At 32.1% G+C, this 144179-nt stretch overlaps 4 protein-coding genes and 2 pseudogenes across 5 annotated transcripts; 3 read left to right on the plus strand and 3 right to left on the minus strand.

Moving 5' to 3' along the window:
• Positions 1–20812: 20812 nt before the first annotated feature.
• Positions 20813–67769, minus strand: LOC143069539 (uncharacterized). 2 transcript variants are annotated; one of them, XM_076244224.1, is made up of 6 exons: positions 67587–67769; positions 46239–46671; positions 42777–43006; positions 29465–29837; positions 23823–23867; positions 20813–22560 (listed from the first exon to the last, which is right to left on the minus strand). In XM_076244224.1, exons 2-6 carry the CDS (start codon positions 46453–46455, stop codon positions 22508–22510), a joined length of 918 nt encoding a protein of 305 aa, XP_076100339.1. In that variant the 5' UTR covers positions 46456–46671; positions 67587–67769; the 3' UTR covers positions 20813–22507. The 2 variants fall into 2 exon arrangements, with proteins under 2 accessions (XP_076100339.1, XP_076100340.1); XM_076244225.1 differs by lacking the exon at positions 67587–67769 and adding an exon at positions 59361–59487.
• Positions 32145–32992, plus strand: LOC143069837 (uncharacterized; annotated as a pseudogene).
• LOC143069538 (uncharacterized) lies at positions 36476–37220 on the plus strand. The gene has a single exon (XM_076244222.1). It carries the CDS (start codon positions 36486–36488, stop codon positions 37176–37178), a length of 693 nt encoding a protein of 230 aa, XP_076100337.1. The 5' UTR covers positions 36476–36485; the 3' UTR covers positions 37179–37220.
• Positions 67770–68036: 267 nt separating the features above from the next.
• LOC143069540 (uncharacterized) lies at positions 68037–75860 on the plus strand (annotated as a pseudogene).
• A 32340-nt stretch (positions 75861–108200) lies between these two features.
• On the minus strand, positions 108201–111962 carry LOC143069541 (uncharacterized). Its single transcript, XM_076244226.1, has one exon. The coding sequence runs from the start codon at positions 111615–111617 to the stop codon at positions 110232–110234; it is 1386 nt and encodes a 461-aa protein (XP_076100341.1). The 5' UTR covers positions 111618–111962; the 3' UTR covers positions 108201–110231.
• Positions 111689–140062, minus strand: LOC143066860 (uncharacterized). The gene is made up of 5 exons (XM_076239672.1): positions 139717–140062; positions 114604–114833; positions 113782–114097; positions 111835–112633; positions 111689–111695 (listed from the first exon to the last, which is right to left on the minus strand). The coding sequence occupies exons 1-5, from the start codon at positions 139931–139933 to the stop codon at positions 111689–111691; spliced, it is 1569 nt and encodes a 522-aa protein (XP_076095787.1). The 5' UTR covers positions 139934–140062.
• Positions 140063–144179: the final 4117 nt, after the last annotated feature.

Consider the following 144179-nt stretch of genomic DNA (forward strand, 5'->3'; position numbering starts at 1 on the left):
ATATACAAGTCACAGAATGTATCTGCAGGAGAAAACAATGAATATTAATTTTTTGTTTATAAAATGATTAAGAGAGTACGAACCAATCATAGTGAGATTAGATACCCAATTCAATTTTAAAAACACAAAAGAACCAAGACCATTATCAATGACTCATTTTTGCTGTATTATTTAAAAAAAAAAAAAAAAAGTATGTGTCAATAAAATATTTCAGTTGATTATTCCCTGGGTAGTCAACTGCTTAGTTATTGGACTGTAACTTGGACCGACAAGAAAAAGCTTGGAATCTTGGTGATTTTGGCAACAACAAAATTAGACATCCAAGGTTAAAATAACTACATATTGTTTGTAGAAATATTCATCTTTAGCGATGCAGAGGCAGGGATGACAATTGAACGTTCCAAAAGTTTTGATATTCTAAAACGAATGTGTTGATCTTGCGTTTACAACGCAAACAATTTTGTGAAGTATACATAGGATTTTGTTTACTTTCCTTGTTATCTGAATCTTGACATCAATTCTTTCTTTTATTTCAGAATACTGAAATACCGCAATTTCCAAAGACTTCATCTAAACAGATAAAATGTGTGTTGTTTTTTTAATTCTCGCAAGATATTTAGACAGAATTAACTTTATAATATCACAAGTAATGCAAATGGTGCAAATAAATGGAGTTATGAACCGAACCTAAGCCTCCGCTTGATGATATTGTGCCTCTGACAGTGACGGACATTTTTAATCCACTGACATTTTTGCAGTATTTCGGTTTAAAAAGGAGTTATTTGTACATACATTTTCTATTATGTTCACATTTGTGATAATTGGTGTGGTTTTTGCGTCGCATTTTCTGCACAAAAAGGGGTAAAATTTATTGCAGGATATTCAAAATATCCTCCTTAAAGCAGAGAAAGTATGTTATTGAAAACATAATTGGTTTAGATATCCAGATCAACATGCTGCTTGTGTGGCTAAGCTGTCTTTCATATCATTTTGCAAATGAAAGCTACTCACAAAATCATATGACCTGTACCGTAATCCAAATAATAATAATATTTGATATTCATGTACATGTTATTTTTACTTTGGTACTTCCCTAAAGCAAATGTGTCAACACTCCATTATCGGTTTAGTCAACAAATTTTATCGCACCGCGGGTCAATTATCACGTTGTGATTGGTTTAACTCCGTCACGTTGTGACCCCCTATGATACCGTAGGGGGATAGTAAATTTCAGAGCGGGTTCATGACGCGTTAATGGTGACGTCATCTATTAATGTTGTTGTGTTTCATTGTTTATTTTTCAACAAAACGCAGCAGAAAAAGTCTAGTATGCGATAAATTCGTTATACGGTTAACTATACTGACCCCTACGGATCCATAGAGGGTGAATAAAATCCAAAGGGGACTCGGCCTCCGGCCTCAACCCCTATATATTTTACTAACCCTCTATGGATCCGTAGGGGGTCAGTAGCGAACCATATAACTTATAATATGACAAGTACGGTATGAATTATAAAGATATTTGAGATACATGGCACATTCCCCATTTCCATTCTCAATTTTAAGTTTTTGTAAAAATTACAGAAAATGCAGAAATACATTTCACGCATGGCTACGCGAGTTTAACGTATTGTTTATCTAAACAATAAAAACACCGTCTTATGATAATGAAATAATTACTATTAATCCCAAATAAAAGAAGTCAGCAAATTGAAAATATGTCCGATCTGCATTTTTTTTGGACATCAAAATTCAATACGATCGTTTTAACGCGCTTCTGGCGTATGTACAAAATTTAGTCCTGGTATCTATGATGAGTTTATTTAAAGTCAATTTCATCTACCTCGAAAAATCTTGTTTGGCACTAAAGTGACAAGTACAAATGTACATTCTTCAGTTTCATGGCAATTTTGAAACGTATAATCTTTTAATATATTTAATGTTTAATTAAATCAATAAAAACTTAATTCATTATACTATTTGATAGATATGATAGATATATACTTTAACAACATCAAACTATATTTATACTAGCATTTAACATTTTGTGAATTCCCAAAGAATTCTCTATCTTTATGTTGATACAGGTGTTATTTATTTTCTTAAAAGAAATGCTGAATCATTCGAAACTATTATTCTAAGCTCCCTTTTTTAAGCTCAGATCAAACGCTCCTGGTGGTTCTTATAAATACACCACGTACGTCTAATCTGCCAAATTATAAACCTTTATTTCTTTGATAAGTTTTAACTGGTGATCAAAGCTGACAAAATCTGAAGTACGATACATATCAAAATGATAACATGCGCATAGAGTTGTTGTGCATCACTCGCCTATGAATGCACACCTTAGTTCAAAAGATATATTCCACATTACAAAATTATATTGTGTTGAGATACAGAATATCGTATCGACTAACCAATTAATGAACGTGACCTTAAATCTATGTAGTTTTAAATATATAGTTCTATCTCATAACTTTGCTAGGTCTCGCTTTATTTTTGTTATTTTACCTTATTTATATTCTAGCTGATTAAGTCAGTTTAAAACAAAAATGATATTAATTTATACCCAAGTGAAATTCACCAATTTATATATAAGAAATAGTTAGTGCAGGATGAGCAAAATGGCACTATTCTTAAATAAAATTCATTAAAGTGTAGCAAGTTCAGATGTCCTCAGCGTCCCATGTATTACAATAGTAAATATATGTTAAAGCCCATATATAAAGTAAAATAAAAAAAATCTTTCTTATTGTAACGAATAAAAATCTTTGGATTATCAAGTGGCCAATGTTATACAAAACTTAATTTAAATATACATTTAATAAACAAACAAAAGTAAAGTAAACTTAACATAAATGAAATAATGAAATAAATACATGCAAATGCATTAATTAAAGGTTGAACGTTGCATGAACTGTAGAATAAATTGAGGTTGTTCCTTTTGAATTTCGTTAATAAATAACTAATTTCACACATATTTGGTTGATTCTCAATTGTTGAAAAGAACACTATATTTTATACTTTCACTGAAATGATAACTTCAAATAAGCAATAATGACTTAAAACTGCATAATACTGCACACGAACTGCTGGATTCATGAAACATATATATTTAAACGGACTCCTTTGCATATTTCTCATGGATAATTTCACCCGACTTCAGGCGTTGTAATTGATGACAGCAAACATCGAGTTGTAACCATATTACTAATAATACCCTTTATATCTCCGACACCATGTATCTATGTAAAATAAATATATATAAATAAAAAAATGGAGTTTGTTACAAACGTACCTTTCCCGAAGACTAAAGAACATTTAATTCCGACCAGACTAACAAACTCCAAAGCAAATCTGACATAAATTATATCGGGTATATATGACATTATATGTACCTATCAACCTACATAAAAATAAAAACGTAAAACTTTAGTAGCATTGTAGTAAATAAAGGCAACAGTAGTATACCGCTGTTCAAAACTCATAAATCCATGGACAAAAAACAAAATCGGGGTAACAAACTACAACTGAGGGAAACGCATTATATATAAGAGAACAACGACGCAACATGAAAATGTAACACGCACAGAAACGGACTAAGCACTAGACAAAATCCTATCAGAATAACAAATATAACATCAAAACCAAATACATGAATTTGGGATAGATAAGTACCGTGACACGTCTTATAGTAATGTGAATTCACACTAAAAAATAATAGAAAACAAACGACACATCGGAACCACAACGTTAAAATGTAACACACACAGAAACGAACTATAATATAGCAATGGCCATATTCCTGACTTGGTACAGGACATTTTTAAAGGAAAAAAATGGTGGGTTGAACCTGGTTTTGTGGCATGCCAAACCTCCCTCTTTTATGGCCATGTGAAATATAACATTAAAATGACAACACAACATTACAGGACTACAATATAGATAAATAGGAGAACGCAATTGACAAAGAAACACACGAATATTAGCTAACAAAAATGGGTCATCTAAATATCATCACATCTAGATAATACATCTGCAACAATGTCCGTCTTGCCTGCAATGTAACAAATAGGAAAATTAAATCAAACTCCAACGGAATAACCGTTGGTTACTGGTTTTCATCCTCTGTAACCACTGTAAAGGAACATGATCAGTACAAATAGTAAACTCTTTACCCTCAAGATAATTCCTATACATTTTTACCGCCCAAACTATGGCAAAACACTCTTGTTCTACCACTGCATACTAGTAGTTACACTCAGCTCCAGGTAGTTTCTTGCTGAAAAACATGATTGGGCGCCTTTTGCCGTTAAACTTTTGTTCTAGAACAGCTCCTAAACCCCTTCCCTGACGCATCAGTCTGCAAAAAAATACTTTTTAGAAAAATGTGGACAAATACAATCTTTAAGTTTATCAAAAGATTTTTGTGTTGTATCCGACCACTTAACTTTCTTTCGTAAATTTTTCTTTGTTAGGTCAGTTAACGGGACGGATATGTCTAAAAAAAATTGTGGTATGAACTTTCTGTAAAATCCTATCAGTCCGAGAAATGATCTAACCTGTTTCTTAGTTGCAGGTTCTGGAAACTTTGTCCTGGACATGATTGATATTGCCACTTCCTGCAATATGACCTAGACATTCTAGCTCACCATAGCCGAATGAACACTTACACGGTTTGGCAACGAGTCTTGTCTGTCTCAACGAATCAAATACTGCTCTCAAATGTTCAATATAATACTCCCAAGTATCGATAAATATACAAATTTCGTCAATGAACGAATCAGCGAAATCTGTGTATCCCGCAAGGACTTTGTCCATCATACGGATGAATGTAGCACCTGAATTCATCATTCCAAACGGTGCAATGAATGCATTCTTCTGTCGGCTACTTTTGTTGAGAGGTACCTGCAAGTAGCCCTTGGTCAAATCAATTTTACATTATAAACTTTGCTCTGTTGACTTTATTCAATACTTTGTCCATTCTCGGCATCAAAATCGGGTCGAAAATTGTCTGTCTGTTTAAATCTCGAAAATTGACACACAATCGATGTATGTTGTCTTTTTTCTTAATAAGTACTATCGGAAATGCATATGGACTATCAGACGGCTCAACTATACCGGCATCTAACAGATCAGCAATCTCTTGTTTGACTTTATCTCTGAGTGCGTATGGTAACGAATATGAACGCTTGTATATCGGTTCATCTGTCTTTGTAACAACACTATGTTCTATATTATTTGTAACCTTAGGTACGTCACTACAGATATCATCGTATTCATACAATAGTTCTTTGAATTGTTTTTTTTTCTTCGTCTGTGAACTCTTGTGATATTTTGACGTCATTTGCACTTGCTTTTCTTTTCAACACAGGAGTTATAGCTGTAAACATCCCATTAACATCTGCACTGTCATCTGTGCTAAGACCTGAAATTAAGAACGCATCAATATCTGTTGGAACACTATTATCATTATTATTATCTACCCTTTCATGTCATAACTTCATCATATTCACATGAATTACTTTGTCCTTTCCACTGACCCTAATTTCATTGTTAACAGGACTAACTTTGTCAGTTACTATAAACGTTCCTTTCCAATTTGCTAACAGGTTTGATGAATGTGTAGGTAGTAACATTAGTACCTTCTGACCAACTTCTAACTTTCTACCTCTAGATTTTCAGTCATTCTACAATTTTTCAGCCATTGTTTTTATCTTTTCCCTTGTTTCTTACAAATAACTCAATACAGAGTTTTGACATGTACTTGGCTCTTCCCATTCCTCTTTGAGTACGACAAGAATGGTCGACCATATGGTGAAAACCAAGTGCTCTCATTTGACACTTCTCTGGATACAAATAATAAGTAGGAGATATATTCATGTTTGTGGCCTTAATCGTGCATATGCTTTCAGCATTTTTTTCAAAACGTCATTGAACATTTTTATTAAAGTCCATTACTCATTGCATGATAAGGAATAGTACTACAGCCGGGAAGCCACGGATCGAATCGATCAATCACATCATTGGATGTCAAAATTCGCGGGCTAAGTGGAGATAATCGGGAATTTTCTTATAGGTGGCGCTGTATCGAAAACAAAACAAATCTCTCGCTAGCGGCAACAGTCGGTAATACGACGATAACACGTTACTACCTTGTCATCGTGCCTAAATTTAACTGGCACACTTGCATCCCCCTAAACCAATCAAATGGTAGATGCTAAAAATAAATGAATTATATATAAATGCATCAGGGAAACCTCAAAACTACCCAGCATTCATCCCCAGCTTCCGCAATTTCACCTTCAGAAAGCAGTTTCAAAATTACAGATATTTTCCATTATTGCACCCGTTTTGAACAATTTATAACACCGTTTTTATAGATTTCCTTACAGATACAGTTCAGTTAAAGATAAATATATAATATATATTATTATTTTAGATGTTTTAAGACAACAAAAAACATTCCCATACCCATTTATTAGCGAGGTTATCCCACAAACCCGAGGCTGAGGGGACGAAATTGTTAAAAAGTTAATGTGAATTTTCAGTATTTCAGACCAGCTTCTCACTCATATTTTTTCAATTCAGTGATTTGCTCCTTTTAAACACATGAAAGCACGATGTACAGATTATCTAATGTATTTTTGGCTTTCTATATTACTAGAGTGGCACAGGTTCTGCTGAATAATGATCCTATTTACAGTTAGGAATACTTTTTATTTGTTCATCTGTTTTTTTTTTGTTGCATTTATGTTTTGATGACTATCTTCATTTACCCATAACCATGTCTGGGCGTAGCAGTTGTAGTAAACTGCACCCAGAGAGAAGACCAGGACCATGTGCCTATTGTAATAATGATCATATTCATTTAATTCAGAAAGCGAGTGACTTGCCAGATTTTACTCATTTTGTTTCTTCAAGTTATAAACTTTCTGATTTAGACTGCATATGCAGAAAATGTGAGGGTAAGTTGAAAAAAAGCTTTTTCCAGAGTACAGAATGATTCCCACACTGAACCAGAGGTTTCCCCATTAAAAAATATATGTACTGAGACTGATAAGTGTTTTTTATCCAATTTTGCAGATGCTGAAGGTTGTTCTAGTTCAGATATTCACCATTATACTGAAATCAATGTTCCAGTTTTTGAGAAAGCTTTTTCAGTTTCTATCCAAACAGAGTTTCCAGAATACAGTACCAGTGATACCTTTTTTTCTCATCTTTGTCATTCCCATTATAATAAATTGAACAAATGTATTAACCTAACTGTTGTACAATGTATAGTATGTGACACATTTTCTGGAAATAACACTGGTTCATTTAAAACTGTCAGTGAGGATAAACGGGAGCTATTTACTCGTTACTTTAACTTTGATATGCATCTGGAAAATTTAATTTGTTGTCCTTATTGTTACAATAATTTTAATTCCTTTTCTAGATCAGATGCTGCAGAGGACCAGTTGTCCAAAACGACTGAATACTTATTCAGTTGTTTGGAAAATTTTACAATTATAGACACTGAAAAGGTAACAACAGAAAATATAGATTTATTTTCTTTCAGGTCTGTCCTAGAATCTGTAATAAATTCCTTTATAGAAGAAAAAGCCTTGCTTTTACCAAATTTATTTGAACAGTACAAATGTATTTTACATAAAAATGCAAACAAATTAGGCTTATGTGTTGAACAGAAGGTTTTTCATCGTCCACAGTGGTTATTTACCATGTTGAAGTCGTGCCTTGGCAGAGCCCTATCATATTATGTGCCAAAAAAGGAAAATTTAGGGAGAATGATTTACAGGAATGGTACTGATATATTTGGTTGTTTACACGCACTTGTTGTTGAAAATTGTAAATGCATTGAAGATAATAAAAGATTAAAAAAAGAAAGCATTATCCAAGCAGAAAAATTGGCTTCTACTGTATCAGAGGAAAATAGAAAAAACAAACAAGAGCAAAGTCTAGAAGATGCTGTAAAAATCTTAAAAAATTATGTTAAAATATATGTTTCAGATAAAATCAAGATGGACGGACTTCCTGACATAGACAATTTTAATTGTAAAGATGAAATCTTGAAAATCCCCCCTATATTATGGAATTTTATTTTTAGAATTTGTTCTACAGATAATGAAGAGAAAGTACTGAAGAAGTCACAGTTTAATTGGAATTTGCATTATTCTGAACCTCTTTTTAATATTTTCAGAATGATGCCACGTTTGTACATTTTGAGTTGTATTTTTCATTTACAGAATTCTCAGTGTGTGCAACCTTTGCATTTATTATGTACAGACATAGCTGATAAGTTTTCTAATTCATCAAGTACATTTCTTTCTATTAATGCTAGATTAAGGGCTGGTATATTTAAGGACTCTCTTAGAAGGTACATCACTAACAGGTGTAGAGAGTTAGAAAAAAAAACAGAGGTATATTTTTTCAGATAGTTTTATTGTAGCCTCATTTGACAATCTTGATAAAAACCAGGCTTACTCTGTAGTATGTGCTGGAAAAGATAGAAGTGGCTTTCATGGAACCACAATACAGACTGTGGTTCCAAAGCCCAGTCAAAAAATTAATATGTTTGATGACTCCAATCTGATTTCTAATTTTAATCATGTTAATCAGACCAGCATCGAACATGACATATCTGAAGTTCCCAATTCCAGAGACCGTAAACTGGAAAAAGGAATTATTCAGAAACTTGTTAATCCAGAAGACAAATTTGGATTACCACAAGTAAAAAAGCAGAATAAGTTTTCTGACATGTCACCATCAGATTTAAAAGAAACAGCTGCAGAGATTTCAGAATGGGACGAATTTTATAGAAGTGTTACAAAGTATGGGTTTTCAAAAAACTTTTTCAAAAAAGAAAATATTGTTTTACCAGGTATTAAAACCTTTTTCTCTATTCCAGTTGAATCCACTGAAAAATCAGATTTTTCATCAGTGGCCATATTGGACGAAACATGTATGGTATGTTTATAATTAATACAAGTCCACTTGCCTCACACCAGACCTTTGGTGATTATGGTGATTTTCTTTTTAATAGATGGATTATAAAATATTATAATCAATATACAGCAAATGAGGTTCATTTACTGTTTGATGATCCAGATAGGAATGGTGTGAGCCCAAAAGACATTGAAAGAACGCGAAGGAATACAGTTGTACAGGAACCAGTGGTACGTACATGTATTTCCTCTGACACCCCATTGCTATCAAACTGGAGAAATTTTATTGCAGTTCGGCATCAAAAGCGACTTTTAGTTAACTTTTTGTCTGAATATTTTTTTATCTCTTTCATTGACTTATTTCTCTACTAACCAATTTTGTTTTGTTACAGCTGGAGGATTTGACGATGACAGAAAAGACAGAGCAATTTCCATATTAAAGGGTCAGGTGGTAGATTATGACTTGGCATCTGGCAATCATGAAGAGGCAGACACTAGAGTATGGTTACATGCATCAGTAACACCAGCAGATCAAGTCATAATCTACAGCCCTGATACTGATGTATTTTTTATAGGTTTGCCACTTGTATCTGATTTAAATAAAACTGTATATGTGCAGTTGAGAAATTCACCATACAACAATTCATTTCTTTCCATGGACAAACTTGTAAAGTGTATTACTTTAAATGATTCGCTTTTGCAGGGAATTGACAGTGTTTTGATATGTATGCAGTTACTTTTTATCTATAGTGGATGTGATTTTGTGTCATATTTCAGAGGTTGTGGTAAGAAGACATTTTTTGATGTATTTAGAAAGCATGCCTCTTTCATTGTAGGAAATGGAAGCTTTTCAGATGTTCATGGTCATAATGGCCTTTATTCATTTTACAGGTTGATATGTTCTGTTTATTTTAGTAAACATCGTGCTGCATTTCAGCCTTATTCTACCCCTAAATCATTATTTGATTCTATTTCAGAGGGGGACTTACATGAAAAACATATATCTTTTATTTCAGCTATCAGAGAAAAGCTGTGGGAAAGAGTGGTCACTGAAGTGGAAATGATGCCAAACCATGAAGCCCTCAAACTACACTGGATGCAGTGTTGCTGGGTGTTTGATTATTGGAGTCAGAGCACCAGCAATACCCATGCACTATCTGATTTGTCAAAATGTGGATGGCAAATCACTGATAATAGGGTAGAAATTGTTTGGGACACTGTTTTAAATTTTCAGAAAGTCGAGAAAAATGTAGAATGGTATACTAAAGGGTGTGGATGTAAGACTGGATGCAAAACAAATAGGTGTAAATGTAGAAAGTCACAAAATGAAAACTGTGATGGTTTTTGTGGTCCAGGTTGTAAATGTGTAAACTGTTTTAATGTTCCAGATAGTGGAGATCAAGTACTTGATATGTCTATTGACCTTGATGATGTCATTTCAGATGACACAGACGAGTTTGAAGATCCAGTTGAAGTTGAACAACCTGAATTAGATGGATTAGTAGAGCAACTTGATCAAACAGATGATTATTGGCTCTTCAGTACTGAAGAGATTTAATTTTTATTCCTTTGCAGACAAAAATACTTTCATGAATGTTTTTAATGGCAAATCGGTTCAGTTTATCACAGACACAGTGCTTTCAGATGAAAAGTGGAATCAAGCTTGAAATATTGTAATAGGTATTCTTTTAATGTTCGGCATATTTAGTTTTTGATGTTCTGGAAATTTGCATTGTTGGCTTTCTGTCATAATAATCTATACCCAACCTCTGCTTTTACTGAAAATAACACTTCTATTTTGAAAGAATGTTTCAATGGAGAAGCCTTGAACCAAAATTTGATAAACAATTTGCACGTCTTGAAATCTTGATTGTCAGTATTATTTGATTCAGTTATATAAACTGCATTTGTATGAAATAATATGATAACTTTGTGGTGTATAAATGTTTAGGATTGAAGAGTTATGTTTTTTATACATTTTTGTATATAACTTTCATGTAAAATTGATAATATTCACTGATATTTTTTTATTTTATTAATATTCATTAGTCATTTTGGTCTTGTTTAACAATTGTTTTGTTTTCAAATTTCTATCACTTAATTTGCAAGTTCCCCTGTTCAAATTTGTTATTGTTAATTCTACTTTTGAACCTCATCTTTTTGTGCATATCAGGTATTTAGGGGCTTGATTTATTGAAATCTTTATCAAAGAGAGATAACTCTTAAAATTTGAGCTATTGGAAATAACTGCATTAATTATAATCACTATATTTCTTTAGGACTGCTGAATGGCTGTTCTTGGTGTATATTTTAACTAGACATCAAAGAAGATTAGCAAATATTTATGTATAATTCTAGATTTATAATGTACATGTTTTCATGTCTTTTTTTCAGATAGCATCATCTATTACATGATACTTAGAGATATTTTCCTGTATTATGTTTTTAGAATAAATGAGCAAGAACAATTATCTTCACTAATTTGTTTTATGCTTTGATTTGAATGGATTTGAATGGACTAAAGATGTGAGAGTTTTCTTACTTGTTAACAGAATAAGGGCTTGTAAATATATATTATTTTTTTATTGATAAGGATTGAATTGTAATTTCTTGTAATTGAATATCATTGTATGTTTATAAATATGTATATCAGTTACTAGGTTTTACAACTTGTAACTTGTACTTTTATCAAGCTAATCTGAAGAAAAAAACTGATGGTGTTGTTGGATTTAAAATGAAAAAGTTATGAAAGCTAAGCAGTTTATTATATTTGTCTGCATGACATGATAATAAGAGGGGCATATTGATACTTGCCTTGCAAAAAGTTATAAAATGTTCTTTTTTCTTTTTTATTTTAGGTAAGTGAATTGGCATATAGAGATATTGGTTTGCTGTCTTTGAAGGACTTTCCGTGGATAGTGAATGAACATTTTAATCCAAAATATAAAGATATATGATATATCTTGCATAGTATTTTTCTCTATATGTTTATGTAATTTGCCACTTTTAAAAAATAAATTTTAAATTATTGGAAAATCATAATTTTCCTCTGATGAGAGACAAAATTAAATTAATAAAAATCTGAAGAGGTTTAAATGTGCTAAAAAAAAATTAATTTAATACCTTACAAGATATTCTTTGAAAAGTTCAAAGGAGAGAAGTTTTTAAAGATTGAATGTTTAGTATAGTTAACACAAACATGTGTTTACCTAGAAAAATGTGCTTATTACATGTCATTCTTTGGTATCTTATTTCATGTTTTAATGATACAGGTAATATTTTGTGTTGTCTTATTTGTGAATGCTGGTCATTCTGTATCGTCTTGGGAAAGTTGGTATTGCACCTTTAGTACCTACTGTGAATGCTGGTCATTCAGCCTTTTTTTGTAAATGTTACCAGTTCATTATTTATTGATGTAATAATCTTCTTTTCATACATCATGTACATGTATTTGTGACCAGATCTGGCAGATCTTCATGTTTTTTTTCAAAAAGATTTTACTAAAACAGGACAAACATAACTTTTTTTGTGTTTTATTTGAAAAATAATAAACCTCTTATTTGGTCCAACAGATATTTGGCTCTTTTTAGGTGATCTTCTGAAATGTGGCAAGTTGTATAAGATGTGTATAGTACCATGTGTTTCAATTTACAATTTTCTTGTAGTTCAATAAATTGTTCATCATAAAATTGAGAATGGAAATGGGGAATCATATATTCTCATTCTTGTTTTCTTTTTGTGTATGCATCAATACATACATGCATATTTAAGAAATATTCAGCAGTTGTTAGAAAATGAGTACACACCAACTTTATATGACAATTGAAGTTAATCTCAGCAACCTGGTAGATATTAAGACTGAAATTGGTTTAAAAATGTATTGGCTGCTTTTTTCTGCTTCTATTTCTTAAGATTGGAAATATCAATTGTAACCTGCTCATTAATGGATGTGAACTATTGCTGTATTTGATATATTTTAATCATAAACCATAGTTTGTGTATCCTAGAAATACTTTTGTTCCATAAAAGAAACATTTCTGGTAATTAAGTCTTTTTTGGTGAAATTAAAGGAATTGTGAAGAAAAAAATATTTTGTCCATCATAAGAAGAACTTTTTACCATTTCAATCATTATTATAGATATAGGTGAACGTGGTATGATTGCCATTGAAAAAAAAATCCACCAGAGACCAAAGGATGAGAAGGTAAAAAAGGAAGGTCACTGAACTGCCTTCAACAATAAACAAAACCCATACCATATGATGAGCTATAACAGACCAAATTCTTGCAAATCTTATCATAATACAAGACATTATTCAATTGATGCCTATAACTAGACTGTACAAAACTGAATTTCAAGAGACTCACTGGCTTCTGTTTTTATTGGTTGACTAGTATATTATATGACATTCAAGATAATTAATGTCAATGTTGTTTGTAAAATCTGACATGATTTATGAGTAATTGTTTACATGGTAGCTCTAAAGGTACTGCCTACTATTCTTTGCTCTTAAGACTACTTAATGGTTGGTTTTGGCTGAGACACAGAAAAGAATGTGAACTGTTGGAAATTTTTTACATTAAAAAGAACCTCAATAAAAAGGTTGTTCCTGAGAAGATATTTCCTAGATCTTCATAAAATTAATTCTATTTACTAACCAAATATTGCTGTACATTCAAGCATAGAAGAAAAACAATATTCAAATGACAGATTAATTTCACAGCCCCCCTCCCACCACACACACACAAAAGTAATATATACAACATGACAACACAAAAACACAGAACTTGAATATCAGAGAGTGGGAAAATCAATATGCATGTGTACAAATTCTTAGCCTGGGTATAGTTGAAACTGATAGTGAATTTGATAAAAGAACAAATAAACAATAAACAAAACATTTGTGTACCTGTACGAAAAATATGGAATTTATAAAAATCATAATATTCTTATAATTTTTAAAATTGGTTGTGTCCTATTAATGTCTTGCTTAAAAAGGAAAAATAAATACCAACAGTTGTCCCAATTAATTTTTGAGTAACTGTTCAGTGCCAAATATGTAACAAAACACCATAGAAGGTTATTATATTGAAAGAAATTTAAGAAACAGGAATAATATTCTTTCATTTCGGGAATCATCAGGGAAACGTATTTTTCTCGTGAGTATTAGGGAAAATCCAGAGGTGTTACGAAGACCGGGATTCCTACCGCTTCGAGTCAAATTCTGACTTTAGGACTGGCACTGATAACTGACACATTTTCATCCCTGAACAAATATCCTTCTTTTATTAACATAAACACAATCTGTAATAATTTTTCTACTGAAAATAAATGAAATACGACCAGCATATCACGATTTAAGGGAATAAATTACTATTTTCTAGGGTGTCAACACCGGAAAATACTGATTTAACTTTTGTCAGGACATCATTTTTACGTCACATTGTAAATTCTGAGCGGAATCGCTTAAAACGGAGATAAACAATGTTCCAAGTAAACATTATGATGCTTGAATACCAACATAGAATCGACACATAAAGAGAAAAAACGGAAAATTCATTCCCGATTTTGCAGATCAAAAACGTCATTTTGTTTACATCTAAATCACGTGATCAAAAACGTCTAGAGGAACTCTCCTGCGTCACTGGCTTCCCGGCTGCTAGTTGCCTTCACGGAATAACACACGGCCATATTTAATAAAATTGGTAAAAGGAGAACAAGCCTCATCGAAATACCGTTGTCGTTGTTGTCTGCCGAGGTAACATTTTTTATTTAATCAGTGTCAAAGGTCAAAGCAAAAATTCCAGAAAAATGCACAGTCACATTTAGATAGCTTGTTTCTCCTACATATATGCGTTTGGAGCAAAATAAAAACAACTTAATCATAGAAAAATAAATTGTGTATCAACATTTAAAATTTATTTTATATTTGTATCTCCAAAAATAGATTGACTTTTTTGGAGTATAGGGTTCAAATTTCGTTTACAGCAGACGCTGGGATCAAATAAAGATAAGAAGGTCATCGTTCTTGTTTTGTAAAAGCTGAATACATTTAAACCTCTCACCATATACCATAAACACTTTTTTTCAGCCTGCATATTCATGTAATAGTTTCCGCTTTACAATAATCGCCAATCTACCCATTTGTAGGTGTCAGCATTTTAAAATCGTGATTTGAAATAAATCTTTAAATGTTCATATCATCGATAAATGGTAATCTGTTTGGGAATTTGAAAGATAAATAGTGTCACTCAGGTGACACTAAATTTGACTTGGATACTTCCACGAGGGGTTTCAATAATGAAACTTAAAAAGGTCCCAGGGAACAACATTCTAATTTCAAAGAGGGAGGGGTTTTTTTTCGTCCCTAAAAAAAAAGGATTCTGATCCCAAATTTGACTAAAACCCATCCCATACGCCCCCCCCCCCCCCATTTTGAAGTTAAATGGTGGCTCTCTTGGACCATGTTTGGACTGATGCTTGTAAAAAATATATAGTCCAGTCAAGCTCTCTTAACGTTAAAGGCCCCGATTTCTTGCAAGGAATTACTTCTGTCCTTATTCCATATAACCTCATTTTCTAGTGGCATCTTAATTTGCCGATCTCCATACGACTCTCCATTCAAATAACAATTTATAAAAGTGAACCATTATATGCCAAGATAAGTCCTTCAACACGGAGCCTTGGCTCACACCGAACAGCAAGCTATAAAGGCCTCAAAATTACTAGTTGAAAACCATTCAAACGGGAAAACCAACGGTCTAATCTATATAAATACGAGAAACACGTATAACTACATTAACAGACGACAACTACTGTACATCAGATTCCTGACTTAGGACAGGTGCAAACATTTGCAGCGGAATTAAGCATTTTAATTTTACCAAACCTTCTCCCTTTTCTGAAACAATAGTATAACATCAAAACATAGACAAACACACTATTAAATATCAATTGGAAGGCTTAACTCAATCAGAAAACGCGCACTAACACAATGAACGAATAGACTTGATCTGTGATACCTGAATGCAAATACATAAAGGTTCGCTGAGTTTACCCGGATCACATAGTAAGTACAATATTACCGTAAAATTTAGATGTAAGATATCATTTTTAATAAGTTTTCTACATGTACAGCAAAATTTACTAATCAAATCTTTGTACCTATGAAATAATTTCGTAAAAGTTTTAAGTAATTTATGGTAACGAAATCCCTGACTAAATAATATACCATGGTTGCATTGATTACGTTCGTTAAAATCTATAACATCACTGCACACACGGGAATACCGAGCGAGTTGGAATATATAAACCCCGTATGATAGGGCCAAAGGCACATCGCCGTCTAATAAAGTAAAATTAACAATAGGAATGAAAAATCGTCTCTTTTGTCGTCAATTTTAGTAAGGAGTTTCCCTTAGAAATTGAAATGTCTAAATCTAGAAAAAAGTAAAAACACAAAAATACTGAACTCCGCGGAAAATTAAAAAAGGAAAGTCCCAAATCAAATGGCAAAATCAAAAGTTCAAACACATCAAACGAATGGATAACAACTGTCATATTCCTGACTCGGTACAGAAAAGGTCAACTGCTGCTGTTTAAGTTAGATTTAGTAAGAGTAAGTTCTTTTTGATAAAGGAGTAGGTTCAGTAAGACCCCTTTTTGGCCCAAAATATAGCAGTTTTACAAAATTGTGAAAATGTAATATTTTAGCTATTAACTGGAAAGTAGAATGCTTCTGCTACATAAATATGGGCTTTTTTTGACAATACAATGCACATATATCGGGTACTAGCATCGTTAAGTCATGCTAAATTACTAAAATCTTCACAATTTTAGCATTTAGTTAATTTTTAGACGGTTTCCGTCTTAAATGAAAGTGGCCGCATTCGTGTTTATTCATAATATTGAAATGTAAGTTGTATTTGATGATAATACATAACATATATAAAGGTTGAGGATGCACAGATGCAGCCACTTTCATCTTGACAAAAACCATCTGAAAAATGACGTTTTTTGGCATATTTGATAGATTGTTTTATATTTAAGCTTGAATTGGAGCGTTTTTAATGACTAAACCAGTTAGAATCTTTCACATAAACTAATTGAATCAAATGATATAGACACTTAAGTGTGTCCAAAATCTTTCGTTAGATGAACCTGTAATTTGAGGTTTAAAAATCGGCCCTTACCGACTCCTTTCGGTAGTTTAGAGAACTCTGAGATATATAGCAATGAAGGAATAAATCTGCTATTAAAGGGGCGAAGTTAGTGCCCATTGGAATACCTACTACCTGACGATACACTTTATAGCCGAAACGTACATATATGTTATCTAGGAGAATATTAAAAGCTTCAATCATATCCTCACATATCCAGTAGGTATATCTAGCATACTTTCCTTTTTCGTCACAGAAAAAAGGCTTTAAACGAGTTACAACAAATGAGATTTTTCGAAAAACCATTTAATCAAATAAGAAAAAAAATTTCTTTGTTAGATTGTGTGGAAGTGTAGTGTAGTGTACAAAGTATAAAAATCATAACTGTCAACAGAATTAAACGGACCATCGAAAGCATGTTTTTTTATCTAAAACCTCTAACAATTTTTTTCACACTTCAAAAATAATTAATACCATTATTTTCATAAGCTTTATAACAAAAGTTGATAACCAGTTCTTTGATTGTAGTAAGGGGAATAGTTAGAAGCACTGATACATTATTAGTAGAAAACTTCCTCGATGCGGAGATAAAACGGAATTAAAATGTTTTTTTGTGTAATTTTGGTCACCAGTACATGATAGGGACTTTCAACTGCTCCGAAGAGGCTGTGAGTTGGTTAGTGGCAGTGATATTCTTGTTATCGATTTGACTCTCTGTGGTGTGTTCGGACCTGAATGTACAGGAATTGATAAGTTCGTTTTGAAGAACGTCCGTGTAGTATATGCGTCACACCACCACAAAATTATTGGATTCCCTGTCTATTAAAGATGGAGGACGGTATTTCGGTCCTTTCTTTAGAAAAGTTTTGACCTCATGATCTTCAACGATGTTGAGGTCTCCTGTAATAACATGTCCATAGGGAACATATCAAAAACTAGATGTTTCACAGTCTCAAGTTGAAGGAACATTATTTTCTATATTGACGTCTGATGTTACTGACTTATTATGAAACATCAAACTTCTGCTCGGTTTTGTATAAGAATACAAAACAAATGGGTGATTCTATATCATCAAAATATGGAGGTTTTTTACGATAGACGGAAGAGTCATTGAATATGCTAGAGCAGTTAATAAAATCAATACCTCTATTTATATATTTTAATTTAAGAATGTCGTTTATAATTTTCAGGTTTATCAATACTAGTTAACACCATGTGATGACAAAAAGCTGTAATCATACGGGTGTATTCATAAAACGGACTAAAAAAGAAAACCTTATCACACTTCAGAAAAATAGCATATAATTCACTTATTGGTATCTGACATTATTTTTTTTTATAGATAACAGATCAGCAAGTGTATAACTTATACGATGTTTAACATGTTGATTACGGTTTTTGCGTTTACCATGTGACCAATTACTTCTAAATCGTTTATCAACAGTGTTAATGACATCGATAGAAGTTTTAGATATGTTCCCCTGTCCTAATATTTTGTCATTTAGACCGAAAGGATAAGCTGTTTGAAGTCTTTTTATCCAAAATAATTCGCAAACTTCACGTGATTTTTCAAATTTCTTGTATGATTCTCCTGGTTGTTTATGAACGGTTTCAAGGAGTTGGAATTTATAAATTCAAGATTGTGATTATGCTTATCTAAATGTTGATATATCAAACTTTGATTTTTTTGGGGGGTCTAGCCGGTAAAGGTGTACTTGGTTTCTTCTGTGATACTTTCGTCCCGTCTATCACACATATTGAAGACCAACATATAGTCCATATTTTCTGCAACACCTATAAGAGAAACGTAGGACATGAATGTGGAAATACACGGAAAGACAACCATTTGTCCAAACGTCTGGAATTATAGGAAACGTTTGAACTTTGCTCAAGTCAAAAGACACATTCCTATAAGCACTTTAGAAAGTGTCTCTATTGACCCTTTGTTGACTTATGACAAATCTGTTGATATGCATCCTTCCTGTAAGCACTATAGAAAATGTCTCTATTAACCTTTTCCATACTAATTACATCACCTGCTGATATGACCCCTTCCTGTCCTATAGGCACAGTAGACAGTGTCTTCATCGACCCTTTCTTTACTTTCAAAATCACCTGCTGATACCACTCCTTCCTTCAAGCATTATTGAAAGCGTCTTTCTTGACCTTATCTTTATTTATGACATCACCTTGCGATATGGCCTCTTCCTATAGGAACTATCGAAAGTGTCCCAATCGATCCCTTCTTAAATTATTACTTCATCTGCTGGTATGACCCCTTCGTTTAGGTTGCACTTTGTAAAAACAGATGTTTTTCAAATCACGCCTCTTTTGTTGTGATATATAATATTCATAGATAATTTGATTTGTTGACATACTGGTTCCCAGATATTATCTCTATGTTTCATCTCATAAAGACATAACTTGGGACTGTCACCTGTATAAAAGCATACGATTGCGGTGAAAAAAGAATTCTGAAGTAGGCAAAAGGGAAAGGTAGTGATAGTTTACAACTTCAGTATAAGTTTAAACTCTACCAAGTCCAGGGCATATAACTGTTGAAAGTATGCCGCATATCCCTATGTTTTGAATGAAGGCAACAGTAGTATACCGCTGATCGAAAATTTTAAATCGATTGAGAAGAAAACAAATCCGGGTTACAAACTTAAACTGAGGGAACATATCAAATATAAGAGAACTACGACACAACAGAAACACAATATTAAAATGTAACACACACAAAAAAGAACTATAATATAACAATGGCTATTTTTCTGACTTGGTACAAGACATTTTAAGAAAAATGGTGGATTAAACCTGGTTTTGAGGCATGCCAAAACTCTCGCTTTTATGGCAATGTTAAATATAACATTAAAATGACAACATAACATAACAGGACTATAATATAAATAAATGGAAGAACATATAGAACAGAGAAACACACGAATAATAGCTAACAAAAGGTAACAGGTTTAAAATTCGACCTTTGATTAAAATACAATGTAGTAGTTCATATCAATTTTCTACTTAGGATATAATTTTTCACAAAAATTCATAGTAAAGTGTCACAGGTTTAGCCCCCAAGAGAGTTCCTATGGGGAAATTCAACCTACAGGCACTTTAGAAAGTGTCCCTGTCGACCATGTCTTTACTTATAACATCACCTACTGATATGACCCCTTCCTAAAGGTATAGTAGAAAGTTTCTCCATCTATATTTGTTTCACTTATGACATTACCTGCTGATATGGCCCTTATCTATAAGCACATTAGAAAGTGTCTCTATTAACATTTTCTTTTTTATGACATCACCTGCTGATATGACCCTTTAATATAGGCACAGTGTAAAGTGTCTCCATCACACATGACATCACCTGCTGATATGAACCTTTCCTATAAGCACTTTAGCGAGTGTTTCTATTAACCCTTTCTTGACTTCTGACATCACCTGCTGATATGAACCTTTCTTATAAGCACTTTAGCGAGTGTTTCTATTAACCCTTTCTTGACTTCTGACATCACCTGCTGATATGAACCCTTCCTATTAGCACTTAAGAAAGTGTCCCTATTAACCCTTTCTTGACTTCTGACATCACCTGCTGATATGAACCCTTCCTATTAGCACTATAGAAAGTGTCTCTATTGATATTTTCTTTATGAATGACTTATCGCAAATACATAATTAAATCAGTAACTGTTCTTTCACCGATTCTCATACAATAATTTTATTGGCACAAATACAATTACAATAATTGGCAAAGGCCCAAATTTCTGTACATTATAGCAATGAATACAGCATAACTAAATATGTTATAGTTGAGAAGCTAAAATTTCATTTCTATATAACAGAAAGTTATGTATATAAGAACTTTTCACTTTCAGGACTTTTAAAGAATTGCTATTAATATAACTTTTCATATATTTAGCTGATTTTCACTACAACATGTAGGAAGTATATTTAATGGACTTTAAATTTATTCTGTAGTTCTAATTTTTTTCACATTTCAGTATAAAGAGATTTTCATCTTCTACTTCACCCAATTTACATACATTACAAACTCGTTCATCGGTGGGTAACCTAAATGTCGCCATTTTTCAATAGCAAGATTGTGTGCACTCAATCTTAATTTACACAGAGATAACCTTTCTAATTTATTACTAAGAACAACAACATAAAAACTACGCTGAAGTGAATTATGAAATTGTTGATAACAATTAATTTTGATGAGTTGTGAATTTTTGATGATTTATCCTGTGTGCACTGATCAATCGTTCGTTGTTTAATACTTGGTAGAACGTGACCTTTGCCAAAACTTTTGACAATACTGTCAATAGATATATCTCAGATATATACCTACTAAAACTACAGTAAGACAAATGATAACCATTTATTAAAAACGTGATAAAAAACAAGATAAAACATCGTAATAGAATTCAAAACAAAGCGACATATTAAATAGTCCATATCACTGTAAAATATTTAGAGCAGTTCGCAATGAAATTATCAGTTACATCCGAAAGGCAATAGATGGCTATAAGTGGAAACTGATAGCATTGACGAAAATATTCATCCAGGTAATTGGTGGCGCATTGCCAAGTCTGTATCTAATTTTACTAAACACAGAGATCCCCCTTTTTTGGCCAAATCCGTTTTCATCCATTGGACAAATCAGAGATCCGGCACAAGTATTTTGCTAATATAAAAAATATTCATATAGAGCCAGAAATCCCTGATAATAACGAGCCTCCACCATGTCATTTAAACAACTGACTCATCAGTGACACTCGAATCCAAAAAAAGTTAAAAATGCCAAATAAAGTACGAAGTTGAAGAACATTGAGGACCAAACTTCATAAAAGTTTTGCCAAATACAGCTAAGGTAATCTATGCCTATTTTGTAAACAGTTAATTTATAAATATAACCGTATCAATGATAATTCATGTCAGCACAAGCACAAAAGTGCTGACTACTGGGCTGGTGATAGCCTCAGGGAAATAAATCTCCACCAGCAGTGGCATAATTGCGTTCTTATTTTTGAATTTTGTTCATGTATGTAAATAAACTCATCAAAAGACACCCTAGAAGTTTTAAAAAAAGAGAGAGCAGGTTAATGCCCCTAAAAGGCAGCACTCGCACCTGCAAATTGAAAAGGGATTAGTAAAAGTTGTAAAAACTTGTTTCGAAATCCAATTTAAATTATAAATATGTTAAACTGAAAACAAACAACGTCTTCTTATTTAGATTGTTAAACTTCATAATATCATTTGGTTGTGTTACCATAAGAACATTAAACTCCTCCTTTACCATCGCGAAAATCACATGTCTCTATTGCTGTCTTCTTTATACCAGAACTAGCAGTAATAGTTGAAATGCGCATCCGGATGTAAACAAATTTGTACCGTTTATGTTATTACACACCCTTCAATCCGAATTCGTTTGCGCATGTTCTGTATTTCTAAAATATAAATCAAGGATTACAAATAGAAATGTCTGCCTGAAAAGAGGTATCTTCATATTGATGTTACTAAATAAATCTTGAATATGAGAATTTAAAATATTTAAGATATATCTTACAATAATGGCTACAAAAAATATAAATGGCACCTCCAGTTAAGCGAACACTCTTCCACATTATACAAATAGTAAGTTCGAAACAGCATTTTACAACATTAGATCTAGCTGGCTTGGCTTGATTTGGTAAACGAAATGTTTTATGTAGGCTCCAATTATAATTTTTCACTCAAGCATTAGGCATTAATTTGAATAAAGTGGTGGCTATGGTGTTCTGTTTTTTTGTGTATGTGTTACGGGTGTTACACTTCTTTCATGTTTTTGTCTTCAGGGATCGAGTAATGCATATAAACTTATGGTATGGGCTTTCTTCATTGTTGAAGGCCGTACGGTGACCTATAGTTGTTAATGTCTGTGTCATTTTGGTCTCTTGTGGACAGTTGTCTCATTGGCAATCATACCTCATCTTCTTTTTTATATTAGTTAAGTTGTCGGTTTTACAAAATTGTATACACCATATTAAAAAGCAACAAATACTTTTACAAGTAGAAGGATCAATGATGTTGCAAATTAGATGATGTCGACACAAATTTTGAATTTAAAAGAGTGTATTAACACGCGTTTTGATCACCTGAATATTTTACATCATATTTGATTTAGATAGTATTCTGGTTTGTCTGAGGCATTGCTTTGACAAAGTCTTTTAACTTACATTGTAGCACTACACTAGATATCTTGTGAGAGATTCTTGCATGATGGTGTTGTTAACACATGTGTGTAACTGAATAATATTTAAAAAAAACCAAGATGAATGGTCTTTATATTGGTATGTTATAATTTTAAACGTTTCAAGTTAAAGACATTATGTTTATGCATCAATGTCTTTCATACATCAATAATAAAAACTGAAATCTATTGAATTTATAAATTTTTAAATTATTCAAAATAAATCAAATAACTATACGTAAATGTAAAATTATGAACCTGTTCAAGGGAGACACTACTTGTATAGCTTGAATTTACTTTTTCGAACAGTACAACGGAATTCCAATCTTGTATACTAATGATACGTCAAACCAATTAATTAACTGCGCATTCGTGCTCTACCTTCAATGAAGATTCTAATTTTTTAATACATGTATTATCAAAAGTTGTGAATCTATATGATAGTGACAACTAATGAATGCTTTATATTTGACTTTATACCTGTAATAATCTCTTCAGTACGTCTGCGTTCTTCTTCTTCTCTTGCTGAAATATAGATTAAGGAATATAAATAAAAGTTCTGCCTAAAAATATGTATCTTCATATTAATGTTACTAAATACATCTTGAATATGAGAATTTTAAATATTCAAAATAAATTTTACACAAATGGCTACAAAAACTATAAATTGCACCCCCAATGTAGCAAACACCCTTCCAGATTATACAAACAGTAAGTTTGAAAAGTCAAACAGCAGTTAACAACACAAGATCTAGATAGCTTGGTTTGATATTGGTAAACGAGTGACGGGGTTAAATTTTTCATTGCACTAAATATTGAAAAGGTCTAGCATGTTTATCTATTTTCATAAATATTCATAATGTCTAATAAAATTAGTAGATTTAGCTAACAAGGTCCTATTATTTGAAAAAAGTATCATTCATTTATAATGGTAAATTGTTTTAACGTTAATTAAGCTATAATTTAAAAAAAATCGCTAGCCCCTCTCTGTTATTGATATAAGATAACTCTAGTTAATTTTTCCAACATTCCCTCATTCTGGGGAGATAATATAATTCGGTTTTCGTTTATAGTCTTTTTCATAAAAGTAAAAAAATGTTTTATATAGGTTCCATTTATAATTTTTCACTAAAGGAATAGGCACTACTTTGAATAAAGTGGTGGCTATGGTTTTCTGTTTTTGTGTATGTGTTAGGGGTGTAACACTTCTTTCATATGTTTGTCTTCAGGTATTGAGTACTGCATATAAATTAAGTTAAGTTGTCGGTTTTACAAAATTGTATACACCATATTAAAAAGCAACAAATACTTTTACAAGTAGAAGGATCAATGATGTTGCACATTAGATTATGTCGACACAAATTTTGAATTTAAAAGAGTGTATTAACACGCGTTTTGATCACCTGAATATTTTACATCATATTTGATTTAGACAGTATTCTGGTCTGTCTGAGGCATTGCTTTGACAAAGTCTTTTAACTTACATTGTAGCACTACACTAGATATCTTGTGAGAGATTCTTGCATGTATACAACGACTTAAACTTATTTCTTTTGCAATTTATATAATCGGCAGAGCCTCGCATTTCCCCGTTTCAAAGCCTCATCCTTATATCGTTGATATGTCAAGTCAATGCGTTATTATTGTTGTTATGTCGTTAACACATATGTGTAACTGAATAATATTTAAAAAAAAGATCTACGGTCTTTATATTGGTATGTTATAACTTTAAACGTTTCAAATAAATAAAATTATATTTATGTATCAATGTCTTTAATACACCAATAAAAAAAACTGAAATCTATTGAATTTATTAATTTTGTAATTATTCAAAAGTAAATCAAATAACTATACGTATATATAAAATTATGAACCTGTTCAAGGGAGACCATACTTGTGTAGTAAGTTTTAATTGACTTTTTCGAATCGGAACAGTACAAAGGGATACCAATCTTGCATAAAAATGACACATCAATATAATTAAGTAACTACGCATTCGTGCTCCACCTTCAATGAAGATTCTAAATTGTCAATATAACCAAGCTGGAAAATATTATCTCTTGATTTTTACATTGCTTTCTCATTGACAAGTTTAAGTTAACAAATGACATTAAACAATAAAATAGATTTTAAAAACTTTTACAGATGGCTTAAAATTATAATGTAAAAGATTGATAAAAAGATTTATAAAAAGAAAAATTGGGGTTATTGGACAAATTATTTTAAGTCATTCAAATGAATAAAACCAGAGTATTCTGAAAATCTGACAAAAGTTCCAAAACAATACAAGCGAATGTCTTAAAAATAGATTAACAAAAAATAAAGGAAACAGTAGTATATCGTTGTGCAATGGTCTCAAATCGTTTATGCAGGTCACAAAACAAAAACAAAAACTTACAAAAGAAACATCATAGCTAAATACATAAATGTTTGATCTATTAATTACGTGACTCGTCGTATAGCAATACAAATTCACACTCGGCAAAAACAGTCATATTCTGGAACAGGCCACGTTCGGTACTAATAAGACCAGCCGACGTAGATGGTAAATCACAATCTAAGACGTGGTCAAATGTCGTTAGATATATAATTGATTAGGCAAAACGGAAAGTCCCTAATCAAATCACGGTAGGTATAGTGTCAGGCTAGGATCGTGGTTTTTCGAGTGATTCGGTCCGTGTTTTTTTTTTTTCGAGTGTAGGGCGGGCTTTTTCGAGTGATAAAACATGCGATCAGGTCAATTAACTGCTAATTCGTAATTATTATAGTTTTTTACTTGACTACCCATCTTATTTTAAATACAATACATGTTTGGAGTAACAAAGAAGCACACTTTCTTTGAATTTAACCATTTCATTTAGTGTTTGTTATTGTCCGGGCTTTTTCGAGAGGAACTGTGAAACTGTCCGGGTTTTTAAACAAATGATCCGGGTTTTTTAACGAAAAATTTTATAAGAAAAAAGTTATTCTTGACTTCAAAAAAATACTTTTCTTGATTATAATGTAATTTAATGAATGAAAATATCATATATTCTCAATATATCACCAACAGATATTACTATGTTGATCAAAATTAACTTTTTTCAAAAGACTATTTTCATATTACCGACTTTTGACTCCGGTTTATATAATTTTTGACAGGTTACCTACGACATCCTGGTACTCGATCAATGAAGGGCAAGGTAAATAAGTAACATCAAACATTTAATCGGTGTGATTTGGGGGGAAATTTTACTATTTTCCGATGAGTTTGTTGTGTAAAGAAAATATGAAGCAGTATATTTTCTCCAAGAATTGTACCGATGTTACTTCTTTACATTACTCTTAATTGGCCTAGTACCAGGATGTCGTAGGTCACCTGTCGAAAAATAATAAAAACCGGTTTCAAAAGTCGGTAATATGAAAATAGTCTATCTAATGCAAATTTTCTGTTCGGGAAAACATTCTACCACAACATTCCAGTATTAAATTAGAAATTATTTGATCCTTTATAAAAAGGTCTTGAGAACATAGTAGAGACGACTCATATTCATTTGAACTTCATTTTATGGTATTTTTGTTGTCACAGTTAATAATATTTTTCGTGATGAACATCGGTGTTTTTGGTATTTTTCGATAATACGTCTTATGGTATACCGTTACCCGTCCGTCATCAGCAGGTCGGACAATAACTCAAAAACGCTGTAACCAATTTCATGAAACTTCTTTGAATTGTTTATATCTATTGAGGGTATCCTCCAGGCTTTCGAATTTTATAAATTTTAGATTTTATGTTTCCGAGTTATGGAATTTTATTAAACAAACCAGAGGCTCTAAAGAGCTTGTGTCGCTCAACTTGGTCTATGTGCTGCAGTGCATAATAAACAAAGGACACACTTCAACAGAAAGACGAATATAGAATTCATGACAAAATTTTCGGTTTTTGGTGATGGTGACTTATATCTAGATCTTACTTTACTGAACATTCTTACTGTTTACAGTTATCTCTTTCTATAATGTACTTGGTCCATAAGTTTCGGAAGAAAAGATTTTTATAAAACAATGTTTGCATTGCACATGGCTTATTTTTAACACTCTCATTGTGTCAAACTAAAAATTCCGCAAATCGTTGGTCAAGTGTTTTGTACATGAAATGTACTTCGTCGTAACCTTTGATAGTCATCAATGACCTAATGAATAGCCAATGGAAATGTTGTAATATCGTCTTATCGTGCTGAATAAGCAAATCAAACTAAAGCATATTTTCGTATCACTTTTTCGTATCACACTCCGTGTAGTGTGATATGACAATTTGGTTAATTATGCAAGAAATATATAATAAGCCACAACCATAAGAGATTGTACTTTATTCTTTGAAAACGCGACAGGCGTATCATGAGCCCATGGCGCACCTGTTTTTATTAAAAAAACGGAGTAAGAAACCTACTGGACAGCAAAGAAGAATCAGATAGAATTATTGTTTTTGTTAGATGTATTTCTATTTGTGTCCACATGGTCCATCTGACGAGTTAAGCCTTTTCAACTGATTTTAATAGTTCATTCTTATGTTGAACTGTTACACCATTGTCCCAGGTTTATGAGAGTGTTGGGATCCCGCTAACGTGTTTAACCCCGCCACATTCTGTATGTGTGTGTCTGTTCCAAGTCAGGAGCCTGTTATTCAGTGGTTGTGGTTTGTTGATTTGGAACACCTTTGTTTTTCGTTTACTTTTTGTAAATAAATTATGCCGTTAGTTTTTCTCGTTTGAATTGGTTTACGTTTGTCTCATTGACAATCATACCACATCTTCTTCTTTTTTCATATGTAATACAAAATATTCTACTACAAGAGGTCTGCCTCCTGCCCCCACAAAATAAACTTCATTAAAAACAAATAAAAAATCATTCACACACTTAATCCGACCAGTTTTTATTCCCATTAGCAATAAATTCTGAATTTAAATTTCATATTTAGTTAACAATGAAATGAATAAATAATCAGCTTAATTCACTATTTGCACATATGTCCTAATCCGAATTGTCTATACTTACATCATGTTGTTGACATCATGAATATATACTGTACAGCAAATTTATAAGATGTGACAAACAACAATGTACACACATGACTGATACTTTTTTTTATATAAAGTGTAAGTGTTAGTACATCTTTATCAAACTGATGAATGCATAAGATTCATGTCTTAAAAAGTACATAATTGGAACCCTTTTTAATTGTTTTTAAACGTAAATAAACTGACAAATAACATTCTAAGCATAACATATTTTGTATAATCACTCGATAAAACACAGACGCACTCGAAAAAGCCCGGACTGCTCTTGAAAAAAACCGAACACATTGAAATGAATTTAGTCTCAAGATATCGTTTTCAATGCAACAAGAATTGTTGTACAGTGCCTGTAAAACTAAGGATATATGGATTCTATGTATGCATTTCCATCGACATGTGCATTGGTGGTATATGTATGAAAATGGCTTTATTCTGGTTTTTGGAATAAAAGCATTGTAAGGCTAAATTTAACTTTTTCAACGAAAAATGATGTCGAGCTTCTACATCACGTCTTGTCAGAAAGGAAGTCTGTTTGTTTACATTTTTGATAATATTCACTCGAAAAAAGTGATCACACTCGAAAAAGCACGATCCTAGCCGGACACTATACCTACCGTGAAATGGCAAAATCAAAAGCTCAAACACTAAACAAATGAATAACAACTGTCCTATTCCTGACTTTGGACAGGCATTTTCTTTTATAGAAAATTGTGTATTGAACCTGGTTTTATAGCTAGCTAATTAGTTATCAAAGGATTACAATTTAGTACGCCAAACGTGTGTTTCGTCTACATAAGACTCAAATCACATTAGCAAAAACGAAAAGCAAGAATACGATAATATCATAAACAATAATAAGCAACACCTCTTAGTAATAAACATTTACATACTAAGATATAAGTAATTAACTCTTTGAGGAGTAAACTTTTACACATCAAGCTTTACATTAGTTTTTCGAATGTTGACCTCTGACATTTCAAATTTTGACCTCTCACATTATTTAACATTGCGAGTGAAATGCAATCTGAATTTTTTTTTAAAATGACAAAATATTATTCTGTAACTGTTTACCTTTAGTATTCCGAAATTCTGTAATCTGTGGCAAGGCCATTATTTCTTCCACATTTTTTTTCGCTTTCATATAGTCTTCTTGTAACAATTCATGGGCTTTCCTCACCTCTGTGTTTTGTTCTTGTAATAATGCATTAGATATCTTTACTTTTTTATAGTTTTCTTGCAGTAATTCATTGGATTTCTCTACATTTTCATGTTTTCCTTGTAGTAATTCATGGGAGCGTTTCAGACTTTTAAAAGATTTTTTTAGTTCCTTGATTTCATCATAGGACCGTTTGATGTCCATCATTATTTCTCGGTTGGTTTGATCTAGAGGTTTGGTTTTCAGATGATCACACTCTTGCTTCATTTTACCCAATCTATCAATGGCCTGAAAGGATATGATGATTCTTTTAACAATATATTTAATATACCTATATGGCGTTATTTTCTGTCAGAACGAAAGGTATTTCTTCTGAAGAAACATTCGCAACGATGCGAAGTGTGAAACTAAACAAATACCACAAATCGTTGCCAATTGCAGAAATTTATTTCTAATTCTAAGATGACGATATATTATTGTCAACCAGTACAATCACAGTATATCTACCTTTAGCGCAAGCGCACAAATACAAAAAAAAGCCTGCAAGTTACATCGATGGTTTAAAAGAAATAGCGAATGCTTAGTTCGTTAAAATGTTTGATTTTTTTCTTATTGTTGCGATGTGTTAATTAAAATTCAAATAATATCATAACGTTTTTGTCAATAGTCACAGATGTACAATACCGCATGTTTTTCAATTCGTTTGTTACAATCATAAATGAAAACAAAAATAAAAGAAGATATATTGAATAACCAGTTAATAAAGGTATGCGCATTTTATCTGGAACTAACTTGGAACCATAAATTATGTAAAAATCAGTTGACAACTGACCACTTCTCTTTGAGCACAGAAAAGTGCAAATTGGTGTAGTTGACGCAATTCTTGTCCTATTTTCAAAGTATTTACTTCATTGGTATTTTTCAGATGTTTCATAAGACCGAGCGCAAACTGGTTACAAAATCCAGACATTTTCCAAGGGTATGCTATATTTACCAAATTCTTTAAAATCATGTTACTGTTACAAGAACTATCAGACCACATTTAGTAACCACGGTATCCGCTATTTGAATGACTTTTATACGTATTTTCTCTCAATTTTTGAATTAATATACATACGTATAAGCCAGAAAGACCTATTGAATTTTGATATGGAAATTAAGGTCAATGTCATGTATTAAATTTTGACCTTTGCGTTTGAGTCCATCTCTCCTTTATGTTTTTCAGACTGATATTGAAGAACTGATTCAGATTGATTACATGTATGTTGTTGAGACAAAAAGTATAGCTGATTCGAAACAACTTCTTGCAAGAGTTATTATCCTTGAAATGATTAAGTTTCAAATTAATTGGCAGTAACCACAGGGAGGTAAATTTATAAAGCCTTGAACCCTGACAAAGGTCAACAGACAGTGAACTTGGGTAAACCCCAATCAGTAATGGTGCTTTTGACAAGACAAGTTGATGAACCAGGGCTATGTCAAAGAATTCCTCGTCTTTTTTCTAAACCGAAGTTCATCGGAAGGTACTAGGACCTTTTTGATAAATATTCTGTATCAACAACACAAATAACACACGGTGGTCTTTAAGTATAGATTCTGGGAACTGATGTTATTTATCATCTTAATAGCGTGATATAGTATTCTTTTATTTGTCTTTATGAATATTACTTAAACTGTTCGTTTGTTCTTTTGGTGGTAATGGTATCTATTTTACGTGGCTCGTCATTGTGTTATTGTTGTATGATAATTGTTGTTTCATTGTCTTTCATGTTTGCCTATATGACTATTAATGTATGCCTCTTATGTAGTTCTTGTTACATATAAAGTTACTCTGTACTCATACATCCCGTCAAGGTGTTATTGTTCAATGATAATTTCTGTATTTTTGTCTTTCGTTTTTGCTATTGTGCTTTGTGTGTGTGCCCTTTTGTGTTATTTTTCTGCATCTGACATGGCTCTGTACTTACAAGTGAAAGTTTGGCTAGCTATAAAACCAGATTCAATGCACCATTTTCTACATCAGAAAATGCCTGTACCAAGTTAGGACTATGACAGTTGTTATCCATCCGTTTGATGTGTTTGAGCTTTTGGTTTTGCGATTTGATTAGGGACTTTCCGTTTTGAATCAGTTCCAAATTTTTGTGATTTGTAATGTTTCTTTATAAATCCCGTTGTTGTGTTATTGTGTCATGGTAAATGTTTTGGAGTACTTTTATTTTAGCGGACGCCATAAAAACAAATACGGGAAACTCTAGTAAATACTAGTATATAGAGATTGGTCGCGTCAAAATGTTATATACGAAAACAGCCCAAAAATTAAAAAAATGTCAAAATCGAATTCCCCAGGTTAAATTTTGTTTTAAAAAATGTTGTTTTTATTATGTTTTTTTTAAAATTAGAATTACAAAATCTAGCAGAAATACGTATTGGTAAGTGGACAAAATGTCCACGCTTCCGTTACGCAGGTAGGTATATCACGTGATAAACAATCTATTATCTGTTACCTCTACGTCATGAATATTCATGAAATAAGCGACGTCATAGTCATAACGTAAAATCAGCTGTGTTTACATACATTACAATGTAATTATGGAAATGCCGATCAAGCTAAAAGATCTGTTTATCATTTGTGAAAATATTGAGAAAATTATTGAGTGGTGTATTTGTATAGGATTAATTCTAAATTGATCTGCAGAGGTATGAAAAAGTGAAGCCATGAATATTTTGGATTAAGAAAAGACAGTTCTTTTTCAAACGACATTTTTTATTGGAAGTGCAGCAACAAAAAATGCATTAAAAAGGTATCTATCAGAAACGGATCATGGTTTCAAGGACAGTATCTATGTTTGGAAAAAATATTATTTATCACTAATATCTTTATTTACAAAATAGACAGTGAGAAAATTGGAGGAGATATCGTAATTGTCGAAATAGATGAAAGCAAATTCGGAAGAAGAAAATACCACAAAGCTTCAGTAGAAAATCGAACAAAATTAAAATTACTGAAATTGATTAAAGACAATATAACTTGAAAACCAGGAACAACAATCATTAGCGACTGTTGGGAGGCATATGATTGCTTAGGTTCAGAGGGATTTGAACATCTAAAAGTCAATCACTCTGTACATTTTGTAGACGCGGAAACAGAAGCTCATACAAACACCATTGAGAGTACCTGACGTGCACTTAAAAAATCACTTCTAAAATACATCACAGTGAAATCACGCTATGACACTTATTTTCGTCAATATTGTGTACGAAAGATATATATAATCGGCTCTAACGACCCTTCCATAGCATTTATAAACCTTATCCAAAAAGTGTATAATCCAGAAAAACAAAAACGAACATTGATTACGAAAGAAACTCTCACCATCAGTGAACCGCAACCTGAAACTAAAAAACCCACAGTACTACAAGAAATAACATACATTAAATTCTAGTCTGAATGATGTTTCTAGCTTAAATCGGTAAGTGAATAATACTTATTTTTAATCGTTATATTGTTGTTTTAAAAATCATTTGTAACATCGTCGTCTTTAGAAGCGGTAAACAAACATGGCCGCTGTTTGTATTTTAGCACGGCAACGAAAATTTGGGTTGTCGGTCACGTGCATATATTGTTCATCTCTCAACTTCCGGGGTGCGCTAAAACAGATACACCTAATTTTTGAACTAGTGATTAAGACAATAATACAACGTTCACTGCTGTTCCCCTATTATATCTGTTTTTTGTTCACACATCGTTGTCAACATATTGGAATTTTATACGACTGTCATACAAGTAAGATGTTTAGCTAGCTAAAAAACCAGCTTCAATCCACCAATTTCTACATAAGAAAATGCCTGTACCAAGTCAGGAATATGACAGTTATTATCCATTCGTTTGATGTGTTTGAATGTTTGATTATGTCATTTGATTAAAGGAAAAATCGCAATCTTTTACTCATAGTTTACATATGTTCATTATGACATAAAATACATATTCACAAAGTATTATCGCTATATGTGCAGTAATAAAGAAGAAAATCAATAATTAATAAACAATTTTCTTTCTTTAAAAAAAAAGAAAAACAATACGTGAACCTAAGATCGCTGGTCACCAAAAGATTGTTGCTGAATTTTTGTTTGCTTTTGTACCGAAATAATTGACTATGAATAGAAGAAGATAATGATGTTATACTACCTTTATTAAAACTATGCAATTGTTTGTACATTCTTGCACAAGTCAGTTGAAAGCAATGCTGGATAGTTGTGAAAATAAAAAGTAAAATCACAAAAATACTGAACTCCGAGGATAATTCAAAACGGAAAGTCCCTATTCAAATGGCAACATCAAACGAATGAATAACATATTCCTGACTTGGTACAGGCATTTTTAAATGTAGAAAATGGTAGATTGAACTTGGTTTTATAGCGCTAAACCTCTCACTTGTATGACAGTCGCATCAAATTCCATTAAATTTACATCGATGCGCGAACAAAACAGACATAGTAGGTATAATTGTCAAAATATGGGTATAGCAGTCATCACTGTGTCACAATCTCAGAACAAACAAATATTTATATAATTTTATCGTTCAAAGTATTTTCGAAGTAATATAATAATTTCACATGAGGAATGGTGGTATACAGGGTTAAAAAGTTAAACGTTTTGTTAGAACTAATTTCAGAAAAAGATCGAGATTTAAAAAAGTTTTGTAGAAATTTTAAGAATACACATATAGTTAAAACCACTACGCGAGTAAAATAATATTGTCGTTCAAAGTATTTGCAAAATTAAAATCGAACAATAACATAATGGCATTATAATAGAACAAAAACATAATGGCATTATAATAGAACAATAACATAATGGCGGGATCCTAAAAATTACAAAGCTACGTCTATATATACAAGTGTATTTATTTATATATACACGTGTATTTATACAGCTTCTATTTGAATATACATTTTAAAGCTCGGCTATTTTATTTATAACTCTTGGAATATACATAATTTTTTCATCACCCTTTTGCAAATCCCAGTTTCTACAAACGAGATGTCTCATGCAAATTGCAGAAACTAATAGCAATATAAATTTAAGCACTCAGTTTGCTTTATAATCGGGCTACATTTATTTTATCTGCCGTATCTTTATATTTTGTTTCCTGCGTGGATGCCTTCAAATTCTCAAATTATTATTGAAGCTATGAACTCATAGAAGATGTTGAATAGATAGATTTAGGGTCCAATTTCCATTTGAAGTGGAACTCTGTGGCATGCAACTTATAAGAAGATTTCGTTTATTTTTCTTAAGAGTAACAAACCAGCTTCATTGGACCCTCTTATATAGAGACTTGTTTTAGTCTCATAACACATATCACATTTTAAGGATTTCTCTTTTTTTCTTAAATCAATCCAAATATCTACAGAGAAACTTGGTTTTGAAGAATATCTTATTTATGAAGTTTCATGAATACCTCAACATACTCTAAAAAGAAATAATTTATATCAAAGATATGTAGATATAAAACGATACCAGGACTAAAATGTTGTACGACAGACGCGAGTTAAGTCTACAAAAAATCATCAGTGACTCTCAAATAAAAAAGTTAAAAAGGCAAAGTTGAAGAATCTATTCTTTAGGTATAAAATCCTGGGCCTTGCGAAATATATTAATATAATTAGTTGACTTCGGATGTCAAACTACCTACCTCAAGTGTTTTGACTCCGAACTCATTGACATTTTATCCGGATTTTTTTGTGATATTGGGCGTGTGAACAGAATGATGTATAATTGTGAATGAATCAAGACTTAATACAATTTTCAAAACGGTTCACCTTAAATCTGTACAGGCAATTTTATCTGGCTCTTATTGTATAGTTTTATTGTTGATATTCACCCTACATGTACCAAATGTTAGATTATGTTTATTTATATTACAGAACTTTCTTTGTTTTTCTAACAGGAAGATTTAGTATACTTAACGACAAAATTATTCTTATTTACCTGTGTAGAATTTGAAAACCGTTTTTTTTTCAAAGTAAGGATTTTGTATAAATTGTAAAATAATTCACAGTGATATCTTACCATAGCTTTGTTTAAACTGGTTTATTTATTTTTGACCTTAAATATTTATCACTAATAGCTTTATTAACTATGAATATGCATTCAGGTATCGCATCTCAAATTTATTCGTTCATAGTGTGTTAATCTACGTTTTTTTATTGATTTAAGCCTTCCAATCGATATTTTATCGTGTGTTTTCCTATGTTGTGATGCTATACTATTGTCTCAGTAAAAGGGAGAAGGTTTGGTACCATTAAAACGTTTAATCTCGCTGCAAATGTTTGCACCTGTTCTAAGTCAGGAATTTGATGTACAGTAGTTGTCATTTGTTTATGTTTTATATACATTATTCTCGTTTCTCTTTTTTTTTATATGGATTAGACCGTTGGTTTCCCCGTTTGAATGGTTTTACACTTGTAATTTTTGGGGCCCTTTTTAGCTTGTTGTTCGGTGTGAGCCAAGGCTCCGTGTTGAAGGAGGTTGAAGACCGTACCTTGACCTATAATTGTTTACTTTTATACATTAATATTTGGATGGAGAGTTGTCTCATTGGCACTCATACCACATCTTTCTATACCTTTGTACCATAGTACAAAATATGTAGATGCTATAAGATTGAACTATTAAAACAGACAAACAAAAAATGGAATTGAAATTGTATAAGGAACATATATTCTTGCTAGTGAACCTTTTCCGGAAATTTAGAATATAATATCAATAAACAAAACGTCGAGTGATGGACATTGTATTTATCAAATGAATCTGTTTATAAAGTCTTACATTCGACTGATATACAAAATATAAGCAGAGACTTTATAAATCCATACTTAAACAGTACATAACACAATTAACATTATGATAGTTATTAGTTTTGGAGAGGAAACATGGCTAATTGCATCAGATACTTTCCAACTCAGGCTTTAAACTTTGCATTCAAGGACAAGATTAAGGCAATATTCAAGTCAATTAAGAATGATTCCAATGCAATCAAATTCTCAAAAAATATTGCATCTGGTGGACCTGCTGGTGCCATGTCACTTGTCTTTGTCTATTCACTCGATTATTGTAGAACCAGGATAGCCAATGATGCCAAGTCTGGAAAGACCGGTGGTGAACGCCAGTTCAATGGTATGGTTGATGTGTACCGTAAAACCATTGCATCAGACGGTGTACAAGGTTTGTACAGAGGATTCGTCATTTCTTGTGTAGGAATCGTCGTCTACAGAGGATTCTACTTCGGTCTGTTCGACACCCTTAAACCAATTCTCTTGGGAGACAAGGCCAACTTGCTCCTGTCATTTGCATTGGGCTACGTTGTCACAATTAGTGCTGGACTTTTGTCATACCCAATTGACACAATCAGAAGAAGAATGATGATGATGACATCAGGTGAGGCCGTCAAATACAAGGGATCAATTGACTGCACAATGACCATTGTCAAGAACGAGGGATTCATGTCCTTGATGAAGGGAGCAGGAGCCAACGTACTCAGAGGAATGGTTGGTGCTGGTGTATTGGCTGGATTTGACAAGTTCCAAGAGTTGTACATCACATGGCGTATTGCACAAAATAAATAAACCAGGTGGACCTTAGATTTTAATAAATGAATTTGTGTGATATATTGAATTAGTAAATTCATCAGTGAACTGGACCATCATCGTTACATAGCATCCAGATGTTGATCATTGTGTTTTATATTGAAAGTTGAAAAACTTGCAAAATACAAGAAACAAAATTTTGAAAAAAAAATAAAAAAATATTTCATTTTATTATTCAACTGACTGATAAAGATTAAATCTAGAAAGGGAGAGATGTAATGTATTGAAATTGTTTATCTAAGGTCACTACAGAACTTAATTACTTTAACAGATGCAGACCGTTATAATCGCGTCTTATCATGTGTGTAACTTGTATTAGTTTATCAGTTGTATTAAAACCATGAAACTGTGCAGACGACTTTATTACCTCTCTAGCAATTAGTAGCTATTTTACAATAATTATTGTAAAATAATAACGTTTTTGTGAGATGCAAGGATTTGAAATGCGTGTGATTTGAAACGGTTTTTTTTTAATTTACGACCGTTTAAAATTAAGATATTTATATATCTTGTTTTGGGTACCTATTCCTGCTTATTGATGCTCATACATTACATTTAATGTAATAACTGTTCAAATCTGTGAGGCATGATAATCATTACATCTATTAAGAATAAGTTCAGTCTCAGTTTAAACGCAACAGTGAATATTCTCTTAGTCTGATAGTACATGTAACAACTAATGGAATTAAAATAAATTACAGAAAAATTTTTTTGTTTGATTATCTTTCTGTTTTCCGACCACTGTGTTTCCGACCTCAGATAAATATTTAAACCGAAAAATCGTTTTAAATTTTCTTTTTGATTTCCGAATATTCTCATTCTATGATCTAAATACACAATATCAAATGATAAACGTTTAGAAATAATCAGTTTATTCTGGGTCATTTTATATCAGTATCACGACAACACGCTGTTTTAATATATAACACACAACTCGTAGAGAAGCCGTCTAAAAACATAAATTATATAATTGCCTTATCATAACTTGATATTAAATAAACATTCACGTTATTAAAACACATATGTTTTGTCAAAAGACAAATATGTTGTAATATATAAATGATTTTTAAACGCAACCTTGTACCAGGTGTGACTGTCTCTTCGAATATGTGGATTATAAGTCAGGAGGTCGCGTTTAATACACAATTTTAACATACATATTCAACATGTTCAAGGTGGCGACAAAACAAATGAATCGCCGTGGAATTCGTTAATTATATTTGGTGCTATTATTTATTTGAATTAAATAAGTAAGTACACTAATAAATGAACAATTTTCGATTAAAGTCGGGAAACTAAATTCAGGTGTCAGCATTATATGATATACACTCTTATCATTTATTTATGGCTCATTAAAAAAAGGGGAAATAGAACTAGTTTCCCAAAAGCATTTTGATTGTCCATAGTATGCAAAACATGTACGGTAACACTTAAATTTACACATTCGAAAGCAGAGACCAAATTTAAGGTGTTAATTAATATCAGAACCACCAGAAATTCAACTTTACCTGAAAGGAATAGAATTAAGAATATTGGCGGATAAAGAAAAATCTCTTTTATTTTTAATCTTTTGCGCATTTATGATTAATTAGTGTTATTTATAATTCATTTAATGACTTAGTACCTGTCATACTTCTACCGTTTGGCATTAAATCTCGGAGAGGTTTGTAAGGGATTGTTTTGTAAAATAATATAGATTATGTTATTTAGATAATGGAAGGAGCTATACTATAAAAACACATTAATAAGTTATCAATACATTCGAGAAAAAAAAGGATTTGTTTTGCTGGGCATATGCCATTTGCGCCGATTTTAAAAGTTTCTTCGATCTTTCATTTGCGCTGAGTGTGCACAGGATAATAACAAACTTTCCAGGACTTCGACCATTTGAATACCCCAATGTGTTAATTTGAAACTACCATAGCAATGATTAAGCCATGTTGATTACCTTAGAAACATTTCTGACCGTTAATTAAGGTAGCGGAAAAACCCAAAATAGACTAAAAAATATAAGTTTGAAAATTCAACACTATTTTAAAATCTAAATGAGAGCAACACGATAAATCTCAGTTTATAATTCCTCCAAAATAAATATCTGTGGACTTTTTTCCCCCTATATTGAGACTACTGTAACCTTGATACTATTTCTTTTAGCTAAAATGAAGATTTAACGACGAGCCGAAATAGATGTACGATCTTCTGTCATATACAGCTCTTCAAAGAGGGACGAAAGATACCAAAGGGACAGTCAAACTCATAAATCTAAAACAAACTGACAACGCCATGGCTAAAAAGACAAACAGAAAAACAATAGTACACACGACACAACATAGAAAACTAAAGAATAAACCACACGAACCCCACCAAAAACTAGGGGTGATCTCAGGTGCTCCGGAAGGGTAAGCAGATCCTGCTCCACATGTGGCACCCGTCGTGTTGCTTAAGTGAATACAAATCCGGTAAATAGTCTAATTCGGTAGGTCATATTCATGAAAGGGAAGGGGATTGTAGTTACAACGTAAGGAACATATCCGATATCATTTGTGAAACGGTTATTCCATAACGGTCAACCAACTCGTGATGGCGTCCGTAAAATTTACGAAGGGATGATTTCAACTTCACCATTTGGAACTCTTGGTTTAATAGCTTCCTTGTGAGCAGCAAACCTCTATCAAGAAAATCATGATAAGAAATGCAAGCACGGGAATATCGTATCAATTGGGAGATATATACCCCGTATGTAGGTGCTGCTGGAATGTTGCTACTTAGAAATGGAAAGTTCACAATTGGAAAGCTGAAATCATCTCTTTTGTCGTAAAGTTTTGTTTTCAACCGACCCTCATTGTCAATTTCCAGATGTAAGTCAAGATATGAAGCCGACTTAACTGTATCTGTAGTATCCTTTATCTCTAGTTCGATTGGATAGATGCGTTCCACATAGTCACCAAATTTTAAATTGTTTCGTGAAAGAACATCATCTATATAGCGGAAAGTAGAGTTAAAGGATATTGCTAACTTCTTATCTTTCTTCCTAAGAAGTTCCTGCATGAAGTCAGACTCATAATAATAAAGAAACAAGTCGGCGAGTAGAGGGGCACAGTTTGTTCCCATTGGAATGCCGACAGTCTGTTGAAAAACACGTCCTCCGAACGTAACAAATATGTTGTCAATCAAGAAATCAAGCATCTTGATAATATCAGTTTCAGAGAGTTTTTTGTTTGAATCAGAGTGATTCTTTACAAAGTAGGATTTATCCCTCCCTAAGACAAGATACTTGTATCTACGTTGGCCATTCTTTTTTTATGAAGCAAAGTAATATCACCTCTTTCAATTTGTCTTTTAGTTTGGAATGTGGAATACTTGTGTACAGGGTAGAAAAGTCAAATGTTTTAATACTGTTACAAGATGAAAGAGAGTTAGATTGTATGTACTCTAAAAGATCTTTTGAATTTTTAAGTATCCACATCTGATTCACGCCACCTCTAGAATAGGCAGTTTCACAATAACTTTGAAGCCCGTCTTTGATTGCTGATAAAATAGATGTTAATAATTTAGAAAGAGGTTCCGTGGAGCACTTGGAAGACCCAGCAATATACCGTATATGTAGTTTAGGTATCCAATACAGTGATGGAAGATCCAGTTCTTCATCTTTGGTTGAAATTCCAAAGGAACATAGAACAGACCTATGATTATCCAGGATTTCCTCTTTGGTAAGTGTCGTGAGGGTATATGTTGAGTTTCCAAGTGATTGTCAATACCTAATTCGTTTATCAAGCAGTTGATGTAGTGACTTTTACACACAAAAACGATGTTATTTGGGGCTTTATCTGCGGGGACAACAACATATTTGTCATGGAGGTCGGATAGGTGTTTTGCAACATTTGGGTCTTTAAAGATTGACGTAGCATGGGTATTGATGGACCCATTCAGTTTCTTAATTCTGATTTGTATCAACGACCTCACTGCCTTAATCCATTCGGAAAGAGTGTCTACGTCTTCCTTCTCGCGCTTAGCCCATTGCCTGGCATAATCCTCGACTGAATCCATCAAAATTTTAAAGTTGTATTTCCAATTGATGGATTTAGGCTCACGATATTTGGGACCTTTCGATAACACATTTCGTAGAGAAGTGTTATTAACAATGTTAAGGTCACCGGTAATAACATGGCCAGCAGGATTATATGTGAATTTGGAACTAGCACAAGTGCAATCAGGAGGTTTAGACTTGAAGTCGTCAATATCGAGATCCTGCAAAACGCGTTTGTAATTGAAAATTTTAGTTGCAATAGGTTTGGTATAGGTATAAGAAATTATTGGTACAGACTGGTCTTTGAAATAAGGAGGTATTTTCGATTGCACTAATTTATGATGAAGGATATTGCCTAGGTTGACTGACTTAGGCATTGCACTCTGAATATATTTTATATATAAACCCACTGAAACAAGACGTCTTATACATTTTTCTTTTAAATATTCTAATCAATCTTTGTAAATAAGCTCGTAGATACCAGGATTGAAATTTTATGTTTACGCCAGACGCCATTTCGTCTACAAAAGATTCATCAGTAAAGCTCGAATAAAAAAAGGCCAAATAAAGTACGAAGTTGAAGAGTATTGAGGACCACAAATTCCTAAAAGGTTGAAAAATACAGCTAAGGTAAATAAACTCATCATAGATACCAGGATTAAATTTTGTATTTACGCAAGTAATCTATTCTTGAAATAGAAAAGCCTGAGTAGTTCAAAAATTCAAAGTTTTGTTAACAGTTATATATAATTAATGCTTATGGCATGTCATTCTAGGTATAAGACTTTGTGGTAATTAGATATCACGTGATTATTGGTTTCAAAGTGCTGTAAAAATGGCGACTTTTTGAAAAGTATGCTTATTTATTAGGATGGACATAATATCAATTTTTTTTTTGGCCAATATTCCTTTACATGACTTTTCGTTTTGTCTTTTTCTTGGAGTTCAGTTTTTTTATGCTTTTACATTTTTGTTATAATGCTTATGAACCTCATCATAGACACCAGGCTAAAAAAAAATGACTTTGTTCACTAATGTTGATAGTGTATTGTTGATCCTGTATTGTGTCTTAAGTTTTTCTTTTCATTTGTCAAAGGTTTTTTTTAAAGAATAGGTTTACAACAAAATTTTCAAAATCAAGAACAAAGTCATCTGACAATTGTTGTGAAATTAGACCATTTGAGAGCCTGACATTTTAAAACATTTTTGGCATGTCAGATTTTCTCCAAAAATGTTGTTTGAAGTTTGACTGAGAAAACTACCTCATATCCATAAATAGGTAATGCATATAGGCATTATTATGGGGCCAAACATTGTTGGATTGAAATTACCGATGACCAATTCTCATAAACCCATTTACGAGATAAAAACGGCTTTTACGGGAAGAATCAAAAACTAAGAGGATCGAATAATTTTCAAAACGAGCAATCCGTGGAGCGTTGATGAGTGAGTGACAATAAGACTAATTCATTCCGAAGCATCTTGTTAAATCCATGCATCATCTTATAATAACATTAACATATGTCGACTCTGTATTGTACATAACTCACCTCAGTTATATCAGTCCAAGCAGTATTGAAGAAGGTTGTGTCTATCTTGCCATCACTCAAATGAGCCAGGTAGTTCCTGTAGTATTTGATTCTGGCTAAATCTGCCTCTGTTGAGATTTCAATAACAGGAGGTAACCTGTCAAATCCACCACGAGGAGGGGTCAAGGTTGCCAGATTTCGGAGTAATGTAAGCATCAAACTTACATCAAAATATCTAGAATCTGGAACATCTGGTAAATACATCAGATAGAAGTAGTGATAACTTAATTATGTATGTTTCTTTAATCATCTGCTGTCTTTTAGACTTTGAAGATTTGAAAATATTATCATTATACCACAACTAAAGTTTGTTTTACTTATACGGCATCAAGAAGAGAAACAAAAATGAGTTAGTTTGTTAGCCTTTAAAAATAGCTTTAACCCGCAACATTTTGTATCTTATTCAGAGATAGACTTATTGACTAGTGTTTGTTTAGGCTTTTCAATTGGTTGATCACACCACATGTAGTACCTAAATAAAGGCAACAGTAGTATACCGCTGTTCAAAACTCATAAATCCAGGGACAAAAAACAAAATCGGGGTAACAAACTAAAACCGAGGGAAACGCATTAAATATAAGAGGAGAACAACGACATAACACCGAAACGTAACACACAGAGAAACGGACCAAGCATCAGACAAAACACCACGAGAATAATAAATATAACATGAAAACCAAATACATGAATTAGGGATAGACAAGTACCGTGCCACGTCTGATCTCAATATCTCAAAAATAAGAGAAAACACAAACTACTCAACGTTAAAATGCAACACACACAGAAACGAACAATAATATAACAATGGCCATCTTCCTGACTTGGTACAGGACACTTTTAAAGGGGAATAAAAGTGGTGGGTTGAACCTGGTTTTGTGGCATGCCAAACCTCGCACTTTAATGGCAAAGTTAAATATAACATTGAAATGACAACATAATATTACAGGACTACAATACAAATTAATAGAACATATTAGACAAAGAAAAACATGATTTATAGATAACAAAAAGCATCAGGTTTAAAATTCAATACGCCAAAAACGCGCCTTGTCCACACAAGACTTACAAGTGACGCCCAGATATAAAGATCGAAAGTGAAAAAAGTACAAAGTTGTACAACACTGAAGATCAAAAGTTGAAAAGGTTTCGCCAAATACGGCATTGTTTTTATGCCCGGGATAAGAACATTCTTATTATATAGAACAATTCATGCTATTGCAAACAGTAAATTTTATCATATGAATATGAAAGAGATATACATAAAGAAACTGAAGTATTAACTAATTACAGAAAACTAAACCCGAATACATAACGCCCAGATATAAAAGATCGAAAGTGAAAAAGGTACAAAGTTGTACAGCACTGAAGATAAAAAGTTGAAAAGGTTTTGCCAAATACGGCATTGTTTTTATGCCCGGGATAAGAACATCCTTATTATATAGAACAATTCATGCTATTGCAAACAGTAAATTTTAACAAATGAATATGAAAGAGATATACATAATGAAACTGAAGTATTAACTAATTACAGAAAACTAAACCCGAATACATTATGCTATTAAAGTTTAACACAGAATAGACACACCCGAATCAGTCCAGGCGTCAACGTAATTAAAAAAATGTGACGTCACATACGATGGCGAAAAGGCACAAACGTTATGCCACATTTGAATTTATGAAATTTAGAAACAGCATGACGTCACATATGAAAAACTATCAAAGTGAGATAGAATTAGGATTGATTTAAGATTATATTAGAACTAAATACTGATAATTCATTTAAACAAAATGCATATTGCAATACTTATTAATAACAATTAACTGTAATATGTATATGTCCAGTTTGTTATGAATCCAACTTCAAACGTAAATAATCGTACAAAATTTAATATAATTAATAAAGGTGGTGATTAATTTTTCTATCCGTAACACCTAAATATAATAAAAAGACGTCAACACATTTGACAAAATCCGATGAGAATTACAAATATAACATTAAATATGTAAACTAAATACATGAATTTGGGATCAACAATTACAGAAACACGTCTTATAGTAATGCGAATTCACATTCAGCAAAACAGTCACAATCGGGAATAAGTCACGTTTGGTAATTAAAAGATTAGACGACATAATGACAAACCACAATCTACCATGTGATAAAAATGTCCTTAGCTAGTTTGGTTAAAGAGACATCATATGGATCCACCAATTCGTGATGGTGTCCATAAAATTTACGGAGTGTCAATTTTAATCTGTCCTCCTCATAACTTTGTTGGAGCAGTTTCTACGTAAGGAGCACACTCCTGTATATGAAGTCCGTATAGTGTGAACAAGCACGTGAATAACGTATCAATTGTGACGTGTAAACACCATAAGAAGGGGCAGAGGGTATGTTACTGCTGAGAAATGGGAAATTGATAATTGGGAAGTTTAAATCGTCCCGTTTATCATAGATTTTCGTGTGAAGTCGTCCATCTACGTCAATATTGAGGAAAAGATCAAGGTATGAAGCAGTCCTTCTAGTATCAGTAGTATTTCTTAAAACTGGTTTAACCCAACCACAATCATATGTTTGATATTGTGCCGTTACCACGTCAGACTTCCTTGACCAAGAGCTTGTTTGCATGTACAATTTTTTTCACACCACCATATATTGTTCTTGTACTTATATAAAAATAAGGATACCAGAAGAAAATAGTTATCAAAAGTACCAGGATTATAATTTAATACGCCAGACGTGCGTTTCGTCTACATAAGACTCATCAGTGACGCTCAGATCAAAATAGTTATAAAGCCAAACATGTACAAAGTTGAAGAGCATTGATGACCCAAATTCAAAACAATTGTGCCAAATAGGGCTAATGTAATCTGTGCCTGGGATTAGAAAATCCTTAGTTTTCGAAAAATTCATAGTTTTGTAAACAACACAAGAAATTTATAAAAATGACCATATAGTTGATATTCATGTCAACACCAAAGTGGGCTGGTGATATCCTTGAGGATGAAACGTCCATCAGCAGTGCCATCGACCCAGTGGTGTAAACAATTATCAAAGGTAACAGGATTATAATTTAATCCACCAGACCCCCGTATCATCTACATAAGACTCATCAGTGACGATCAGATCATAATAGTTATAAAGCCAAACTAGTACAAAGTTAGAGAGCATTGAGGAACTAAAATTTCAAACAATTATGCCAAATATGGCTAAGGTAACCTATTCCTGGGATTAGAAAATCCTTAGTTGTCGTAATAATTCATAGTTTTGTAAACAGAAAATTTATATAAAAAAAGGATAACAAAATCATTGACCTTGGATTAATTCTTTATGCTACCCACATACCCCCTCTCATATTCCAACCCACTCAAAATAAATGGGGGCAAAAAATATTTAGGTAGGTTAATACGATTTATACATACCAGGAAACCTTGGAAACAAGACGTTCCACTGGGATTCGCTGATAATTTTTTTCCTTTTCAATTCTGACAGTTTGTTATACTCTTTCTTCAATGAGGCATCTAAGCCTGTGGGATGAAATTCCAAATCAAATTTGATTCTCACTGCTCGTGGAGAAATTCCGGTTAGTAATAAACTCATTCGAACATAGTTTTCTTCTTCTACAGAAATCGTTGCCATAGTTTGCTGTTTGATACCTTGTGAAAAATTAAAGGAAGGATTACATCCAACGGAAGATTTCTTTTGAAACTGTCAGAACCTTGTTTTTTTTATATGGCAATATTCAATACTTTAAAGTCTGCATAGTTACAGGAACGGATCACGTTTGTTGATATGCATTTCAGCATCCCCCTTTGTTGTTGTCCTTGCTATGAAATTATAAATCTATTATCTTTCCTGTAATAATAAGACAAAAATGAAATATCTGAAGAAGAAAAAAATATATAAATCAGCAGTTTTACTGTACTCATTTTTATGTACCAATTAACTTGTTGAATAAAATCCTTAAACATTAATATTTGATGAAAATCCCCGTGACATTCTATTATGGATGCAATTGTTGGTTCAGTTAAATTGGAGTATACAGATATTGTGTAGCTGTATATGATTGTCAAGATAATGAAAACAAAATGAATCCAAAACACGCTAAGAGTTCTTTAGCAATAAAGGAGTCAGTTCTTGGTTTCAGTCATTACGGTCATATTGGCATTTAAAATATCTTATCTGCTTGGATATTGTGTTTTGTGTTATCGTTTGTAGTTATAATTCTATTTTTTTTAATTTTCTATTCGTATGTAAAAGGGAACACAATTTATCAACCAGTTCATTTCAAAGATTTTAGTTCAAGGCAACCATATGCACAGGATTTATTTGTTTTACACAGCTTTGATGAGAAGAAAACCTGATATACTTGTAGTTAGATAATACTTTAATTACACAATTTCTAACATAATTATATATTAATACCCCTGTAGTTGTTATAAAATGCATCATATAACATAATTACAAACCTAATTTCGATATATATCCATTTTTTGAAATTGAGCTGTGACGTCAATTTTTATGGCGAAGATACATTCGTGAGTCGCACAGTTCGTAATTCTTATGCTGTTTTTTTTTAAATTTCGTAAATTAATTTTAGGTACTCGCTGTAATTCTGTGGTTAACATGTCGAAGTGTACTATAATATTGTATTTATGTTTTTATCTGTCCTGAGTATTCTTGCAATTAATTGTACTGTATTTCTGATATTTATCGTTGTCATTTTAGCGGTTTGGTTAGCAAAAAAAAAAACCAAGTTCAACCAACAATTAATTTTTAAAATGTATGTACCAAGTTGCAGATGTTATCTAACAGTTCGTGTCTATTTATGTTGAATTGTCGTTTTTTGTTGTTGCAATAACCGTCATCTAGAGTCGTTGAATGTTTTTTTTTTTGTAAAAACAAGACAGAAGTGGATCTTGAAAATTTCTTTTACCATAATAATTAACATATGCTAATTATATAAATAGTTATCAAAGGTACCAAGATTATAATTTAGTACGCCAGACGCGCGTTTTTGTAAACAGGAAATTATAAATGTGACCATACAATGTAAAGTACCCAAATGAAAAATTTAACTTAAATGTGGTTGAATAGGCTCTGTGGTGGCAGATAAGAATGCTTGGCTTCTCTTTTCCAGCAGAAAAAAAAACTTTCAAAGTAATTTTTGGAACTTGTTCGTATCTTGGAAATGCAACAGGGCATTAGGCAAGCAACGAATTATCCGCAATCAACATTTACTAATAAATAAATTTGGTGTATTTACTGTCTTCTGATTGGTTAAAAGAATTAGCTTTATTTTCAATGTTATCAATTTTTTATGGCGACACGCCCACTCTAACGTTGTGTATTCATACGCAAACATCTGTGTACGTTGTTTTTTGTATTAATATATATCTTTGAGCTCTATTTTTGATAGAAATTTATTTATAATGAATGGCAATAATTTATTTTGAATTTATTGAACCATAAAATAAATTTTTGACTCTTCACATTTAACATAATCCGCTTCGCGGATTATTCAATGTGAAGAGTCAAAAATTAATTTTATGGTTCAATAAATTCAAAATAAATAACAGCCATTCATTAAATGTTAGTATACAAAAAGTTGACAAACTATTCAAACTTGTTTTCTATCCAATCATACCACATGAAGGTGAGTTCCATCTGACTGAGAGCATTGAATTGCTAGATTGGACTTTAAATACCTTCAATATACCATACTTTCATCTTAAAAAGCACTTTAATAACCAATTGGAAAATCTATTATACTATTCTTTTTAACTATGCTTAAAGTTTACTGCATATTTATCACACAGTTTAGAAAAATATGTATACTAAAACCTGAATGAAAGAAGATACGGTATCTTTTTAAACAAGATAGAAACACAACTTCAAAACTAACCAATAGACATTAAGAGATCAAATAACAGTCCTCAACAAACAATATGTGTTGAGAAAAATATATGGGTTCTGATCTTTTTTTTTTTTTTTTTTTTAACTTTTTTGGATTCAAGCGTCACTGATGAGTCTTTTTGTAGTCTTTATATTAATTACTTTATCCATTGGATTTATTACTTATAAGTTTCATTACAAGTGTGATTTGAATATTGCTTAATATGACGTTACCTCCATATAGGCCATAAACTTAACAGTATTGTTCTTTGGTACTAGCTTGAAAAAGAAAATTCCAATTCCCAAGAGAAGATGTAATAAAATCATGTAAATACGTTAATGAATAAGTTAAATCTTCTATAATATTGTACACACTAAGAACTAAAGGCACTGCAAGTAAAACTGGCTAAATCATACCCCGCCGCTAAGATTAATCATGCCTATCTTTCTAGTATGCTCTTTCTGACCCGGATAAATAAGTGGAAATTAAAAAAGATATGGAAAATAAATGTGTTATTTAGAGAAAATTAAAGTACAAAGGGTTTGGTAAGTTTACTGAAAATATTTTTTTATCGTAAGATGTTCGAAGTTATATCCTAGGACTTTTAGTCGCAGGTAAAACATGTTGTCATAAAAAGATACCTCATACTAAAAGTTCCATACAAAGAAATCCCTGTGTAAAGTTCACCACACTAATTACCATCCCTTTTAAGAAAGTGGGTAGATAAGTGACAATTTTTTACAAAACCAAAGAATGAAGTTCAACGAAACTTTCACACAATCTTATCACAGTATATACTCGTTCATCTCTTATTTTCAATTTTAGAAGATTCATTTTCTGGGATTATCCGTACCAAAACATGGACTTCTCCGTTTCATATTATAGGCCTGGGTTAAAACTTCCAACACCCGCAAATCTCCTAAAACAATGAATACATTTAAATAATTTTTTAACGTTCTATATATGTGCAACTTAAACTAGTACATGTATTTTACTTTTTTATTGGAATGATGTTCGGGTTCCCCATACAAGAGGGGAGTTATGCCTTTTCCGTAATTTTTGGCTACCGTTAGCGTCAAATTGGTTATAATTTTAACGTTATTTGTCAAAATATCAGTATCGTGATTCGTCACAAATTATCATTAGTGTCATTTTTAAAGAAAAAATTAACGTGATACGTCAAAATCAGTCGACTGTTTCATTGTCTAAAAGAAAGTGTATATTTTATCGTCATGCACTAAAAATTACCGTTAACGTCATTGGGGAAGAATTTTTACCGTTACCGTCATGAAGGTACTACATTACTACCCTCATACAAAAACCAGGGACATTTTTCTTTCACTTTGTGAGTATTACATCAATCACTTCTTCTGAAAAAAAATATGTTTTGAATGCAACTTTTGCTATTCTTCATGAAATGAAGCCGTTGTATACCCCTACATTTAATTTTGCATCAAATTTATAACAGGGGTTTCACAAAAAAAAAACATGAATTCCAAGTATCTTCTACCTTTCCAAAACCAAAAATCAGAATTTACTTAATGTTTCTTACAACCATCTAATGCTATTGTTGTCCTCCTATAATGTTTATGATCCGAATGAGATTTAGGTTTTCCCTTCCAAAAGCATAGATTTTTAAATTAGGTTTTCCATTTAGTATCTTCAACTTCCTACACTAATAAGAAAAAGACTTTGAAGCTATCCTTTAATCATTACCATATTCATTGTGTTAGTTAGGTTATTGTGCACCTCTCTTTTGTGTTTTCCCCTTCAGATCAATAAATTTTAGGTTTACTTCACCAGAGTTTGAAATTAAGAATGAGTAAGGATATATTTTGTTTTAGCTTTGTTCATAATATTTTTTTTTTTAGGTTTTTCTAACATGGCACTTTAATAACAATACGCTCCGTGTAAATAATGGAGATAGACGTTTACTGATGTTCAAATCTCGTAAATAAAATATATAAAAAATCAAAGTTACACTTAAGATTGAGAAAATCAAGAAATTCAAAAGAAAAGGGGGAAAAGATACCAGAGGGACAGTCAAACTCATAAATGGAAAATTTATAACAAATCCGGTAAATAGTGCGACCGAGTGCGTCTCCTGATTTGCGTGCATTACCATTCCTGTGATTCAAACTCAGATAAAATGAAACAATCTTGAGTAGGACACAACTGGTACAATTACAGATCAGAAGACTATACTGTTTTTTTAAGATCTATAAAGTTATTTAAGTCCGTCAAAATATGTCGATTTTTAGTTTGGACACCAACAAATCGTACATGTCAATCTATGTGTGATTGTAATGGTGAGCGTAAAACTAATATAGCGTTAAATACCGTACCAACTTCAAAAATGATACACGATGGTCTTGATGTATTGATTTTAGGTACTTGCGTTGTTTTGTATCTTGATAACGTGTTTTAGTGTTATTTTCTGTGTCTCTTTGCTTTTTTTGGCGTATGTGCTTTTTTTATAGATAAAGGCAACAGTATTATACCGGTGTTCGAGATTCATAATTTGATTGAAAAAAAAACGACACATCAGAAACACAACACTAAAGTGCAACTCGCACAGGAACGAACTATAATATAACAAGAGTGCACACATTGAAATGTCTCGCCTTCTTTACTAATCATTGATATTATGTTGATAGTCATGAATATAAAGTTTAATTACACTGTAACATAAACTCAACATTAACCAAGAAAACTTTACATTGACCAATGAACCATGAAAACGAGGTAAGGGCGGATGAACAATGCTAGACAGACATATACAGCTAACAATTCCTCTATCATACAACAAATAAAGTTGACCTATTGCTTATAGTTTAAAAAAACAGACCAAAACACAAAACCTTAGCACTGAGCAATGAACTTTGAAAATAATGACAAGATCGGATGACACCTGTCAGCTAGACATGTAAACCTTTCTATCATTGCATACACCAAATATAGTAGACCTATGCATACAGTATAAGAAAAACAGACCAAAACACACAAAAAACTGAACACTGATCAATGAACCATGAAAATCAGGTCAAGGTTATATAAAACCTGCACGACTGACATATAGATCATAAAATATTTCCATAAACCAAATATAGTTGACTTATTGCATATAGTATTAGAAAAAAAAAGACCAAAACTGAAAAAGCTTATATCCACTGAACCATGAAAATGGGGTCAAGGTCAGATGACACCTGCCAGTTGGACATGTACATCTTACAGTCCTTCCATTGACCGAATATACTAAACCTATTGCTTATAGTATCCGAGATATGGGATTGACCACCAAAAGTTAACCTTGTTCACTGATCAAAGAGGTCGAGTTCAAGTTAAAACTGTCTGACAGGCATGAGGTCCTTGCAAGGTATGCGCATACCAAATAAAGTTATCCTATTACTTATAATATAAGAGAATTTAACATTACAAAAAATCTTAACTTCTTATTTCATCGTGGACATTTGTGTTATTATATTGAGTATATAACCTTAAACAACTAAAAATGAATTATAATAACTTACAGTTAAACAGAATGTGTAATAAATCATAATGATGAATATTTTAGGCAAACAAATTTTCAAGGATCTTTTAAAGAAATTCGGGGTGACACTTACTTTTGTTTTTATACAAGGTGATCAAAGAACAAAATAGCTGTCTGTTTATGTTAGATAGTTTTAAAAAACATCAATAAATGTCACCTTGATTTTAAGTGTGTTTGTACAATTGATTGGAAATTTATCAAGTCAATAATGATATAATAATAAGTGTATTTAGAAGTTTATTTTAATCGATTAATTTACTATATACTCAAAGGTACACAGTATGGTTGTTGACTTCCAGTTGTATGAGAGAACATGAAACTGACACGATTCACTTTTTTATTGAATAAATTAAATTATTACAGAGAACTGATGCTAGTGTGTTACTACATTGCTCTAGTATTACATTAGCTTTACTAAAAGCGTAAAAGCAACAGATGCTAAACACGTCCCAGAACATTATAATCCATGCTGTGTGTATATTTTTATGCAGCTAAATGGACGACTTCAGAAATATCGGCTCCAACGAAGTTTTTATAACATGTCATATGTACTAATGTAATATTTTCATTCAAATCAAACCTAGGTCTCCATTTTATATATCATGTACGCATTAATGAAAATAATGTCATGCAACATTTTGTTGCACTATAATTATTTTATGTTTTGTTTGTGGTTTTTTTCCGTCTCAAACCAAATGTAAGACATGGTCACGACTGTGCAAACCAGTATATTTCTGATCCTACAACATCGATACGTTGAGTTGATCATATGTATTTTCAAATAATGAGAACGATACAACAGATACGATACACTTTTAATGTGAAACGTGCCTCGTTTTTTTTCGTCGTTCAATTTTAAATCTAAGGGTTTTTATTCGACGAATACTTCCTGCAAACATGAGTGGTATTTATATGTTTAATGGGCAGGTTTGTTGAACTTAAAACATTTTATGATTGTTGAACTTAAAATATTTAATGATAAGGTGCAATATAAAGATACGGATTTATAAATATATAGGGATGCGAATATATAAATATATCAAGATACGGTGGTACCTAAAACTACAGGGAGATAACTCTGTAAAATCAGCTGAACGTTTTAATTATGTTGTGTTGTTAAGGGGATATTAAGCTTTTCCATGATCAAAATTAGTGTTTGTCAAACTTTTATATAACCAGTGTATTTTTTCTGATAAAATGATTGGTTCAATTTTTTTGAAATTTTTATACTTTTATCAAAGGGTCAAAGTAAATACTTTGTAAAACTTTTACTGAAGGTGTTGGGTACCACATTAATGATAGATAAATACATACTGAGAAAAATAACAATTATGATTTATGTTTAAAGACTGGGGCTTCTCATAACCATTTTTTCTTCGTCCCTCCTTTTTTTTTTATCTAAACAAGTAACCGTACAATTAAAGTTTTCATACTGGACATTATTATTTATTTAACAAAGGATTTGTAAAGGAGATAATATTATTGATTCGTATAATTTAACTTATTTGATTTGTTCAGGGATAGTCACGTGTAAAACTATATTTTTACAAGATAGAGAGAAAACGGCGGATATCAAAAAGCATATTGCACAGCAAAAAAGCATATTGCACAGCAAAAAAGCATATTGCACGGTAATTTTTTAGGAAACCTAAAAACCGATATACTTTGTGACGTCATGATATGATTTTCATGATATTATTACAAGTTTTATAAAAAAATATCTATTATCGATTATTTAGAGAAAAAAATCTTCAAATACATAAGATGTCACAAAAAAAAAACACAAAAAAAGTAAATAAAATCACAATTTCTATGTTGGTTCGTCCTCAGTCAATATACTTCTTTCAGTTCAATATATTCTTGTAACGACCTCATACAAAGGTTGTTATATGTAATGTGAGTGTCACATGAATAACTCTACCTTTATCATGAAATTCTAAGTAATTATAATGAAAGTATAACCTCTAACCAAAATTAGAAAGATACACTTCTTACAGAATGTGTTATCACTCACAATGATGAATCTTTTCTTGCAACTTTTCAATAGATCTTTTTTCAATTAATTCGGAGTGACAAACACCGGCAAAATTTGTTCGGACTCGATGGTATCTAAAATCCGGCACAATGACGGAACATCAATTGACAGAAGAAAGATAGGTTTCTCCTTATTTTCTTATTTTTTCTATGATATCGAAGAATATATATACATATACAACTATTTTCTATTGTGATATGCAATATTTTCTACAACCATTCTATATAAACGGAGAAATAAGTAAAAATGCACGCCAAAATGACGAATTGAGTGAACCTTGCCTCGAAATTGTTTAATTTCTTGTTAAATTGTTCACATTGTACGGAAAGAAAGGTACGGGAAGATAGATACTGACACGGAGATTGCAAAACTTGTTTTTATGAACATCTCAATACTTGTATTTCTGAGAATGGAACGCAGAAATGGGTCATGTCAAAATGGAACTGGCCGGTTTCGTCAATGTTTACCTCCCGGTTTGGTCATAGAGTTCACAATGCATAACCCGGTTTGGTCAAATAAAAAAAAATCATAATTGCATTGCATTATAATTGATAATTTAACTTCAGTGTTAAAAAGGGAGTTTTGTGACCGGGTCGTTGGGAAACAAGTTCTTTCAACGGCTTATTATGTATATGATTAGTCTCAGATTCAAATAAATAATCAGCAAACACTAGAATTCCTACTCTTAAAGAACACAAATAATTTTAATTTTACTTTGCATTCAAAAAATTTTAACAGCAGCATAGATAGAAATGAAGGGTTTAACGCAAATTGAGGTTAAAGCTCTCAAATATGCGTTTTCTATATGAACTATGGAAAATATGTTTCAACTAGAAATTAGAGTTAAACTTTTACACACAATTGATATGTGATTTTCTCGTACGATAGGATGGACACCTTTATAAGTAATCTAATCATTCTATGTATGTTATCTTTTCTATGATCGTTAAAAAGAAATCTTCTTAAAGATAATCGTTGATGACAAATGTATATATGCATGCATAATCGACATCGAAAATGAATGTTTATAGGAAGAAAAGGATTACAACTACCATATGCATCAAAGTTGGCGTCCGGGGAGTGGGAGTGTAATCTATATGTCTTCTAGATTCGCTACTTATCTTATAAAGTGTATACCGAATTACAATATTGTAAGAAATAAGAAAACAGGGACACCCGCGAAATCGGATTATGTGAGTTTGATTATGTTTATTATAAACATTTTCATTGATATTTTGAAACAAGCGACACTAAGTGATTCGAATTCATAGCGTTTTGAACTATTTGTATAAAGCTGCATATGTCAAAAGTTAGAAGGTTTGACTGTAACATATACAAGTATGGAACACATATCTAACGATTTTTTTTCCCGTATTTGCCATATGTCCATTGCACTTCCTCTTGCACCTCATTTCTATATTATTTTTCCTTCGACCACAGACCTTCATCATAAATTGAATTGCGACCATTTAAGCATTTGTGACATGTCAGTGCGTACTCTTAAATATAAATAATATGTCTTTTTTTTTTATTATTGAAAAAAAATAACGCCAGTGAAGTTGTCTGCTATGTCCGATCCTGTTCGTGAAATTTGAAATTTTCAGTTGTTACACATTTTTTTTTTAAATTCAAGAACGGTGTAATTTTGTTTGAAATTCTTAATTGTTTTAGCTCACTTGACCCAACAGGAAAAGTATTTTTTTCATTACTTGACACCGGTCGACCGTCGTTCATTATCTTTCAATACAATTTTTTACATAAATGTTCACATCTAAAATTACTAGGCTGCATTTAACAAACCTTATTTAAAATCATATGTCTTTTTTAATTATAATAAAGGTATCTAGTTTTAAAAAGTTTACCGTGACCCCGCTTGTCAACCAAAATGGCCTTCATGGCTAAGAAATAAACAAAAGGGGGGGCATGCAAGTGCATGATGTCAATTATTTAAAAACAGCCGTAGACATAGACAATTCGAAAGGGCCAGATGATTATCTTCAAAATGTTGAGCTCTACCATTTGTCCATTTACTATAAAATTCTCACATAAGTTCTTTAAGGAGTTATTGCATTGCCCTTAAATGACGAATTTGAAGTTCTTTTTATCAATTTCTATCTATTATTTTTAAACAAATATATAAAAGTCATATAGCAAAAATGACTTTGGAAGTCAAGAAGATATACAAATAAATCGACTTGGCCGATATCCTAATACCACTTATTGACCTTTAATTAAGAGGTTTTTTTTTCATTTCATTGCGTTTTTACACGCCCGTCACAATTTTGACAGGACGTATTATTGTATACATCCGTCCGTCCGTCCGTCCGTCTGTCCTTCCTTCCGTCCATCCGTCCGTTCCTCCATCTATCATTCATTCTGTCCGTCCGTCTATCTATCCGTCTATCCTTCCGTCCAGCGTAAACATGTCGCACCGTAACTTGAGAACAGCTTATCTAGTTTTCATGCAACTTTGACATGGTCAAACGATCTGTAAATAGTTATCAAAGGTACCAGGATTATAATTTAGTACGCCAGACGCGCGTTTCGTCTACATAAGACTCATCAGTGACGCTCATATCAAAATATTTATAAAGCCAAACAAGTAAAAAGTTGAAGAGCATTGAGGATCCAAAAGTCCAAAAAGTTGTGCCAAATACGGCTAAGGTAATCTATGCCTGGGATAAGAAAATCCTTAGTTTTTCGGTTAATTCAAAGTTTTGTAAACAGGAAATTTATAAAATGACCACATTAATGATATTCATGTCAACGCCGAAGTGTTGACTACTGGGCTGGTGATACCCTCGGGGACGAAACGTCCACCAGCAGTGGCATCGACCCAGTGGTGTAAATAGTTATCAAAGGTACCAGGATTATAATTTAGTACGCCAGACGCGCGTTTCGTCTACATAAGACTCATCAGTGACGCTCATATCAAAATATTTATAAAGCCAAACAAGTAAAAAGTTGAAGAGCATTGAGGATCCAAAAGTCCAAAAAGTTGTGCCAAATACGGCTAAGGTAATCTATGCCTGGGATAAGAAAATCCTTAGTTTTTCGGTTAATTCAAAGTTTTGTAAACAGGAAATTTATAAAATGACCACATTAACCTTTTAGTGAAAATCAAATTAAATCTTTTTGAGTGTGTTTTTTTTAACATGTCGCGCCGTATCTCAAAACGATTTATCATTATTGCATCAAACTTCACACACTTCTTAATAATATAAATCTTAACTTCTGCATACTTTTTGGTGATGTTTAAAAAAAAAAATTATTAAGCGTTATTTTATAGGGTTTTTTTTGCTAAAAAAAAGCGGGGTCACATATTGCAATGCATCTCAAAACCTATATAAAAAAATATCCTAATGTTAATGTTAAAAATAAAAATTAGATATCAGTGTTTGCTATTGAGTATTTATATTCCATTTAAAATTAGTTTGAAGATCAGTGAAATAGCCTTTCATCAGGAAAATGAGTAGTACTATAATTACCTATGTAAATAAATGTAAACACGCCAAGTTTACTTTATAATAAATATGTATTTAAATTCTTTCGAAAGACAATGTTCAGATCCGTGTTAACGTTGCTTTTCATAAATTGTTGGTTTTAAAAAAATATAAAAAAAACGGGTGATATATATAGACGAAACAAATAGATTGTGCGGAAACAACAATGACGAAACCGGTGTATTTTAATTTGACATGACCCATTTCTTTCGTGCCATACACAGAAATACAAGCATTGAGATGCTCTTAATGACTAGTTTTGCAATCTCCGTGTCAATATCTATCTTCCCGTACCTTTCTTTCCGTACAATGTGAACAATTTAACGAGAAATTAAACAATTTCGAGGCAAGGTTCACTCACTTCGTCATTTTGGCGTGCATTTTTACTTATTTCTTCGTTATTATAGAACGGTTGTAGAAAATATTGCATATAACAATAGAAAATAGTTGAAAATGTATATATATTCTTCGATATCATAGAAAAAATAAGAAAATAAGGAGAAACCTATCTTTCTTCTGTCAATTGATGTTCCGTCATTGTGCGGGATGTTAGATACCATCGAGTCCGATCAAATTTTGCCGGTGTGGTTTAGACACAGTGTAGGTGATTGAAAAATAAAACGGTTCTCTGCGTATTTTAGATATTTGCAATATAATAGGTTTAAATGTCACCATATGTTAAGCACGTTTGTAAATTTCAATAGAACCATTCGCTAGTACTTTTAAAACATCAAGTCAATATTTCTATTATGTAAAGTGTATTTTAGTAATTTATTTTCATCTATTAATTTTCAATATAGTAATATGTATTTTGAAAGTCGAAATTCACTTTATGCATACAATACGTCCACAATTGCTGTAATAACTTATATTTGCAATGAAATTTACCCACTATGCAATTAAACGTTTTATTATGTAAATGCCATTATCTTTAACTTATTTACCAATTGCAACACGACGGGTGCCACATCTGGAACAGATCTGATTTCCATTCCTGAGCAACAGTCAACTTTGACACAGCGGTTTTTGGTGGGGTTTATGTAGCTCAGTCTTACGTTTACTAGGTTGACTGTTGGCTGTTAATTGTCATGGTAAAATACAGGGTGTATTTAAATGCTGAATAATTTACACTGGTATATTTGAAACCATAAAGTTTGTCGTAGATTTTATTTTAAAGTCATTTATTAGTGTCATAATCATGTAAAAGATCAAGATATGAACCAGCTCTTTAGGTTTTGGAATTATCATAAAATGTTGACCTGTCTTTCTAAAATTAGTAGTTTCATTGTCTTAATAATATGCTGATAACAACACATGGAACAGTTACAACAATTAAGATTAAAACGATTATTAGTTGCTGTCAGTCTATGCTTACTAGATCTAATGTCTAATGAATATTATTGCTAAAAACAAATAATAAGATTTCATTAAAAACTTTTCGTTTACTCTATTTATTGAACATTTTCTATTCAATAGAGAGACAAACAGACAGCATACTTATACATATAACTTGTCGATAGAAAATAGAGATCAAGATAAATCATCTATAATATCACTTACCTAGCTTCTGTATTTGTCGGACATTATGTAAATGAAACCGATATATCTAAATATGAATACTGCATACGGATTGAGACCATAACACAAATATAAACTGTATCAAATCACAAATTCCTACACATTAGTTCATTCCTTTTTAATTTGAACTTGCATATCAAATGATGTCTAAAGGTTCATTGGAACATTTTATTTATCACCTTTGCATCAGGTGCTTCTAGCTCATTTAAAAATATTATTGTTCTCTTATAAATGAAATAACTTCCTTGTGTTTTGTACTTATATAAATACGATTCTATGGGCCGGTAAAGTAATAATAAATAGGTCCGACCCTGTATCTGACAATAACTATTTAAAGAAATCATAAATATCAAATTATCTTTACATCTCTATGTGAACAAAACACTTTACAAATATAATATTAAATACCATGTGGGCCATGACGAGATCGAGTTTCGGGAAGTACAAACACAAATATTTGCCGTAAAAACCGGTTTTACCTTTGTCCAACCTATATTTAAACTTTTTCGACTTATTTTGCGATTTTCGGAAACGTTTAAACGAATAAACACTGTGACCCGTTTATCGATTTAAATCTTTAATATAATGAACCGACAACATATTTCTTTAGGAAATTTGAAAGTGGAGATTTGATTATTTCAGAAAAATTAAAGTATGTTTTTCGTTTTTTGTTTGTTGTTCTTTATGTGTAATACGAACAAATCATGGTACGTCACATCCGGTTGTATACGAAAATAGGTCGGAAAAAAAATATTCCCTTGAATTTGACAGTTGTCGGTAATTAATCTTACATTTTATTGCAGTAAAATATTTCTGTGTCATAAACATACTGTCTTGGGTATTTCAAAGCACTATTATTTTTTTTTATTTGGGGTTTCTATAGAATATATTGGAAACTTGAGGTTACATGGTTCCTAATTCTTGTACTCAGGTTAAATAAGGGGAGACATTTGATTGGTTAACTTCCATGATGGTTATTTTCTTATATGCAATGAAATGTTATGTGAATTTGTTTCTATAGTACTGGACAGGATTAAACTCTACTTATGCCAAATGGGACAGGATAAACCTTTACTCATGCCAAGCATTTCTTTATTTGAAACAAAGATAAATTCTGCACATTTTTTTGAAAAGTGCTAATTTAAAGAAGACTAATAGGGGAAATTCAATGGTAGAATTACACCTAATATGGGAAGCTTTGTATGCACCTTTGACCTTGTAAGTACTCTCATTTGTTAAAATTTATTGCTACTTAAGTGAAATATTACTAAAATTGAGACATTTTGAGTGGATATAGTCTCCAAAACACATTTTAAGAGAAAATTTCCTTGAAATGGACTCTACCATGAATATTCAGTTGACAGAACAACCTATACTTAGTGTTTTTGGGAGCTTTTTCTCGAATCCCCAAAAAGTTGAAAGCGCCAAATAAAGTACGAAGTTGAATGGCATTGAGAACCAAAATTCCTCAAAGTTTTGCCAAATACAGCTTTTCCTGAGGTAGAAAAGCTTATAAAATAATAGGTATAAAATTAAGGATAGAAATGCATACCGACAAAGATAAAAATTACGAGTTATTTATAAAAATGGGGTCTCCTCTTAATCATTATGCTCATTGGCCAACTATCTTATGTAAAACAGTTATCAAATTGAAGTTTGCATACTGGAGATTTTAATTGTGTTATCTGCCGATTTGTAAATTAGATAATATATATTATTCAAGTTACCCCAGAATAACTGTTATTTAATCGTGAAATTTTGTGTTATTATAATAAGAATATAAAATGTATAAAACTAGAAGCCAATATCTAATGAACTTACATTTAGAAAGTAAAATCACAAAAATACTGAACTCAGAGGAAAATCCAATCGTAAAGTTCATAATCACAATGCAAAATCAAATGACAAAACCCCTAAAAAACGGATGGACAAAAACTGTCATATTCCTGACTTGGTACAGGCATTTTCAAATGTAGAAAATGGTGGATTAAACCTGGTTTAATTGCGCTAAACCTCTCACTTTGTTGATAGTCTCATCAAGTTCTGTTATATTTACAATGATGCGTGAACTAAACAAACATAATAAATAATATAGTCAAAATATGGGTACAGCAGTCATCTTCGTGTAACAATTTTAAAACGAACAATTTAACAGAACACAAAAACATCTATCTACAAACACATTTTTTGATTCACGTGCCGGACGTCAGAAAATCATATACGTCACATATTTTTGTCGTTCAATGTTTATACAAACAATTTTAAAATTCACATGGGCAATGTTAGCAGACAGGGTTAAAACATCAAAAGTATGTAAGAACTAATTTCAGAAATAGACCGAGATTTAAAATAGTTCAAAAGTTATATAGAATGTTAAATAAATCATAACGATGACTCATTTCGGCAAAATAATTTTCTTGCAAATTGCCAATGCATCTTTTAAAAAGTGACACTGTTTTGTGTTTGTTTCTCTCAGTTTACGTGAAGTATGTCCAGTGCACGATGTTTTGTCGATATTGTCAACATCGTAATGTCAACTTCATAGTGTCGTTATTTTTGTTAACATTGTATCCTATCTTTATGTTCTGTACCTTTGTGTTTACATTGTTCACATTGTCTATTCGTGATGTTAACAATGTCGTTTCAACATCGTGTTTATGTTGTATATCGACTCTATAACTTTCTGTTTACATCGGTGACAACGTATACATCGTGATGTTGACAATATCGTTTTTACAATGTCAACATTGTATAGATGTTGTGACCCAAGTCTTTACTTTTGTGTTTACATCGTTCACATCTTATACATCGTGATGTTGACAATATCGTTTTTACATTTTCAACATTGTATAAATGTTGTGAACCAAGTCCTAATCTTTGTGTTGACATCGTTCACATCGTATACATCGTGATGTTAGCAATATCGTGTCAACATCGTGTTTTTGTTAAATATAGAGTCCATACCTTCCTGTTTACATCGTTCACATTGAATACATCGTGATGTTGACAATATCGTTTTTACATCGTCAACATCGTATAGATGTTGTGAACCAAGTCTTTACCTTTGTGTTTACATCGAACCCATCATATACATCGCAATGTTGACAATATCGTGTCAACATCGTTTTTTTTGTTGAATATAGAGTCCATACCCTTCTGTTTACATCGTTCACATCGCATTCATCGCAATGTTGACAATATCGTGTCAACATCGTGTTTATGTTGTATATCGACTCTATAACTTTCTGTTTACATCGTTAACATCGTTTACATCGTGATGTTGACAATATCGTTTATACATCATTTACATCGTCAACATCGTATAAATAAAATGTACCAAGTCTATACCTTTGTATTTACATCGTTCACATCGTATACATTGTGATGTTGACAATATAAAAAAAAGCATTTTTATGTTTTTAACAACAAATCTTTTTAAAAAAATGTGATGTTATAGCTCTGAAACAGTGTCAACATAGTTTATATGGCGATGTTAACAATGTAAACACACAATCTTTTTAACATTATATACATCACGATGTTTACGATGTCAACGATGAAAACACTATATAATAGACAATGTAAACGATGTTGACACAACATCGTGTTAACATTGTACACATCGCGATGTTAACGATGGCAACGATGTAAACAATCTATAAGAGTTAAGACAATGTAAACGATGTTGACACAACATCGTATTAACATTGTATACCTCGCGATAATAACGATGTCAACAATGTAAACAATATATAAGGGTTCAAACAATGTATACAATGTTGACACAACATCGTGTTAACATTGTATACATCGCGATGTTAACTCTGTCAACGATGTAAATAATATATAAGGGTTGAACCAATGTATACGATGTTGACACAACATCGTGTTAACATTGTATACATCGCGATGTTAACGATGTCAACGATGTTAACAATATATAAGGGTTGAAACAATGTAAACAATGTTGACACAATATCGTGTTAACATTGTAGATATTGCGATGTCTACAATATTGATTAATCATCGTGCACTGGACATGAATGGTTTACATCTGTGACCCGGATTTGTTTTTTCTCTATCGATTAATGACATTTGAACAGCGGTATACTACTGTTGCCTTTATCTATATACTTTCTGACCAAAAAATCAAATGGCTATCACCTTATGATAATCAGTTTAAAATATAATGTCAACTTAATTTTAGTGTGTTTGGAAATTTCAATGAAACCGTTCGCTAGTACATTTAAAAAATCAAGTCAATATTCAATGATGTTAAATTTGTTTGAGAATTTTATTTCAATCGATTAATTTGCTTTATATTAATGGTACACAGTATGGCTGCTGTTCACCAGGTGTATGAACGAACATAAAATAGACACGATTCACTCTATTGAATGAACGAGTAATCACAGGGAGACTGGACCTACTTTGTTCCTCCTTGTACGGAGTGTAATTAGAAAAAGTGATACGCAAATATGCATGTATTTGATTGGTTCATTTAGCATCATCAGAGGATATTACGAAATTTCCATTGGCTATTTGATAGGTCACTGATAATTTTTAAAAGGTTTACAAGGGGCATTATAGCTACGAGTCATTTAACATTTTTTAATATGATTGTTTTTAATCAATCATTAATGAAAGTGAAATAGTAAAATAATAATAAGCTTTTAGAAGCAAGTATGGTTCAATTTTGTCAAAAGAAACTAAAACATATTGATGATGAATGTTTCCCTTGCAAGTTAATAATTCGACCTCATTGAATTCTTATTCATGTGAACTTCAATTTAAACTCGTAACTAGAGATGGATAACGCACGCATCGTCAATATTGTAAAGTGAAACAAAGGTGAATCCTTTGACTGACTTATTCGATCCACAAAAAAACCATTCTTATACAGGTAAAAACGATGATTTACAACTATTTCTAATCAATACTATGAAATTAAATAGACCTAGAAAAATCCAATTGCACGAGTTTGCTTAATTTATTTACTTATATTTATATTTATATCCCTTATATGGCCATCGCAGGTTTTCGGATGTAAACTCGATAGTTAATTAGATGGCGTCTTCACTAAAATACACACACAACGAAGCTGCATATTATTGAGGCCATGACCTGTAAATTGTTTATTTTTAACTTTGATAATTTGGATTAATGTTTTCCATTGTTATCAATCAAATATGAGAATTTGAGTCACATCGGTTAAAATGAATTTGACAACTATTGCCCCTTAAAGACGATGTACAATTCGTATGTGCAAACGCACATATGTGATTCCTTCCATTATATACAAAACACTCACATTTTTCACCTGAAAATCTTCACTTCGTCAAATTTTATTACATCTTGAAGCGTACATAACGTTTTAAAATGTCTGATTTAAAAGTTTGATATCGGATCAGGAAATATGTCGTTATATTGGTTAGTGTAAAAGACTAAATCAACGATTCTGATATATATATATTCAATATATTGAAAGTGTTGACCATAAGTGAAATATTTTTAACACTTGTTTGAATAGGATTTTGCTAGATATCAACTCTCCTTATTTAAATTAAATAATCATGTTTGTATCAAAAGATATTTTAGTTTATTTAGTCTCCAACCAAAATGTAAGACATGGTCACGACTATGCAAACCAGTATATTTCTGATCCTACAACATCGATCCGTTGAGTTGAGTATATGCATTTTCAAAAAAATGAGAACGATACAACAGATACGATACACTTTAATGTGAAATGTGCCTCGTAAAAATACGTTTTTTGTCGTCGCTAAATTTTAAATCGAAGGTTTTTTTTTCGACGAATACTTCCTGCAAACATGAGTGGTATTTATATAAGAAATTGGCAAGTTTGTTGAACATTTTATGATAAGATGAAATATTAAGATACGGATTTATAAATATATAAGGATGCGAATATATAAATATATTAAGTTAAAGTGGTACCAAATACTACAGGGAGATAACTCTGTTAAATCAGCTGAAAGTTTAATTACGTTGTGTTGGTAAGGGAATATTTAGCTTTTCCATGATCAAAATTAGTGTTTGTCAAACTGCTATATAAAATGATTGGTTCAAATTTTTTTTCAATTTTTTATATTTTTGTCAAAAGATCAAACTTAACGAAAGTAAAATAATAGAAACAGCAATAAATGACAACCACTCATTTTAGGCGCCCTGACATGGGACACCACTCATTGATAGAGCTCTGACTTGGGACAGACACTTTTAAAATGAAACTTGTTTGAAGGTGACAAGATGACAACCCCTAATATAGAAATGTGGCATAGCAGCACAGCACAAGAACAAACTATGAAAATCAGTTGAATAGGGCTGAACTCATGAGATCTTTACAAATTATCTTCTTTTTTTATAAAACAAAAAATGCAGATAGGACGTGGATTGGTATAAACATATCCCTAAAAACAAAAGATTAAAATTACAGTTCTGAGATTACTTGCAGTTTCTAACAGCTAGTTCAAAGCTAAAAAACAACTAATAAAAAAATAATGTATCGGCAAGTAAGATATCTATCAGTACACATCAAACATTCAATGGATTTCTTGTAAAAACGCTATTTACAATCAAGAAACCATAACCATATACAATGCCAAAAGACATATTGCAGTACCATGCATTATACTTGGTGAAAGTATATACGTGTACAACAATAATATAAATTATAAAATGTTATTCAAAGAATTAATTACAGTGTTCAATTGTTAGCCTTAAAGAATTTGGCTTCAGAAACAATTTTTGGTTGCGTACGCGCGAACGCAGGTGTATGCGCGAACATTAAATTGACAAACATCATTCTTTTATCACCATATACAAATATCTCAGACTGATCTGTTTGTCTGTTTCTACTGTAATATAATAACACGCATTCATCCTTCGGATTCCATCTTAAACAACGGTTATTGTTCATGCTTCTGAAGAACTGAAGAAAACTTAATTTCAAGCAGCAGTAGTGGCTTAAAAATATGAAATCCCGAGGTCCCGAATTAAAAATAAAATCCCGACATCCAGAACATCGAAAAAAGAAATCCCGGATCCCAAAAGGGTCAATCCAGAAATCCCAAGCTTAAATAAACTCATCATAGATACCAGGACTAGTTTTAGTATATACGCCAGACGCGCGTTTCGTCTACAAAATACTCATCAGTGACGCTCGAATCCAAAAAAGTTAAAAAGGTCAAATAAATTGCGAAGTTGAAGAGCATTGAGAACCAAAATTCCTAAAAGTTTTGCCAAATACAGCTAAGGAAATCTATGCCTGAGGTAGAAAAGCCTTAGTATTTCAAAATAATCAAAAATTTGTAAAAACACCTGATCCCGACGTCCCCAAATAGGTCCTGCCCCTCCTACTGAATTACTCGCTTATCGTTAAATCTAAGATCATAATGATAAAATATAACCTTGTACACAAAACAAAACCAAATATGATTTACCTACAGTAAACTAGAATGTGTTACAATTATCAATGATGACTATTTTCGGCACAATACTTTTTCTTGCAAATTAAATAGATCCTATAACTGTGTTGAGTTTGCATTTGTTTACTACTTATGAATTACAACTTCCGTCAGCACTAGGTGACGTTTGTTTACTAGGCGACCGATAAACAAACGGTTGTCTCTGTGCTTTTAATAGTTTAAATGAAATAGGTTTATGTATCACCCTGACTTTAGTGTGTTTCTTAGTTTCAATGTAATCATTCAATAGTACATTTAAAAAAAATCAGGCCAATAATTTAATGATAATAAGTGTATTTAAGGAATTCATTTACATACTTCTTTAATTGATTTATTTGTATATTGGGCAGTTTGTTATCAATGTCATACAATTTGTTTTAATATGAAATACAAAGATGCAAATATATCAATATTGAAAATTAATGATAGATTAATGCATACAGAGAAAGATAATAATTATGAATTAAGTGTAAAGATGGGGCTCGTCTTAATCATTTGCTCTTAAGATTATTTAATTTGAACCGGTAATTATACATTCGTTTTTGCAAATTGAATTATTCATATTGAACATTCTTTTTTGTTTTATCAGCGGATTTGTTAATTAGATAATATATGTATGCCAGAGTCCCCAGATTAACCCTCATTGTATGGTGAAATTTTCTATTATTTTAATAAGAATACAAACTTGTACGAAAATGATAAGTAAATTTAATCTACTTACAGTTAAATATAATGTGTAATAAATCATTTTTACAAATGGATTTTTTGTAAAAGAAATCCAGAGCGACACTGTGTTGTGTTTGTTGACTAGGTGATCAAAAAACAAAATGGTTGTCTGCTTATGTTAGATATTTTTGAAAAATCAATATGTTTAAATGTCACCTTAATCTTTAGTGTATTTGAAATTTCAATGGAACCATTCTCTAGTACATTTAAAAAAATCAAGTCAATAGTTTAATGATTTTAAATGTATTTGAGAAGTTAAAGTTTGTTTTCAACGGTTAATTTATTATATACTAAAAGGAACACATGACAGCTGTTGTTAACCAGTTTCAACATGAAATTGATACCATTCATTCGTGTATTGAATAAATCAAGTTATTACAAGGAGACTGATGCTAGTGAGTTACTACCTTAAAGTCATAAGAAACCTCAAATCCAAAAAAAATTATGCATATGTTTTTTATACGTAAATAGATAGTTTTTATTATAAAACTTATGTCCACTACTTCTTTTTCAAGAAAATTCTTTAAATAGTCCACATTAAAAGGAAGTTTACTATATTTAATAGCTTGCTTCCAGCAAGCTATTCGCCGACATATTTTTTCCGTATGCAAAGTGACCTTTTATAATTAGCGTGACCTTATTCGTAAACATCCGATTATCGCAATACGCATGTGCGAAGGGAAAAACCAACATGACAGAGATGGATCATAAACGTGGTAGAAAATTTACTCTCACTGATACTGCCAAAAAAAGACACAAAATGGAGTCAAATGCAAGATGCAACATGTATAGGATATCTATTGGAAGTGAATATAGTCGATGGAACGAGCTGAAAGCTGCGCTTCGTTTGAAAACAAATGCCGAAGTAGCTAAGACTCTTCTAGACGTGTAAGTTTCAATCAGCTGTTCATTGCTGTTATTTTTCTGTTGAATATAGCTTCTTTTAAATAAAATGCATGACTTTTATTGAAGAAATAGATAAGTAACATATGTTTGAAGAATTAATTGTTTAAAAGGATTTGTTATTCACTGGTCAAACCGGTAAAATTTCCGATGTTGAATACATTTCATTTTTGTGGGTCTCGTTGAGGGAAAGCCATTAAATAGGGATGAACTTAGCAAAGTATATTGGAAACAAGTCGTAATTTTGCTAATCTAACATATTCATACGGTTTCTTTTTGGTTGATGATATATACTGTTTTATTTCTATTAAAAAACATAGATAAAAAAAATGCAGGTTAAGCCATATATTTGGTTAACATGAAACGAGGATTAAGCTTAATCCAAAATGATAATGAAGTCTTGTAAATTTTACTTTGAACATAGAAAGACATGCATCTGCATGTATGTTTTGCTTTGCCATTTGTCTCTGTGGTCTTCAGTACAGGAGTCTGTTCTCAATACTCTGCACAACCAAGGACATCTTTGGCACAACAAATTTATTTGTTTTGTCTGGCACACCACAATGTCATACATGTATATATATATATATGTATGTTCATTGTGCAATTGTAAAACAACATATACATACATGAATATCCATATAAATAGTTATAGTTTTAATATGTTTTGCTTATCCATTGTAATCATCATGAATGATGATTTAAATTGTGCTTTTAAAATTATTTTACTCCTTTCTAATTTTGTAATTGTAGGTACATTGAAAAATCAGTCTATCCTGCTGGGGCATGTTCTTCAACTCCTGAGAAAAAAAAACTGAAACAGACTCATTGCCCAATTATTTCAGATGTGTCTGCAATGTCTTCCTCAGACCATGAATGTGCAAAAGAGTAAGTCAACTTCATAAATAAAACTAACCTTGAGGTAGTAAACTTCAAAGCCATTTTTTTTTATTAGTATATGCACAGTTTAAATGTACCTTTCAAAAAATAAAACATACTCTATATAAATGAAGATGTGGCATGATAACTTAAATTTACTTGATGAGTCAACTATATTGTGCATGTACAATGTATTTAAAATGATGATAATGTCCAAACAAAAAAATGACATATGTAAATAACAACTTAAAAAACTTCACCATATACATGTATATAGTTATCATCTATATATAAATATCATTATGTATATATATATATATTTCTACTCCAAATTATAAGTCATGTAAATTCATAAACACATTCATACCAAACACCAAATATATAAAATATAATGTTAAAGATGAATTTCATTTCAGATAGAATTTATTGCATACTCTAATTTGTAGATTTGTTCTGATTATTTAAGAATGAAAAACTAAGTTTTCAATATATACATGTATATATATAGTTAATAAATTTATTTGTCACTAAACTTAGCACACATTTATTAATTTGTGCAAACATATAAATATTTCAACATGGCTTTTATGATTTTAGTAATGAACCCATGTCAGGAGGGGAAGAAATGGAAAATTATCAGGAAATAAAATTATTTCAGAAAAACAACAGTTTTGTAAATCCCTTTGAGTAAGTAAAAAAAACTTGTTTGAATAAGTTTAGAATACTGTACATACTTGTATAAATATTACCAACTTAAACAAGTGTCGTCCATGTTGTATGGTGTTTTTTTCATTTGATATTTGCTATTGCATGTTCAATTCATACAATTATTTTTTTACTTTTCTGTAAACAGGTTCATGTACCTGGTACATGTATTAATAAACCATAGATCACTATGGGATCTCATATATTTCTGAAGCCAATGTTTAAATTATTGTAATCCACTTATGGTGATGTTAAAGTCCACTTTCGCACTCACAGTCTGTTTTTCTTAAATTATATATTTTAACCTATTACAATATATGTTATTTAAAAATAGATATCGTATATCTGTATTCAAAGAGAAGTATGTAATGTATGCATGGCTAGTAAGCATACAATGTTGCAGTTGCCGAATCATTGCTCTCAAAGGAGGATTTTGTCAAAGGATTAGATGCTGTATTATCATTTAATCATGTTATTATTTACACATATGTCATGTTATAATTAAAATACAATAAAGAAATTGAAAGTTATTCTTTCACTATTATTTTTATTTCAGTCTAACAATTACAAATTCTGAAAAGAATTTGATATATGAACAGGAAGATGACAGTTTTTCGGATGATGAATACGTACCCAGTCTAGATTTAACTTTGAGGTAAGTTCAATTTCTTGCTCAGAATACATGTGTAAAATTTATATATAGGAATCACTATCTGGAGGTAACGATGTGCACCATTTATATATTTTCATGTATAAAAATTCTTAATGCTTCATATCTTGTATACATATACATGATATATGCCTCATGTTACAAAGAATTCATTGTTTTTGATAATTTGATAATCCAGGGGCTTTATAAACCCCTTTTGTGGGATAAATTTGGTTAATTCTATAGGAAATTTCTGAAGAATGACTGGACCCCCCCCCCTTTATAAAAAGCTATAGATCCCCAAAATGTATGGGTCATGACAAGATAAACATCAGGAGCTTGTAATTCAGTGGTTGTTGTTTGTTTATGTGTTACATATTTGTTTTTTGTTTATTTTTTGAAATAAATAAGGTCGTTAGTTTCCTCGTTTGAATTGTTTTACATTGTCTTATCGGGACCTTTTATAGCTGACTATGGGCTTTTCTCATTGTTGAAGGCCTTACAGTGACCTATAATTGTTAATGTTTGTGTCATTTTGGTATTTTGTGGATAGTTGTCTCATTGGCAATCATACCACATCTTCTTTTTATATGTCCATCGTACAAGATTAACCTTACCGTAACATGATTTTGCGGATCAATAATAACATTGTCTGATTATGTTCGTTGTTCATTTTACTATCAAGTATCATTTGAAATGTTTTGTTTTTTTTAATTTTTATAGTATAACTTTTATCCTTCAACACAAAATAACATATGGTCAGTAAAACACAACAGTCATTTCAGCGTGTGCACTTTTTAATTTCATTTAAGGCAAAATTCAGTATAGAACCTGTTTAGACTTACAAAGTCACACCAGTAAAAAAATTCTGCAATGGTAAATATATAGAAATGTCACATGAGAAACAAAGGAAATTATACCAAATAATTAAAACTGGTTGATAAGGAATGTTATGTTTAAAAATAGAATTGACAAAAAATTGGGTGTAAACATTTTTAAATGGAAAAAGCTACTAAATATGTACATGTTAATGTTATAAAATTTGTATAACTCTTTGATTGCAGAAAAGACCATGACCTTTTATTTGAGTTTGATAGTGACCTGGAGAGTGAGGAAGAAAAAGATAATGAAATAGATCCTGACCAGCCAGATGACGAGTTAGGTCCAGACTTTACACATGTTCAAACAGAGACAGATGTCAACGTCTTGTTAGAAGACACTCCTTTCCTGTTTTTTTTGCAGCAATTAAAACAGCTTGCTAACACTTCTGTCAATAAGATGTGTCCTGTGAAAGGATTTCAACAGTTCTTGTCAATAAAAACAGAAGTCATTTCGTCAGCATTATACTTGAAATGGGTAATGGCTGTTTTATATTTATTGCATACATGTATCATAGCGCTAAATAAAATATATATTCATAATCATGATAATTAGGTTGGAAATTATTTTAAATCATATATTGCAATTTTTGTGTAAATAAATTTTATTCATTTCTTTTACTTTTATATTATTAAATAGGATTAAGGCTATATGAAATTCATCTTGTCCATCTATTTATCAGTGACCCAAATTTATGGATTCATATATATATGAAAAACAGGTGTGCAATTGTAACTTATCATCTGCTAATGTGTTTCATCTGTCAGACACAATTGAATTGCGGGTTGTGGTATAGTTACATGTGCTAGTGTTCTTGTTTTTAATTTTGATAAATTTTTACTATTAACAGTGGTAAAGGGTAGGAGGGATCCTAATTTTGAAATCCTGGACCTAAACACATGAAATACCTAGGTCCCAAATGTAAAAAAAAATAAAATTACAACATCCCAATATTAAAAAAAAACACCATCCAAATCCTAAAAGGATCAATTCCAAAATATCTAGCCTAAACACACCTGATTAGGACGCCTCCCTCAGTAGTTTTTCCTGCCGTGAAACTTATTCAAATTACAAACATATTCAGATGTTGCTTATTTGATCACATGATATTCCCAATCTGTGTGTTACACCCTTGAAAATGAAATCCATTTTAAGTTCAATGTTTTATAATTTCAGATATGCACAAGGAACCACTTAGCCCACAGTTGGTGCTCACAGCCTATTCTGAATAGGAGACTTCACAGTGGAGACTTGTTGTTTTCCTCAGCCCTGTTACAGTCAGGAAGTAACTATCAAAAGATCAACCTGTTTGCAAAATTTCTGAAGCTTCCAATTCCGTCATCAGTTTCCTATTGTAAGATGCAAAGAACCTACCTGATTCCTACAATTGATGAAATTTGGAAAAAGGAACAAAATGAGCTTTTTGAACATTTTCATAATCAAGATCTTGTTGTGTTAGGTTAGTTCTAAATGTGAAAATACACAAAAAGATATATTGAGTTATTTGAGTATTCATGAAAGAGACAGCAAACCAACAAAATGAAAAAGTGAAAATATGTTAGAAGGTTTCTTTGAAAAAAACTTATAATCTCATTTATAGACAATTTTTTTTAAGGCTCCATTAATGGGCATTATGTTTTAGGCATGTTCATCTGTTTGATAGTCTTGTGTCTCAAGCTTTATGATAAACTTTTGGTCAAGGTAGTTTTTGAGGAAGTTGAAGTTCAATCAAACTTATTACACATGTTCCCTTTGATATCATCTTTCTAATTATAATGCAAAATTCAGTGGTTTTACCCGAATCTGAGTGTCCTTTGAATATAAATAATGATAGGGCGAGTAAAACATCCTTATACTATGGACTCACCCATGTTTATTTCCTAATAGCATGCGAAGATAGATGTTTTTCATAGTTATAAACACTGTTGGTGACCTTCTGCTGTTGTTTTTTATTTGGTCGGGTTGTTGTCTCTTTGAGACATTCCCCATTTCCATTCTCAATTTAATGGATAAATCATTGTGTCAATTGAAATGAAAATTCATTTCATTTTATTTATGTAAGATCCTGTCCATTTGATTAAAAATAACAACTGCTTTCAGGTGATGGGAGAATGGATAGTCCTGGTCATTCAGCCCAGTACTGTTCATACACCTTAATGGAAATGATATCTAAAAAGATCCTTTGCATTATAACCATGGACAAACGTATGACTGAGAGAAAGAGCACCAATCTTGAAAAGGCTTGTTTCAAGATTGGACTGCAATTCTTGCTAGACAAAGGAATGAAGATTATAGAAGTTGTAACAGATGCTCATATACAAGTCGAGGCTTTAATGAGTAAGTATTTTAATATGTAAGTTTATGTATCATTGTCATGTTCAATTGTTACCAGATGTTTTTAAATATAAACAGAATAAAGAGGCTTGCAATTTTATTATTCCATTTTCAGGGAGTATGATGTGGGATCATCCACCATGTAGTCAATGAACATGAATGGGCAGTCTCCTATACAGACACCGGGAGCAATACATGTCAGCATGGCCCTCTTTGTGATGACAGACAGAAAGGATGGTTGAAAGCAGGATCTCCAACTCATAACAGTTTAATTGAAATTGTGATGAACAAAAGGCTAATAAGCAAGATCCCTTACTACTTGAACTGCAGTTTAATATATAATTTTGCATGAAGATATAATGTTGGTGTAACTTTAAAACAGACCATCATTATCACGATTAAGTTAATATTAAAAAAACATTATTCTATACATTATAATTTGGAGCATGACAGCTTTACATATACATGATATATGAATGTTCAGTCTTCTATTTTGTGCCAAAATCTCATCAACTGCAAATATGTATAGAACATTGTTTTACAGTTTTGATGCATTGGGTGAGGTAATACTTCAACTCCATTAAAAAAAATATGACATTTGGACTACTTTATATTAAATTTCTAATGCAATGTTTTTAATACTGTTATTTTACCAATGAAGGAATAAAAAGTGGAATAGAAATGTTTTTGATTGTAATCTGTCTGTCATAAGCCTGGTCTTCATAAAACTTGCATTTTATTGTTCAAAAATGAGTTCACCTTCTTATTCAAATTTATCCTAATTTTAATTCTTTTATGTTTTAGAAGCACAGCTGGATTGGAAAATTTCCAAAATCTCATTTTAAAGTATGCTTCAAAACGACATTCTTACAACCCGCCATCATATAGGGCAAGAAATTTCTTGGCAGCATTAGACCATAATGCCAACTGTCAAAGAAATACGTTCTTGAACAAAGATGGGAGTACAAGGTACATACAAAAATCATTATGATATTGGTTTTAATCATTCATGTACATGAATTAAAATTCAGATTAAATTATGTAATATCTATAAATGAAAAGATAGGTCATTAATTATATACATTTAACAAACACTGCTATGCAAACACAAATATTCCATTAAACAATTTTTTTTAAACAAATATAACCCATGCACATTATAATTTTTTATTAGAATGTATGAGGTTACAGTATATCGAAATTTATGTGATTGGGGGAGGAGTATGGAAGGCAATAAGATTGATTATATTTGGGTGCTTTCTTTCCATATCTCTTTAATGAATTATAACTAAATAATATTTCCCCCCCGTAAAAAGTGCATGCATGTCTCTCGTTTGTTAAATAATACAATATTTAACAATATTTTGAATATACCTGATCATATTCTAACATATTTGTTTTCAGATACCAAAGATATTACAGCAAAAAAGGAGGTAGATGGTCTACATATGCTTTGAGGGAAGATAAAAACTATGAATATATAGAGTCAATAACGAAGGACATAGTCATGGCACGGATTCATGATCCAGTTGGAATGAACGGAAGAGTTGTGTTATCAAATGATGACCCAAGACGCATATCACCAACATTAGCACCAACACCACCACCACCAACATCTGAGCTAGTGGCTGAGAAGAAGTCCCGTTTTGTTAAGACTGAAGACCCTGACAAAACATTGGACTATGATTGGAGTTCTTGTTAACTTATATTTATCATTTTAATGTTATAATTTTTATTTATTAATTCAATGTATTAATTAGTAAAATGGCATTTGGAACCTTATGACTACAGTTATAACATTACTGTAGTCATTTTCATGGTCCATTTGTTTTTGCCATTAGGATTAATTACTTTTATTTTTGTCCCCTTCAAATGTACGTCCACCTTTATTTTACCACAACAAAGATCATGATCATTTTATCAGAAATGATAATTAATAAAAAAAAGAATTTAAAGAATCATCAAAAATATTAAATGGCAAAAGACACTAATTATAATCACAAATACTCAACTTCTTAAAAAAGACATGCAAGTTACAACATGGAATGAAATCTCATTTTAATGGATTATTGAAAAATGGTATGCTTTTGTGGTCAGTATAAAAAAGAAGATGTGGTATGATTTCCAATGAGACAACATTCCACAAGTGACCTAAATGACACAGAAATTAACAACAATAGGTCACAACACCACCCTCAACAATGAGCAGAGCCCATACTGCAAAGTCAAGTCCATATCTCAGATACTATAACCAGTACATCAACTATATTTTGGGTATGAAATGGGGTTGCAATGTATACATGTCCAACTGGCAGGTGTCATCTGAACTTGACACAATTATCATGGTTCATGAGTAAATGTTCAGTTTTACAGAGGAAGTTTGTCCCTTTAATACTATAAGCAAGAGTACTGTATTGGATGATGGAAGGATTTTAAAATATACATGTCTTTCTCACAAGGTTCATCTGATTTTCATGGTTCATTGTTCAAAACAAAGTGTTAATGTGACTCAAGGTATTTGTTTAATGGCCATACCTTGACCTATAATGGTTAACTTTTATAATGTCTTTCTTGGATGAAGAGTTGTGTCATTGGCATATATACAACTTCCTCCTATATATTTAGATTTGTTATTTAAAACTATAAGCAATAGATCATCTATGGTTTAGAGTTATTGTAAGTGTGAATGTAATTCTGGTTTGGTAAATTTGACAGTTATCAAGGTTTTTTTAGATCACGTTAAGATTATGTGATACTTTTACTAAAACTTTAAATTTTAAGACTGAACATACATTTTATGGTCAGTAATGCATGACAGATATATCAGTCTGTTAATTAAGTGATTTGCATCAAGCTGGACAAAAAATATGAGACTTATGAAGAAAACTACAATTTATTACAGTTATCCAAATCTACCACCAACATAGCCAACATATTGACCTGAATGTTCTGAGTATGTGTCTCTAATACGCCATACACAGCAGCTTGGTATTGTCCTCCTATTACCAGCACCCAAATGTCCATGGGTCCACAGACTATATTGTCTGTAGGCGGCATATCTGTGACATTTGTTGTAATCGTCATCAGCATTTTGTTGCGCCATAAAATTGTTTCTATAGCGGATTGCCACCTCCAAAACCAGAGCATCAAGAACCACATTACTAAAATCCTGAAAAAAATTTAAAAACAAATCTATAAAAGTAAAACTGGAGAAAGATAATTTTTCAAACAGATGTTTATGAATTTAATGTTGATATTATTTTTTTTTCTTGAATGGATATAATAAAGATATGATAAAGAACATATGGACTGTACTGGATATTTGACTCATATGCAATCATACCACATCTCTTTATTTCTAACTTGATATCTAGGTAAATAACTTTGCATAACTACTAGTACTTACTGGTAAACGTGAATGGCAGTTGTTTGGGATTTGTCTGCAACACACCCTCTCTTGTACTGTGGGCATATCCCTACAAAAACTACATCGGCACCAGGAAGGTTGATTGCGATTGTTTTCTTCAGGATGTACTGGGTTATTAGGCTGCAATGAGGTCCTGTTTAATATGGTGAACATGAGGGATGGCTGTGAACGGCATGCCTCAAGAACTGTAAATCTTAGGTCCTCTTCTGACAATAAGCTTACACGATTCTGAAATTTAATATTTGATCATTATTATAATAGACAGACTTGGTTTCTACATCTTTATGAAATAATAAATAAGTCAATATAACTGTTTTAATTTCATTCACAACAAGAAAAAGCCGAAAGAAAAGAGGTTCTATTGACTGATTTTTGTTTGCCCTTATGTACAGCAGTTTAAAGTTTCATTTGTGTGCAGGACAAGAAAAAAATAATATAAAGGTCGTGTTTAATTGGAGGAAAGGACCTTGATAGGGACTCCTGGATAGAGTGTTTTTAAGCTCGGGATTTCGGGTTGCGAAGATGTCAATTTATTTAAGTTCTGGACCTCGGGATATCCTGTTTTAAACACCGGGTGTTCGGGATCAAAACCCCTTCAGGCGCAGATCCAGGGGGGGATTCCGGGGGTTGGAACCCCCTTTTTTGGACGATCAATGCATTTGAATTGGACATGAGATGGAGTTGGACCCCCTTCCCCCTTTGTCCTGGGTGAGGACCCCCTTTTTGAAATGGCTACAACCATCCCTGCCCTCCTATCCCCCTTTAAATAGACGGGGTCATGTGAAATGCCTTTTACAAATATGGATGTATTTGCCTTACGTCCAGTAGCCAATATTTAATTCATATTCAGAACTTTAAAAAAAACGAAATCATACAGAGAGATGGACGGCTAGACATTTTTATTCATCTGATAGCACTTGCTAATCAAGATGGATTTGCAGTCCTACTGCCAGTAACCAAAAATTATTCTTGTTCCCTAGTAGCTCATAAACAAAACTAGAGGCTCAAAAGCTCACCTTGGTCTGTGAATATTCAACAAAGTACACAGATGGATTTATGACAAAATTGTGTTTTGGTGATGGTGATGTGTTTCAGTGTTACTCTTACTTTACTGAACATTCTTGCTGTGTACGATTATCCCTTTCTATAATGATTGGCCCAGTAGTTTCAGTTGAAAATGTTAGTAAAAATATACAAATTGTATGAAAATTGTTCAAAATTGACTAAAAAGGTCAATAACTCCTTATGGGGGTCAATTGACCATTTTGGTCATGTTGATTTATTTTTAGGTCTTACTTTGCTGTAAATTATTGGTGTTTACAGTTTATCTCTATCTATAATAATATTCAAAATAATAACCAAAACAGCAAAATTTTATTATAATTACCGATTCAGGGGCAGCAATCTAACAACCAGTTGTCCAATTAATCTGAAAATTTGAGTGCAGATAGATGTTGACCTGATAAACAATTATACCCCTGTCAGAATTGCTCTAATTGCTTTGATTTTTGAGTTATAAGCCAAAAACTGCATTTTACCCCTATGTTCTATTTTTAGCCATGACGGCCATCTTGGTTGGTTGGCCGGGTCACCGGACACAATTTCAAACTAGATACCCAAATGATGAGTGTGTCCAAGTTTGATTTTATTTTGCCAAGTAGTTTCAGAGGTGAAGATTTTTGTAAAAGTTAACGACGACGGACGACAGATGACGGACGACGGACGCCAAGTGATGAGAAAAGCTGACTTGGCCCTGCGGGTCAGGTGAGCTAAAAAGGTGGACATGAATACTGGAAAAAATGGTGGAAAAGATAGAAAATATGATAGAGAAAAAATGAATTGTCTTGCAAAAAAAAATCGTGAAGTGGGAAATCGCATTGGGCTACGAAAATCAAGGTTTCTTGTTCTTTGATAGTGATGGGGAGATGATATCAGTGACTGAGTTTTTGATTCTCCCTTCCATCATTTTGCGATAATATTTTTGTCGAGACTGCAAGTTTTGTTGCAGAAAGCTCGACATAGGGATAGTGATCCGGCGGCGGCGGCGGCGGTGTTAGCTCACTTCTTAAAAGCTTTATATTTTAGAAGACCTGGATGCTTCATACTTTGTATATAGATGCCTCATGTTACGAACTTTCCGTCAGTCACATGTCCAATGTCCTTGACCTCATTTTCATGGTTCAATGACTACTTGAAAAAAAGTTCAGATTTTTTGTTATGTTGAATTTTCTCTTATTATAAGTAATTGGATAACTATATTTGGTATGTGCATACCTTGCAAGGTCCTCATGCCTGTCAGATAGCTTTCACTTGACCTCGACCTCATTTCATGGATCAGTGAACAAGGTTAAGTTTTCGTGGTCAACTCCATATCTCAGATACTATAAGCAATAGGTCTAGTATATTCGGTGTATGGAAGCACTGTAAGGTGTACATGTCCAATGGGCAGGTGTCATCTGACCTTGACCTCATTTTCATGGTACAGTGGTTATAGTTCAGTTTTTGTGTTTTTCTTATACTATATGCAATAGGTGTACTATAATTGGTGTATGGAACGATTGTAAGGTGTACATGTTTAGCTGACAGGTGTCATCTGACCTTGACCTCATTTTCATGGTTCAGTGGTTTAAGTTAAGTTTTTTAGTTTTGGTCTATTTTTCTAATACTTTTTGCATTAGGTCAACTATATTTGGTGTATGGACATATTTTCTGATCATTATGTCTGTTACGCTTGTTTTTCTTGACTTTGACCTCATTTTCACGGTCCATTGCTAAGTTTTAAGTGTTTGTGTGTTTTGGTCTGTTTTTCTTTATTTATAAGCAATAAGTCAACTATATTTGTTGTATTGAAGAATTGTTAGCTCTACATGTCTGCCTAGCATGGTTCATATGACCTTGACCTCATTTTCATGGTTGATTGATCAATGTTTCCTTTTCTTGGTTAATGTTGAGTTTATGTGACAGTTGTAATAAAGCTTTATATTAAGGTCTATCAAGATAGTATCAAGGTTTAGTAAAGAAGGCGAGACATTTCAGTGTGTGCACTCTTGTTGATAAACGCCGGAATTGGGTGATAAATGTCTGAGCTTTGTTAAAAAGTGGAATTTCTCTTTGCTCCATATGTAAATTTGAAACAAAAGCCGGCTAATGCCGCTACAAGGTAGCGCTCACAGCAACAAAGTGGCCTGAGAGGCAATGCTGTAAGTTTTTATTACTTGTTTCCAGTTTAAATAAAAATGGTAAACAAAACATACCATCGACTGACCCATGAAGCAGTTGTAGCAAGTTCTTATATGCGTCCTATTTACAATAGCGCATGCGATATTTCTTATTCCATTATTGCCACACATGTAAATGTACACATCACGCAAATCCAACCAAAGATCCACGTTATCTGTAGTTTTAACAAAGAAGATAAAAAAAAAGAATCTGCCTGTATCATACCTTTGCACGTGAAAGACGGTATAAATTCAAAGAAGGAGGGCCGGGGTTTATGCATAAAAAAATATTGGTTTCAAGCAATTGTTATATTTAAATGTCCACAGCGACATTGAATTTGAGACTAATTTATATATTTCAATAAGAAATAAAAAAAGAAAAGAAATATAAGCGTCAAACAGAATACCTGCAACTGTGTATCGCGAGTCTCCCTCGATTGCTGTGCCAAATGGGCTCTGTTTTCTACAGGTTGAGCTTGGGCACCACCCCGCTGTCCGCCTCTGCCCCTTCCACGTCTTCCTCTTCCCCTACCACGACCTCTACCTCTGGCGCGACTACCCTTTCCTCTTACAACTGGCTCAAAGGGACTATCCGAACTTGGTGAACGCGATCTACTTCTTGAATGGTCTGAATTCTATAATTGATATAAATTACGCAAACATTTATTACACACTTGGGCTGTTTACTCTTTAATTGTTGAAAACCACGTTTGTGATAAATGCATCTTTAAAGCATTTATTCAAGATCTTAAATGTCAAGATGAAAATGTTAAATTTTTGCTTATCAAACTGTTTTCCTTTTTTTATGACAGAGATGTGCTTTACAAATTTGTCACATCAAAGTATAATTAAAAGAATTATTTATACATTTGTAAATAGGTTTAATATTTCACAAAAAACAATCTTAGATTATAAATTTGGTGCCACCACTTTTCGGTGTTATGAAAAATCCATTTCAAGGAAGAACGCACAGATTACAGATCATAGAACACTTTTGAAACTGTATGCAGTAATAAATTGAAAGAAGCACACGTTTAATAGTACATAAAATGATAACGTTGTATTTCTTATCATAGCTAGTGCTCATGAACACTTGCTTCTAACGTTTATGGGATAAATCTCACCAGTAAATTTCAATTTTTTTATATTGTTTTCCCCGAAAATTTTTTTTTTTGCAGATACACGATATGAGTTTTTATTGTGGAAGGTCGTACGGTTGTCTATAATTAATTACTACATATACTTTATTCAGTTAGATCGTTGTCAATCATACCACATCTCCTTATTCTTATATACACTATTGTGTTACTGAATCATATTTATTGGTATCATGCGGACCATTAAATTTACAATGTTTACCAAAATTCAAATCATTTCAATTTGTGATCATTTGTCGAAAATTTATTTACTAGTGTCAATGAATCAAATGTATTCCCCCTATCGGTACCTCTTTCGCTAAGCATTTACGATTTTCACATTTTTGCACTTTAAAAACACAAAATTAATTAGTAACTGTCATGTAAAAGCTTAGTTGAGAATAGGAACTTGAAAAAAATAAGAAAAACACCGATAAACATCGCTCCATCCTCGAAATGAATTAAACTTATAATACATGTTATACACGTGCTTACCTCTATCTCCATGCTTACTTTGTTTTTATTTACTATAAGGTGACAATCGGTAAACTTCGGGTTAAAATCACGATAATTAATGAGCGGCCATATTTCGTATAAACACTGACCCAGCGAAATATTTTTTGGACGATGACTACGATAAGGATATGTAAAATATGATAAAATCGAGCACAGAACATTAAGTTTATGATATATGCATGCATTGGTACAAAAATTGGAGTAACATTTTTTTTATCGGTCACTCGTTTCTTATGACTTTAATCTAGTATTACGCATTAGATTTACAGGAAGTCTTCAGCATCAGATGCTAAACATGTCACAGATAATTCTAATTCATAATGTGTGTATATTTATGAGCGCTTAATGGACGACTACATAAATATCGGCTCCGACAAAGTTTTTATAACATGTCAAATGTACAATTGTATTATTTTCATTCAAATCAAACCTCCATTAGATATATCATGCATGAATTAATTGTAGATAATGCCATACAGAACGGTTTTTTAATATTTAAAAACAACCAAATCGTTTTCAATCGTTAAGACACGACTATGCAAAACAGTTATTTCCGATCCTATAACATCGATCCGTTGATAATATGCATTTACAAAACAATGATAACGATAAAACAGATACGATACACTTTTTAATGTGAAACGTTCCTCATTGTAAAAATTTAATTTTTTTTTGTCTTTGCCAACTTTTCAAATCTAAGGGTTTTATTCCACAAATACTTCTTATAATTGATATATTTGTGAAATGGGCAGATTGTGTTCAAGGTCAAACAATTTATTTAAAGTTTAACAACATTTCTATATGAGAAAACGAAAAAAATTACGAATTATGTTTAAAAGTGGGGTCTCGTCTTCATCATTATGCTCTTAAGCCCACCTATCTTATTTAAGACAGTAATCATACATTCGTAGTCGCAAATTAAAGTTTGCATACTGAACATTATATTTGTTTTATCCACAGATCAAACAAGTGTCCCCAGAACCACTCATTTTTTTCGTGAAATATTGTGTTATTATAAAGATAAATAACCTGGTATAAAAAAATAAATATAAATAGCAGCCAACTATAATGTATTTACATTTCAATAGAAGGTATAATAAATCAAAATGGTCATTTTTTTGGCAAAATTATTTCTTGCAAATTTTGAATTGATTTTTTAAGAGTGACACTGTGTTGTGTTTGTTTACTTGGTGACCAAAAAAATTAAAATGGTTATCTCCTTATGTGAAATAGTTTAAAATATAATAGATTTAAAAGTCACCTGGATTTTAGTGTGTTTGTAAATTTCAATGGAACCGTTCGCTAGTACTCCTTGTACGGAGTGTCATACGAAAAAGTGATATGCAAATATGCATTAATTGTATTGGTTCATTTAGCATCATTAGAGTATATTACGACATTTCCATTGGCTATTTGATAGGTCACTGACAATTTTCAAAGGTTTACAAGGGGCGCTAGCTACGAGACAAATAACAATTTTCAATATGATTTTTATTTGTTCAATCATTAATGAAAGTGAAATAGTGAAATAATAATTTGCTTTTAGCAGCAAGTATGGTTCAATTTTGTCAAAAGAAGCTAAGAATATTGATGATAAATTATTCACTTGCAAGTAAATTATTCGACCTCATTGAATCCGTATTCATGTGAACTTCAATTTAAGATCTTAGGTATATATGGATAACGCATGAAAGTTATTTAAAGGTGAAGAATGTCAATATTGCAAAGTAAAACAAAGGTAAATCTTTTCACTGAATTATTCGATCCACAAAAAATCATTCTTATACACGTAAAAACGATAATTAACATATATATTTAATCTATACTATGAAATTAAATAGACCTAGAAAATCCATTTGTACCAGATGGCTTAATCTATTTATGTTTATTATGTTTATATCTCTTATATGGCTATCGGGGGTCTTTGGAGGTAAACTCGATAATTAATAAGATGGCGTCTAAACTAAAATACACACGAAACGAAACTGAATATTATCGAACCCATGCCCAGTAAATTGTTTATTTTTAACCCTTTTTATAATTTGAATTAATGTTTTCCATTGTTATGAATCAAAGATGAGAATTTGAGTCAAATCGGTGAACATAAATTTGACAGCTATTGCACATTTAAGAAGATGTGCATTTCTTCCATGAGATACAAAACACTCACATTTTTTTACCTGAACATCTTTATTTCGTCAAATTAACATTTTGAAACGTCCATAAAGTTTTAAAATGTCTGATTTTAAAGTTTGTCATCGGATTAGGACATATGCCGTCTTATTGGTAAGTGCAATAGACTCGATCAACGATTCGGAGGATTTTTTAATCCAACACAATAAAAGTGTTAACCATACGATAAATATGTTTAACAACGTGTTAGAATTGGATTTCACTAGATATAAACTCTCCTTTTTTGAATAAAGTAACCATGTATCAAAAGATTTATTAGTTTTTCAGTCTGCAACCAAACTTTAAGACATAGTCACAGCTATGCAAACCAGTCTTTTTCCGATCCTACCACATTGATCCGTTGAGTTGATTATATGCATTTACAAAACAATGGATACAACAGATACGTCTGCTCTATAGTCGGGTTGTTGTCTCTTTGACATATTCCTTATTTCCATTCTCAATTTTATACGATACACATTTTAACGTTAAACGTTCCTCCTTGTAAAAATACGTTATTTGTCGTCGCTCAATTTTAAATCTAAGGGTTTTTATTCGACGAATATTTCCTGCAAACATGAGTGATATTTATATGTTTAATAGGCAAGTTTGTTGAACGTTAAGTAATTTATTATAAGATGAAATATAAAAATGCGGATTTATGAATATAAAAGGATGCGAATATTATGTTAATGATAGATAAATGCATACCGAGAAGGATAACAATTATGAATTATGTTTAAAGACTGGGGCTTCTTATAATCATTTTGTTCTTCATCCCCTCCCCCCCTATTTTTTCTAAACCAGTATCTGTACAGTATGCATACTTGACATTATTATTTGTTTTATCAAATGATATATAAATGAGATAATATGTTATGCGAGTGTCACCGGAATTACTCTACCTTTCTCGTGAAATTCTGTGTAATTATGATGAAAGTATAACCTCTCACAAAAATTAAAAAGATAAACTTCTTATAGAATGTTTTATCCCTCACAATGATGAATCTATTCTTACAACTATTCAATACATGTTTTTTTGGGTGACACATATGGAACAGATCTGCATACCATTCCTGAGCAAGTGAACTTTGACTGAGATCACAGCGGTTTATGGTTGGGTTAATGTAGCTCAGTCTTAAGTTTTCTAGGTTGGCTGTTGGCTGTTGTTTGTCATGGTATTATCAGTTCGTTTTCGACATATGATTTTGACTCTTCCATTTGTATTTTCAACCTGTCTTACTTTGATTGGTTTGAAAAAGAAAAAGCACAAAATGTTATTTAAATGTCTTTGATAACTTTGGCTTGTTATTAATATACTAGTGTAGCGTAAATGTAAAATTTTAATCCTTGTATCTATGGGGAGTTTATTTGTTACGTCTCATGAGTACCTGACTAAGGAAGAAATTGTATGTGTCCCGCAAACAAAAACGGGTATCAATAAGAGATAGCAATAGTTCTCTTATCTTCAAATTTAATAAATGTCTTTTGTAAACACCAGTCCCATTGAGGGTGAGAAACGCTGGAACCTCGAAAGGATCGAGACCATGTGCTTCGACAATCCAAGACCATGAACACAGTTCAAACAATTTAAATGAAGTCCGTAAAAAGGGAACATACACGAAAGTTACGTATCAATTAAGATACGCAAACAATATATAATGGGACAGAGTGTATTCTAATGCTGAATAATTTTAAGTTTTGGAAGTATCATGAAATGTTTACCTGTCTTTTTAAAATTGGTAGTTTCATTGTCGCAATAAAATGCTGATAACAAAACATGCCTGTCCCAAGTCAGGAGCCTGTAATTCAGTGGTTGTCGTTTGTTTATGTGTTACATATTTGTTTTTCGTTCATTTTTTTACATAAATAAGGCCGTTAGTTTTTTGTTTGAATTGTTTTACATTGTCTTATCGGAGCCTTTTATAGCTGACTATGCGGTATGGGCTTTGCTCATTGTTTAAGGACGTACGGTGACCTATAGTTGTTAATGTCTGTGTTATTTTGGTCTTTTGTGGATAGTTGTCTCATTGGCAATCATACCACATCTTCTTTTTTATTTATCTTTTTAATTTTTTTATATGGAAACGTTACAACGATTATAATTAAAATGCTCAACAGTTGCTGTCCGTCTATGCTAACTAGATCTTATGTCTAAGGAATATTATTGCTAAAAACAAATAACTAGATATCATTTAAAACTTCTCGTTGACTCTATTTATTGAACATTTTCTATTCAATAGAGAGACAAACAGGCAGCATACTTATACGTATAACTTGTCGATAGAAAATAGAGATCAAGATAACTCATCTATAATATCACTTACCTAGCTTCTGTATTTGTCGGACATTATGTAAATGAAACTGATATATCTAAATATAAATACTGCATACAGATTGAGACAATAACACAAATATAAACTGTGTAACAAATAACAATTTACACATCAGTACATTCCTTTTTAATTTGAACTTGGATATAAACTGATGTCTAAAGGTAAATAAAACAACAACTTGATAAACTGCTAGATCAAATATTTTGTCCAATTCTTAAAGTGGCACTAGCTGTCAAATTCACGTTAACCAATTTGACTCAAATTCTCATATTTTATTTATAACAATGTAAAACATCAAAAGTATAAAGTAAACAATTTACAGGTTATGGTCTCAATAAGATGTAGCTTCATTTCGTGTGAATATTTGCAATGACGCCATCTAATTAAATTTAGAGTTGACCTTCTATGACCATATAAGCGATGTAAACATAAACATAGATATAAATATATTAAGCAACTCGTGCAGTGGGATTTTTATAGGTCTACTAAATTTTGTATTATAGATAATAAAATTTATGTTTATCGTAGTTTTTTTCTTAAATAAGAATGATTTTTGTGAATTGAATCAGTCAAACAAATTATTTACTTTTGTTTCACTTTCATTGTTGACATTCTTTTCCTTTAAATGACCGTACACGGACAATGCATTCGTTATTTTATCTCTTTCTACGAGGTTGAACTGGAGTTCACATGAATACAGGTTTAATGAGGTCGAGTTATTCACTTGCAAGTGAATAATTCATTATCAATTTTTTTAAGCTTAATTTTGACTAAATTGAACCATTTTAGTTTCTCTTAGTGAATTAATATTTCACTATTTCACTTCCATTAATGATCGAAAACAATCATTCTTTAGATTTTTTATATATCTCGTATCTAGTGCCCCTTTAAGGGCATCCGATACAGTTTCAGCGTTCGAATTCCCGCAAAACGTCACTTTTTGCGGGACGTAATGCGTGTAATTTTCCGTAATAAGAAATGTAATGTGGAATTTCGATACTCCAATTTCTGTTTCTCCCGCATGCTAACTTCTACGCCATTAATATTAGTGCATTTGATTCTAACAGGATAACAGTATAATAACATCATAAGAAATAAATCAAATTACTGTTTCTTTGAGATCTTCAACAAAATAATGTGAAGCGAGCAATCTAAAGACGACTGACCCTTTTGGTGTTACTAATATCATGCATGTCAATTACCATTTTTATTATCATTCATCATCAATGACATTTTATTGCAGCACAGGAAACCAATGATATTTTAAAACTAATACCGAAAATGTAGGTACACGCGGGTAATATAAAAGAACAAAGTTCATATTTCCTCAACGTTGTACGTATTTTATCTAACAAAAGGCAATAGCCAACAATATGTTTATATACTCGTATTTTTTTACGGGACGTATTATGGTACACAAATGTCCGTCGTAAACATGGAACAGCATATTATCCAAATTTCATTAAACTGAACATGGTTGTTTTTTTAAAGTCATGATGGTCAAACGATCTGTTCGTGATGACTCTTGAATTCATTTTTGAGTTCTTGAATTTCTATTGAGCTTCAATTTAGGGATCATATAACACATGTTGTGATATACAAACTTACTATTGAACAAGAATAATGAATTAGTCAAGATATACTTAATATGACTTCCTGTGCAACCCCCGTGTTATTTTAAAAACATGTATAATGGTTTTTTTCATAACACGACGGGCGTATCATGCGCTCGTAGCGCAGCTGTTTATTTGACTTTAAATTTTTTTGTACATATATTAGAGAAATGACGGAATGATAGCAAATACAATGCAATTTCCAATATAATCAATGTTTCCAAATGGCATAACTCTTTTAAAGAATATTTGATATGCACTGATTTTCGAACGTAAAAAAGTATCCATACGATATCAGTTTTAAAAAAAGTTGGCAAAAATTGTTCACTTGAAAAATCTATTTAACCAGAAGGACCGGAAGGACAGACAGGGGAATGGACGTGCGATATTTTATGTATGCGCTATGGTGAAAAGAATATAGTTATTTACCAATAAAATTACACTATGAGAGAAGGATTTTAATCGCAACTTATCCAATCATTTTTGCCAAATCAAAAATTTCAAATTTATAATTTCATTGTTTGGACAAGAGTTTGCTTTTGTTTTCTGACCACATAAAACAGAAGATGTAGTATAATTGCCAATGAGACAACTTTCAACAAGAGACAAACATGACACAGAAATTAACAAATATAGCGCACCGAACGGTCTTCAACAATGAGCAAAGCCCATACTGTATAGTCAGCTATAAAAGGTCACATAATGACAAGGTAAAACAATTCAAACGAAAAAAGTAACGGCCTAATGTATGTGCTGAAATTTAATGTACAAAAAAAGAAGTTCCGTTTGCAGGATAATGCTGAGTTCACACGTAATTCGAATTCGATTCGCATTAACTAATTCGAATTAGTTAAATTCGCATTCGAAATGTTTGACGTCCTAACGTAAATTCTAATTCGAATTGCAATGCGCGTTAAATTTGATTTACTGTCCAAACGACGTGAACTTTAAATACGTCTCAACAAAAACGGATTTCTCAGTGATTAAAACGTGAATAAAAGGATTTTAAGGAATATTTGTAATGAAACAGCAGCCCACCAAACAAAACAAAACAAATCTAGAGGTCAACACACGGTATGAAATAATATACGAGTGTGTACAGTAAATGTACCTGCATGTCAAGTTCTACATTGCTGAGTCTTTACTTTTAAAAGCCGTAAAAATTATCATCAGTCCGTAATGTAACTTTCCTAGAGATGTTTCTCACTTAGACCACAAACAGAGAGAGGTATTTGTTATTCACATAATTTTATTTCCGGAAACAATATAACCCATTTATGGATAGTACTTTACAAGCAATATTTATACATCTGAAAAATGTCGCCGGTAATTTGCCGATATAACGTCGAAATTGTCTGCCAGCGATGTCGTGCACTTTAGCGCTAACGTTGAGGTTACAAAGGGGGGACGCAATTTTTAGGATAAATCGCGTTTATCATGGAATCAAGCACGGTGACCTATACTTTTTTTTTGAGATTTGGAGAAAGCATGACAAAATGCAGTTTATGCAGAAAAATGATAAAAATGACATTTTCAGAAACAGTTTTCCATTTCTTAGGTTTAAAAAATACCACTTTGAGCATATGGTCCGCAATGTCAAGCCAGGCTTGAATAATTGTATAGTTATTCGTGTAGTGATTTATTATTTTCCTTTTTGTCACTTATCACAGCTTCAGATTGAACCCGATCTTAATGATTTACGACGAAAAATATCTGCCCCAAAACATTTATAACATTGCCTAATTGTTTTACAAAATTGCACAAATCCTCAATTTTCAGCCTCAATTTTTTCGAAAACAAGCACGGTGATTTGTGTTTTATTTTATAACTCGCCAAGGCCTACAACATATTACAAAATTATAAAAATGACATTTTATCGAGAAACTGTATCGGATGCCCTTAATGTTCAATACTTCATTTACGTAAGGACTTATTGAAACCTCCTTAGAGACAGAAAACTTTTATATGGATTGTTCATTCTGCTTGGATACTTTAATTATTCATTTCTTTTAACATTTCTATCATAAATGATTGAAAATTTCCCTATTATTTTTATTTAATGGTCTGAAAAGTTGAAATTCTTAGGGAATGAGAGGTAAAAATTGACCAAAAGAGACCTTATAAAGAAGACAAAGAGGTCCATTAAAAATATTTATCTTCCTAAAATCATCTTGTGTATAACAACTGTTTGTAGGAAGATGAGATACATATTTTATCATTTATTGGTCCACACTATAATCTATTTTGATGCGGCTTGGTTTGGATTTCACGAAGAAATTTTGCTCGAATCACTGTAGATGTCGATCGCCATCGGAGGTTTTAGTATGTCAACTTGATAGTTAATTAGATAGCGTCTACACTAAAATACACACATAACGAAGCTGCATATTATCGAGCCTATGACCTGTAAATTGTTTATTTTCAACTTTGATAATTTGAATTAATGTTTTCAATGTTATCAATCAAATATGAGAATTTGAGTCACATCGGTGAACATGAGTTTGACAACTATTGCCCCTTTAAGACGATGTACATTTCGTATGTGCAAACGTACATATGTGATTCCTCCTATAATATACAAAACACTCACAATTTTTCACCTGAAAATCTTCACTTCGTCAAATTCTATTACATCTTAAAGCGTATATAAAGTTTTAAAATGTCTGATTTCAAAGTTTCATATCGGATCAGGACATATGTCGTTATATTGGTAAGTACAAAAGACTAAGTCAACTAAACTGATGATTTAAGATTCAACACAATGAAAGTGTTCACCATAAGAGACAAAAACAACTTGTTTGAATAGGATTTTGCTAGACATCAACTCTTCTTATCTAAATTAATTTTGCGAAGTTTCCCTTTAATATATTTTTTATTACGCAATTTTTTGTAAAGATCTAGAATCCAATGTTTACGATGAGGTACACATTTTCGCTCAACCTATATATGAAACTAGTCCTGTACGTACCATTATTAACAAACTGTAATTAGAGCACGATAAAGATTGTAACTAGCATAAATATTATTTAAATTCTTCCGCACACATACTTTTCCAGATATTTTGTTGTCTATTAAACACATTCTATACGCAAACAGTTTGTTAATGTTCCTTTTTTGGGAGTAAAACTATGGGCAAAAGCTGCTTATCTAAACGTAGTTAATGCTAGATTTCCTATCGTTAATTATCCATTTTTAGATGGTGACGTTCCCTTGTCACCATCTTATAGTGTTTATATATATCAACTTGTACGATTCGCTCGTGTATGTAACAACGTATTATATTTTAGCGAGAGAAATGTATGTATTACTGAAAAATTATTACACTAGGGTTTTCGATATCACAAACTAGTCAAAACATTTACTGAATTTTATCATCGGTATATGGAAATTAGTCGTAAATATAGCTCAAAATTAAGTCATATTATACGTTCAGGTATTTCACATCCAATCTTTTATGTTTATATTCTTTAAAAAACACAAAAATATCAGTATTCACCTCAACAACTAACAAAACCTTTAAACAGACTTACGAAGAAGAGATACAGTTACGATACTATTGTCAGATCATTAAAGATTGCAATGTGTGGCTTTAATATTAATTCACTTATAGGGTCTTTGCATCGGAACTAAACACATTCATTAAAAAAACCAGTTGTTGCCATGACACGGGTTATGTTCTTCTCATATATTTTATGATAGTATGATACTAAATCCTTATTTTCTTTTGTTACATCTTCTGACATCGGCCTCGGACTTCTCTTGAACTGAATTTTAATGTGCGTATTGTTATGCGTTTACTTTTCTACATTGGCTACAGGTATAAGGGGGGTGGGTTTAAAAATGTTTTAAAACGTTTAATTCCGCTGCATATGTTTGCACCTGTTCTAAGTCAGGAATCTGATGTGCAGTAGTTGTCATTTGTTTATGTTATTTATACGTGTTTCTCGTTTCTCGTTTTTTATATAGATTAGACCGTTTGTTTTCCAGTTTGAATGGTTTCACACTAGTAATTTTGGGGCCCTTTATAGCTTTTTATTTGGTGTGAGCCAAGGCTCTATGTTAAAGGCCGTACATTGACTTATAATGGTTTACTTTTATAAATTGTTATTTGGTTGGAGAGATGTCTCATTGGCACTCACACCACATCTTCCTATATCTATTAACCCCGCCGCAATTTTGCGCCTGTCCCAAGTCAGGAGCCTCTGGCCTTTGTTAGTCTTGTGATTTTTAATTTAAGTTTCTTGTGTATAATTCGGAGTATGGTATGACTTCCATAAGCACTGAACTAGTATATATATCTTTTAATGGGCCAGCTGAAGGACGCCTCCGGATGCGGGAGTTTCTCGCTATATTGAAGACTCATTGGTGGCCTTCGGCTGTTGTCTGCTCTATGGTCGGGTTGTTTTCGCTTTGACACATTCCCCATTTCCTTTCTAAATTTAAGATATGGTAATCTTTCACTGTATCTGTTTATCACCTTGTGTTGAAATATAGGGATATTGTCACTCAACCAGCTGTGTATCTATAGTATTCATCTTATAGTTGATGTGTTTCCTTCGGTTTTAGTTTGTAACCCGGATTTGTTTTATCTTTATCGATTTTTGACTTTTGAACAGCGGTTTACTACTGTTAACTTTACTTGTATTTTCGACAAGACAAACGTTTATACGTTTTTTCTAGATAAGACTAGAAAATTTCATTTGTCATAATGTCGCTACCTTACAATAGGCTCCTATATACGAATGTCTAAATATCACATCGTATATGGCATGCATTCATCTTTAAGTGATATATCAGAATTAAGATTTCACAAGAGGTACGATAGAATATATTTTAATGAATAATTACACTTACAAAAATAATTTGAAAAGACCAAATGTAATCAAAAAAGGTTATTTGAATAAAAAGAAGTAAAATCACAAAAATTGTATGACAGTCACATCAAATTCCATTATATTGACAAATAGAACAATAGCGGAAACCAAACAATCACAATTTCGATGACTCAATTATCTCCTATTGAAAAAATCCCTGTTGGTCAACACCCTTACATTATAAGATTACTGAAAGGGGTTTTTAATACGAGACCGCCTAAACGAAAACTTGTACCCGAGTGGGATTTACCTTTAGTCTTAGACTTACTAAAGAAAGAACCTTATGAACCAATGAAAAAAGGAAACCAAATGGAAAGAAACAAGGCTTGAAGGATTTTTTATAAAAAATTAACATATACATGTATCTGAACTATTCAGAGAGCAAAATATTAAATGAAATATCATGCTCTAGAAAATCATAATTCACATTATGTCAAGATAATTGCTTGACTAAAAAATACTCTTTAATTTATGAATTTAATATTTCATCATTAGAGTTTCTTCAAAATTGTTCATTTATCCAAACTATAATAGGCTTTCCATGTTTTCATCTTTTGAAAAGAGAAAGAAAATACCAATAAAGATATCCAATCCCATGATTCTAAGACAAATTGACAAGTCATGATATCAAAATAAAACAATGACATTTTGACATATGAGTCAAATTTTAACTAAGATTAATCTCTTAGTTTACATTTGATAATAACATATGATTATCTTTTATATATAATGAAGTGTAACTCCTTATAAACCCTTTACTGTTTGTAATTTTGGGCATTGCATGAAAACTCACTCTCAACTCTGCATGTTTTCGATAAGAGCCGAATAAACTCGAATTTAAGACTCATTTCAGATTTTTGAGATTTTCAATGTCAGTAAGCTACCGTAGCATTATTTTATACAAAGCACCTTGTGGAATCAGACCAACCATTCTACCAAAAAAGCCGTAGCCTGATTCTTTTTTATAAATTTATAACCTGTTATATCAACATAATAGTTATGACACATTTTTAGTAGCTAAAGTAACAATTAAGATCACCTCAGCTAATAAACATGGCATATGATTATCAATTGTATTGAGTATTATCAGTATCTATGATGAGTTAATTTGCATGTTATCAAGAACCTTGCTGATTCTGGATTTTCCGGACCTAACTTTTTTCTCTACAGCTTGAAACCGCATACAAAACTTCATTACTAAACTTTTCAAACAGAAATGTATTTGAGTAAATATCGATTTTTTACAATACAATCTAGAGAGCAAAGAACTTAAGGATTAATTAAATCTTAAAGAGATGAAAAATTTGGTTTATTTTTTTCCTTAACATGCATGGTATATATAATTGCTGTTTGGAATCATCAATTAGTTTAGTCAATTTATATTTATTACTTTCAGTGAATGAGTTTCAGTTTTGGATATATGCTCACAATATTGCTAATGTTTGTATGGTGGATACGGTCCATCATTAATCGATCAAACGACGAATATTTGTTTAGGATACAGATAATACGTACGTAAGTACTAGGAAACAAGAAGATATCAATCTGATAGTAGTCACTTATTTAGTTTCTACAAAACACAAAACAGAATAAAGTTAGAAATGATGCTTTTTCTTAACAAAATTTTAATCCTAGAATTTATGATACTGTTTTTTGGTAGTAATTTTATCACTGTGAAATAGATAGTGATATCTGTTGACTGAAGGTGAACATAATTTTTGATCATTTTAAAAGTCTTTCAATCCGGATTTGCTGACTAGAACTAAAAAGTGACCTTTTTCAATTCACCATTTCTATTTATTTTGAATTTATGTATTTCTCTTTTAAATGGAGTCTTTAACAAATATGACAGTTTTAATTTTACCTTTTGTTTCCGACTTTTTAAACAGAAAAAAGAACTGTTTGGAAAATTTTGATGTTTAAGTACCTTTCGTACTCACCGATTACTCACCGTCAAAGCATTTTTGTGGAAAAGGTGATACATATTTTTTTCAATTGACGTCATTTAAGAAGAACATATCTATGGCTGTTCATTTCTTATGAAGCAAGAACCTTGCGATCAGATTAGTCAAATACACGGGTGTAATTAAGCGACGAATTAACGACAAAATTGAAAGGCATTCTTTCCATCGTAGTTTCCAAGAAGTGATTAAAATATATGCTCAATCTCTTTTTTAGAATTGCATCATATTTTGTAACGCTTTCACTTAAAGTCAATTCCTCCATGTGAGATGTAATTTTTAAACAGCTTTCCTTCTTCATTCAATATAGCAAGCCAAAAAAAATATGAATGTTTTATATATTGCAACCGGAAGTGTGATTTGAACCATGAGGAAACTGCAAATCAATTGATTTTATTTCAAAAAGTAATTAAATATCACGGATATTTATTCTAATAACTATTTTAACATTTTGACCAGATTAGAACATACAACTATTTAAGAAATAATTCATGGGGGCTTGAATATATCGTGATTTTACCACCGGTTGGCCCTTTATGACAAATAGTTTACCCGGAACGATAGCGAGGGGTAAAATATCGGCATAAAGGGACAACCCGTGGTAAACTCACGATATATTCAAGCCCCCATCAATTATTTCGATTCTAATAGGACAAATACGGCAATTGTTTTGGATCGAAGCGCTCTAGGTGAAGGCATTATTTGCCGTTCCCATAAATAACGCACTATCAAATTGACGTAAAAATTAAAATCACAAAAAAACTGCACTCCGAGGAAAATTCAAAAGGGAAAGTCCATAATCAAATGGCAAAATCAAAGGATAAAACACATCACACGAATAGACAACAACTGTCATATTCCTGACTTGGTACAGGCATTTTCAAATCTAGAAAATAGTGGATTAAACCTGGTTGTATACCTAGCTAAAAATCTCACTTGTATGACAGTCGTATAAAATTCCATTATATTGACAACGATGTGTAAAAAAAAACAAAAACAGACAGAATAAGTAAAACCTATTTTCCAAAGGTGACATTCTTTAAATATGATCACCCTCCGCAACAGCCTGGATTAGTTAAGATATGTTCTTTAAAATCTGTTGGAGACACTGATGAATGGTCTACAAACGTGTGCCACATATGGAGCAGGATTTACTTACCCTTCCGAAGCACCTGAGATCACGCCAGTTTTTGGTTGCGTTCGTGTTGCTCAATCTTTATTTCCCATGTTGTGTTTTGTGAACTATTGTTTATCTGTTTCTGTTTTTTATGCCAAGGCATGTGAATGTCACTCTGGTATCTTTCCCCTCATTTTTATGTCTAGACTTCAAAACCTTGACATGGTCTGGATAGTAAGAAAACATAATATTATAGAATTCTTTACAATAATTCTAATAAGATACTAGCATGGTCAGGAGAGTATATGCTAGGAAATTAAGGTGGCTAAGGCGTCTTAATTAAAATTGACAGAATTTTTCAATAACTTGTAAAAATGAAATTTTTTATCATTCTTTTTTCAAAAATATATTAATAAGTATGGGTCACCGGACTTTTTTTCACGCTACAGCTTGTGCAAAATTGTCATATTTTGTATAGATAACGCATGAAAAAATCCAATGTTGTGTGATAAAAATAAAAAAACAAAGAACAGATGGGGTCACCGAACTTGTTTTCTTGCTACTTTATCTGAGTAATCTCCCTTTATTTGGCAAAGTTGATATAAATCTTAACACAAACAATATGTTTTTGAGAAATGAAATATGTAAATATGACAAAACACGCAATTTCCTAGATTTATATCAAAAGATTTTTCATAAATTACATACAACTCTCAAAATTTGCACATTTCATCAAATATCTAGATCAAAGTTATCTGCTTATTCAAAATCCAAGATGGAGGAAGACACCCGAGCCAACTTAAACTATTTGTAAAATAAGTTCTGATTGGACATGATCATAGGATGAAGTGGTTAGGTTTTCAACTAATTTCTGATTTGATATGACCTAAAACAGACAATAACATTCAAAACCAAGGAGTAAACCAAGACTCACAAATCCAAGACATTTACATCAACAGTTATAAATAATAATTAAGAAACATCACGAACTCCACTAAATAACGGGAGTGAAATCAGGTGCTCCGGAAGGGTAAGCATTTCCTGCATCGTATATATATATATAACAACAGACTACTATAAAGGAAGAACGCTGTTTGCAATTAAGATCAGATTCGACCAGGATGTGGCAAATGATCATATTATCAAATTGTATAGTTTTATTTCAAATTAATTTGAAATATACACTACTAGAATTCTAGAACGAATACTCCTTCATTGTTAAAACCTTAATAGCTGTTTTTCATGTGCTTTAAGCACATTTTTAGATTTACCTTCATCGGAACGCTATAAGCCGTATATGGTCGTCACCATAAGATTTTTTTATATGTGAATATGAAATTGTCCTGTGATTTAATCAAGAATATTGACGAAAATAAAAAAATATCATTATGAAACAAGTTGATGATTGTTAAGTATAATGCTGGATATGTTTACAAAACTGTAATTGTTAAGTGAAATATAAACGCAATGAATTAGTACTAATGCCAAGAACAACCTACATTTGATAATGGTAAGAAAAGATTGACTGAAAATATATATTTTTTTCAATTTAAAACATGTTGTAAAGTAAAAACTTTCGTCTCATTTTGATGAAGCCCTGAAAGAAAGGCGAGACTTAAGAGTGGTGTTAACAACAGCAGAAGCTACATAAAAGAGGGACGAAAGATACAAGGAAGACAGTCAAACTCATAAATCTAAAATAAACTGACAACGATAAAAATGATAAATACATAAACATTCTTTGATAAAGTTTTTGATAAAGTTGGTTAACATCAATATCAAGTCCGTGATATATGTGTTTAATATAATGTTTTCTCTTGACAATCCACATTTGACAGTCCATATTTTCATATCCATATAAGATATAGGTCAATAACTACATATTTACTACCACTTATTATGATGTAATTTATCAAAGGTTGCTTTCTATGAATTTGGCTATTTATTGTAGGTATTTTTGACATACAGCTCTTCAAAGATTTTCGGTACTTATACATCTTCGGATTTCAAATGTTTGGCTTTGATCGTTCCTGATGAAGGTAAAACCAAAATTGCGATTCGGACGCAATAAATTATCAAACGTGTTGTTTTCCATTTTTTATATTAAGAATGTACACCTCTGAGGAGCCAAAAATTACTAGAATTAAACTTTTTTTTCTAAACCTGATTTTTGGGTTTATATGACTGTAAAAAAATAATTGGTGAAGAAAAAATCATATGGTGGTGCGCTTAATTTTTTGCTACAGCCCTCTAAACGTATCCAATTATGATGATTTTTACATTTTTCATCAATTTTTGGGCTATTATCGTGAAAAAAATCACAGTTCCACAATTAAACTTTTTTTCATACTCTCAATAAAGATGAACGGGACCAATCTGAATAAATTCAACTAAAAAAAACTATAGGTGTTTATATAAGAAAAATTTATCATATTTTGATGCTTTTTCGTGTCAAATTTACCATGTTGTCAATTTTGACATACTGCTGGCGTAATGAAATTTTGATACACTGCTGGCGTATTGAAATTTTAAACTTGATGCCTTTTGTAAGCTATTATTCGTGTGTTTCTTTGTCAATTGTGTTCTCCTATTTATTTATATTGTAGTCCTGTAATGTTGTGTTGTCATTTTAATGTTATATTTCACATGGCCATAAAAGAGGGAGGTTTGGCATGTCACAAAAACAGGTTCAACCCACCATTTTTTCCTTTAAAAATGTCCTGTACCAAGTCAGGAATATGGCCAATGTGTGTGTTACAATTTAACGTTGTGTTCCGTTGTGTCGTTTGTTTTCTCTTATTTTGAGTGTGAATTCACATTACTATAAGACGTGTCACGGTACTTATCTATCTCAAATCATGTATTTGGTTTTGATGTTATATTTGTTATTCTCATAGGATTTTGTCTAATACTTACTCCGTTTCTGTGTGTGTTACATTTTAATGTTGTGTCGTTGTTCTCTTATATATATTTAATGCGTTTCCCTCAGTTTTAGTTTTTTACCCCGATTTTGTTTTTCTTTGGCCATAGATTTATGAGTTTTGAACAGCGGTATGCACCTGTTGCCTTTATTTGTAAATTTGTGATTTTCTCTGTTTAAAGAACAAAATGCATATTTTTTCATCTTCTTTGTTAAAAATGATTGAAAAAATACAATCTATGAAATTTGAAAAGAAAAAAATATATTGGATGTTTATGTTTCTGGTAAAATAATGTTTTGTACCCCTCACCTATTTTTCTTAAAATATCACTAAAAAGACTGACTTGATTAGTAATAAAATTTGAAATTTCATTACTCAAAAACTACTTATTGGAAATACACAATTCTTTCACCGAGTTAAGTTTGATTATGATAATTATCAAATTCATTTTTATTTTCCACTTATATCACATATTTTGGAAATAATTCAAGAACGGTATTTCAATGAGACTGAACGAGACTAAAATTTCAGAAGAATACATCCTTAATTAGGTTTTAAAACACCCAATTATTATTCGATCATTTGGTAGATAAATGTCAATGGTTTCAGAAAAGGCATCAGGTAAAAGGACTGAAATTCTACTTTGAATAAACTTTTTTTGGAAACAAATGAAACAACCATGGCCTTTTGTGGGTTTTTTTTTAAATGTATGCAGAATGTTGCAATGGATACACAAACTGTGTCAATGGTTACAGGATGAAAAAGCTTCAGCAGATATGTAGAATTCAAATCTAAGGCGAGTTCCAAATCTATGGCAGATTCCTAATCTATAGCAAATGTGACGTTACAAACGCCAAACAACTCAAATCTATTGCAGATTTTTGTTTTCCCTAAATCTATGGCAGATCTGGGGGAAAGAGTAACATATAACGTCACAGTTGAATAACGCCATATTACATCTTCGCCGCCGCTAACGATGACAGAACCTATAGATTTGTACATCATTCAAGATGGAGGTATTTCCCTGACATTAATTTGCGGGTGGTGTAAAAGAAGATGTGACCTATTATCCCGAAGAGGGCCAAATGTGCTGTACCGGTCGATGCTCGTGATGAATAAGGGCACAGCTATTTTCAGTACCACATGTTTTAGAAACGGAGTTTTATAGTAGTAGTTTACTGTCTACGGCTGGCACAGTTTATAACGTAAAAGATAAAATTACCAGATACAAATTTCATTTAAATCGTCATCAAATAAAAAAAAAGATGTATGAACGATATAGCTGAAATAGATATTATTTGAAAATTTAAACTGTTCATTTTTATATGTTACTTTTTTATTTTATGTTTTTGTATAAAAAGCGGTCTTCTTGTTTGTTAAAGGGCTTAGTTGGTTTAATGAATGGGTTACCATGCACAGATAAAAAAAAGTTTATTTTTTACAGAGCACATCATTTAAATCCTGAAGTCTGTAGTAAGGTATATTAATTTATCATTTAGGATTTTTTGGCTGACCATTATGGAATGTTTATTTCACAAATGTTTATAGACATGATCCCGTATATTTCCACTTGCTTAAGACAAGTCATTGGTCGAAAATGGTCATTGCACAAAATTTGCCATAGATTTGGAAACAACATAAATCCGCCATAGATTAGGAAATTACAAAACTTGCATAGATTAGGTATTTTTTGGCTGACCATTATGGAATGTTTATTTCACAAATGTTTATAGACATGATCCCGTATATTTCCACTTGCTTAAGACAAGTCATTGGTCGAAAATGGTCGTTGCACAAAATTTGCCATAGATTTGGAAACAACATAAATCCGCCATAGATTAGGAAATTACAAAACTTGCCATAGATTAGGTTGCAAAAAATCTGCCATTGATTTTGGATGGAATGACGTCACATTTACCATAAAGTAGGAATCTGCCATAGATTTGGAACCCACCATAGATTTGAGTCCTACATATATGTTCTACTTATTACATAGACAGTGACAATGATGGTGAACTTGATATCAATGAATCGGGTCTGGCATGTTCTAGATCATAGCAACTATAGTGTCAATGATTACAGAATAAACATTTATTTAAACATATATGTACTAATTTTTTCGTACACACTGACAATGATTGTGAACTCTGGGTCAATGAATCGAGTCTGCATGTTCTATATCATAGCAGCCATTGTTACAATGGAAACAAACGTATGATGTGGGTGTTATGAATAACAGAAAACAGATGTCTTGCTGGTCTTACATCATATCTATTACAATTACAATTGAATAATAAGCATGTGATAATTGGTTCTTAAATCTTTTATGACGTGTTCTGATCATAAAAATTAAAATTAAGATATTTTTGTCATCGCAGCTTATCCTATAAAATTTGTTGTATTGCCAATCATTCTATTACTTATTGATTTTTGTCAACTTATTTTTGTTCTGCATTTTAAAGTTCCCTGGTAACTTTGTTTTAAACAATGCCATAATATCTGTTCCTGTTGGAATAAAGTACTTTTTATTCCTGATAGGTTTAAATCCGACAAACACAAATTCTATAATATTTATTCCAACTGGAAATGTTATCATGTAAGAATTTCTAATTCACTAGCTCATGCATTTCTTGAATATTCATTTACTGCTGAACATTATTTTTTTTTTAAATTTAATCATTGAATCATGTTTAGTACTGCATTCTATAGGTTTAAGAAGATTTGGTATTAGTGCCAATGAGACAAACCTCCATCCAAGTCACAATTTGTAAAAGTAAACCATTATAGATCAAAGTACAGCCTTTAACACGGAATCTTGGTTCACACCGAACAGCAAGCTATAAAGAGCCCAAAAATGACTAGCGTAAAACATTCAAACAGGAATGTTTACATCTTAATGTAACTTTTCAATAAATTATGAGATATTTGTTTCGATGGATATCTTTTATTTTTTAAAGAATTAACCTCAGTTGCATGAATGTTAACAAAAAAAACTAATAAGGTGATTTAAATAGATTTCAGTCTTTCTTGATGAAATGGTTTTCGAGGCCATTGATGAGATAATAAAAAGTTTTTGTGTTTTTAAGCATTAAAATCAATAAGAATGTGATTGTTTTCTTTGCAGAAAAAAAACAATGTATTTTAAAGAAATGATCTCCAATTTTATGAACTGCTTACATTATAATTTCTTTCAGAAAGAATTTGTAAATAATGATTGTACTTATATCTTTTTTGTTATGAATATATATTTTTGAAAAGTATGAATTTTCTGTTTTGTTTTTACTGTTTTCTATGAAGATTATCCCTGAAGCGAGATATATCTATGCTTATCTGGCTGAAGCAGAATAAACCTTCACAATCCAATACTTGTATTATAATCCCTGAAATAAATATATGAAGTCTCCTATTGTAGTTATTAACTGTTCTTAGTTATTTGTGTTATGTATCAAGTTTTTGTGCTCTGTTTTTAGACGACCACAAAATTGTTTGTGGGTTCGTATAATTTTATAATGTTGTCGTTGCCGTCTGGGTCGTTGTCAATTGAAGACACGTTTGGTTTCTAGACAATTATATTAGTTTAATTGAATTATACTAATCTCTTTGAAATTTTAAAAATAGGATCAATACCACAAAAATAAGGATGGGATTGATTTTGGGAGTAATGGTTCTAACAGTTTCCGAATTAGGGGCCAAAAACAGTAATTTTTGTAGTTTCCGGACAATATCTTTTCTGTAAGTGTATGGATCTCTCTGATATTGAACCACTTGGTTCCATAACGTAAACGGAATGCTGGAATTGAGTTTAGACATGTTTAGGGCGGAGAGGTTCTAATGTTTTTAAGGATTTCAATTTTAAAAAAACTTTTTTTTAAGATCTTTGACTACATTCCTCTTATGTACAAAACCTATATTATGTCAACAATTTGATCACAATCCAAATTCAGATAGTATCAAGCATGAACATTGTGTCCAAATTTACCCCAACTGTTCAGGGTTTGACCTCTGTCGTATCAGGCTGTGCTCAGCGAAGCATTTCATTACATGTTTGTCTGCAAAGAATCAAACAACCTTAAACTTCTTTTTTTTTTAGATGTTAAAAACAATGATATAGGAACCCAACAACAAAAATAATAACTTGATATGTCGGAATGGCCCCGTCTCCAAAAGTTGAAAAATCTGAAATTTCAACAAAACATGTGGACACAAACATGCATTGATAGGATCAAGCTCTCAAGACCAATTCAAGTTATATGAAAAAGGTCCTTGGTCAATGAGTATTTAAATTTTAAATTTAAAGAAGCCTGTTATTTCGGCAAAAATTAGCGGAGCGGAACGAAACTTAAACTTGATCTGTAACTCCTCATGGTTAACTCACATACAAACAATCAGCCCAATATCTGAAGGCATTAAGAAAAAAAGTCCGTACAATGGTTTGTTGACGGAATGACGAAATGACGGACAAGGGTTTAACTATACGGCCCGACCACTATGTTTCGGGGCCATAATAATACGGAAGTTTATTACACAGGGGTCAACAACAGACGAGTTTCTACAAAAGTTGGGAACAATTTTAACGGAGACTGATGATAGCCTGTCAAGTTTCAACGAAAAGTAATATGAATTTTGAGAACCGCAGTAAAGGTTCTAGACTTGTCACAGTCACACGAGACATGGTTTAACTATTTCAAACATTTTCATTTGTAGTTATAAATCATCAGGTGTTGTAGAGGTGAGATTTCGCATTTCAATATTCTCTAATAGTATTCACTGCCTTTCCTCAATCTTGACATATATATCATTAACGGGAAGCTTAATACCAAATTTATTGATAAGAGAGATGATTTTTCATTTCCTATCGTTAGTTATCCTTTTCAAATGGTGTTGTTCCCTTGTTACCATCTTATGGTATTTATATCTTTCAACTTGTACGATTCGCTCGTGTATGTTACAACGTTTTATATTTTAGCGAGAGAAATTTATGGATTATTGAAAAATTGTAACACCAGGATTTATGATATCACAAAATAGCCAAAACATTTTCTTACTTTTATCAACGGTATAAGGTCATCATTCTTAAATATAATTCAACATGCAGACATCTTATACATTCAGCTTATTCACATGCAATTTTTTTTTATTAGATAAAAATTGCATGGAATGCAATCATAACCTAATGGGACTGACTTGATATCTAAATGTTCCAAGGCTTATCACTACATTTTTTGATACTCAAAACATAGTGCATTGATAATGTTATTCTATACATCCTATCCAAGAACATTTCAAGAAATTGAAGGATGTAATATATGCTCACATATTCAAGGCACAAATTGATGGTACACTTGTCAAGAAAATTACATAACTTTTGCAAGGTGCAGGAATCTAATAACTGTTCTAAAAAATAGAATGATGTCATTGTTAACATCATTTTAAAAAATTCGGTGTCATCTTCTAGGGCTGCTGTTAAATAACTACAAACAATGCAAAAAATAATTTTACTTCCCACTGATAAATTGAAGCAATCTTTACCGTTCAGTGCTTACAAGCACTTTGATGGTAATATAACACAAAAATATTGGCATTCACTCAAAAGCTAACAAAACCTTCAAACAGACTTATCCAGAAGGAATATAGTTCCGATACTGTTGTCAGGCCATTAAAGATTGCACAATTTTGCCATAATATTGATCACTTATATCTTTGCATCGGAAATAAACATATTTATTCTAAAACCAGGTGTTAGCATAATGCGGGTTATGTTCTCGTCATATATTTTATGATGGTAAAATACTAAATCCTTAACGGGAGGAATTGTGCTTGAAATTCATATTATGATTAAGACATAATCTTTCAATCAGTTTAGTTGGGTCTGGAGCTTGAATGCCAGTTACTACTAGTAGTCCCTTGTTATTATGTACCATTGTCATTTTGTTTAGTTTCTTATATTACCTATTCGGACATCGGACTCGGACTTTTTTTTAAACTGAGTTTTACTGTGCGTGTTGTTGTGTGTTTGGTTTTTTTTTTTGTATTGGCTAGAAGTATAGGAGAGGGTTGAGATCTAAAAAAACATGTTTAACCCCCGTCGCATTTTTGCGCCTATCCCATGTCAGGAGCCTCTTAGTCTTAGTCTTGTAAGATTTTTCATTTTACTGAGTAGTTTCTTTTATATAATTTTCGTTAGTGGCCAGCCGAAGCACGCTTCCGGGTGCGGGAGTTTCTCGCTGCATTGAAGACCAGTTGGTGGCCTTCGTCTGATATCTGCTATTTGGTTAAGTTGTCTCTTTGACACATTCCCAATTTCGATTCTCAATTTTACTCTAAACGAAAAAGCCTGTCACAATTTCCACAGTCTATTTATCTTCGAAGAACACACACTCTCCATTTATTGTTAAATTTACTCGTCTCAAATTTACGAAAAACGTTTGATTCTCTAGGAAATAAAAAAAACAATAATAGAACTATGAAATAATAAGATAATTTATTCATATCAAATCACTTGTAAAATACATAACCATAGCCTTGAGAAACAATCAAAACAACGGGAATAAAAATAAAACAAGGACAAAAACAATCATATATGCAAATTACACAATCTCCAAACTATTTTATATGTATCCTTTTGTAGGAGTTGTTTCTGCTTTATGTCAATATTTTCAAATAGGTTGTACCCATTGTTTTACAATACTTTGATTTCATTAACATTGAAAAGACTCAAAAACAATATTCTGATAAACATTAAAATCTTTTTTTTGGTTCGATTTACACCTTTCCTTTTTTTAAAGTTTTCATTAATAAGCACTACCAAAATGATTTTTTTTTAATTTCCTATAGCTATAATAATGGTAAAATGTTTAATAGAAAATATAAGAGAAGATATATTAAAAGTTTACAATATGTCTACTGACAATTTAAAAAGTATAACAACATATGATTTAAGAGATGTAATGTAATTAATTGCAAATGGAAAATCTTTATATAACTTTAAACAGTGTGTTTTAAATTTGTAAAGATATGCTTATGCAAAAAACATATTTTCACGATTTGAGCATTGGTAAAATGTTATAGCAATGTGACTATAACTTAACATGGTGTTTTGAAAAATACTATTTTTGCAAAATCTTGATGAGTTTGTAAGTTCCAGAAACATGTCGAGTTATGAAAACCACAGTACTACATCTTTTAGAAGAACAAAAACATATTTGTTCAAAAACGGGACATGTTATATCAACAATAATACATCTCTATTCGAAAAGAGAAAAAATATGTATCTTTCAACAACAGGATCATATCTGTTAACCAAAACAGCACACTATTTCTTTTAGAAAATTAGATTATCTTGGATAAAAAACACCTTTAAGTTTTATATCTTTTAAAAAAGTTGCAAAATTTGGATTAACGTATACATGTCTCATAATATCTGTACTCCAAAAACAAAACATCATATTAAATGTAAATTATAACTTCGATTACTTTTGAAAGGAAATGTTTTATACAATATTGAAAAACATGCATTTATTCTATGATATGTACATAAGTGTCATACATATATTTATAATAATAACAAATGAGATCTACATTGATTTTTTAAACATTATCTTTAAAAATTTTATCAAAAGAAGAGTTTAAGTTAATTATTTGGCGTGTTACAGGAAAAACATACATACAAGTGCGCATACTACTTTGTCTATCAGGAATCGTTAGAACAGGAGGCCCGGTTTTGTTTAATGCTTGAAATGGTTAAAAGCCTTATTCGATGATTTTTTTTTAAATTTTAGTATATTGCATTGAAAATGATACAAAGAGTAAAATCACAAAAATACTGAACTCCGAGGAAAATTCAAAACGTAAAGTCCCTTACCAAATGGCAAAATGAAATGATAAAACACATTAGACGAATGAACAACAACTGACAACTGTCATATTCCTGACTTGGTACAGGCATTTTCAAATGTAGAAAATGGTAGGTTTAACCTGGTTGTATAGCGCTAAACCTCTCTCTTGAATGACAGTGGCATCTAAGTCCAATATATTTAAAGAGTACCCTAATTTCAATATTTTTGAAATTATTTGTAATTTTGATCACAGTTAATTAAAATCATTTTCATAAAGAAATGATTAAAAAAGCCAAATTGTTTTTGGAAATATACTTTACTTTTAATCACGATTGATTTTTATGCACCTAGAGGTATAATTTATTATCTCTCTCTAATTGTCCAAATCAACACTTGTTAAACAAGCAAATTTAACTGTTGTAAAACTAGGTTATAATAAAACAAATAGACAGGTTATATTTGTAGATTCACTTTATCTTTAAAGTTGATTTTGCTAACTAAATGTCAAATGGTGTTCATCTGAATATATATGTAGGTAACAAGCTAGTTAAGATATAATACAGTTTCTTACTAATTAATGGTGTTTTCTACACACATTATGGCATGTTTTTACAATTTATTTGTATTTTTATTCAATACACACAAAAAAGATTCTCCCATGGTTGTGTAACTACAGAGAGTATACTGCGAAGGCTTTGCTTTGTCAGCTAATAGCATATACCTAAGGTATGTGCTTTTTATCATTTTTTGAGAAAACACAAGATTCAATCTTTTAAAATGTTAATGAATTGTAACTGAAAAGTAATTGTCGATAACAGACAATTTTGGCTGTGTAATTCATTCACGTGGCTTAAAAATGCTCAATTACACATAACATTCAATTACTTAAGAAAATGTCATTAATTATGGTCACTTACAATTACATATTTTAATTACACCATGTCTGATCTTTAGAACATACATATATGTGAGAACAAATTTTACAACCGGTTAGTATTTGCATAATAATGTTAAAATACATCTTTAGAACAGAAACATATTGTAAAATTGTTAGAAAAATTTGAACAAAAGTTTAGCATTTGCTTCATATTGACAAAACATATTGTTTAAATGTAAGAACAATCTTTACAACAGTTTAGAAATTTTCAATAACGTCAAAATACATCTATAGAAGAGAAACATATTGTTAATAGGCACTAGCTACGAGATATATAAAAAATCTAAAGTTTGATTTATTTTCTGTTCAATCAATAATGAAAGTGAAATAGTGAAATAACAATTCGCTTTTTGCAGCCAAAAAGGTTCGTTCAATTTTGTCAAATTACGCCAAGAAACATTGATAATTAGTTATTCACTTGCAAGTGAATGAGTCGACCTCTTTAAATCCGTATTCATGTGAACTTAAATTTAACTCCTAGCTAGAAATTAACAACGCATGCATTGTACGTGTACTGGTTATTTAAAGAAAAAGAATGTCCACAATGAAAGTGAAACTACGGTAAATCATTTGATTACTAATTCGATGCACATAAAATTATTCTTTTACGGTTAAAAACAATGAGAAACATATATTTTTAATCTATGAAATAAAATCAAACAGACCTATAAAAATCCAATTACACGTGTTGGTGTTGAAAAATAATGGATTTCTTGTTAAAATACAGATCCCTTCACTAGAATGCTGGACTAGTGAAGTAAATTGTTAACAGCAAGCAATATATTGTTGAATAATAATAAAAAAAAAAACACGTGTTGGTTTAATCTATTCATATCTTTATTTATGTTTACATCGCTTATATGGTCATCTGAGGTCAATCGATAGTTAATTAGTCTTTTGTATACAAAACCCGCGTCTGGCGTATACTAAATTTAGTCCTGGTATATATGATGAGTTTATTTACAACCATTGGGTCGATGCCACTGCTGGTGGAGATTTATTTCCCCAAGGGTATCACAAGCCCAGTAGTCATGCAGCACTTTTTGTGCTGACATGAATTGTCATTGATATGGTTATATTTATAAATTTACTGTTTACAAATTTTTGAATTTTTTGAAATACTAAAGCGTTTCTACCTCAGGCATAGCTTACCTTAGCTGTATTTGGCAAAACTTTTAGGAATTTTGGTCCTCAATGCTCTTCAACTTCGTACTTCATTTGGCCTTTTTAACTTTTTTGAATTCGAGCGTCACTGATGAGTCTTTTGTAAACGAAAGGCGCGTCTGGCGTATACTAAATTTAGTCCTGGTATCTATGATGATTTTATTTACAACCACTGGGTCGATGTCACTGCTGGTGGAGATTTATTTCCCTGAGGGTATAACAAGCCCAGTAGTCAGCACTTTTTGTGCTTACATGAATTGTCATTGATATGGTTATATTTATAAATTTACTGTTTACAAATTTTTGATTTTTTTGAAATACTAACTAAGGTGTTTCTACCTCAGGCATAGATTACCTTAGCTGTATTTGGCAAAATTTTAGGAATTTTGGTCCTCAATGCTCTTCAACGTCGTACTTTATTTGGCCTTTTTAACTTTTTTGAATTCGAGCGTCACTGATGAGTCTTTTGTAGACGAAACGCGCGTATTACTAAATTTAGTCCTGTTATCTATGATGAGTTTATTTAGATGGCGTCTGGACTAAAATACACACGAAACGAACCTATATATTATCTACCCAATGCTCTGTAAACTGTTTATTTTAGACTTTTGATAGTTTGGATAAATGTTTCACATTGTTAAAAATCAAATATGAGAATTTGAGTCAAATCGTTGACCATCAATTTGACAGCTAGTGCCCATTTAAAATGTCAGAAATGTCTGTACTACAGTTTTAATTGTCCTGATTTTATAATGTCAAATTGCAGTAGTATATCAATAGTTTGTCTTTGAAAAAGATGAACTATCTTTACGACAATGATATATTCCTGCCTATATATCTTGTTTTGTTAATATGTAGTGTTTAAAATCAAATTTTCATGTTTGTTTATCACAGATCCAAGTTGTAATTTTTAAACTGGTAAGACTTAATCAGAACCAATTTTCTAACACGAATGGTGATAGTAACTATCGAAGTGTGACTATGTTCAGAAGCCTGCAGTTTAGATGACCGACACCAAATGTAACATATATTACAGTCTACTCCTCTGTCTAACAACATCTTAACTATATCTGTATGGCCATGTTCACTGACTGACCACTCCCGTCACATGTATTACAGTCATCTCTTCTGTTTAACAACATCTTTACTATTTCTGTATGACCTTCTTCGGAAGCCTTCGTTAGAGGTGACTGGCCATATTTATCACATTTATTACAGTCTGCTCCTCTGTCTAACAACATCTTTACTATTTCTGTATAACCTTTACCGGAAGCCTTAATTAGAGGTGACTGACCACTCCAGTCACATGTATGATAGTCTGCTCCTCTGTCTAACAACATCGTTACTATTTCTGTATGGCCATGTGCACAAGCTTTCATTACAGGTGACTCACTACTCCTGTCACATGTACTAAAGTCTACCCCCCTGTCTAACAAAATCTTTACTATTTCTGAATGACCATGTTCAGAAGCTTTCATTAGAGGTGACTGACCATTATCATCACACTTATAACAGTCTACTCCTCTGTCTAACAACATCTTTACTATTTCTGTGTGACCATGTCGACAAGCCTTTAGAATAGATGACTGGCCACGCCATGTACATGCATTACAGTCTGCTCCTCTGTCTAACAACATCTTAACTATTTCTTTATGACCATTTTCACAGGCTGTCATCAAGGGTGATTGCTCATTTCTGTCACATGCATTGAATTCTGCTCCACTGTCCAACAACATCTTTACTATTTCTGTATGACCATGTTTGCAAGCCTTTATTACAGCTGACTGGCCATTTTTATCACATTTATCAAATTCTGCTCCGTTGTCTAGTAACATCTGTGCAATTTCTTTATGTCCTTCTTCACAAGCCTTCATAACAGGTGTCATACCATCACAATCACATTTATTACAGTCTGCTCCTCTGACTAATAGCATTTTTACTATTTCTGTACGACCATGTTTACAAGCCTGCATTATCATTGATTGATTAAACGAGTCACATTTATTACAATCTAATCCCCTTTCTAACAACATATTCGCTATTTCAATATGACCATATTTACAAGCAATCATACCAGGATTTAGTCCTGTATACGTACATTTATTCACATCAACCTCATGATCACAACACCACATGACCATTGAAATATCTCCTATATAACAACTGCGAAATAAAGCAGTATCATAGTGCTCATTATCAGTCTGATCAATATAGGAATAGAAATAAGAATAGATTTTCGGTTTATGATTATCACAGATATGTGCAAGCTGCCTCTGGAAAGGTTTATCAAGTGTTTTCAAATGAGACAGAAATTTCTGTCTGAACTGAGGTATCTTCATATTGATGTTGCTAAATACATCATGAACTTTTCCATGTGACCAGTCATCTATCATTCTGTGTATGTACATCTCATGATACTTTGGATGTATAATAGTTATGAACTGATCCATGTCGTCCTTTCTTTCTAATAAAAACCTTTCTCTAATCAAACCACTGTCTGCATTCTTTATCAAGCAAAGAATTATTTTCTGTCCAAAGAAGTATGCGAAAAAGTCAAATATTTTATCATGTAAAATCTTATATATGTTTTTCTCTTGTGTTATGTATGTATCTTTAAGTGATTCAAGACCATCCTGTAATACAAGTCTAGAAGTCCCCCTGTCTAACCTACATGTCTCGCATGTATTCTCTATAATATTCCTGGTTTCTTCATTTATCTCTTCAGTGAATATTTCTTCTTTTAATTTGTTGTTAAACAACACACATAAAGCTAAAGCACAGTATATGGTGTGATGTCCCTTCTTCTGTAGACTGTTAATTTCTCCTTCATAAACTGAAAACGGATTCTGAAAAAAATCTTTAATATTAAGTTTTGGCCTATCATGATACAGTTTACATAATAGCGGATAACAGTCATATAAATTGCAATCGTCAGTTATTTCTGCGGCTTTAGTTTTCAGATATAACTCTGCGATTGATTTTTTTTCCGGTTTTGACAGGCAAATGTTTTTAGATAAAATGTTACATACACATGGCGTAAAAATTGATAACATTTCAAACTTTTCATCTCGATACACTTGTAACCGACATGCTGCAAGTAGTTTTGTTTGTTTTTTGTCAAGAATTTCTTTTAAGTTTCCCATGACTGGGACCCAACTTTTAATGTCACTTTGGTCAACGGAAAAGTTTCCACACAAATCATCAAAAACAAACAACATCTTCTTATTCGGATTGTGATAATTCACAATGTCACCTGGTTCTTTCACCATAATAACATCATAGTCCTCGTTTACCATCTGTAAAGCTACATGTCTGATTGTTGCTGTCTTGCCTACACCAGAACTTGCAGTTATAATTACACAACTATTTTCTTTTATACATTTGAGAACATGCTCAGCAGCTCTAGTCTTTATGAACATCGTATCATCATGGTCCTTCCAGTTTTTGAGCATTTCCTCATTTCTTGCTGAAATATAAATTATGGAATGTAAATAACATAGATGTATTAGTACACAGGTCATCTCCATTTAATCATTCATAAAGTAAGCGATAATTTGATCAACAATTTCTGTCTACACTTATGTGAATGTATCTGTATCTTCATCATAAATTGTTCATGTTCTTGAAATTTTGCGGAATATTGAACAACGCACCCAATTTTACATAAAGGGGGAGGAGACGGGATAGTTGTTAAGATAATTGAAACATATCACATTAAAGGTTGTATGGGTGTTTTTCTTCTATGGTGGATACATGTCTTATTGGCAATCATTCAATTTCTCCTTATCTGTATCTTTACATAAATTGACCTATAATAGATTAGTTAATTGTTGATGTTTAATGCCAATTTTAGTACACTCTGATAAATCATAGCGATCAGCTTGTTTTGGTTGAAGGAGCTAGATTGCTGTCAACCATCATAGTCAATCATAGTCGGAGTCGAAAGTATCATTAGCCATAAGCAGGGTTCATATTCGCATTATCAGGTTGACAGGCTAGTTAGCTCTTTAGATGAACTACTAAGATCCAAGCCAACGTGGAAACAAATTCACATTCAAAATATTTTGAATTTATCGTATATCAAAGCAAATATTTACAGTAGAAAAAATCCTAATGCCTACCCAACAGTTATAAGCCAGTTTTGGATTACTTCGAATGAGTTTTGTCAGAGGATATTTAGTTGTATAGTAAACAATTCAAATATCAAAGAAATCATGTATTGTGTATCAGATCTCATCCTTAAAAGTGATAACATGAACACTGAAATCAAAGCAAATTTAAAGTTGTCAGACAAAATTGAAAATAAAAATAGGGAAAGAGACAATATGACAAAAGAGCAGTAAATCACGATTTACTCTATAAAATACATCTACATGCAAAATATTGTTTTCCTATCATGTTTAAGTATTGTAAATCAAGCATACTTCTTAATAGAAAACATAAATATGTTAGAACATAAAATCCTTGCTCAGCATGAACATACAATATATTCTAGACGGTAAGACTAATAAAACCTCTAACATTTCAAGGTCCAAGTTATGACTTCATTTTTCTAAAATTCCGCATCACTGACCTCTTGATTCAAAGACACAATATTTTCCTCTAACTGTTTACCTCTTGTATTCCATGGTACTGTATCCTGCTGGGAGGTTTTCACTATTTCCATTTCTTCTGTCACTTTTCTGTGGTCTTTTTGTAACCTTTCATGGGATTTCTTTACTTTCTTGTGGTTTTCTTGTAGTATTTTATGGGATTTTCTCAGATCAATATGTGAGCGTTTCAGATTTTTTAATGATTTCTGCAGCCCTTTAATTTCGTCATTAGACCGTTTAATGTCCAGCATTATTTCTTGGTTGGTTTGATCTAGAGGTTTGGTTTTCAGATGATCACACTCCTGCTTCATTTGCTGCCCACCTAATCTATTAACAGCCTGTAAAATATAAGATGATACTGTTAATTGATAATCAAACACAATATATATTATTATAATTAAATTGATTAATATTAAATTTGTTTATTGAAATATTAAATACGTGTACTGACAGGCTTTGCAAATCGGGGCTTCCTATGCTGATAGTGTTATTCTAATGCGAGCATGTGAGAGGTTTGCCGTTATATTCTGTCCACTTAAATAGTTCTCATTAGCTTTTAAATTCAAGCTAAGAGACATTCGGAGAAAAAAAGCTGAATGAAGTGGGCGATGCAAAACTTCGCATTTTTTGTTTTGCTGAACATTCTAATTGTCTAAAGTTTCTATGACAGTTTTCAAATTAGTAGGACAACAAAAATGACGGATCACAACATTTTCAATCCATGTTGACTTCTTTGTAGATCATGTCTAGTAGAAAAAAAAATATGAAGTGTTAGTTACTATTTTAAAATGTCGTCCATTACAGGTCACATATAATCAGTTAAAGAAAATGGTTATATGCATACATCAGTTATATCGGCCCATGCTGTGGTGTAGAAAGTAGTGTCTATTTTCCCTTCCTCCAGATGAGCCAGGTAATTCCTGTAGTGTTTTATTCTTGCTAGATCTGCAGCTTGTGTTGTTTCCATTGCAGAAGGTAAACGGTCAAATCCACAGAGGGGAGGGGTCAATGGAGTCAAGTTTCTCAGTAATGCTATCATCAATGTTATATCAAACGTTTTAGAATCTGGAAGACCTTAAAAATGAATCAGTTATTAAAAGATACAACAATTTAAGAATTGTAAGCATCTTGAAAACATCACATACTAAAAGTAACCATTTTAAATCTGGAACATGTGGAAAAATTTAAAGACTTAAAGTCTTATCAAAAGATGTAGAACATCTGTAAAATAAATCAGATACTAAAGGTCTAGTCAATCGTGTTTTTTTAATCTTTAGAATTTGAAACATTATGTTAAAAAAAATCAGATATTAAAGGTCAAAAGTTAGGAATCTGGAAATAAATCAGATAGTAAAAGTCACTTCAAATATTTTAACATCAGGAACATTTGAACAATAAATCAGATATTTAAAGTCACTTCAAAACGATATAATCTACGAAATCTACCAACAATCAGATGCTCAAACTTTAAATCATCTGAATTTAATCAGATATCAAAATTCACATTAAAAGTTAAGGCTCTAAAACATTTGGAGAAAAAAATCAGATACTAAAAGTCACATCAAAAGTATCTGCATCATTGGTAAATACTTAAGATATTAAATGTAACATACAATTTGTATAATCAAGATGCACACCCATTTTGCCAAACACAGATTTAATTTTAATGGTGTAAACACAACAACATTTGTTAATTCCGTCTGATGTACGTAAACGCTTGAATAAAGTATAAACACATCGCTTACGCACAGTTTTAACTTTCAACATAAACAACAATAATGTATAGTGCTGTTTGTTTTCTGAAATGAAGGATAACACTTAATTGATTTTGCCAATAGTGGAATTGATGCAATCAATATCGGCAACGTTCTACATCACAAGAAGGTAACATCTAAAATTCCTATTTATTTTCAAAATCAATCTGTTCCTATTGTATCCTACAGTTACACCAAAACCATTGCACCTAATATATTTAACTATAAACAAGCATAGCAGGACCTTGACTTAGAACAATACTTAAAAAGCCCTCCGACATGTGACTGTTCCCACTCGCCCTATAATTACAGCCCCTCTGGTCATTTTATAACTGGATATCTAAACATAATTCAACATGAAAATCTCCGAAAGGTGATTTCTCATGGTCCTAAGTTTAGAGAACCCCAACACATCAATTGAAACCATAACTTCAAAATAATTATGGATTCCATTGAGGACTACGCCAGAGCATGGGCTAAACGAGAAGAAGTTGAACTGGACACTTTGTCAGAATGGGTTAAAACTATCAGGTCTCTGATAAAACGTCGCATTCACAAGTTGAAAAACTGTGTGAACGATCGACCAAAGTCCATTTTCAGTATGTTGTTGTTCCTGCGGACAAAGCTTCAAATAATATTGTCTTTGTATGTAAATCGTATTACTACGAATGTCTTGTGAAAGAATTGGGTATAAAGGAGCACTCAGGTAATCCCACATACAAAGACATATCATTTGACAAAGATGAGATTTTAGCAAATTATAAGTCCTCCACGGCTTCAATAAACATTACATTGAACACCAAATCGGAGGACTTACCTTGTTTGTATTTGATACCAAAGCTTCATAAAATTCCGTACAAACAACGGTATATTGCTGGCTCATCTTCATGTTCCACTAAAGAATTGTCCATTAGATTGACTAAAATTTTATCCGCAGTGAAAGAGGGTCTTCAGAAATACTGTGAAACTGTTTATCGCGTAGTGGTATTAACCATATGTGGATTCTTAAAAATTCTAAAGAGATTCTAGACAATTTTAAATCTCGGTCTATTTCTGAAATTAGTTCTATCAAAAGTCTTGATTTTTCAACCCTGTACACCACTATTCCCCATGTGAAATTGAAAAATCGCCTAAAAGAAATAATCCACAATGCCTTTCAACATAAAAATGGTAGCATACGCTATAAATTTATTACTTTGTGATTTCATAAGGCATATTTCGTTAATAGTGACAAACAAAAAGGTAAAACATGCTACACAAAAGAACAAGTGGTCAGTATGCTGGAGTTTCTTATCGACAACATATTTGTTGAGTTTGGAGGTAGACTTTTTCAACAAATTGTCGGCATTCCTATGGGAACGAACTGCGCGCCTCTCCTTGCTGACCTCTTCTTGTTTTCATATGAATCGGAGTTCCTTCAGACACTTGTCAAAAACAAGAAGATCAAAGAAGCCAGATTATTTACTTTCACTTTCAGATATATTGAAGATGTTCTTTCCATTAACAATCCGAACTTTTCTGATTGGGTTCCATTAATATATCCACCAGAACTAGAAATTAAAGAGACAACAGTAACGGCTTCGTCCGCCTCATTTTTAGACTTATACCTCGAATTTGACATACACAGTCATCTTAGTACCAGAATCTATGACAAACGAGACGATTTTGATTTTGAAATTATCAATTTCCCCCACCATAGTAGCAACATACCAACTTCACCTGCATATGGAATATACATTTCCCAACTTATTCGGTATTCAAGAGCTTGCAGCTCCTACTCAGACTTTGTAAAACGTCACCAGTGTCTGAGCAGAAAGTTGATGAACCAGGGGTATGTCAAAGAACGTCTCGTACTTTTTCTAAAAAAAGTTCATCGGAAGGTACCCAGAACTTGTTGATAAATATTCCGTATCAACTTCACAAATAATACACGATGGTCTTGAAGTATAGATTTTGCGTACTGACGTTGTTTATCATCTTTAAAATAACGTGTTATATTATTCTTTATTTGTCTTTATTAATATTACTTTTACTGTTAAGTCTGTTTTTTTAGATATCCTTTTGACGTAACTCTGTGCTTATGTATCCCATCATACTTTGAACGACAAAATTATTTTATGATGTGACTCTGTACCTATGTATCTTGTCATACTTTGAATGACAAAATTATTTTATTTATTAATATTACTTTTACTGTTAACCAACTGTTTTTGTGATATACATTTGACGTGACTCTGTACTTATTTATCCCGTCATACTTTGAACCACACTACTATTTTATTTATTATTATTACTTTAACTGTTAAGTCAGTTTTTGTTATATCTATTTTGCGTGACTGTATTTATGCATCCCGTCATACTTTGAACGACAAAATTATTTCATGTCTACCTGTGCGAATTTCAAACGCGCAATTTTACACCAGTACTCAAAACCCTCCTTCCTTGATGGGTGCATTTTACATAGACAAATAAAATCGTATAATATAATCAAAATGAGGATGTTAATTTGATGTATGCCTTTTTGTGCTTCTTCGTTACATTTGTTGTTTTTATAGTGATTAAGATGATAACACAATGTTGACTGCTGTACCCCTTTTTTTGACATTTTTACCTATTGTGTCTGTTTGTTTTGTTCACGCATCGGTGACAATATAATGGAATTTGATGCGACTGTCATACAAGTGAGAGGTTTAGCTAGCTATAAGACCAGGTTCAATCCACCATTTTCTACATTTGAAAATGCCTGTACCAAGTCAGGACAACTGTCAGGAATATGACAGTTCTTGTCCATTCGTTTTTTATGCGTTTTGTTATTTGATTTTGCCATGTGATTATGGACTTTCCGAATTGATTTTCCTCTGAATTCAGTATTTTTGTGATTTTACTTTTTACTATCAACATATCAACACTCACTGGTATGATAATCGTAACTCGGAAAAAAGATAATCGTAATTATGGTATTAGAAAATGAGAAGATAATCGTAACTGGATAGTGTTTTATTGATATTGACACTAAAAACGTATATATGATAGCACATGATGAAATTATAGTGATGAATTAATCACGTTTCAACATCTTATGACATTTCTTTTTGTGCATACATTATTAATAGTTCTTATAAAAACAGCTACATACTATTATATCATAAAATTGGAAGGTTGAACAAGCTTCGAGTAATTTGAAAATGGGATAAACACGAACAATGTTAAAATACAGAAAACCCCAAGAACTAAGAATGTCACAAAATATGGGAATGAGCGAAGAGGCAATTTTAAAGGAAGTTATGATATATGGCAATAATTGTGGGACGAAACGCATGTGTCACCTACATCAGATTTGTGATTAAGACTGTTAAAAAACATTAAAAAAGCCATAATGAAGTAGGAATATTCGCCAGAGACAGTTTGACCCTATTCTATGTTGATAACATGCTGAAAATTACACGAAAAATTACATGAAACTAATCCTTGTTATTTGTTTTGTACGAATATAATTGAAAAATACAAAATCTCCAATACTTGATTCGTAGGTGACCGTTTTGTAGTGGACATTTTTACATGTTTTATTTGTTTTCCCACAATCCCTATATTACAATAGTAACAAGAATTATTCTATTCATCAAAGCACGTACAAAGTTGTACTCTGATATTTTTTCATAATTTTAAAACCAGATACTGAAGGAGATTTGAACCGTTTCGTAGTGGAAATCAACAAAAATACGGTATTACTCTGGTCCATATGATGTGCTCTTTTTTCCCCAACAATTGACTGCCGTTATAAAAGCATAACTTTTTTGTAAGACCCTTATGTTTATATCTCTTGCAAACATTGAGAATGAATGTTGAAAAGGGCGTCTAGGAACATGCTATTTTGGTTATTTTGGAACATTCAGGAATTAATAGCTTATTAGTCCCTCTAAAAAAAGTCATGATGTTTCTTTGCTTAAAAATGTTAAATTTAATTCCATGTACTGACTGCACAAAAACTCACTTGTTAAGATCAAACACATTTTTTTTTTAAAGTGGCTGGGACAAGAAATCACGGTTTTGTTGAAAAACGCCCATAAATCGAGATACATAAGTAAATTTGTCTTAGAAGAGTTTATTCAGATATTAACCTGTAAGTTTCTTCATTTATTTTTATTTTCCGTTAATGTCATCAATTAACTGGACATTTGCATTTTAAAACACAAATTACAATTGAAATGCTGAAAGACACATCTATTATTTTTCAGTTACTATTATCCGATACAGAAATTACGATTATCAAACAAGAAAAAATCTATAGAGTTACGATTATCATCCCTAATTTTTCAACGGCAATTTTCAAAGCGCTTAAACAATACCAGGGCACCGTTACGATTCAAATATGATGTTATGGTATAGAAAAACCTTGCAGCTGAGTAACTATTGACAAAAATATGCTACATATTAGAAAAATTACTGTAATGATTTTACCTAAATCTGCCGTCGCCATATTGGAATAATCGTAATTCCAACAACGATTATCTCTTTACAGGCGGAAACCCGGTTGAAATAGAACAAAAGAATCGATGCTCTTTGTTAGAGAAGGCGATAAATGCTTACTGTAATGTTTACTATAGTAACAAAAAATTAAAAGTGAATAGAAACAAATAAAATGACAATTTTTTCCTCAATTACGAAGGGTTATATATTAAAAACACCATTTGCATAAGGTTTCAATTTATCTATTACATAGTTAAGCAGAACAATTAGATATCAAGTCGACGACATGGGTATCTATCAAGTTGGATGTAGAAAATGCATAACTTCAGATTTTTTTGAAAAAAATTACCACGGACGGAGAACATACCAATCTATTAATTCAGTTATTTTCTTGTCTGCCCTTCCATTATGTAACTCAAGAAAAAAATCTAAAAAATGGGTAACAAGTGTATCAAAAAGAGAAAATCAAGTGCACCTTTTTATGTTAGGGCGACTTTGAGTTGAATATTTTGTCTTGAAAACGTACAAAGCAAGAATATTTGATACATCATCGTGCTTCAGATTCTATCATTTTTATATATCAAAGCTACAGGTCGACTTTATAACATAAAAAAAATCGCATTATTAAAGATGAAATATATGGTTCAAGTGAAATACCTATCTAATGAATCATAAAAACAGAGTAGGTATGTTCGAATAGCTATATTTTTACTAAAAGTACGTGACGACAGTCTTTCAAGTTGGATGATGAAAATGCATATCTTCGAAAAAAAAAAAAATTGTGTGTGTGATAACTAAGGTTTTTAGTCTTCAACCACTAAAAAAATCTAGTTTGCCCTTCCACGAAATACTTAATAAAAGAGGGACGAAAGATACCAAAGGGACAGTCAAACAATAAGAATTTTTTTAAATGCTTATGAACTTTCAAAAATTTCGCCTGACAACCGATTAGACTATAGTTTGAAGTTGAATCAATACAGACAGGATCATGAACTGATGCTCATTAGCTAGTAGATACATATGTCTTTTAAAATACAACTGCCATATAAAGATCGTAATGGTGCTATGTGAATAAATTTATCGGTTTTCAAGAGCAAAATTGGCAGCGCGTCATCCGTACAATGGCTTCCATTTCTACGATTGTGAAAATGAACTGGCGTAATGGGGAGATAATTTTGACGAAGTAGAATCCTGACTGTTTAATACCAATGAACACTGCAGAACATTAGATAATATATCAAGATAAATCAAGCTTAACCACTACCATATGTAAGAATATTAAAAACAGAAATATAAAATTGATTCACAAAAGTACTGAGAAGTGAACTGTCCCCTAAGAATGTCTTTATCCTAAGTCTTTCATGTTCATTAGATGTTTTGTGCTGTCTTCAAGTTTTTATTCTATCCATATACCTTTCACATAGTCCTTTGAAAGTTTTTAATGGCGGAAGCTAAAATATTTTATCATAATTTTTTGAATTTTTAAGAAGTATTTTGTTTGTCAGACAAAAGATTGACAACACACCTAAATATTGTTATTGAATTAGTTGATCATTGTTGAAAATATTGCATTCCTACGGAGCCCCTTAAGTGCCAAAGATGAAGTTAAAAATATTTGTGCGCGCGACTTTAAATCTTGTGCGCACAACTTTTAATCTTGTGCGCACAACTTTTTTAATCTTGTGCGCACAACATTTTTAAACTTGTGCGCACAACTTTTTAAAACTTGTGCGCACAACTTTTTTGCACTTGTGCGAACAATTTTTAAACTTGTGCACACAACTTTTAAACTTGTGCACACAACTTTTAAACTTGTGCGCACAACTTTAAATCTTGTGCGCACAACTTTTAATCTTGTGCACACAACTTTTTTAATCTTGTGCGCACAACTTTTTAAAACTTGTGCGCACAACTTTTTTGAACTTGTGCGCACAACTTTTTTAATCTTGTGCGCACAACTTTTAATCTTGTGCGCACAACTTTAGTAAACAGTTAATCAAAAAAGGATGGACCTGATTTTTACGTATATTATTTTGGTAATAAATCATAACATATACTACATTTTCTGGCATTGTAGCTTATTCGAATATTTAAAGTGGCACTAGCTGTCAAATTCGTGGTCACCGATTTGACTCAAATTCTCATATTTGATTTATAATAGTGTAAAACATTTATCCAAACTACCAAAAGTCTAAAATAAACAGTTTACAGAGCATGTGATAGATAATATGTAGGTTCGTTTCGTGTGTGTTTAAGTTGAGACGCCATCTAATTAACTATCGATTTGACCTCAGATGACCATATAAGTGATGTAAACATGAATGGAGATATGAATAGATTTAACCAACACGTGCATGCAATTGGATTTTTAGGTTTGTTTGAGTTTATTTTATAGATTAAAAATATATGTTTCTCATTGTTTTAACCGTATAAGAATGATTTTATATGGATCGAATCAGTAATCAAATGATTTACCGTAGTTTCACTTTCATTGTTGACATTCTTTGTCTTTAACTAACCAGTACACGTACAATGCATGCGTTGTCAATTTCTAGCAAGGGGTTAAATTGAATTTCACATGAATACGGATTTAATGAGGTCGACTAATTCACTTGCAAGTGAATGAGTAATTATCAATGTTTCTTCGCTTAATTTGACAAAATTGAACCATTTTGGCTGCTAAAAGCGAATTATTATTTCACTATTTCACTTTCATTATTGATTGAACAAAAAAAAATCTTACTTTATTTTTTTTTTATATATCTCGTAGCTAGTACCCCTTTAAGCCGTTAGCCGAAGGACCATGTGAGCTATTGTCATCAAAAAGCGCTAGTCGTGAAAGCCGTGGTGTAGTGGTTAGCGCATCGGAATACTAACACAAAGGTTCCCGGTTCGATCTCCGTTCCGGGGAGAAAATGTCAGGGACAGAATTTTCCGACTCTCCCTAGACACCATTTGCGAGTATGGTCTTGTGAAACGAGGATAGTCCGTCGGAAGGGGACGATAAATGGCTGACCCCTGTTTACAGAGAGCAATACCTTTTGCTCGTAAAAGACACCCTTCTAGATTTCGAAAAAGAGCAGTCTTATGCCGCTACAAGGCAGCAAACGCACCCGCAAAGTGGAAAGGGATTAATATAAGTTGTAATAACTTGTTTCCTAACCCACTATGAATAAATATGTTCAAACTAAGCGCCAGTCGTCCACAATTCACATTTTTATTTTTTCCTCTGAAACCACTGGGCCAATTTGGACCAAACTTGGTAGGGTGATCCTTAGTATATTGCAGGGGATTCCTGTTTTTTCCCCAAGTGGTGGTCAATAGGTCTGTGGGGTCTAAGAACTTGAGGTTAACTTAAAGTTTAAAAAAACCTTAAGAACCAGCAGTCATATTGTCTGACTCATCAGAAAGCATGATGTTTCAAGTTTGTATTAATGAAAGTCCGGGGTCCAAGGGGTCCGAGAAACTGGGGTCCATAGTTTAACTTTGGCTTCAATTTGAAAATTCTTTAAAAGTCTTGTCCTTATGAACCAACAGTAGCAATGCAGTCATATTTTGCATGAAACATCAAAATGATAGAAGATTCAATTTTAATCAAATGCAAAATATTTTCACACGAACCAGCAATGCTGAGGCAGTCATGTTTTGCATTAAGCATGAATAGGACATACATATTCAAATTTATATAAATCAATGCCTACTAATCTCATGAATACGGAGCCCCTTAAGTGCCAAAGATGAAATTAAAATTATTTGTGCGCGCGACTTTAAATCTTGTGCGCACAACTTTAAATCTTGAGCGCACAACTTTAAATCTTGAGCGCACAACTTTTTAAAACTTGTGCGCACAACTTTTTAAAACTTGTGCGCACAACTTTTTTTAACCTGTGTGCACAACTTTTTTAATCTTGTGCGCACAACTTTAAATCGTGTGCGCACAACTTTAAATCTTGTGCGCACAACTTTAAATCTTATGCGCACAACTTTTGTAAACTTGTGCACACAACTTTTGTAAACTTGTGCACACAACTTTTTGAAACTTGTGCGCACAACTTATTAAAACTTGTGCGCACAACTTTTTTTTACTTGTTCGCACAACTTTTTAAAACTTGTGCGCACAACTTTTTTTAACCTGTGTGCACAACTTTTTTAATCTTGTGCGCACAACTTTTAAACTTGTGTGCACAACTTTAAATCTTGTGCACACAACTTTAAATCTTGTGCGCACAACTTTTTGAAACTTGTGCTCACAACTTATTAAAACTTGTGCGCACAACTTTTTTTTTACTTGTTCGCACAACTTTTTTAATCTTGTGCGCACAACTTTAAAACTTATGCGCACAACTGTAAATCTTGTGCGCACAACTTTTATTCTTGTTCGCACAATTTTTGTAAACTTGTGTGCACAACTTTAAATCTTGTGAGCACAATTTTCAACTTTGAAACTTGAGCGTACGACTTTTTTAAACGGTTCATAGAACTGTCAGTCATTTATGTCGATAAGCTTGCTTGCATTCACAGGGTTGTAATCAAACAATGATGGACCTGATTTTCACATATTTCATGTTGGGAATAAATTATAAGGATATACTGCATTTTCTGGCATTGAAGCACGGACTAATTATTTCAATGAGAACATTAAAAAGAAGGCTCTATGCGTACAGACTTTTTCGACGAAAAGAATATTCGAATATTCTAGACGTTGCATTATTTATCCAGAATCAGTTACGATTATCTGGCCAACTACAAGGCTATCGAATGATGCATCTTAAATGTGTACAGAATGGATTTGTTGTGCAGAAAGAAATTGTTCGCACAGTAATAGGCGCACCAAGACCCAATTGGCGTTCTAACTCGTTCGAGGAGAAAATAAAGAAGGCGACAATATAACAGCAAAGGGCATAACTATTTGTGGCATGCAGATTCATATAACAAGCTAAAACCATATGGTTTCTGCATCAATGGCTGCATTGGTGGTCACTCTAGATATATTATATGGTTAAACGTTGGAACAACTAGTAGTGATCCCCGTGTTATAACTGGTTATTACATAGATGCAGTAACATCTTTACATGGAGCACCAACGTTAGTCAGGTCTGATATGGGAACAGAAAATGCGTATATTTCAAACATGCAAACTTTCCTCCGTCGAAATGATGCAACACATAGAAATAATTTCTTGTATGGCACTAGTCAACATAGCCAACGAATTGAAAGTTGGTGGAGCATATTAAGGAAAGTAAACTCACAGTTTTGGATTTCACTGTTTAAACAAATGACGATTGATGGACATTATGATAGAACATTTATTAGCAAAAATCTCCTTCAGTTTTGTTTCATGGACATCATCAGGGTAGGTGAATTTAAATTACACATTTATCTAACGGCGTATTTTTTTCTCTGGTGTTTTCGCGGAATCATGATCCCATACGATTTATAAGAATTGTTGAGTTAGATTGCTGACAAATAAAAAATAAAAAAATGTGTTTAAAATAATAATATAACATCTACACACGCTTAAAAAACACGTGTTTTATGTCCATCTATATATTCGCCTCCCGTGACAAGGTAACACTACGACTATTGAAGTTATATTTTTATACAGCGCATGTGGTCGGGTGGTCTAGAGCGCTTAACATGAGGTTAAGCAATTGGTGCAGCATGTAGTGTATCAAAGGTGTGAGTTCGAATCCCGCTGAGGGACGGACAATACAATTGTCAGCAGATAATTTAAGTCGAACAATGTTTGGTGTTTTCAGACTTATATATATCCATTTTGTTACATCTTGTGATCAATTTTATTTGACAAACGCCAATGGCAGTCAGCAGGGTTAAAGAACATCAGTTGTTCGACCTGTTAGTTAAATGGGTTTTGTTTAAAATATACTTTTTCACATTTTTTTATCTTTTGGAAAATGTTGTTTGTGCTGTATATGTACCCTTCTACAACGAAATTTGTTTTACATGCACACGTATAAAAATTGCGGGTTTTATCCAACGCAATCATAGGTTTGAACGTTGTTTTCAATTTACACTTGTTTATATATATATATACATATAACAAAACTTGGGATTATGATACTTGCATGTGTGCGTGTATGTGTTTGCACATTTAATATCTGAAAATCTCTGATTACAAAGATTTATTTTTACATATTATCAGTATTCGGTTATATATTGATATTAGAAGATGCGGTATATATATTTCTGAACAATTTTGAATAGGTTTAAATTGTCTACAAAAATTTCAAGATTAATAAAACTACCGTATAGCAGTAAAGTGGACTAATGCAAGATATTTTGCTTTTATTTTAACATGAGCTGGACCTTTGTATTTGAATTTAATCCTGAATTTTATATATAACATATATCATGCATTTTGAGGTTTTTAAATCCAAATATTTACATCTTGAGTGAGATGACAATCATAAGGTATATGAAAGTATAAACATCAGGGCAAAATATATCTTTATGTATTGTATTTTTACAGGATGAACTGAAAGAAGTGGTACACTTTGTGGAATGCTCACCAAATCCGTAAATCGAATAAAGAAAATGTCGTCACTGGAAGGCCTACGGTATTATATCACATGCCAGAGTTAATTGAATGCGAAGATTACATTTGTCCTGTCGATGCATTTGATTTACAGGTGTGTGCAGAAGAATGCGAATTTCAAGATAATAACTGTGATGCAGATGTAAATCAACTTGCAAATATCTTAATGGCAAAAAATGGGTGGCAAAAAGGACACGATGATTTCACAGCAGCGAACTTGTATGTTTTACTAAGAAGTCTGTTTAAAGAGAATGGATTCTGAGTTTGACTAGACATTTAAAATCTGATTCAGTTCATAGTTTGTACGGTCTTTGATACAAAATATATTTATTTTTTTTAAAACTTTTTTTGAGGTGCCTTTCATAGGGGCATTTTATTTGATATCTGAAAAGAGAGGGTTGGGTAGGTACCGTTTCTCCCCTGAAGAAAGTATTTTGGTAAATTTTGACTTCTTCAGTTGACATTTACCCCAAATTGACTTTTATCCAATAGAAATAGGCCGTTCACACAGATGTGACAAAACAATTGAAACAGATATTTGTGACCCCTCGGATCAATATAAGTCACTTTGTAATCCCTAAGTCTGACCCCAGTTATGAAACTATCCACTTTGTAAAATTTATCAAATAAAAGAGTTCGTCGTTTATAAGTTAAGAGACTAAAAGGAATTCTACGGAGCCCCTTCAATGCCAAAGATGAAATTTAGAATATTTGTGCGCACGACTTTAAATCTTGTGCGCACAACTTTAAATCTGGAGTGCACAACTTTAAATCTTAAGCGCACACCTTTTAAACTTGTGCGCACAACTTTTTAAACTTGTGCGCACAACGTTTTTAAATCTTGTGCGCACAACATTAAACTTGTGCGCATAACTTTAGATCTTGAGCGCACAACTTTTTTAATCTTGTGCGCACAACTTTAAATCTTGTATGGTTCAATTGCACTAGACTGAGTTTTATTTGAAGAAGCAATATTGGGGTAGGTAAAACCGGATATAATGGATATCGTTTTAGGGCCGGACTCCATGTGAGAATGAAGCTTTGTTATGTGCTTTGGAAAACTTGCAGAGATCGACAAAATAAACCTTGCAGATTTTCTTGATAGTTTAAAAAGTGGGAAAACCTGACAATTTCAACCTATTAATCATAAAGGAACTTCCACATAACGAACTAGTTCAGCAACAAAAGTACATTGTTCGGACTTGTGAACCTTGATCAATCCAACGAAATAACAGCAGCTTTACAATACGTAACAACCGACTGTTAAGAACGTTTTGCCTTATCTTTCTTGAAAACCTTTTTTCTGCTGATAGAGATGCCATGCAGTACTTTAGAAAATGCATCAAAGAAATAGTCCACGCTAAATTAAAATTGTTTTTATGCTTTTGTACAGCGTCTGACTTAATGTTGAAAGACCTGGCAGATATTCCATTCAGTTTGTTTTACAAAATGGTCTGGGTCATGTGGAAAACTTTTTTAAGTAACAAAGAGCTACGAAAATTATCCCTCATTTAGAACAGAATTTGACGGTTTCTTATCGATGATATTTGGGTAATGGACATCATTTAATTACCAAATTGAAGTCTGGATAGATACATGTTTATTTGGATATCAAAACGTATATTTTATTTTTTTATTTATGTTGATCATAATTGACTCTTTTTATTCATAGACTTAGTAGTTAACTTGTACCAGAAACACGTACAAAATGTAGAACTGTTAAATTTATTATATGAAGAAAAATCATTAAAAAAAACTACCCTCAACTTTTATATCTTGCTCAAATATTTCCCAAATGTCTATACTGATGTAAATATTTGATTCATTATAGTATTAATGTGTAGGTCTGTCGTCAATTATTGTTTGGGTAATAAGAAACAATGAATATGGTGTATAAATTCATTACACTAAATTTCTACAACACTTGACAAAGCCCAAAGCAACGGAACAGCAGTTTTATTGTTGCGGAACAGCAGTTTTATTGCTGGTCTTCATCTCACTAAGTCCAAGTGATGCTTTCAACAAGCTCACCGTAATGCAAGTTCAAGACGGAATCTTTGCTGTATGTCTATAATGATACTGGACTATGTTAGGGTTTTTTATTGCATGATTACATGATAACAAGGGCATTTTGAGGCCGATCATTTTATCATAATATGTTATTTCTAATGAATAATTGGTTGCGTTATTTCATTGGTGTGATAATTTTATAACTGACGGAAATGGTTTGATAAAATTGAGAAAGGAAATGGGAAATGTGTCAAAGCAACAACAACCCGACCATAGAGCAGACAACAGCCGAAGGCCACCAATTGGTCTTCAATGTAGCGAGAATTCTCGCACCCGTAGGTGTCCTTCAGCTGGCCCCTAAAAAATGTGTATACTAGTACAGTGATAATGGACGTCATATTTAACTACGAATTATACACAAGAAACTAAAATTAAAAATCATACAAGACTAACATAGGTTAGAGGCCGGACAGGTGCAAAATTGCGGCGGGGTTAAACATGTTTATGAGATCTCCACCCTCCCCTATACCTCTAGCCAATGTAGAAAAGTAAACGCATAACAATACTCACATTAAAATTCAATTCAAGAGAAAACCGAGTCCGATGTCAAAAGATGTAACAAAACAAAATAAATAAAATGACAATAATACATAAATAACAACAGACTACTAGCAGTTAACTGACATGCCAGCTCCATACCTCACTTAAACTGATTGAAAGATTATGTCTTTATCATATGAATATCAGGCATAATCCCTCCCGTTAGGGAGACTACTAACGCAAACCAATGAGTTATTATATTATAACAGGCGCACACCCCTAAACAGAGACTCAATAAATCTACATCTGTGTAAAGTAATTTGGGCGATAAGGATCAATTTTGGGGGCCTTTTATAGCTGATAATGCGGTATGGGCTTTGCTTATTTTTGAAGGCCGTACGGTGACCTACAGTTGTTAATTTCTGTGTCATTTGGTCTCTTGTGGAGAGTTGTCCTATTGGCAATCATACCACATCTTTTTTTTATTGTTAATGTGATGGTTAGTTTTGTGAGCTGAGAAGGATTCGTAGCTGTATTTCGACAGTCCACAAGTCCGAATTCCCCATTTGTCAAACAGTCTATTTTTCCGACACCTCCTTTAGTCGACAGTCAGAAAAAAAGACCAAAATGACTGTTTTTGGCTCAATAACCCCTTCCTGAAATATTTTGACACGTAAACACATTGTGTCTATTTCATTTTTATCTTTAAATGAAAATGAAGGAGAAGGAATATGCAGTAATGTAAAAAAGACAACATGCATCCCCTTAGAAACTAGACATCTGGAGTTCACACTTGATCTCCAATAAAGTTGGAAACCATTCACCGTTATAACGAGCCTTCAAATATCTCCAGCAAAATATACAGGTGGATAAATTGGCATACACAACAATTTATCTGGAAAATTGTCGATCAAAAACAACATATAAAGAGACAATCACATTTCAATGACCACAAATTTCTGACTTGGGACATACGAAAATTTTTTGCGAAAGAGTGAAAATAGTTTGTTCAAGGGTTTCATGTAAAAAAAAACAAAAAAAAACGCACGCACTCACACAGAAACAGTAGAAACTAACCGGAATGTACTGGTATTCAATTTCTCAAAAGTACTCTAACATCAATTGACAGTACCGAAGGACAAGCAAGCCAAATATTAACGATGAATGCTCGAAGTTCAGGACGCAAATACTGATAAAGTACTGCAAATTTAGAAATTATTGCGACGATTTTTATTAATGCGAATAATGCAACAAGATGTTCGTCGCAAAAACTCGTATTTTGATTTTATCAGTAACTATATTTCATATAACATTTACTGAAATCGCAATAAAAATATTAACCGCAAATGTTGGATAGTTATCAAGGAATCGCAAAAATAAATGCACGCATTGATTTCTAAATTTCAGTTCTTAACAATAGATATAAGAAAATGTGGTATGAGTGCCAATGAGACAACTCTCCATTTAAGTCACAACTTGTAAACGTATACCATTATAGGTCAAAGTACGGTCTTCAACATGGAGCATTGGCTCACACAGAACAGCAAGCTATAAAGGGCCCCAAAAATGATTAGTGTAAAACCATTCAAACGGGAAAACCAACGGTCTTATATATATATATAAAAAACGAGAAATGAGAAACACTTATGAACCACATCAACAAGCGACAACTTCTGAACATCAGATTCCTGACTTAGGACAGATCCAAAAAAATGCAGCGGGTTTACACGTTTTAATAGGTACCAACATTCACCCTTATCTGAAACAATAGTGAAATATCACAAGATAGAAAGACTCAATATAAAATATCAATTGAAATGGCTGAACTGAATCAAAAGACATATTAACACTAGTGAACATACACTGAACTTATAAATTTGATCTATGATACAATGCAAATACAAAATCAATAAACTAAGGGGCGAATAAATAAAGGCAACAGTGGTTTACCGCTGTGAGATGTTAAACAATATAAAAAACAACAACAACAATAACCTTGAACAAAAAGCCGCCATATACAATAATATACACAAGTAAATGAAAATAATTTTGTGGTAAGGTATACAAGCCGATATAACAATTGTATCAGTCGCAAAACCTTCATATTTATATCGTATTCAGCATCAAAGACGATGACATTCGTCAGAATTCCATAATTGATAAGTAATTGATGGCATTAATATTTCAGGTCGAGGTTGAAGGCTGTTGGTCATTATTGAAAAAATGATTAAATCAGTTTCAACTAATTAATATTTACAAGCAAAACAAAAAACAATGAAAGGTCAACTATGTATTGGCTTCCGAAGCTACACAAAACACCTTACAAATATAGATTTATTTCGTCTTCAAGCCATTGTTGAACTACTAAATTATCTATTCTTCTTACCAGTACACTTGGTACAATCAAAAACCTGATAATAAATTGTTCAAATAAGGCCTTCGAAAATAGTGGAATAAATTTCTTTTGGAGTGTCAAAAACTTGTTGGAAGTACTTGATAAATTGCATGCTTATATTGGTGATTTTGAATCGGTTTAAAGTTTTGATTTTTCTACCCTATATACCACATTGCCTCAAATTCTCATTATGTGAATACATATGTTCAAACTCTTTAAGGTAATTTTTTAGTAGCAATAAACAAAAAAACTATGTCAATTTGACATGCTTTGATACTATATCTGCCCTAGAATTTTTACTAGATAATATTTTTGTTCGCTTTGGAGATTCTGTATATCGTCAGATTATCCGAATTCCAATGGGAACTAACTGTGCACCACTTATTGCGGACCTGTTTTTGCTCATTGCATTGCTATGAGTTACAATCTATGGCAAAAATCAACAAAGACCCATCGAAACAATATCTGATACACAAATTTAATAATACTTTTAGATATTTGGATGATATTTTGGCTCTCAATAATGACGACTTCAGTATGTATACCAAAGAAATTTATCCTGTTGATCTTACTTTAAATAAGGCTAATACTAACAATGACCACTGCCCTTTCCTCGATCTTGATATCTATATCATTAACGGAAAGCTAAATACTAAAATTTATGATAAAAGAGATGATTTCTCATTTCCTATCGTTAATTATCCATTTTTAGAAGAGACGTTCCCTTGTCACCATCTTACGGTGTTTATGTATCTCAACTTGTACGATTCGCTCGTGTATGTAACAATGTTTTAGATTTTAACGAGAGAAATGTATGTATTACTGAAAAATTATACACCAGGGTTTTCGATATCACAAACTAGTCAAAACATTAACTAAATTTTATCATCGGTATAAGGACATCATTTGTAAATATAGCTCAACATGCACATTCTTATACGTTCAGGGATTTCACATCCTATATTTTATGGAAATATTCTTTATAAAGCACAAAAATGTCAGTATTCACCTCAGAAGCTAACAAAACCTTTAAATAGACTTATTAAGAAGGGATATAGTTATGATACTGTTGTCAGGTCATTAAAGATTGCATATTTTGGCGTTAATATTGATTCACTTATAGAGTCTTTGCATCGGAACTTAACACATTTATTTAAAAACTAGTTGTTGGCATGCCATGGGTTATGTTCTTCTCATATATGTTATGATGGTATGATACTAAACCCCTCACGGGAAGGATTGTGCCTGATATTCATATGATGAAGACATAATCTTTCAATCAGTTTAATTGAAGTCTGGAGCTGGCATGTCAGTTAAGTGCTAGTAGTCTGATGTTATTTATGTATTATTGTCATTTTGTTTATTTTCTTTGGTTACATCTTCTGACATTAGACTTCTCTTGAATTGAATTTTAATGTGCGTATTGTTATGCGTTTACTTTTCTGCATTGGCTAGAGGTATAGGGGGAGGGTTGAGATCTCATAAATATGTTTAACCCCGCCTCATTTGTGCGCCTGTCCCAAGCCAGGAGCCTCTGACCTTTGTTAGTCTTGTATTGTTTTAACTTTTAGTTTTTAGTGTACAATTTGGAGTTTAGTATGGCGTTCATTGTCATTCACCTAGTATATATATTTGTTTGAGGGCTAGCTGAGGGACCCCTCCGGGTGCGGGAGTTTCTCGCTACATTGAAGGCCTGTTAGTGACCTTCTGCTGTTGTCTGCTCTTTGGTCGGGTTGTTGTCTCTTTGACATCTTCCCCATTTCCATTCTCAATTTAAGTCATTCAAGATTTGACTGCATTATCAATGGTGGTTATAAAGAATATTTTTAAAGCTTTTATACATTAAAGATATTCTAAGCTTTTTACTCATAGATGCTGGTCCCGAAGATTACTAGGCATTGATATTATATAAATTTGAATATGTATGTTCTATTCATGCTTCATGCAAAACATGACTGCCTCATCTGCGTTGCTACTGTTGGTTCATATAAGAACAAGACTTTTAAAAAACTTTCAAATTAAAGCTAATGTTAAACTATGGATCCCAGTTGCTCCGACCACTTGGAACCCGGACCTTCATTAATAGAAACTTGTAACATCATGATTTCTGATGAGTCAGACAATATGACTGCCTTACTACTGCTGGTTCTTAATGGGTTTTTTTAAACTTTAAGTTAACCTCAAGATCTTCGATCTTCTTAGACCCAACAACCCTATTGACCACCACTTGAGAGAAGAAAAAAACACGAATCCCCTGCTATATACCAAGGATCATCCCTACCATGTTTGGTCCGAATTCAGTGGTCTCGTTAACCCAAAATAGAAGGGCGCTTCGCCCTGGTGCCCTCATCCCTCATAAAAAAAAACTCTTGTTCCGTTTTAGCAGGTACTGATAAAATTGCCTTTTGTCTCATCAAATTTCATCAAAGCGTTCATATATCAGTCCATATGACACCAGGTTAATAATGTCATTACAATCAATTACAGTGAATAAAACTTCAAAGGTGTTAACAACTAAGTAATTTAATTAAAACAATGTACCTTGTTGTAATAAATTTCATGAATGTGTCAGGGAGTGATTTAAGCTTTGTTTGGCAAGTTCACCGTGTATCATCAGTACAGCGGATATAGGTACTAACCAAGCGGGCATGATCGATTTTGACCTTACACGGTAACGAAAAGCTTTGTTTTGCTTTACCAATATTCAATGTACATTTCTCAACATTTGAAATTCTTGCTCCCAAATAATTTTTGCATCGATTTTTTTCCTATTCATAAAACAACTTTGTAATTCTAATAAGAACAACGCAAATAGTTGTGAATGTCAACCCAACTTTCAATTTCGATACAGTTGTTGAGACATTTACATGTTTTATCTGAAAGAAACCTAATACAGGGCAAAAGTAATAGTTACCAATCATAAACCTACCTGTGATTACTCATGCCTTGAAACTTTTTGGTTAATAAACGAGTATGAAAATAAAGTTTTTGTGTACGGTGTACAACAACTTAACTATGTACCGTACATAAGGATTTATGTGGTCAGCTAAACACCGTACACAACGCTTCTTTCGGGATAAAATATCGAAAAATAACATATGTATGAAAGATTTCAATGCCAATTATTGAAGCAGCTATACTTATTACACACACACAGTGGCCTTCTATCAGAGAAATAGTTGAAATGAATATAGATTTATATCGGATGAGACGAGGGCCAACTTCTTTGACAAGTATTTGCACATGTTTTAGTAATCGTTCTTGTTTTGGGAAAATAATGAGACATCTCTAATTATCCACCTACGACCAAATCATTTCTTAAAACAGCAATTATGTTTAGGTTGAAGCACACATTATTATGTGAACAAAAGACAGATGTTCGTTACCGTGTAAGATCAAAATCGCTCACGCCTGCTTGGTTAGTACCTATATCTGCTGTACGCTGATACACGGTGAAGTTAAAGGAGTGTATAAATGAAGACTTTCATGACTTTAGAATAGAATTTAAATCATCAAAATACAACTTTGACTTCACAGAAACTTCCCCTATTTATCTGATTACAAATTTTTGCTCCTAAAACATTATATATATCATTGAAAATAGGAACAAAGTACCAATTGAATACAAAATCATATATGAATGTTACCTTAAGGATCAAAACTGTCTTTGAACATTTCCAAAAGAATATATTGCAATTTATTTTTGATACTCATACTTTTATCAATCAATGTTAATTAAACATTATCAATTATCAATTTAGAATTTTTAAAATAGATTTTGCAATAGTAAAACCTGTAATTCCATAATACATAGGCTGGTGATATTGATGGGAAATTCGTAATATATCTGATGTATATAAATGATGAATAATTTAATTTATCACATATTTGTTATGAATACCTTAGGTTTTGCATATGCAATATTCAATTGACCCAGTGGTTTCAGAGGACGGACGACTGGCGCTTAGTTTGAACATATTTATTTATAGTGGATTGGGAAACAAGTTATAACAACTTATATTAATCCGTTTCCACTTTGCGGGTGCGTTTGTTGCCTTGTAGCGGCATTAGCCTGCTCTTTTTCGAAATCTACATGGGTGTCTTTTACGTGCAAGAGATATTGCTCTCTCTTAACACGGGTCAGCCATTTATCGTACCCTTCCGACGGACAATCATCGTTTCTCAAGACCATACTAGCAAATGGTGTCAAGGGAGAACCCAAAATTATGTCCCTAATATTTTCTCCCCGGAACGCGGATCGAACAAACTTTGTATTAATATTCCGATGCGCTAACCACTATACACCACGACTCTCACGACTGGCGCTTATTGATGACAATAGCTTACATGGTACTTCGGCTAACAGCTTAAATATTCGAATAAGCTACAATAACAGAAAATGCAGTATATGTATATCCTTATGATTTATTCTCAAAATAATATACGTAAAAATCAGGTCCATCTTTTTTTATTAACTGGTAAATGCAAGCAAGTTTATAGACATATATGACTGACAGTTATGTGGACAGTTTAAAAAGTTGTGCGCACAAGATTAGAAGTTGTGCGCACAAGATTTAAAGTTGTGCACACAAGTTTAAAAAAAATTGTGCACACAAGTTTAAAAAAGTTGTGCGCATAAGTTTCTAAAAGTTGTGCGCACAAGTTTCAAAAAATTGTGCGCACAAGTTTACAAAAGTTGTGCGCACAAGACTAAAAGTTGTGCACATAAGATTCAAAGTTGTGCGCACAAGATTATAAAAAAGTTGTGCGCACAAGTTTTAAAAAATTGTGTGCACAAGTTTACAAAAGTTGTGCGCACAAGATTGAAAGTTGTGCGCACAAGTTTAAAAGTTGTGCGCACAAGATTGAAAGTTGTGCGCACAAGATTAAAAAAAGTTGTGCGCACAAGTTTAAAAAGGTTGTGCGCACAAGTTTCAAAAAGTTGTGCGCTCAAGATTAAAAACTAAGTAAATCAATATACTGCAACTTCAAAGGATAAGGGGTATTGGTGGGCCTTTTTTGTCCCAAAATTGAACAACAATTTGAAGATCATTTTAACAAGGTGCTAGAGATATATTGACAGGGCTTTAACATAAATTATCATGCAAAGAACATATTTGAAAAGATATCTTGAACAATCAAACTATAACTAAACATTTAAATGAAGGAATCAGATCAAACTTATTTTTTTGCCTGCCTTTACTTCATTGTTGAAATACCTTAATCCGGTTAACATAGATTGTGTACACAAGTTTAAAAAAGTTGTGCGCATAAGTTTCTAAAAGTTGTGCGCACAAGTTTCAAAAAATTGTGCGCACAAGTTTACAAAAGTTGTGCACACAAGTTTACAAAAGTTGTGCGCACAAGACTAAAAGTTGTGCACATAAGATTCAAAGTTGTGCGCACAAGATTATAAAAAAGTTGTGCGCACAAGTTTTAAAAAATTGTGTGCACAAGTTTACAAAAGTTGTGCGCACAAGATTGAAAGTTGTGCGCACAAGTTTAAAAGTTGTGCGCACAAGATTGAAAGTTGTGCGCACAAGATTAAAAAAAGTTGTGCGCACAAGTTTAAAAAGGTTGTGCGCACAAGTTTCAAAAAGTTGTGCGCTCAAGATTAAAAACTAAGTAAATCAATATACTGCAACTTCAAAGGATAAGGGGTATTGGTGGGCCTTTTTTGTCCCAAAATTGAACAACAATTTGAAGATCATTTTAACAAGGTGCTAGAGATATATTGACAGGGCTTTAACATAAATTATCATGCAAAGAACATATTTGAAAAGATATCTTGAACAATCAAACTATAACTAAACATTTAAATGAAGGAATCAGATCAAACTTATTTTTTTGCCTGCCTTTACTTCATTGTTGAAATACCTTAATCCGGTTAACATAGAGCGCACAACAAATACAACTTCGTATTTAAAAGAAATGTATATTTCGGAATCACTACTATGTTCGGGTTGTTGTCTCTTTGACACATTTTCAATTTTATAACATATTTAGTTGTTGTGTGCCTGTACTTTATACCTTGATGGTATGTTTATATGTTTGGACCAAAATTGATCCTTATCGCCCAAACTACTTTACACAGATGCAGATATATCGAGTCTCTTTTGAGGGGTGTGTGCCTGTAATCATGTAATAATGCATTGGTGTGCGTTGGTAGTCATTTAATCATTTCCTTCAGTTATAAAATGATCACACCAATGAAATAACGCAACCAATTATTCATTAGAAATAATTAACACATTGTGGAAAAATAATCAGCATCAAAATGCCCTTGTTATCATGTAATCATGCAAAAAAAAACCTAACATAGTCCCGTATCGTTATAGACATACAGTAAAGATTCCGTCTTGAACTTGCATTGCGGTGAGACCGTGAAAAGCATCACTGTGACTTTGAGATGAAGAACAGCAATAAAACTGCTGTTCCATTGCTTGGGCTTTGTCAAGTGTATGCAGAAATTTTGTGTCACGAATTTATACACCATATTCATTGTTTCTTATTACCCAAACAATAATTGACGACAGACCTACACATTAATACAAAATATACAATAATAAATCAAATATTTGCATCAGTATAGTCATTTGGGAATATGTGTGCAAGATATAAAGTTGAGGGTAGTTCTTTTTAATGATTTGTTACACATAAAGAATTTAACAACTCTACCTTTTGTACGTGTTTCTGGTACAAGTTAACTAGGCTATGAATAAAAAGAGACAACAATGATCAACATAAATTAAATAAACAAAAACAAAAAACCATGTACATGTATCTATCAAGACTTCAATTTGGTAATTAAATGATGTCCATTACCCAAATATCATCAATAAGAAACCGTTAAATTCTGTTCTTAATGAGGGATAGTTTTCGTAGCTCTTTGTTACTTCCGAAAATTTCCCACTTGATCCAGACCATCTTGTAAAACAAACTGAATGGAATATCTGCCAGTTCTTTCAACATTAAGTCAGACGCTGTACAAAAGCATAAAAACAACTTTAATTTGGCCTGGACTATTTCTTTGATGTATTTTCTCAAGTACTGCATGGCATTTCTATCAGCAGAAGAAAGGTTTTCAAGAAAGATAAGGCTTCCCAAAACGTTCTTAACAATCGGTTGTTACGTATTATAAAGCTGGTTTTTTTTTTTCGTTGGATTGATCAAGGTTCCCAAGTCCAAACAATGTTCTTTGGTAGCTGAACTGGTTCTTAATGTGAAATTTCCTTTATGATTAATAGGTTGAAATTGTCAGGTTTTCCCACTTTTTACAAGAGTGGCTATCAAGAAAATCTGCAAGGTTTATTTTGCCGATCTCTACAAAGTTTTTTCACAAAGCACATAACACAGCTTCATTCTAACATGGAGTCCAGTACTAAAAAGATATCCATCATATCCTGTTTTACCTAACCAAACATTGCTTCTTCAATTATAACTCAGTCTAGTGCAATTGAACCATTAAAGATTTAAAGTTGTGCGCACAAGATTAAAAAAGTTTTGCGCACAAGTTTACAAAAGTTGTGCGCACAAGATTAAAACTTTTGCGTACAAGATTTAAAGCTGTGCGCACAAGTTTTAAAGTTGTGCGCACAAGATTAAAAAAGTTGTGTGCACAAGTTCAAAAAAGTTGTGCGCACAAGTTTTAAAAAGTTGTGCGCACAAGATTAAAAAAGTTTTGCGCACAAGATTAAAAGTTGTGCGCACAAGATTTAAAGTTGTGCGCTGAAGTTTAAAAGTTGTGCGCTCAAGTTTAAAGGTTGTGTGCACAAGTTTTAAAGTCGCGCGCACAAATCTTTTTAATTTCATCTTTGGCACTTAAGGGGCTCCGTACATTCCACCCCCTTTTATAAATTAATAATATTAAATGACTTACCTAAGTGACTTGTATTTTTCATACCTTTAATTATCAAAATTTAAATTAAGTTTTATGAATACTATACTTATAAGTATTTCTCGTCCCTCGTTTTTTATATAGATTTGTCGGCTAGTTTTTCTGATTGAATTGATTTACAGAAGTCATTTTGGGGCCCTTTATAGCTTGTTGCTTGATCTGAGCAAGACTCTGTGTTGAATGCCGTACTTTAACCTATAATGGTTGCTTTTACAAATTGTGACTTGAATGGAGAGTTGTCTCATGGCATTCATACTACATCTTCTTATTACCATATAACATGGTTTTGAATATATATTTACTTGGGATGATACAAAAGGAAACATTTCTTCACTTACCAGGAAATCTAGGAAACAGGAGGTTCCACTGTGATTGGTTGATTCTGTGTTCCTTCTTCAAGTCAAGCAACTTGTTATACTCTTTCTTTATTGTAGCATCTAAACATGCTGGAGCAAACTCAGTATCAAAGAAATTTCTAGCTGCACGAGGAGAAATTCCTGTTAATAACAAACTCATTCGAACATAGTTTTCTTCCTCTACAGAAAGAGATGCCATAGTTAAGTCTTTTTTGTTCCTTCGCTATTTATAGACAGGATGAGATTGTTAATGAAACAGTCAAAACCATTTCTCAGTTATATGACAAAATTCAGGGCTTTCAAGCTCTGACATGAATCTTAGTTGATGTTTCTTTTATGGAGAATACCACTATGATATATAATCTATTAATAACTGGAAAAAAGCAAAAAATAATTTTAATTTTTTTGTCTACTTTTATCAGATGATGTTACTTTTATTAAATTGTTTGCATTTCGGAATTTCAAGCTTTAAATAGGTTGTTCTAGGTAGCTGATTGCTGTCATTTAGGCTTAATCTATGTTGGATAGTTCTCTCAATAGTAGTCATATCATGTTTCCTTATTTGATTTCTATTTTATCCACAAAACAAAACCTTTAGCAAGATCATAAAACTGATTTTATAAAATAAAATACATTAATAGATATTATTCATATTTGGTTCATTACTTTATCAAGCATTTACCACGACTATACTGTTCAAAACTTAATAGCTTCATATTTTGATAGCATTAAACCTCCTGAACTTTAAATAACAAACGAGTGTATGTTTATCTAGACAATTCTGTCAGACAAGTACCATATTCTTGCTTTCCTCAATTCCTAAAAAACACAAACAAAATGCAAATTATTGGTGCCTAGATAAACGACGCTATCAATTATATCTCAGTCTATTTTCCCGATACTTCTCAAACAAGTGAAACGCTAAAAAGTATGCTCTTATTTCTTGCCGTCATATACCTTAAACTACAAGTGATTATATGCCTTTATAAACACACTGTCAGACACCTGTATCATTAAAATAATTGATATCTTATTGCCCCTGAAAGATGATTTGGTTTACATTTTTGCAGTGTATACTGATTTATAATAGCTAGTGAGAAACAGAAAAAAATGCAAAACTGTTGCGCATAATAATATCAACAAATCAGGTATCATCGCCGAACTTGCTATAGAAGTTATTTTCAATGAATGATGTTTTTTTTCTTCAATTTTTTGCATCATTGTCAATTTCATAGGAGTTAAAGATGAAATTTATAAAAGCATAAAAGACCAACAAGGTCGTTGTGTCACACTGGCCATGTTGACCTACTAATTATATGATGTATTGCCGCTAAATAACTTTTTTAAAATTCAAAATCCACATTAGAAAGGTAAATAGTTATCAAAGGTACCAGGATTATAATTTAGTACGCCAGACGCGCGTTTCGTCTACATAAGACTCATCAGTGACGCTCATATCAAAATATTTATAAAGCCAAACAGGTAAAAAGTTGAAGAGCATTGAGGATCCAAAATTCTAAAAAGTTGTGCCAAACCCGGCTAAGGTAATCTATGCCTGGGATAGGAAAATCCTTAGTTTTTCGAAAAATTCAAAGTTTTGTAACAGGAAATTTATTAAAATGACCACATTATTGACATTCATGTCAACACTGAATGTTGACTACTGGGCTGGTGATACCCTCGGGGACGAAACGTCCACCAGCAGTGGCATCGACCCAGTGGTGTAAATAGTTATCAAAGGTACCAGGATTATAATTTAGTACGCCAGACGCGCGTTTCGTCTACATAAGACTCATAAGTGACGCTCATATCAAAATATTTATAAAGCCAAACAAGTAAAAAGTTGAAGAGCATTGAGGATCTAAAATTCTAAAAAGTTGTGCCAAACCCGGCTAAGGTAATCTATGCCTGGGATAAGAAAATCCTTAGTTTTTCGAAAAATTCAAAGTTTTGTAACAGGAAATTTATTAAAATGACCACATTATTGATATTCATGTCAACACCGAAGTGTTGACTACTGGGCTGGTGATACCCTCGGGGACGAAACTTTTAACAGAAATATTATCATAATTGCAAACCTATACAAAAATGCCATCAATAAAATCTTCAAATAAGCCAGCATAATTGATTTCATTTAAAGAAAACATGACTACCAAAATTGCATATATTTCATCTTGGGGCCTCTAATTAAATTTTAATGCAGTTTTATGTGCGAACAAATATGCTCTTTTCTCTAATCGATATATAAATACTAGTGATAGATACTTTTCTCTAATCGATATATAGATACTAGTGATAGATATTTTTCTCTAATCGAAATATAGATACTAGTGATAGATACTTTTCTCTAATCGATATATAGATATTAGTGATAGATACTTTTCTCTAATCGATATATAGATACTAGTGATAGATACTTTTCTCTAATCGAAATATAGATACTAGTGATAGATACTTTTCTCTAATCGATATATAGATATTAGTGATAGATACTTTTCTCTAATCGATATATAGATACTAGTGATAGATACTTTTCTCTAATCGATATATAGATACTAGTGATAGATACGTTTCTCTAATCGATATATAGATACTAGTAGATAGATACTTTTCTCTAATCGATATAGATATTAGTGATAGATACTTTTCTCTAATCGATATATAGATACTAGTGATAGATACTTTTATCGAAAAACTAAACACATGTTAACAGAGAAACATACAATTTAAATACAAATACAATAGTTGAGGTTAAAAAATGCAGAACAATATTCTAAAGTAAAGTACAAAATTATGATGACATACATGTTTCGTAACTTGAATAACACTTTATAAAATCGCGAAAACGTAACAATAAGAACCAAACATGAAAATCAATACGGATAAGAATAATAACTGATGAATCGATTGCTGTAAAACGTGCGTATTTACTATACCATACTAGATATACCAAACATACTCAATATTGACTGACCAGTATACCAAATACAAATTGAACTATACTTCAAACTATATAAATCTAAATAATAACTCAACAAATATATATTGCATTTACCGTACGGACGAACTAGTCAGATTTAATATGATATAATCTGACATTATGTGACGATACATATTAATACAATACATCAATCGAAAATGATAAATTAGACTAACAGATTTGTCTATTTCAGAAACAATATAAATGATTCTAGTCCTTGAATCTTCATCTCCGTCATTAGTGATGAATGCCACCCAGGAAAAAACATAAGAAAATAACTTAATTCATGAAAATGATAAATTAGACTAACAGATTTGTCTATTTCAGAAACAATATAAATGATTCTAGTCCTTGAATCTTCATCTCCGTCATTAGTGATGAATGCCACCCAGGAAAAAACATAAAAAAGTAACTTAATTCATGGAAACCTGTAACTCGAGGTAATGCAGACACCACTTCCAGAGAAAGCATCAAGTCCCGCGCGCTTATAAAACCAAATACAAAACATAAACAGCCACTGCTTATAACATGCTTATATATAAATATATACACTTGTAATTTATGGTTTTATATCGAACATCGACGGCTAGAATGAAGACCTTTACACGGGCAATACATTTGACGCCAAACCAGAAAAACCTTGACCTTTGGTCATTCTAAACACGTGGTTACACTTAGTATTGATAAACCGTGCAATACATTATTTTTCTACTATACTACGAAACGCAGAAAAATATACTTAAGAGTTCGATTAGTTTTTTGAGAGGACAGGTTTATCGCGCAGCTACTATTATTTTAGATAAGTAGGAAAATGGTTGATAAAGACACTTTCTATAGTGCCTATAAGGAGGGGTCATATTAGTATAAATGTTAAAAGTACAGAAAAGATCGATAGAGGCATTTTCTATGGTGCTTATAAGGAGTGGTCAGATAAGTATGAAATGTTATAATACAGAAGGGTTGATAGAGACATTTTATATGGTGCTTATAAGTAGGGGTCATATTAGTATGAAATGTTTTAAGCACAGAAAGGGTCAATAGAGACATTTTATATGGTGCTTATAGGGAGGTATCATATCAGTATGAAATGTTATAATACAGAAAGGGTCGATAGAGACATTTTATATGGTGCTTATAGAGAGGTATCATATCAGTATGAAATGTTAGAGTGCAGAAAGGGTCGATAGAGACATTTTATATGGTGCTTATAGAGCGGTATCATATCAGTATGAAATGTTAAAAGTACAGAAAGGGTCGACAGATACATTTTGTATGGTGCTTATAGAGAGGTATCATATCAGTATGAAATGTTATAATACAGAAAGGGTCGATAGAGACATTTTATATGGTGCTTATAGAGAGGTATCATATCAGTATGAAATGTTAGAGTGCAGAAAGGGTCGATAGAGACATTTTATATGGTGCTTATAGAGCGGTATCATATCAGTATGAAATGTTAAAAGTA

The sequence above is a fragment of the Mytilus galloprovincialis genome, chromosome 3 (genome assembly GCF_965363235.1).
Source record: "Mytilus galloprovincialis chromosome 3, xbMytGall1.hap1.1, whole genome shotgun sequence".
NCBI classification, from domain to species: Eukaryota; Metazoa; Mollusca; class Bivalvia; order Mytilida; family Mytilidae; genus Mytilus; species Mytilus galloprovincialis.

Bases quoted from the DNA above. Each gene is read 5' to 3' on its own strand.
- LOC143069541 (XM_076244226.1), bottom strand. From the start codon at position 111,617: ATGGATCAGTTCATAACTATTATACATCCAAAGTATCATGAGATGTAC.
- LOC143066860 (XM_076239672.1), bottom strand. From the start codon at position 139,933: ATGGCATCTCTTTCTGTAGAGGAAGAAAACTATGTTCGAATGAGTTTG. The intron at 114,834-139,716 runs GTAAGTGAAGAA...TTCATTTTTAAG, and splicing joins CCTGTTTCCTAGATTTCCTG to GTCTTCCAGATTCTAAAACG. The intron at 112,634-113,781 runs GTAAACAGTTAG...TTTATATTTCAG, and splicing joins AGTACCATGGAATACAAGAG to CAAGAAATGAGGAAATGCTC.
- LOC143069538 (XM_076244222.1), top strand. From the start codon at position 36,486: ATGGCTAATTGCATCAGATACTTTCCAACTCAGGCTTTAAACTTTGCA.
- LOC143069539 (XM_076244224.1), bottom strand. From the start codon at position 46,455: ATGGCAACGATTTCTGTAGAAGAAGAAAACTATGTTCGAATGAGTTTA. The intron at 29,838-42,776 runs GTGAGTTATGTA...ATATCCTTTCAG, and splicing joins CTTGGACTGATATAACTGAG to GCCATTGATAGATTGGGTAA. The intron at 22,561-23,822 runs GTATAAAGTCAA...TTTATATTTTAG, and splicing joins TACTGAAGAGATTATTACAG to AAATACAGAACATGCGCAAA.